The sequence below is a fragment of the Myxine glutinosa genome, chromosome 1, assembly GCF_964187855.1.
Source record: "Myxine glutinosa chromosome 1, kmMyxGlut1.1, whole genome shotgun sequence".
Classification (NCBI taxonomy): Eukaryota; Metazoa; Chordata; class Myxini; order Myxiniformes; family Myxinidae; genus Myxine; species Myxine glutinosa.
The window spans coordinates 299,943,232-300,067,672 of NC_136261.1; the positions used below are offsets into that span (position 1 = coordinate 299,943,232).

General features: G+C 44.9%; 3 protein-coding genes across 5 annotated transcripts in view; 2 read left to right on the forward strand and 1 right to left on the reverse strand.

Moving 5' to 3' along the window:
- Positions 1-34,263: 34,263 nt before the first annotated feature.
- Positions 34,264-61,848, forward strand: DLD (dihydrolipoamide dehydrogenase). The gene is made up of 14 exons (XM_068134991.2): positions 34,264-34,415; positions 38,537-38,615; positions 42,810-42,889; positions 43,039-43,107; positions 43,976-44,045; positions 44,639-44,739; positions 45,219-45,362; positions 45,706-45,807; positions 53,936-54,126; positions 54,222-54,392; positions 55,708-55,897; positions 57,135-57,272; positions 58,399-58,488; positions 61,089-61,848. The coding sequence occupies exons 1-14, from the start codon at positions 34,368-34,370 to the stop codon at positions 61,152-61,154; spliced, it is 1,539 nt and encodes a 512-aa protein (XP_067991092.1). The 5' UTR covers positions 34,264-34,367; the 3' UTR covers positions 61,155-61,848.
- Positions 61,849-64,740: 2,892 nt separating this feature from the next.
- On the reverse strand, positions 64,741-113,732 carry CDC123 (cell division cycle 123). 3 transcript variants are annotated; one of them, XM_068135000.2, is made up of 13 exons: positions 113,411-113,732; positions 100,906-100,977; positions 99,211-99,250; positions 94,706-94,744; positions 88,859-88,954; positions 79,961-80,067; positions 77,317-77,365; positions 68,852-68,927; positions 67,929-68,051; positions 66,373-66,401; positions 66,109-66,237; positions 65,891-66,028; positions 64,741-65,271 (listed from the first exon to the last, which is right to left on the reverse strand). In XM_068135000.2, exons 1-13 carry the CDS (start codon positions 113,482-113,484, stop codon positions 65,227-65,229), a joined length of 1,017 nt encoding a protein of 338 aa, XP_067991101.1. In that variant the 5' UTR covers positions 113,485-113,732; the 3' UTR covers positions 64,741-65,226. The 3 variants fall into 3 exon arrangements, with proteins under 3 accessions (XP_067991101.1, XP_067991107.1, XP_067991114.1); XM_068135006.2 differs by lacking the exon at positions 94,706-94,744 and having other exon boundaries at positions 113,411-113,697; XM_068135013.2 differs by lacking the exon at positions 88,859-88,954 and having other exon boundaries at positions 113,411-113,697.
- An 8,565-nt stretch (positions 113,733-122,297) lies between these two features.
- Positions 122,298-124,441, forward strand: part of LOC137439416 (rab GDP dissociation inhibitor beta) — a 75,897-nt gene continuing 73,753 nt past the window's right edge. The window contains exon 1 of the mRNA XM_078768180.1: positions 122,298-122,538. Within this exon, the coding sequence (XP_078624306.1) occupies positions 122,494-122,538 (45 nt within the window). The 5' untranslated portion in view covers positions 122,298-122,493. The remainder of the gene's footprint in view (positions 122,539-124,441) is intronic.

The window sequence follows — 124,441 nt, forward strand, 5'->3', positions numbered from 1 at the left end:
TCACCTGTAGTTGCACACCTGTGCAATCATACCTGGTGCCATCTGCACCCTCCTCCTCTTCCTGGACCAGTTGGTCAACACAACACACCTCACCATCACTCAAACACTGCTCCATTCACCTGTTCAGTTGCACACCTGTGCAATCACACCTGTTCAATCACACCTGTTCACCATACACTTTTCACAATACGCTTCCAATCCTCAAACACACGGCATCATCTCATCTAACTACTCCCCTCTGAAACTTGCGCTTCCCAGTCGCCCCTTTAAACTATTGCGCTCCCACGTCATTATCAGCCACTCTAAACTACCTGCGTCCCCACTACAGGTATCAGTCACTAACTAACCTTAACGTTACCTAATGTCATCTTCGCTAGATCCCTACACACGATATATCCTAACCCTCCCGGGCTAGTTTTCACTGCCATAAACCCCATAAACTAGTGCTCCTTTGCCCCCCTCTGTGAGGGATGGTGGATTGGCCATCCCATCACATGGGGCATCTCTTACTATAAATTTTGCTCGTCCAATTTCCACAAATCAAAAATTTGCCAATCATCTGCCAATCACTGTACCATTACCAATCATCACTCCACCAATCCTTTGCCAATCATTAAATTTTGTTTTTCTAATTTCGGGTCCAGACCACTATCCTCATCATTACAGTCTTCTTACGAATGCCTCTCGGTGCGCCAATTCACTTCCACAGCCCGGCTTCGTAAAGCCGAGCAATGAATGCGGGTTGTTTGGTGCCGGCGGCTGGATACGTCCGGCACTCGGTGCAGGGAAGGACGCTTACCCGGGCCGAGATCCCACGCACCACCTCGGCATGGAGCCATCCAATTGCCCGATCTCGACCTGCCGGAACGTCTCAACAAAAGGGGGTCGCCATGACGACCCTTCCTATCGGGCTGCCCGCTCCGCCTAGTGGAGCACGGACGCAGCCGTTCCAAGCGCGGCCCAGCGTGGATCACGTACGGCGGTCCTTTCGAACCCGCCGTGGTTCGGATCCCCACTGGTCCTCGCGGCACGCGAAACCCGGCACGCACCGAGGGCCCGCTTCGGCTATAAGTCGCTCTAACCGCTAACCCGGTTACCGTCGATGCCTCGCCTGCATGCTTACACCCCGCAGCCCGTTCCTTGCTCATATATCCAGCTGTTCCCATGCTCCTCGTCATTGCACCTTCTCTTACACACCCAGGTACACTCATTGCGCTCACAGACTTGGTCACACACCTGACCACCGAACACCTTTGCACACACTCGTCGTTCGCACACCTCACCAACACACCTCTTCGCACCCCCTCCTCGGTCACCTCCTCTGTGACAATCACAGGTGTGCTCTCACTCGCACACCCAACCACGTGCCTCACTACCAACTCAAGTGTGCATTCCTACACACGCTCTACCATTCCAGGTGTGCATCCTTCCATTCCAGGTGTACATCCTCTCTCACCTGTCACAACCAACTCACGCTCCGTGTCACTCTTACTACTTTCACCACCATTCTTGACAGCGCACTCACCCTTACTCTCGACAGCGCACTCTTTCCTCATGCACCTGTCCGTTACACACCTTTCTCACGCACACTCTCCCGTTACATCCTCTGTAACACTCACCACAGGTGTACACTCTCTCGTTACATCCTCTGTAACACTCACCACAGGTGTGCATTCTTCCTTACTCTTGACAGCGCACTCTTTCCCCATGCACTCGTCCGTTACACACCTTTCTCGTGCACACTCTCGCGCACACTCTCCCGTTACACCCTCTGTAACACTCACCACAGGCGTGCATTCTCTCGTTACATCCTCTGTAACACTCCTCACTACGCGCTTCCATTTGCTCCCTCACACACGCGCTACGACCGACTCACTCTCGACAGCACACTCACTCCTCGGCGCGCACTTTTTCCTCACACACCCCAGAGTCGGACATTCTCGCACACCTCCTCCTTCGCACACCGTACCTGTCGCACACTTCGCCAACGGCCTCGCACGAACACCCGGGTCCAAAGCAACCCCCAAGCCGACTGAAGCTCCCCTCACATCATGTACATTTCCACGTATATCGCCACTCACCTTGGCACCTCGTCTCCGCACCTCCTTCACCACCTGCAAACTCTTTATTTGGTTAGTGAGCACACCATCACGATTTGAGCACCGACCTTGTACATATTCCATCACTTCCTCCTTTATCTCCCTCTTAGTTTCTGTCCGTCCCTTCTTAATTTCACTCACCTCTTCTTCCACTTCCTCTAATTTTTGCTTCACCTCTTTTATTTCCCGGTGCGTCTCCTCAAGTTCGTCCTCTAAGGCTATCTTGACCGTCTCTATGTGCGTCCTCACCTCTCGGTCCTTCGTCTCCATTACCTCTGTCACCTCGTCCAACCTCGTTGTCAGTCCCTCACATACCATCTGACATTGCCTCTGTGTCGCTATTCAGTCGTCCTTGATGTCTCTTTGTGTCGCTTTCAACCCTCCTAGTACCGCAGTGTTCCTTTGAACCTGCTCCACTAACTCCGTCTGTCCCACCGTCAGCTGTTCCACCTCCTCTGTCAGATCTTCTATTCCCCCCTGTAACCTAGCCGTTCCATTTCTCACCTCTTTCTCCATACGCTTTTCACCTCGCTTTACCTCCTCGCGTACCCCCGAGACCTCCTCATTTACACCTCGTCGTATCTCCTCCTTCATCTCCTCCCTCTCTTTTGTAGATGCCACCCTCATCTGTCCCAATTCATCCCTCTGAGCATCCAGTTTGGTTTCTACCCCGATTTTCACCTCCTCTATCTGCTCTCCCATTTGTTTAATTTCTCGGGCGGATTGCTCCCCTATTTCCCGCAATTTGCCTTCCATCCTTTCGAACCCGCCGTGGTTCGGATCCCCGCTGGTCCTCGCGGCACGCGAAACCCGGCACGCACCGAGGGCCCGCTTCGGCTATAAGTCGCTCTAACCGCTAACCCGGTTACCGTCGATGCCTCGCCTGCATGCTTACACCCCGCAGCCCGTTCCTTGCTCATATATCCAGCTGTTCCCATGCTCCTCGTCATTGCACCTTCTCTTACACACCCAGGTACACTCATTGCGCTCACAGACTTGGTCACACACCTGACCACCGAACACCTTTGCACACACTCGTCGTTCGCACACCTCACCAACACACCTCTTCGCACCCCCTCCTCGGTCACCTCCTCTGTGACAATCACAGGTGTCGCGAGATCTCGCGAGATCTTGGAGACGGCGGCAGGGATTTTCGAAGCTCCACACGGTCTCCACGTTTTTCGAAGTTAAGTCTGTTCACAATTGTATTTTGTCGAAACTGTATTTATCTTTCGGTGTGTGAAGTTATTGTGTGCAACTTTGGTTGTTTCTCGGTGTTTATCTTTCATAAATTGATCGTCTGTTTGCCGTGTCGTGTCTTGAGGCCTTGTACAGTGTGCACTGTACAACCTTGAGGCTTTGTTTTTCTCTCAGCGGTCCGTCTTTTGTGATCCAATAACTTTCGTTCTCTGTATTCCCAGTCTTTTCACCCATAGCCTACTTCCTTGTGTAAATCTCAACTCAAAAAAAAAAAAAAAAAAAAAAAAATTTCCCTTCTCTGTTATCATTCGTTTATTCATTCTTATTCGTTCGTTCGTTCTTTGACCACGTGTTTCTCCCCCATTTCCCCAGATAGTTTTCACTCATTAACCTTCAATGTTTACACTTTCCCCTCAAGTTATGTATTCCGTCATATTTTATAACACCTTTTTCTTCTTCTTCTTTAAAAGGCTGCTTTCGACTTGCTCACCAAATCAATTCATCCCAAAAAAAATATCCATCTCCTATAGTGCCTTTTTTCTACATTCCCTAAACTCTCCTGCACTCCATCCTCCATCCAGCGTCCTTAAACGTATTTTTAACTCGAAGGTCACAAGCAACTCATTTTGCAATAAATGTTCGTTTCCCATAAATCGTACACTTTCAAAAATCCAATCTCACCCCTCCCCTCCAAATCTTCCCCATAACCCCTCCCCTCCAAATCTTCCCCATCACCCCTCCCCTCCAAATCTTCCCCATCACCCATCCCTTTCAAATCTCCCCCCTTGCCCCCTCCCTCCTAAACGACCCCCTCACCCCTCCCCGCCAAGACGCCCCCTCGCCCCTCCCCTCCTAGACTCCTGCCTCACCCCTCCCCTCCAAATCTCCCCCATATCCCATCCCTTTCAAATCCCTCCCCTTGCCCCTTCCCTCCCAAACTTCCCCCTCACCCCTCCCCTTCAAATCTCCCCACCCTCATTGCTTCTCAATTTCCCCCCTCTCACTCCCCCTCCTCAAAGCGTCCTCCCCGCTTCTTCCCCCTTCAAACTCTCACCTCCATCTCCCCCAACCTTCTGCCTCGCTCTTCCCCCTCCTCAAATAACACCTCATTGTGGCTCACCCAATCACCATCAAACCTTTTGTCCGCCCCATCCTTCCCTTTCTCCGAGCTATTCTGAAATCTCTGACACACCTTCAACAGCTCTCCCTACCTCTTCCACCTCTTCCACATCTTACCCTACCCCTCCTCCCCCCTGTTCTGTATCTGATGCTCCCCCTTCCTCTTCATTAACGGTATGGACCTCAAACATCCGGGGCCTTCGTTCAAACTTAACTGATCTCTCCATACAGGTTGCTTCTGTCAAACCAGACGTGATCTGCTTAACAGAAACTTTCCTCCTTTATGATGTCTCTGATTCCATAGTATCTCTCCCGGGCTACTCCCTCCTCCGGTATGATAGACCTGAGCCTCGTCCTGGAGGCGGGGTTGCTATCTTTATCAAAAACTCTCTTCCTCACTCGCCCTGCACTGCACTCTCTCCACCTCACCCCCAGGAATACCTCTGGCTACGGCTTCCCCTTCGCTCCCACCTCTTGTTCATATGTGTGTTGTACCGTCCACCAAACAGTGATGACTCCATCTACATCTCGCTGTCTGATGATATGGACCAACTTCTATCTACTCATCCCAACTCTCTCTTCCTCATATGTGGTGATTTCAACTGTCATCATGCCAGTTGGCTGGGTGTGGGTACCTCTCTCACCAGCCATGGCTCCTCAGCAAAGGACTTCTGCGACTCACTGGGACTGACACAATCTGTCAATTTCCCGACCCGGATCTCAGTCAACGGAACATCTTCTCTTCTGGACTTGGTTATGACTAACTTCCCTGAAAATGTCTGCTGCTCTTCTTCTGCTCCGATCGGATCATCTGATCATGTCCTTGTTAAAGTGGACATCTCTCTGACCATCCTCAGGGAGCCTGCTCAGCGTCGACGAGTCTGGCATTTCACTCAGGCCAACTGGCACGGTCTTCAAGCAGCCATCAATCATCTGGACTGGTCTCCCATCTCTACCACCTCTGACATCAACTCATCCTGGGAATTCTTCCAAAGTAAATTGCTCTCTCTCATGCACAGATTTATCCCATCTCGTCTTCAGTTGTCATACCCTTCCTCCCGTCCATGGTACACGGAATCTTGTGGTGAGGCTGTTGCCCAGAAACAACTTGCCTTCGTCTCCTGGAAAGCAAATCCAACGGAAGGAAATCTCATTTCCTTTCACAAAGCCCGAAACAAGTGTGTGTCCACCCTCAGGAGAGCCAGGAAACAATATCTCTCCGTTCTCAAGACCGAACTCTCTTATCTGTCTCCCTTTTCCAAATCCTGGTGGCGTCTGGTCAAATCCGTTTCTGGTGTTTGTTCCCCCTCCATCCCCTCCCTTACCTCAAACGGCTACACAGCTGACTCCGCACGTGAAAAAGCTGAATGCCTCAACTCTGTGTTTGCCTCTAAATCTTGTGTCCCAAACCCATCCCTCTCTGTACCCACCATACCCAGTCGTACCCTGCTGCTCCTGGACTCCGTGTCCTTTCCTCCTGACAAGGTGGAAAAGTTTCTGTCAACCCTCGACTCTGATTCTGCAACTGGACCCGACGGCATCAGCCCACGGGTCCTAAAATCCTGCTCTGCTGCTCTATCTCACCCTCTCTCTGTTCTCTTCACCCTCTCTTTTGCTCAAGGTCAACTGCCATCTGCTTGGAAATCAGCCAACATCACCGCTTTGCACAAAAAAGGTGCAAAAACAGATCCTAGCAACTACAGACCAATCAGCCTTCTCCCAATTATCAGCAAAGTCATGGAATCCATCATTGCTTCGGATATGAAATCTTTCCTCTTCTCCAATGGCTTGATCTCTGATCATCAATTTGGTTTCAGACCAGGTCACTCTACTCTGGACATGCTGCTTCTGCTGTCTCAACAATGGATGGAGGTCCTCAATGCCAAACAGGAAATTAGAGCTGTCTCCCTCGACATATCACGTGCCTTCGACACGGTCTGGCACCCCGCTCTGCTCACCAAACTCTCCTCCTTTGGTATCCATGGAAATCTCCACGCATGGCTGGCGGACTTCCTCTCTAGTCGTCGTCAACGTGTGGCCCTGAATGGGTTTCTCTCATCTCCTCTTCCTGTTCAGGCTGGAGTTCCCCAAGGCAGTGTTCTGGGCCCCGTGCTTTTTCTGGTCTTCATCAATGATCTCTCTGACTCTCTCGAAAATCCTCTCTATCTCTTTGCTGATGACTCCACTCTCTGCCGCTCCATTCCTCTTCCCTCAGATCGGCAGTCTGCTGCCTCCTCACTCTCTGAAGACCTGGACAAAATCACAGACTGGTCAAACAAGTGGAACATGTCTTTCAATCCTGACAAATCTCACACTCTTACTATGTCTCTCCGAAAAGATCGACTGGACAACCCTCCCATCTACTTTCTCAACAATCCTCTCCAAGAAGTTCTGTCGCTCAAGATTTTGGGTCTCACTATCTGCCATGATCTTTCTTGGGAAAACCACATTTCCAAGCTGGCCTCCAAAGCCAGTCGCCGACTGGGCATCCTCCGTCGTGCGAAGTCCTTCCTCGGCACACCTGAGCTCCTCACCACATACAAGGCTTTCATCCGCAGCTCAATGGAATACTGTTCTCCCCTATGGGCCGGTGCTCCTGCCTCACACCTAGCTCGGCTTCACGCTGTTGAAACCAAAGCTTTCAGAATTATTGGAATCTCCCGCGATGAAGCTATCTCTGAGGGCCTTTCACTCACTCACCGCAGGCAGGTAGGTGGTCTTTCTGTCTTCTACCGACTCCTCTCCGGCCTTGCACCCCCAGCTCTCTCTGTGCTCTGTCCCCCAAATATTCCTACAGGTCGCACAAGATCTGCCAGCAACCCTCTGATGGTTAAACTGCCGAAATCTCGGCTCTCTGCTCACCTTCACTCTTTCATTCCTCTTTTCTCCCGCCTCTGGAACAAACTCCCTCACTCCCTTCAATCCCACTCCTCCCTCCAGGTCTTTAAAACAGCTGTTCACCACCATCTCTTATCTTCCCCCATCCAAAACCTTGATCTTTTCTACCCCCGCTAATTCACCCCAGATCCACCTTGTTTGAAATTCCAACTTCTTTCCTGGAAGTCCTGGCAGTGTCCATATGTTTTATACCTCTCCCACCGCCCCCTTCCCACGCCCCCCCCCCCCCAAAGCCCTCGCCCTCTCTCAGATCTCTCGATGTCTCCATGTCTCTCGGTCCCTGCTCTCAAATGTTGTGTTTGTGTCCTTCCCCCTCTCTCCCCATCTTGTCTACCGCTCCCTATGTTATATGTTTTTTGTGTCGGTTTGTCTTTCTGTGTGATTAATGTTCGCTCTTTCACGAGCCTCGACCTTGTATACAAAAAAAAAAAAAAAAAAAAAAAAAAAAAAAATCCTATTTTCTAACCCCATTAACCCATTTTTCACCCCCTCTATCTGATTCTCCTGGGCAGCCATTCTATTTTCCACCCCTGTTAACCCATGTTTCACCCCTTCTATCCCATTGTCTAACCCCTCAAATTTCTTGTCTAATCCCTTAAAATTATTGTCTAACCCCTCACCGGTACCCCTCGCTTCGTCCCTCATTACCCCCAATTGCTCACTCTGAGCCCTCGCTTCGTCCCTCATTACCCCCAATTGCTCATTCTGAGCCCTCTTTTCGTTCGTTATTGCTTCCATTTTTGCCATCATTTGAATCATAAAGAATCGCATGTACTCTGGCATCTCTGGCTCGGCTGCCGCGACCACGTGCGCAGCGCAATTTGGTGCTGCTACGGTCACGGGCGCGGCAAAATTTGGTGCCGCTACAACCACGTGCGCGATAGCGCCATTTTGTGCACCTGATACCCCCTCAACCACATCCTCCATATACATTTCCCCGAGGTCCTGGGTCGATTACACCCCGTCTATCTCTCCCACCAGCATCCCGTCGCCTTGACCAGCCATGGCGCGATTTCAAAATTCGGGTTTTGCTTTAAAACAACACAAATTTCCAGCAGCTCCTAATTTTGACCAAATTTTTTATAGATGTTTTAAAAATTTGGTTCGGGCCTCGTATCCCACTCCCCGACACCAATTGTGACGGTACGCGGTTAAGGATGTTATATTTGCCGAGCGGAGGCTCCGCGACCGAACAGTTGTTCCCCGACTAAACCCGATTCACCCAAACGTTGGCCGTATCGCGCCACAGATATTCAATGGGGGAAAAGACTAAGACGACGAATGCAAAGAGGAAGAAGAAGAAGACGTACAGAAGAGTAACGGGGTTTATTATTATTTACACACACATAAGCAAAAAGAGCAGTCACTGGTATTTACAGCGGACATGAAAACGCAGGTGACACAGTGAAAATTACTCGCTTATACAGACTTAGTTACTACCCAGGACAGCACGAACAAAACAAACTCAAGTACGCAAATGGGGAACTTGCAGGCAGGAATGGCTGGAAAGGATGAGCAGGTGGGATCACAGGGCACAGCGAGCAGGTCCACTCCGGGCGGGAAGCGGGGAGCCGGCAGCTCCTTGAAAATCCGCTTTACAGCGCACGCCGGCAGCTCCTGGTATTCGGCTTTACAGTGCATGCCGGCAGGGTCACTCGCTGCCCCGTCAGGGCTTCACGCGGCTGGTTGAAACGGGGCTGGACTCATCTGCCGTATCTCTTTGCAACTCGTTCGTAAAAGTTCCTCTGCTTTCTCTTGGACCCTTTCTTTGTCGTGTACCTCTCCACGCAGCCCAGCTCGTATTCCCTGCCTCTCACTTCTCTCCAGCGCGGGACTGACACGCCCCCCTCCCCCGTGCTCTGTTTCGTGACCTTGTATATTAATCCCACGGGCTTGTCTCCTTATTTGGGCATGGCGCCGACGGCACGCCCCTCGTGGCGAGCCACCGCTTGTTTCCTTATTTGGGCATGGGGCTGAACAGCCCCGTCCTTCGTGGCGCGCCCTGGGCTTGCCTCTCCCGGGCGACCCCGCCCCTCCTGTTCAAACAGAGCACGGAGCACATATTCACTATAGCAGCGAACTGAGAGGGCGTGCACCCCACGCTTGTGAACTGCTTTACCCACAGATGGAGAGTTTGGCTGGGAAATGGAAGTATTGAAGGGGAGCTATTCTTAATTGATTCGGTGCAATGGAGTATTATTCTAATAGAAGACAAGGCCTTACTCTAAAACACATAATAAGATATAAGCTACTGAACAAGGGTTTTATCGGGTCCTGCAATGTGGTGTTTCATGGAATAACTACCGGGACGCCCTTTTTACCTTTACACAACTCTGGAGGCAGGAGGGGCCATATTCAACAATGTTCATCACCATTTCCAATATAATACAACACAATCAAAAAAATGCAATCCTCATATCCGCAACAATATATATATATATATATATATATATATATATATAGCAAAATATATATATGTATATATATACATACAGGCAAAATATATATATGTATATATATACATACAAAATATATATATGTATATATATACATACAGGTAATATATATATATATATATGTATATATATACATACAGGTAATCTTCCTGTATATAATCTGGAGTTCCCCAAGGCAGTGTTCTGGGCCCTGTGCTTTTTCTGGTCTTCATCAATGAGCTCTCTGACTCTCTTGAAAATCCTCTCTATCTCTTTGCTGATGACTCTACTCTCTGTCGCTGCATTCCTCATCCCTCAGATCGGCAGTCTGCAGCCTCCTCACTCTCTGCAGACCTGGACAAAATCACAGACTGGGCAAACAAGTGGAACATGTCTTTCAATCCTGACAAATCTCACACTCTTACGATGTCTCTCCGAAAAGACCGACTGGACAACCCTCCCATCCATTTTCTGACTAATCCTCTCCAATAATTTCTGTCACTCAAGCTTTTGGGTCTCACTATCTGCCATGATCTTTCCTGGGAAAACCACATTTCAAATCTGGCCTCCAAAGCTAGTCGCCGACTGGGCATCCTCCATCGTGCAAAGTCCTTCCTTGGCACACCTGAGCTCCTCACCACATACAAGGCTTTCATCCGCAGCTCAATGGAATACTGCTTTCCCCTCTGGGCTGGTGCTCCTGCCTCACACCTAGCTCGTCTTCACGCTGTTGAAACCAAAGCGTTCAGAATCATTGGAATCTCCCGCGATGAAGCTAACTCCAAGGGCCTTTCACTCACTCACCGCATGCAGGTTGGTGGTCTTTCCGTCTTCTACCGACTCCTCTCCGGCCTTGCCCCCCCAGCTCTCTCTGGGCTCTGTCCCCCAAATATTCTGACAGGTTGCACAAGATCTGCCTGCAACCCTCTTATGGTTAAACTGCCAAAATCAAGACTCTCTGCTCACCTTCACTCCTTCATTCCTCTTTTCTCCCGCCTCTGGAACAAACTCCCTCACTCTCTTCAATCCCACTCCTCCTTCCAGGTCTTTAAAACAGCTGTTCACCGCCATCTCTTATCTTCCCCCATCCAAAACCTTGATCTTTTCTACCCCCGCTAATTTCACCCCAAATCCACTTTTTTGAAATACCAACTTCTGTCCTGGAAGTCCTTGGTGTCCTTGTGTTTTATACTTCTCCGCCCCCCCCCCTTCCCACGCCTCCTCCCCCCAAGCCCTCTCCCTCCCACACATCTCCCAATGTCCCTGCTCTCAAATGTTGGGTTTGTGTGCTTCCCCTTCTCTCCCCATCATGTCTACTGCTCCCACTTTTTATATATTTTGTTTGTCTGTTTGATTTGTTTGTGAAATAAATGTTAGCTCTTTCACAAGCCTCGATTCTGTATACAAAAAAAAAAAAAAAAAAAATCCGAAATCAAGGGGTTAATATGCAAAGGTTATTTAGTTTGACAATTTACATGTGGTTTACTAATTAAGAGGAGATCCTCAGCTTTCCATTGATACCTTCCATGCATCATTGCTGTCACACATGACCGAGTACATGTTCATTGAAAATGACAAGTTCAAATCGCATTTTTACAAGTTTGGGTAATCGCTGCAAGACAGTTTGAAATGGACGCATTACTTGTGGACTGCCAAGTTGATTATTTAAAATTGTTAAGCTGGTCTGGTAATCGTCGGTTGCGTCATCCTTTGTTTAAGATGGGTATTTAAGATGGGCCTACAGTGTATGGGTTTAGAGACAGTCTGAGTCATTGAAAAGATGGTTCAACTTACGACTGAACAGTGGACCTTCGTGGTTACAATCTTTCACCAAACTGGAGGTTTGCAGCGAACTCATGATGCGTTCAGGGAACGTTTCCCAGAACGGGAGCCTCCAGCAGCCAAAACCATCTGGGCAAATGTTAGAAAATACCAAGAGCATGGCACTAGCCTCAACCGCAACAAGGGGAATTCTGGTAGGAGGTGCACTGGGCGATCAGAAATGAACATTGCAGCAGTAAGGCAGCAAGTTTTGGAGCATCCTAGGGATACCAGCACAAGACGAAATGGGACGGGATTGCCTTCGGCAACATTCAACCGAATCACAAGACTGGACCTCCACCAACATCCATATCGGATTCACATCCGGCATCAACTTACGCCAGGGGATTTTGCCAGGAGGCTGGTGCTTGCCGGATGGTTGATAGCACGTTGCGAAGCAGATGTCAATTTCCTGCGGTATCTCTTTATCGACGACGAAGCTGCTTTCGCCATGGACGGAAATGTCAATACCCATAATGTTCTTGAATATGCACCGACAGGACAACCCCCGGAATTTAATTTTGACACCAACATGAATCGACAAAAGTGGACTGTTTGGTTGGGCCTTTGTGGAAGTGGTCAGGTGATCGGACCATTTTTCTTTCAAAGGAATGTCAATGGTAACAGGTATCTGCAGATGATCAATGATGAAGTTTTACCGCAGCTGGAGGAGAACATTGAGCGACAGGTTCATGGTGTATTCAGATATCTCTGGTGGGCCCAAGACGGCGCCCCAGCACATCGTCTTATCGCTGTCCGAGATCGACTGAGGGAACTCTTTGGAGACCGAGTCATCGCCCTCAACCATGCAGTGGAATGGCCGCCAAGATCACCTGACCTCACACCATGTGATTATTTCCTTTGGGGACATTTAAAAAACAAGGTGTTCGTAACTCCTCCCCGTGATCTTGACGAATTGCAGGGCCGTATTCGACATGAAGTGGATGCTTTGCGCAATGACCCGGCTATGGTGAGACGAGCAGTTCGGGGCATGCTCTGCTGCTGTGAGCTTTGTGTTGAAAGGGGAGGTGGACATGTTGAAGGTGTGGGTGCATAAAGGCCAATCATTCCTGAGAAAAGTTCACATCTGACGTTCATTTTGCACCAATTATCCTGACTTGCATCGATTAGCCAAACTTGTAAAAATGCGATTTGAACTTGTCATTTTCAATGAACATGTACTCGGTCATGTGTGACAGCATTGATGCATGGAAGGTATCAATGGAAAGCTGAGGATCTCCTCTTAATTAGTAAACCACATGTAAATTGTCAAAATAAATAACCTTTGCATATTAACCCCTTGAATTCGGATTAACTTTTTTTTGATACACACTGTATGTATATATATATATATATATATATATATATATATATATATATATATATATATATTGTTACGGATACCGGAGTATGGCACTCCCCTTGGGGGGGGGGGGGGGTTAATCCCCCCTTCTATTTTCACTGGCCGTCTCCGCTCCTGACGCTACACAGCTACCTCCGGAAAGGCAGGTGCACAGCCCCGTTCGTACCGCGGACAGATGTTAATTGCCGAGCGGTTTTAGCAACCGCGGCACGAACTATTAACAAGGACTAGACCCACAGAACAAACTCACGTACACAAAAGGATGTTATGGCACGAATGGGTGGAGCGAAGGGTCCAGGCAGGTGGTCCGGGAGGAAGGTCCGGGGCAGATGGTTCAGGTGTTGAGGTCCACGCTCGCGGTTCACGCTCCAGGCTCAAGGCGAAAAACCCGGCAAAAACGGCCTCGCGTCTCACCGACCGGCAATAGGGCCTAGAGGGTCTCGGCCTATTGCCGCAATACAGGCACCCCCTCACGTCTCTCTCTTTCCTCAATCGTCTCTTCGTGCCGCCGTGGGGACGTCGCGTGCTCTCCCAGGACTCATCTGAGGTGGGGGCGTCCCGCCGCGGGTTATATCGGCCACACCCTCTAACCTTCGCGAACCTCCCCGATCGTTCCTCCTCCGCCCTCTCAAGCCAAACCCCTCGTGCTTGGTTGGTTGTAGGGGCTCTCCTGGCCCCACCCTCTGATGACGAGGTGGAGACACGCCTTTCTTTCCCAACTTGACCGCGTGCGTAATGGAGGTTTTGGGGCGATTCGAGCGAGCCCCAGCCAAAGGGCATCGAATGCTGCCGGCAATTGCGTTTTGGTGGCAATTGAAAGGGGATTCTACCTTATTTCATATGGTGCAATGCAGTGTCAACTAGTGAGAACAGAGCCTTAAAGTAATACACATAATAAAGAGATAACTACTGAACAGGGAGATCTATGATTTGCTACGTGATTGTTCATGGCCTAACTAAGGGACGACCTTTGACCTTTACACACAACACGGAGGGTGATTTTTACAACAACTCATTACACTACAATTAAAAAAAACACAGCAATTCTCAAATCCACAACACTGCACCCTCCTCCTCTTAGGCACGTCCCGGGCCTATTAAACTTTTACCTTTAGTGTGGCACGTAGGTGTAGTTCCCTCTACTTTTAACCTGACCCTGAGTGTGACAGTTTTAAAACACAAATAAATATGTCCCGCTGCTGCATTGCACCCTATCTAACAGATTTACGCCCACAGCTAACCGAATTGCGGAATTGTCTTCAAACTACAACATGAACGATGGGGGAGCATTATTTACAGTTGACGCTACTTGTATTTACAAAACTAACCCAGGACCTGTAATTGTTCTTTTTTTTTCTTCTTTTTTTTGGGGGGGGAGACAGCTTGCCCTGCATCGACGCACCATAAAGCACCAAAAATGCACCAAAACACCATAAAGCACCAATCAGTGCACAGTCACCACAATTCATAATAAAAATCACCAAACAAACCCCTGGTGGTGTTCTTGCTCTTCGACTCCCTCTGCTGGCCAGTGTTCTTCCTGATGTTGTCTTTCTTCATCTTCTTACTGGCGGCCTATTTGGACATAATAAAATGAAATGCACAAAACGTGTCCGTTTTTATATATGCCCTACTGGGACCGACTATGAGTGGTTCACCTGTATGGCATAGGTGCCATGTTACCAAGGTCTGCCAGCAAGATCTCAGGCCATCATGGCCGGTTCCAGCAGAGGGGCCATGCCCCAACCCGTGGGGTCCATGAGTGGTGCTCAGCCACAGACATGTGGTCCATAAGTGGTGCATCGATGCAGGCAGCTGTGGTTGCGAGAGTTCGGGCACACAATGGCGGACTCCCGCACGCTCCCCTCGGTGCCCAGAGAGCACAGTCCTCGGGTGGGAGACAGGGGGATAGAAGACAGGTGAGTGAGGGGTAAGGGCGCAAGGGTACACATCAAACAAGGTAATGCCGGACGAGGTGCTTACGGAGAGCGAAGTGAGAAAGCTCGTCCCTACCGTACGCCCCCCCCACATGTGACCTACACTACCCCCCCCCTTGCCCCTCCCCGTATTTACAAAAACCTACACAGTTACAAATTCGTCACTACTGCCACGTCCTCCCCATATCTCCCCTATACCAAATTCGTCCCCACAATCCTTCTAACCAAAATTTGCCATCACCAATTCATCATCAATCCTCATAAGGAGGGAGAGATGGAACAACGAAGCACAATGTCACACCCACGTCACGATGCATCTCACAATCCAAACATTTGCACAACAAAATAATAAAAACATGGCATGGTGTGAAGTTCTGTCAGCCCAGGTGAGTGGATGTAGATGGTGCGAGGAGATTCTTAATCCTAACTACTTCCTAAATGACTTTAATACACTTTACACTACCCGGGGTCTTTCCCTGCCAAACCATTGGCCATCTTACTCTATGCGGTTTTAAGAACCAAATTCCCATTGACCAAACTGTGGTGCTTCATCAATTTGGGGTCTCACTCCCCCGATTCAACTCCCTGTGCCTTTGCACAATTTCAGGACTGGGTTGTGTGGCTCTCCCAGCAGGTCTACCCACCTGCACACCTCCACCACTGTAGTTGCCTCCGAGCTTACCTGCTCCTCACCCTAACCTATCTAACTGGGGAAGGCCCTCTGGCGCTCTCCCCACTCGGTGCCCTCTGGCACTGGGCTACCCGGGTCCGTCCTCCGGATCCTCGGGCCCCATCCACAACTCTACCGGCTCCCAGAGCCCACCTGCGGCCTCACCTGGCCGACATCCTCACAGTGGCAGAGTGTCCATTCAACTACACACACTAACAGGCCACACGCCCAGCCATTTCCATGTCACTAATGCACCCATCCAAACACCATTCTTCCACCACGCACCACAGATGCCAATATCCAACCACAATTTACCTTTACCCTCTACCTAACTCTTAAACTACCCTCCCCGGGTACTCGTGATAGGGGTCCACTTTTCCCCCATTCACACCTTCGCACCATCCACTCCGCTCCACAGTTTTCACCATACTCACTCCATACCATCCATTCCACACTCCATATATTCCATACTCCATGTATTCCACACAACCATTCTCCATACACCTGTAATTTGCACACCTGTGCAATCACTCCTACACCTGGTGCTTCCTGCACCCTCCTTCCTCCCTGGACCATTTGGTCAACACAACACACAATCACCACTACTCAGTCATACACTGCTCCATACACTTCCGATCCTCAAACACTCGGCATCATCTGATCTAACTACTCCCCTCTGAAACTCGCGCTTCCCAGTCGCCCCTTTAAACTATTGCGCTCCCTCGTCATTATAATCCAATGGCCCTCTCTATGTCCCCACTACCTGTCCACTGTTGCTACTTAAACTTACAGTTACCTATGGTCATCTTCTCTAGATCCCTACACACTTTATCCTAACCCTCCCGGGCTACTTTTCACTGCCAAACCCCATAAAACTATTGCTCCTTTGCCCTCTGTGTGTGAGAGATGGCAGAGTTGCCATCCCTCCACATCGGGCATCTTCCACTATAAATTTGCTCTCAAATTTCAGCCAATCAAAATTTTCCAATCACTAATTTCCTATCCCTACCAAATGTCCATTAAACTTGAGCCTCGGTGCGTCTTTACATGCTCAGAACTTGGCTTTGCCAAGTCGAGCAATGAACGCGGGTGGTTCGGAGCCGGCGGTTGGATCCGTCCGGCATTCGGTGCAGGGAAGGGGGTTCGCTCAGGCCGAGATCCCAAGGTCCACCTCGGCACGGAGCGTTTCGGTCTCCCGCCTGATGACCCGATCTCGCCCTGCCGGAACGCCGCAACCAAAAGGGGTCGCCGCCCCGACCGTTCTTACCGGGCCGCCCGTTCCGCCTAGCGGAGCACGGACGCGGCCGTTCAGCGCGCGGCCCGGCGTGGATCGCGTACGGCGGTTCTTTTGAAACCGCCGCAGTTACGATCCCCGCTGGTTCCCGCGGCACACGTAGCCCGGCACGAACCGAGGGCTCGCTCCGGCTACAGGTCGATCTAACCGCTAACCCGGTTACCGTCGATGCTCCACTTGCATGCTCACACCCCGCGTTCCGTTCCTTGCTCACACATCCAGCTGTCTCCATGCTCCTCGTCATTGCACCTTCTCTTACACACCCACCGCTCACCGACTTTGTCACACACCTGACCACTGCACACCTTGACACACACTCGTCGTTCGTACACCTCACCAACACATCTCTTCGCGCCCACTCCTCGGTCACATCCTCTGTGACAACCACGGGTGTGCACTCACCTGCACACCCAATCACGTGCCTCACTACTAACTCCAGTGTGCATTCCCACACACGCTCGACCACTCCAGGTGTGCATCCTTCCATTCCAGGTGTACATTCTCTCTCACCTGCCACAACCAACTCGTGCTCCGTGTCACTCTCACTACTCTTACCACTCTTACCACCACACTCGGTCACGCATTCACCCTTACTCTTGACAGCGCACTCACTCCTCGGCGCGCACTTTTTCCTCACACACCCCATAGTCAGACATCCTCGCACACCTCCTCCTTCACACTCTGTACCTGTCGCACACTTTACCAGCGGCCTCTCACGAACACCCGGGTCTAAACCAACACCCAAGCCGACTGAATCTCCCCTCACACCATATACATTTCCGATTATATCGCCACTCACCTTGGCACCTCGTCTCCGCACCTCCTCCGCCACCTGCAAACTCTTTATTTGGCCAGTAAGCACATCATCACGATTTGAGTACAGACCTTGCACCAATTCCATTACTTCCTCCTTTATCTCCCTCTTAGTTTCCCTCCGTCTCTTCTTAATTACACTCACCCCCTCTTCCACATCCTCTAATTTTTGCTTCACCTCTTTCATTTCCCGGTGCGCCCCCTCAATTTCGTCCTCTAATGCCACCTTGACCGTTTCTATGTGCGTCCTCACCTCCCGGTCCTTCGTCTCCATCGCTTCCGTTACCTCGTCCAACCTCTTTGTCAGCCCCTCATGTACCATCCGACATTCCCTCTTCGTCGCTATTAATTCATTTTTGATTTCTTTTTGTGTCGCTTTCAACCCTCCTAGTACCGCAGTGTTCTTTTCCACCTGCTCCACTAGTTCCTTTTGTCCCACCATCAGCTGTTCTACTCCCCTCGTCAGATCTTCTATGCCCTCCTGTAACCTAGCCGTACTAGTTCTCACCTCTTTCTCCATATGCTCTTCACCTCGCTTTACCTTCTCGCGTACCCCCGAGACCTCCTCGCCCACACCTTGTCTTATCTCCTCCCCCATTTCTCCCATCTCTTTAGTAGATGCCACCCTCATCTGTTCCAATTCATTCCTCTGAGCATCCAGTTTACCTTCCAACCCGATTTTCACCTCCTCTATCTGGTTCCCCATCTGTTTGATTTCCCAGGCGGATTGCTCCCCTATTTCCCGCAATTTGTTTTCCATCTTGTCTTCTAGCCCCGTTAACCCATTCTTCACCCCTTTTATCCCGTTGTCCAACCCCTCAGATTTATTGTCTAACCCCTCAAATTTACTGTCTAACCCCTCAAATGTATTGTCTAACCCCTCCAATTTGCTGTCTATCTTCCCAATTTGGGCACTGGTACCCCTCGCTTCGTCCCTCATTGCCCCCATTTGGCCCCCCATTCTGTTTTCCAAACCTCCGATTTGGTTTCCCAATTGCTCACTATTCTTCGCCATAAGGGCCTCCATTTGCACCATAAAAAGGTTTAAATCCACCGGTGCTGCTACGGTCACGGGCGCGGCTAAATTTGGTGCCGCTGCAACCACGTGCGCGAGGGCGCCATTTTGTGCGCCTGAAACCCCCTCAACCACCTCACCATTTCTCTCCTCCTCCATTTCTTCCTTCTGGTCCTGGGTTACCCCTAACCCCTCTTCTAATTCCCCCACCGGCATCCCGTCGCCTTGACCATCCATGGCACGATTTTTAAATTTAGGATGTTAAAAACAAAATCTCGGGCCACTCGAAATTTTGAGCGCGCTATTCGCGCTTCAGGTCCGAATCCGACACTCCTGACACCAATTTGTTATGGATACCGGAGTACGGCACTCCCCTTAGGGGGGGGGGGTTAATCCCCCCTTCTATTTTCACTGGCCGTCTCCGCTCCTGACGCTACACAGCTACCTCCGGAAAAGCAGGTGCGCAGCCCCGTTCGTACCGCGGACAGATGTTAATTGCCGAGCGGTTTTAGCAACCGCGGCACGAACTATTAACAAGGACTATACCCACAGAACAAACTCACGTACACAAAAGGATGTTATGGCAGGAATGGGTGGAGCGAAGGGTCCAGGCAGGTGGTCCGGGAGGAAGGTCCGGGGCAGATGGTTCAGGCGTTGAGGTCCATGCTCGCGGTTCACGTTCCAGGCTCGAGGCGAAAAACCCGGCAAAAACGGCCTCGCGTCTCACCGACCGGCAATAGGGCCTAGAGGGTCTCGGCCTATTGCCGCAATACAGGCACCCCCTCACGTCTCTCTCTTTCCTCAATCGTCTCTTCGTGCCACCGTGGGGACGTCGCGTGCTCTCCCAGGACTCATCTGAGGTGGGGGCGTCCCGCCGTGGGTTATATTGGCACACCCTCTAACCTTCGCGAACCTCCCCGATCGTTCCTCCTCCGCCCTCTAAAGCCAAACCCCTCATGCTTGGTTGGTTGTAGGGGCTCTCCTGGCCCCACCCTCTGATGACGAGGTGGAGACACGCCTTTCTTTCCCAACTTGACCGCGTGCGTAATGGAGGTTTTGGGGCAATTCGAGCGAGCCACAGCCAAAGGGCAGCGAACGCTGCCGGCAATTGCGTTTTGGTGGCAATTGAAAGGGGATTCTACCTTATTTCATTTGGTGCAATGCAGTGTCAACTAGTGGGAACAGAGCCTTAAACTAATACACATAATAAAGAGTTAACTACTGAACAGGGAGATCTATGATTTGCTACGTGATTGTACATGGCCTAACTAAGGGACGACCTTTGACCTTTACACACAACACGGAGGGTGATTTTTACAACAATTCATTACACTACAATTAAAAAAAACACAGCAATTCTCAAATCCACAACAATATATATATATATATATATATATATATATATATATATATATATATACATACTAGCAGAAGTACCCGGCATTGCCGGGGGCGGGGGAGGGGAGGGGAACGGGGGGGGGGGGGGGGGAAGCGAGCCCCTTGGCAAAGCGAGCGATTTTTTTTATCATAGCGTCATAGCGTTCATAGCGTCTAGCGTTCATAGCGTTTCATAGCGTCATAGCGATTTTTTTTTTCATAGCGTCATAGCGTCATAGCGTTCATAGCGTCATCGCGTTCATAGCGTCATATCGTTCATAGCGTCATAGCGTTCATATCGTCATAGCGTTTCATAGCGTCATAGCGATTTTTTTTTTCATAGCGTCATAGCGGTCATAGCGTCATAGCATTTCATAACGTCATAGCGATTTTTTTTTTCATAGCGTCATAACGTTCATAGCGTCATAGCGTTCATAGCGTCATAGCGTCATAGCGTCATCACGTGATCGCTCTCAGCGAATCAGCGCCCACCTGCTCTGATTCCGTTGATTCCGTGCGCTGAAATGCGCTGAGGTAAATATGAATAAAAAATATGGATCGTCAAATATTTTGAGTTTGGCCATGTTCGTCCCAGGCTCAATGGCCATGTCTATGCCAAATATCAAGCACGTAAGCCTCTCCGTTTAGGAGTCTATCGGTAACATTACACACACACACACACACACACACACAAACTGTGTTTTATATATATAGATACATTATTTGTGTGTATATATTTTTTTTTTAAGAAATAAAAAATAAATTTAAATTGACAAAAGTATTTGGTCTCCACAATTCTATATTTCACTGTTAATATTACAGAACCTTTGTTTTTTTTATTCAGAACTTAATACTGTATATCTTTTTAAATCAGAAAATAAAAAGAAATGGCATTGACAAAATTATTGACACCCTCGACTTAATATTTGGTAGCTCAGCCTTTGGACAAAATAACTGCAGTCAAGGTCTTCCTATGGCCATGAATGAGCTTCCTACACCTCTCTACTGGCAGTTTGACCGACTCTTCTTGTGCAAATTGCTCCAGTTCTCCCAGATTTGAAGGGTGCCTTCTCCCAACTGCTGTTTTCAGATCTCCCCACAGGTGTTCAATGAGATTTGGATCTGGACCCAATGCTAGCCACTTCAGAACAGTCCAGCGTTTTGTCTTGAACAATACCTGGGTGCTTTTTGAAGTGTTTTGGGGGTCATTGTCCTGCTGCAAAACCCCTGACCTTCGACAGAGATCCAGCTTTCTGACACTGGGTTGAACATTGCACTCCAAAATGCCTTGGTAATCTCCTGATTTAATGATGCCATGCACACATTGAAGGCACCCAGTGCCAGAGGCAGCACAGCAACCTCAAAACATCACTGAACCTCCTCCATGTTTGACTGTAAGGAAGGTGTTCTTTTCTTTGAAGGCATAATTTTGTTTTCTGTAAACATAGAGATGATGTGCTTTACCAAAAAGCTCTAATTTGGTCTCATCTGTCCACAGAAGGATTTTGGCTTGTTTAGGTGTGTTTTGGTAGCCCTGATGCAGCAAAGCTGCCCCAAACCATAATATTTCCACCACCATGCTTTACAGTTGGTATCAGGTTCTTGTGGTCAAATGCTGTCTTTGGTTTTCGCCAAACATGTCTTCTGGTACTGTGGCCAAATAGCTCTACCTTTGACCTATCTGTCCAGAGCACATTGTTCCAGAAGTGCTGGTCTTTGCCTAGGTGTTCATTGGCAAACTTTAGTGTTGCCCTGATTTTCTTTCTGGACAGCAAAGGTTTCCTCCTGGCACACCTCCCATGTAGATCAAATTTGTGCAGCCTCTTTCTAATGGTAGACTCGTGCACTTTGACATCAACAGTGGCAAGAGCTACCTGTAGGTCCCGTGATGACATTCTGGGGTTCTTAGAGACTTCTTTCAGCATCTTGCGGTCTGCTCTCGGGCTGAACTTGCTGGGGCGGCCTGGCTTGAACAAGTTGGCAGTTGTTTGGAATCTTCTCCACTTGTAGATTATCTTCCGGACAGTCGAATGATTGATTTCAAATTGTTTGGAGATCTTTTTAAATCTCTTCCCAGACTCGTAGGCATCTATAACCTTCTTTCTGAAGGCCTCAGAGAGCTATTTTGATCTAGGCATGGTGACACCGCACACTTCAACAACAAAGAGCAAACCAAACTAAATGTCTGAAGTTTAAATAAGACAGGTTCCTCCAAGATCCTCTCTAACGATGTTCTAATCATTTGGACCTGAGCTGGTGCAGCTGATTCTAATTTTCGGTATTTGAAGTACTGATAAATGTAGGGGTGTACTTACTTTTTCCACATGCGAAATTTGCATTTATGTTTATTTAAATTGTACAATGGACTACAAAATGTAAATGTTTCGTGATATTTGTTATATTATATCACCTTTATATTGTACAATGTTGTTGAAATGGAGATCAAATAGCTGTATGTTGAAGTGTGTTGAGAGGGTCAGGGCTTTGCATGGGGTGTACTTACTTTTTCACGTGACTGTATATATTTTTTTGAATTGAGAATCGAATCGATGAATGCCATCCGACACCACGTGTGACCACATGGGTAGGCAAAAAAGGGTAGGTTGATACTTGAAGGAGAATCAAATCAAGCCAGGAAACCTTTATTTTAACAACTTGAAAACTGTTACTGTTGGAGTCGCCCACTATGACTGCTTCAAATTTGACCTGGGCATCCGTTTTACTTGTAACTAAGCTTGTATGAATATTACAAAAATTATATGTTTCACTTTTCTATTTACTCTCCCCCATTGGATGTGATTGTGCCATTGGAGTAGACTCCTTGGTTTGATTTATTGCAGAACTATTAACGAATTGTGCATTGTCAGGTCACAACATCATTCTTAACAATTCTAACTCCAGGGTTTTTCTCCCCTCCGTCCCATCCCCTCTCTCACGGTCTTCAAGCTGTCTTTTAATATGGATGTCCTGAACACTGCAGGCTTTGATAATTCAGTATCTTTAAAAGGGTGAATTTCGATAATCGTCAACATCCCCAGAATTTTTCGACAAGCATGCATTGCAAGGTCACTTGACGACTTGATATGGTTCATTAAGGGCATCCATGAAAGGTACCAGCTTGCTGGGATGAATGATCCCGGTGTGTACCCCGGTTTAGAATAGGTACACCGTATCCCTGCGCATCGTAAGAGGCGACTAAGGGTTGGCATCAGGAAGGGCATCCGGCCATAAAAACATTGCCTCAAACAGGGAACCATGATTGTCATGGGGCCCACAAGGCTAACCCCCCGCTCTAGCGAAGAAAATGGCCTTAAAACGATCATTCATTCATTCATTCAGGTGTGTTTTGGCAAACTCCAGTCAGGATTTCTTATGTCTCTCTCTCAGCAGTGGGGTCCTCCTGGGTCTCCTACAATAGAACCCCTTTTCATTGAGTTGGCGACGGATGGTGCGAGTTGAAACTGTCGTACCTTGTGTCTGAAGGCAGCTTGAATCTGTTTGGCAGTTGATCGAGGTGCTTTCTCCACCATTCGAACAATCCTTCGCTGCAATCTTCGATCAAGTTTTCTTTTGCGGCCACGTCCATGGAGGTTGGCTACAGTCTGGAGATAGACTTCGAGCCTTAAGATTGTTCATGCTTGGCTACAGTCTTGTGTCTGACCTCCTCAGACAATTTTCTGGTTTTCTTTCTTTTCTCCATGTTCATTGCGGTACACACAGTGACACAAAACAGCAGAATGACTCCTTTTCTCCATTCAAACTGGTTGAATGAGTGATTTTTATATTGCAGGCACCTGCAACTCATCATCGGTGAGTTCAATTCCAAAGTAAAGGAGAATCACCTGCTTGAAATCTAATTGTTTCTAACAACGTCGTCTAAAACGTGCCAATAATATTGTCTGGGCCATTTTAGGTTTTCTGTGTGGAATAAGCTAAGATTTCGTAATTTTTTCAGATTTATTTGTTTTGTTCCACTGCAAGCCAAAGAAATACATACCCCATTATGTCAAAGTGGCTTCTTCTTTTTTAGAATTTTTTACAAATCAATAAAAAATGAAAAGCTGAGATGTCTTGAGTCAATAAGTATTCAACTCCTTTGCTATGACACTCCAAATAGAGCTCTGGTGCATCCAATTTCTTTTGATCATTCTTGAGACATCTCTACAACTTGATTGGAGTCCAATTGTAGCCGATTCAATTGATTGGTCATGACTTAGACAGAAACACACCTTTCTATATAAGGTCCCACAGTTGACAGTGCATGTCAGAGCAGAAACTCTTCCATGAAGTTCAAGGAACTGTCTGTAGAACTACGAGATATAATTCTGAGGAGGCATAGATCTGGGGAAGGGTATAAAACAATTTATAGTGTGTTGAACGTTCCAAAAAGCACAATGAGCTCCAGCATTAGGAAATGGAAAGAATATGGAACTACCCAGACTCTTCGTGGAGCTGGCTGTCCGACCAATCAGCAACAAGGCAAGAAGGACCTTGGTCAGGGAGGTGAGCAAGAACTGAGTGACCACTCTGACAGAACTACAGAGTTCCTTCACTGAAATGGGAAAACTTTCCAGAATGACAACTGTCTCTGCAGCCCTTCACAGAGCTAGGCTTCATAGGAGTGTGGCCAGACATGCGTGGAGTTTGCAAAAAGGCATGGGTAAGACTCTGAGAGCATGAGGCAAAAGATTCTGTGGTCTGATTAGACGAAAATTGAACCCTTTGGCCTGAATGCAAAACGCTATATCTGGGTAACGCTATACCGGAGCACAGCTCATGACCCATCCAACACCCTACCGTGAAGCATGGTGGTGGCAGCATCATGCTATGGCAATGCTTTTCAGCAGCAGGGACTGTGGGGCTTGCAAGAATAGAGGAAGCAATGCAATGAATGGAGCCAACTACAGGCAAATCCTTGAGGAAAACCTGCTGCAGAGTGCTCTAGGTATAGACCATAGACTGTGGCGAAGATTTGCATTCCAACAGGACAATGACCCAAGCATACAGCAAAAGCAACACTGGCATGGCTTCAAACAAGAACGTGAAAGTCCTTGAGTGGCCGAGCCAAAGCCCAGACTTGAATTCCATTGAGAATTTGTGGAAAGACTTGAAGATTGCTGTTCCCGACACTCCCCATCCAACTTGACAGAGCTTGAGCAAATCTGCAAGAAAGAATGGGATGAACTCCCCAAATCCAGATGTGCAAAGCTGATACTAGTAAGGGAAACATATGAAAATCTGTTAACTAAATTGTTACCAAAAATTTTCTTCACCAATATGTTTGTAAAGGTGTGTAATAACATGTGTTAAAATGTTGAAGGTCAACTCCCGTGGGAAACCCAGAAAAAAAGCTGTTGAATTCGGGTACCGAAAAATTATTTTCGAGAATTTTTATTATTTTAAATCGGCCCTTAAGTAACTTATGAGGGGTCAAATAAGGGTTTTTCATGATTCTGAGTTGATTGTTAACATTTATATTTCACCACAGACACTCCTTTGTGGAAAAATAATTTCTAAATATATCTCATTTTCTACTTTGCAGGACATGGAGTCCAGCATTATGGATGAAGACGTTACTCCACCTGTGCTCAATTGCTTCATCTGTGCACGCTCGGATACACCAGCTGAAAGGCTCATACAGGCAACTCCAAAGGGATACTCAACTTTATTGAAACAAGCAGAAACTGTCGAAAATGTTACTGTTGTGGAACGTATGAAGGAGGCTCAAAAGGAAGGAAAACTGAGGTACCACCAGAAGTGTAAAAATGATCTGTACAACAACTTTGTTGCAACCACCAAGAAGTCAGCTCAAGCATCAAAGGCAGAGAAAGAGTCATCAAAGTTGAAGAGAAGACGCACTACTTGTGAGTTCAGTTCATCAACTGGCTGCAGTTCTAGAAGATCACAGTCAGTTGACCTCCTGTATAAGGATGTATGCATTCTTTGCAACCAACCAGCCCAGCTCTACAAAAATAATCCAGCACAAGCTAGAAAGAAATACAGAGTGCCAGATAATTTGACTGCAGATACACTGAAGGCAAGCTTGCTGAAGACAGCACGGAGTCGCGGGGATGACTGGAGCACTGAAGTCACTGGACGCCTGGAAGGGATCAACGACTTGGTAGCAGAAGAAACACTGTACCATTTGCGATGCAAACTTATGTTTGCGAGAGGTGACAGTTTGTCCAAGACTGATGAGGAAGGAAAAAGGAAGAGAGGACAGAGGAGTATTGATGAGCGAGAGGCAGTTTTTATTGAATTCTGCGAATGGTTAGACTCAGAATTAGAGCATGGGGTAATGAACATGGACCAAGTCCATGAAAAGCTGCAGGAGTTTGATCAGTCACCAGAGAAGAGCCTTTCTTATTCAAAGCATTGGCTAAAGATAAAACTTCTAGAGAAATACGAAGACACCTTGTATTTCACAACACAGGAAAGAAGGGCAGATGTACTCTGTCTCAAAGATGGCACCGACAATATTCTGCGAGCGCATCATGCTAATCTTGACCATGGAGATGAGAAGACTCAGATCATAAAGACGGCACTCAAGTTCATATCCAATGATATTGCCTTGATTGATTTAGGTCCAAAGTCATACCCCACCACACACAGTATGACTGACATCGATAGTCAGCTGACACTTGTTCCTGCAAGCCTTCAGATGTTCTTGAGACCGATTGTCAAGACAGACGAAAGAGTTGCCGTTTGGGGGCAGAATTTTATTAAGGCCTGTCGACCTCGGTCTGGAGTATTGCCACACCAAATGGGGCTTGCCATACAACTTGATCATAGATTTGGGTCAAAATGGATGCTCAACAAGTTCCACCGGCTGGGATACACTGAGTCTTACACGGAGACACAAAACTCCACAGAGGGTGCAGACACAACAGAGGGTGCAGCTGCACAACATTCACTCCGTGCCTACCTGCAGACCCGGGACTGCATCCTTCTACAGAGCATGTCTCTGAACCCCAGTGACTATGGATGGACAATAGGTGTGCATGGGTATGAGCCAGTTCCAACACTGGACCCCACGGCTCCTGAGGAGCTATTGCAGTTCACGAGCTGTAATTGTCATGGAGATTGCAGCAACCGGCGATGCAGCTGCAAGAAGAATGGGGTCACGTGCATCTCGGCCTGTGGAGTCTGTAATGGCATTACATGCAGAAACTGCAGTCATGATGTTGTTGAGTCTGAAGAAGACATAGACAATGACTGTTGAAACTTCTGACATTGTGAATGAGAAATAACTCTTGAGTATTATATATGTATGTGAAATAAAAGCTACTTTGTGTGTAAATGTAAAAGTGAAAATATAAATGTTAACAATCAACTCAGAATCATGAAAAACCCTTATTTGACCCCTCATAAGTTACTTAAGGGCCGATTTAAAAAAATAAAAATTCTCGAAAATAATTTTTCGGTACCCGAATTCAACAGCTTTTTTTCTGGGTTTCCCACGGGAGTTGAACTTCAACATTTTAACACATGTTATTACACACCTTTACAAACATATTGGTGAAGACATTTTTTGGTAACAATTTAGTTAACAGATTTGTGAAATATCTCATAAAATGCCCTTACTATACAGACATACCCAAAAAGACTCGAAGCTGTAATAGCTGCCAAAGGCACTTCTTCGAAGTAGTGACTCAGGTTGTCAATACTTCTATATTTCATTTTTTATTATTGTCTAAAATTAAAATTAAAAAAATTCCGCCTTGACATTATGGGGTATTATGTGCAGATCAGTGACAAAAAAAATCTCAATTTAATCCATTTTAAATTCAGGATGGAACACAACAAAATGTGAAGCAGGTTAAGGGGTGTGAATACTTTCTGAAGGCACTGTATATGCATGTAAATACCTCGTTACTCATTATATGTTATACTTTACCTCGTTACATCACTTACCATATCTTGGACTATGTTGAGTATCTTCTTCTTATAATTTTCTTATCCCCCTTTCCCATAAGTAAAATAGCAAATACAAATGTAATTTGCATTGGAATTCCCACTCGACTTCGTGTGGCTTAATCTCGGCTTTTCGGATTCCAAAACCCCGTGGGGTGGCTTGGGAGGGAGAGGGGGGGCGTTTGGAGTTGTGAGACGTCCAACAGCTGGTGCCTTTAAAAGGATCTCGACTCAGCATCTCTACAGACTGCAGGGCCAGGGTGGCCTTGGACCCAGATAGCTGCAAGACCCCCTCCCCCCCCAAGAAGATTGCACTAAAGTTTTCAAAGTACTTATTATCTACCATAGGACGAGGGTCGGCAAGCTGCAATTGTACGACACGAAGAGAGAGCGAGAGAGAAAGAGACAGATTCCTAAACAGCCGGTGTGCAGTAAACCTGGAGGAAGAACGGTGACCAGCTGATGATCTGTGCGGTCGGAAAACCAGACAATTGCTGACAGGTTAAAGTTCTTACCTTAGGTAAGGCCAAAGGAACTATGTTTTGTGTTTTACAATTTAAATAAAGATGAATATCGCATGTTGTGAAATTACCATCATCGACAGAAATTCTTTAAATTATATTATATTTTAGGAATACTGTACAAATAATAAATAGAATTGTCAGGTGTGTGTGTGTGTGTGTGTGTGTGTGTGTGTGTGTGTGTGTGTGCGTGTGTGTCTTAAGAATATTGTGTGTCTCTTTGCGATGACGTTTTGAACACGCCTCCCCATGTGTCTCGAGATGCTCGTCTCGAATTGAATTGAACATTTTCCGCATTTTTATCGCGTTTAATCACACAGAGATGATGCAGGAAACGTTAAGTTCAACTTGATCCAGTGAATTAAAAGCCGTTCATGTAGATTGTAGAGTATTGGACATCCCCATAATATGAAAACATTACGGTTCCTCGCACATCTTGTTTCCAGAAAACGATAACCATGGCCCTGGTGTGGCTTCTTCTTCCGATGTTGGTTCGTATCTCCTCATGTCGAACCACCTTGTCCACCGACGATCGTCCGTCGGTCTTGCAACCAGAGCGCGCCATGGCCTTCTGGCGCCTCAGGGGAGAGACGGACGAGGTGCAACGGCTTCCCTTGGACCCGCGTGTCCTACAAAGAGACTCATGCACTTCCTTTACTTTCCTGCAGGTATTGATTATGACTCTTTGTGGATTAAATATGCACAGATTGGTCTGAACGAACACGAGGGCTTTCCAGTGACGTCATCGTTACCCTCTCCCATCGGTTGTTTTATGTTATCGCGAGCGCGTGTTGTCTGTCGTGCAGCGCGTGCAGGTGCCCGGTTGCGACCCGGTGCTCGTGCCCAACCGGATGTGCTTCGGCCGCTGCTCCTCGTTTCACGTGCCCGGCGCCGGCGGCGAGCCACGTGCGGGCTGCTCCGCGTGCACCCCCCGTCACGTGCGCTCGGCGCCCGTGCGGCCTCGGTGCGCGAGCCGTGCGCACGTCCGCCCGCCCGCGATCCACCTGACGCTCGTGCACGCTTGCACCTGCGAGGCGCTGCCCTCGTCGCAGACACACGCGCGAACGAGTCGGGGAGACCAAGGCTACGACAAGGCGCCTTTTATTGCAGAAAACGTACCAAAGGAACTTTTATAAATCAGTCAGGTATTAGTATTACAGGTGGAATGTGATGGTGAGAGCTGCTGCTCTTGTCGATGTCGTAATTAAATAATATTTCCATAATGACTTGAAGCAGATGCTTGAGAAGTTGAAACGCTTCTGCTACCGAAGACAAGCTACAACTGTAGTGCTTTGTTATTGCTAAGTTATGTTGTGTGTGTGACGGCGCCCATTAAGGCGTACTCTCTGTACAGTACATTGATCCGCTGGATCACCAATAAATGAGCTGGACCAACACACTCGATGTGTTAATTATTTTAACGAACTAAATTACTATTGTTTATGGAACATCGATTAATTACGTACGCACCAACGAGTTTGGGGGACGGCGGAGGATAACTTTTGAAAAGTGAGAGAAGTAAGGATAACAGAATAAAGGAGGTTACGGGGAGGGTGGAGGGAGTGTGGGAATAAGCTTTGGGGGTGGGAGGAAAGAGCATGGGGTTTGGGGGAGGGGGGAGAGGCAAAACAATGTGGGATTTAAAAGGTAAAGAAGACGGGACTTCAACGCTGACACCGAGCACAGCAATATTTCATAATATTCATTCGTGGGCAGCACGTGACGGCTGGTTGCATCATTGCTTCAACAACACGAGCGGGCATTGAATGCACCTATAGATCTGTCTATCTGATCCATTTATGATTGATCGTCAGTTTATGATTGAGTAAGAACTTTTAATATTTAAATTGCATGTTATATTGTGAACACGAATCGGAACATTAATACAGGAAGACAAGTTTGCTGTTTTCCCCGTAATATATTGGCTTTGAGTTCGTCTTAATCGCTCATGCGCACATAGGAGTTAGATAATACCTTAGGTAAGGTCCCCCAAAGGTCAACTCAAAAGGTCAAAGGTCAACACACAGACACACGACTCCGTCTGCCTGGCAGTGAAAAAGTTGTGGACGGATGATTTTGATTAAATGTGATTCTGTGTTGTGATTTAATGGTCTACTCTGGGATACAAATCGTAAACTGTTCACCTGGTGGAGGTATGCTCTCTACTGAGTGCCGTTCTAGTTTATACCTTTAAACCTCTTTAAACCTTCAAATTGAATTATATACTTGAACACCGCAGAACACAAATCGCCTTCATAATACTTCCAAGAACCATGGCATATATCGATATGTAACACGAGGAGCATGGCACTGTGAAACGGGGTGAAAAGTCAAATTGTGGGATGAATTCGGACAGTGGGAAAGGAAAAATGTCAATGTCTTTGTAGTTTTTTGTTTTATATATAACTAGCGGAAGTACCCGGCGTTGCCGGGCGGGGGAGCGGGAGGGGGGAGGGGGGAAGGGGGCAGGAGAGGGGAAGAGGAGGGAGGGGGGGGAAGGAAAGGGGAGGGAGGGGGGAAGGCTTGGAGAGGGAGAAGGGGAGGGAGGAGGGAAGGGGAGGGGAGAGGTGGGAAGGGGGGGGGGGGAGAGGGAAGGAAGCGGAATGGGAGGGGAGGGGAGGAGGCAGGAGAGGAAGGGGGTTCATATATATGTTGGTGGGTGAATGTCGCTCACGTTTCTGAGTTCAGTGTGATGCCGTCAGGAAGAAGAAGATTCGTACACTTCCGGAATTGTTTGATTTATTTGTATTCAAATGTCTGGTGATTGTTTTGTATTTATTTATGCGAATGTGTACTTGTATATAACTGTCATTAATTTTAAAAGGCTTAGGCACTATGGAGCGATATCTATCTATAATTCCATTAATCTCTGTGTGTATGTGTGTATGTGTGTATGTGTGTATGTGTGTATGTGTGTATGTGTGTATGTGTGTATGTGTGTTTGTATGTTTGTCTGTGACCGCTGTTTCTCGACAACCACGGGTCCGATATACTTTAAACTTGCCAGGTATATTGCTGGGGACCCGAGGATGTGCCTTTTCAAGGTTTGAAATTAATCGGACAAGTACTTACCGAGCTATGGCGATTTAGCCGTTCGCCGTTCGCTTTGGCGTTGCGAATGGACCAAACCATTGCATGTAAATAGAGGGGGGGGTTCTGTGGTCGTTGCGAATGGACCAAACCATTCATGTAAATAGAGGGGGGGGGGGGTTCTGTGGTCGTTACTGCCACGTGGTTTCAAAGTTTTTTTTTGTTGTTGTTTGCACGCATGTTTTTTTGCACCCACTGTACGGGCACGCCCTAGGATGTTTACACACACACACCCCTACACAAATGTTTTTTTTTTTTTTTTTTTGGCAAGGAACGGGCACCCACGTACGGGCACGTCCTAGCTTATATATAGTACGGGCATGCCCTAGTCTATCTATAATTCCAGTAATCTCTGTGTGTTTGTTTGTTTGTTTGTCTGTGACCGCTGTTTCTCGACAACCACGGGTCCGATATACTTTAAACTTGCCAGGTATATTGCTGGGGACCCGAGGATGTGCCTTTTCAAGGTTTCATATTAATCGGACAATTACTTACCGAGCTATGTCCAAAAAACGATTCAACCAATCAGAGAGCAGCGAGCTATCGCGTGTGCCGAACGTGGCGAACACACTCTGCCTCGGATGGCACATTTGAGAGCGTATTCATTTATTTCACGTTTGCAAACTATGTTGGCGCTATGTTGGCGTTAAACTATGTTTTAAAACTAATAAAAACCATTTCATGTAAATAGAGGGGGGGGGGGGGGGGGGATTGTCACTGTACTCGCAAGCCGTTCGCCGTTCGCTTTGGCGTTGCGAATGACCCCAAAACATTTCATGGACCAAACCATTTCATGTAAAGCGTTCGCCGTTCGCTTTGGCGTTGCGAATGGACCAAAACATTTCATGAACCAAACCATTTCATGTAAATAGAGGGGGGGGGTTGTCACCGTACTCGCACCCACGTACCCACGTACCCACGTACCCACGTACGGGCATTGCACCCACGTACGGGCATGCCCTAGTATATATATTTAACTCCAAAAAAACGATCTTTTTTTTTTCATAATTTTTTTTAGCCTAAAACACCCCCAGGCACTCACTGATGAACCTCTGAAAGTTTGACGAAGATCCGTTCAGCCATCTCTGAGAAAAGTGGCAACACACAGACACACAGACAGACAGACAGACAGACTAAGATATATATACTCTTATATAGTCGAAGATAAGATATATACGACCAGATAACGCAGTACCACCTGGCTATTCCAAGGGAATTCGTTCTCATTAGAGTGTGGAATATTTAGGGAGTTTGACAGTATAATGGCAGGAACCCATAGAAATTGGACGTAATGTAAAATGGGACTTCAAGTCCTCAGTACCCCTTTTGTCTTCAAGCTCTCCTCCAAAACCCCAAATCACCAAGCCTCACACCCAAACTCCAAGTCCTCGATCTTCCTCTCCCAACCCGAAGACTTCAATCCCACTCCAGCCCTCCACACTCCAAGCCTTCAAAACCCCTCCCCACCATAACTCCTCCCCTCTCCCCACAACACCCCAACCTCCCTCAAAGGTCAACTCAAAAGGTCAAAGGTCAACTCAAGGTCAAACTTTTAAAATTGTCAATTTTCATCTGCAAAATAATCGATTTTAATCCGATTGACCCGAGGTTTGATTGAGATCATCAATTTTAAATTAATGAAATGGACAATTTGATGTATCCATGGTATTTGGGGCGAGGTGGGTGTATTTTGCAAGTATTGTGCTCTGCACAACGTCTTTCTTGTTTGTTTGTCTGTCTGTGAAGAGGAAAGTGGTGGACAGGTTGTGTGTGTAACAAGGAAGAATTGATTCAATTTTGGTGAAGATCTGAATCCGGATCCGGATCAGAGATTTCTTAAGTGATTCTTCACCATTGAGTGATAGGGCTAAAACCGATATATAGCATGATAGTTCAAAAAGTTGCAGAAAAGTTATGACCAAAATAGGTGGATGAGTTGGGTAGGTGACAAAAACAAGCCGATTCTATTGTGGTTCAGGTCCGAATCCAAACCTGGCCTATCAGTGGATACAAAACGTAAACTGTTCAGCCTTGCAGAGTTGGGATGGAACACCCCCCTTGACTGCCCTGAGCTATCCTTCCAATTCAGAACCCGTGGCAAGAATACTGCCACGTCAATAAGCAAATAGTAAATCCAAGCTCGGCAACAATGTACACTCAGTGATGTTCGATATAGCAGCGTACTCCATGATGCTGCACCCCGAAGTTCATAACAACATGCCTCTTCAGATGACGACATGGCTATGAACTTGAACATGTATTGAGCGAACCTGCGATGTCTTCTTATCCACAACTGTGACGTCTGAAAACCGTCAATCAACAGCACCGCTCCCGGCATGAGAATGAAAGCATTGGGAGAAAGGGAATGAGTGAAGAGAAGTCTATTAAGAAAGAATAACAAAAATGAGAGAATTGATTGAGGAAAGAAAAATAGATAAGTTATAAAGTAGAATAGAGATAAAAAGGAAAGTGAAAGATACATTCTCAACAGGCCGTTCCCACCGACCCTGACCCATAAGGGGCGTCTCCAAAGATCACTTGCATTTTAATCAGGTCGCATTAACACCAGTCCTACCCAACATTGCTTCTGGTTTAATGCTTTACCAATATTACAGGATGGGCAACAACGAATTCATAAACAAAGACGGAAGACGAATGAAGGTGAATGATTCGTCAGTCTGCGCATGCGTGAGTTTCGTTCCGCGTACAAACAAAGGCCGCTGGCAGATCTGAATCGGACTGCGCATGCGCGACTTTCGTTCCGCGTGCTAACGAAGGACGCTGCGGTGATCTGAAGAGAAATGGTGCTGCCGCTTCGCTGCTGTTTACTTGGCCGTTGTTTGTCAGCGGTAAGTGTGCAATGTCATGGCGATTGAGCCGTCTTCACAAATTTAAAGACAATGACGTGCCTGTGTGGTGCACATTCGTGTATCTTCGGTTTAATGGAATGATACTGATAGGTACTCGGTAGCCTACCTACAACTACAAGTACAAGTATCGGGGGGCAGAGGCGTCCATGAATATTGGCAGGTTCGGTGCATATCTGAGGAATAGATCGGTGCTTGTATACACTTGTGATTGTGACGTCTGTGAGGGTCTTGTGAAGAGGTGGATGTGCCAATGAGGTGTAAAGCCAGCTCTGGCAGACTGACCCGCTGGGATGGTTGAGAGCGGGGAGGTACAGCCACAGGTAAGGACAACCATGAAGAAAAGCAGTTCAAGGCATTGATTTGTTAGGTATAAACTATCACGACAAGAGTCAAACTCTTACAAGTGGAGGTATTAGGTGTACACTGAGCAGACTAGGTGGTCACCAAAACAAAAGGGGGGTTGATCGTGGACCATGTGAGCCCCTGAAGATACCTATGGTAGGGTTTGGGGGAACAAAGCATGGAAAGAGCAGAGGATGCAACACCAGAAATAAGGCGATAGAAGACAGAGACCACCTCACCTGTCTGCAATGGTGAAGTGATAGGCCCATAGACTCGGCTTCATCGGGGCAGATTACAATAATATTGAAGGCCTTCGTTTCCACGGTGAAGTTCCACGGTTCCAGAGCAAGGCTTTTCGAGGAGATCCAAGTTGAGGCAGAGGAAATAAAGAACCAGCTAAGAAAGAGTAGGGAAGATGAAGATGAAGCTCCAAGACCAGATAATATGCATCCAAGAGCATCGAGGGATGTGGTGGAACGGATAAGCGTGATGTTAATGGATATCTATAACAGGTCATTGGAGTCGGGACAGGTCCGAGAGGGTTGGAGAGCAGCAAATGTAACACCGTTGTATAAGAAAGGATCCAGAGAGGTATTGGGGAATTGTAGACCTGAAAGTTGAACTTCAGTTGTGGGGAAGATGTTGCAGCGGTCGGAAGGGGAACCAATTAAACAAACTAGCAACGGTACCCACCCTGCGGGCGGGGCTTCAATTGGGAGGCCCAAATTAAAAGGCAAAATATCAGAAATAGAAGGCTTTTTTATTTTAAACGATTCATATAAACATCCGTTAAATCATATCACACGCAAATCATCAAAATCTAAACAGTATTTGTAGAATTTCAATAAAAAGCCGCATCACTGTTCATATTGGTAAATATTATTCCATCGTGTTTGGAAAAATTGGGAAAATTGGAAAAACAATAGAGCCTATTTTACTCCAGGGGGTCCCAGGATTACCCACCCAAAATTTTGTTGCGATCGGTTCAGCCGTTTTTGCGGTGCTTGGGAACGGACTGACAGACAGACAGACATTTGGTGAATTATAGTAAGATAAAGGGACTCGTCATGGATTTATTAAAGTGTCGGTCATGATCAACAAATGTATTGGAGTTCAATGAAGCAGTTGAGGACTGGGTGGATGAAGAAAGTGCAGTGGATGTAATGTATCTGGAACATTCAGAAGGCATTTGATAATAAAGGTACCACGTAGGTGTAGGAGATCGTTAGCCAAGGTGAGGACTTGCGGAGTCGTTGGGCAAGTATCAAACTGACTTGGTGATAGGAAGCAAAGAGCGGTTGTGAGTGGGAATATGCAAGTAACTGAGTACTTCAGGGATCAGTACTAGGACCATTATTATTCATAATTTACATCAATGATTTGGATAGTGGGGTTAAGAGTAATTAAAAAAAAAATGCAAGTAACACAAAGGTTGGAGGTAAGGTAGGTAGATATATACCAGAGAGGGGGTTAATCAGATTCAGGAAAGTCGAGAAACTTTCATCGATTAGGTGAAAGATTGGCACATAAGGTGCTGCCGATGGGTAAAGATCATGAAAACAGGGATTACATGTGAATGTAAGTGTTGTTCTTGCAGCATGTCACACGGGAGGGTGGTAGTAGGTATCGGGTTCAAAAGGGGAGGGGTAAACAGACAGCACAGTGCCAGGCAGAAATAGGTAAAGCTAATGGGGCTGTAACTTGTATTTGAAAGAGGATAAATTATAAATCGAATGCCGTTTTAACACTGGACAGGAATTTAGTGCGGTCTCATCTAGAATATTGTGTGCAGTTCAGGCTGCCATAGTGAGGGTTCAGCCCCACGTTTGCACGATGGCAGGCGGCAGGCACATCTTTACCTGCCCAGTGTAGGGTCCCCTCTCATATGCTCGGTGCCCAGTGGCAAGCACCCCCCACCTGCTCGCTGACCGGCGGCAGGCACCCCCCACCTGCTCGGTGCCGTACTCCTGGACCCTCACTGCTCGATGCCCGGTGGTTGCTTCTCTGCTTAGTGCCTGGAGGGGGATGTTTAAGGCCACCAACAGCATACAAAAAAAATAACTATTTCATAGACAAGACATAAAAACTGCATGATTATGATGCATTATTACTTGCAAAATCGAAGATTTTTCAAGTATATTGGTCGTTTGCGTTTATTACTTGGCAAAAAAAAAAAAAAATTTTTTTGCAAGCATGTTGATCACTCCGGTTTGTGTGTTTGTTTGTTTGTGTCTGTGTGTGTGTGTGTTTGTGTGATTGTCTGTCCGCTCACTTATACTTGCCTACAGGTCACAATTTTAAACCGATCTTCACGAAACTTCACCAAATGGTAAAATCATCTGAAAATTCTATAATCCTCAATTTTTATCCGATTGACTTGAAATTTGAATAGGATTTACATATAGGCTAACTGAATTCAACCACCAACTACTTTTGAGATCAGCATAGGCCAAAAGGTCAACATAGGCCAATGGTCAACAACAATTTCAAATTTCTAAAATCCTCAATTTTCATCCGATTGACTTGGAATTTGAATGGGATTTTCATATCAGCGAACTGAAGTCAACCACCAACTATTTTTGAGATCAGCATAGGCCAAAAGGTCAACATCGGCCAAAGGTTCACCACTTTGTTTTCGAATTTCAACAATCCTCAATTTCCATCAGATTGACTTGAAATTTGAATCGGATTTTCACAGCAGCTAACTGAATTCAACCACCAACTATTTTTGAGATCAACAAAGGGCAAAATGTCAACAACAATTTCAAATTTCTAAAATCCTCAATTTTCATCCGATTGACTTGAAATTTGAATAGGATTTACATATGAGCAAACTGAATTCAACCACCAACTATTTTTGAGGTTAACATAGGCCAAAAGGTGAACATAGGGCAAATTTATAAAATTGTCAATTTTCATCTGATTAACTTAAACTTTGAAGACTATTTGTATAGCAGGTCACTGAATAAAACCACGAATTAATTTTGAGGTCAAAAGGATGCGCTACTGAGTGCCAATCTACTTTGTTCTGTTTTGCTAAGTGTCGCTCTATGAGTGATTTTTCATTTGTTTGTTTGTCTGTCTGTTTGTCTGTCTGTTTGTCACTCGCCTACAGGTCACAATTCTAAACCGATTGTCATGAACCTTCAAGTTGTAGAGGTAGTCAACTGAGAAGCCTATTGAATTTGCGGTCAAAGGTCATCTGGAGGACAAATTTCTAAAATCGTCATTTTTCATCCGATTGACTTGAAAATTGAACAGGATTTTTGCCGATTGAGTCACTAATTAGGGAAACAAACTATTTGAGGCCAAAAGGTCAACTTGAGGTCAAACTTCCAAAATCATCAATTTTCATCTGAAAAACAGTCAGTTTTCATCGTATTGACTTGAAAACCGAACAGTATTTGCAAATTGCCTCACTGAATTGGGAAACCAACTTTTTGAGGTCAAAAGGTCAAAGGTCAACTCTAGGTCAAACTTCTAAAATAATCAATTTTCATCTAAAAATCATCACTTTACATCCGATTGACCCGAGCTTTGATCAAGATCGTCAATTTTGATCTTGATGAAATGGACAATTTGCTGGATCAATTGCAACCTTTTCTTCGGGGGTGGGTGGAAGGGCATGGGAGGGGGTGCATTGGGCAAGTATCGTGCTCTCCATGATGTCTTCTTGTTTTCTTAGTTGTTCTTCGCCCCTTGTATAAATCTGAAGTACCCTTGTAGTTTTTACCCGGTGTTTTGCTGTATGTAAACAGGTGTCTGGACAACGTGTCTTGGTGGGACGGCTTCCTCATGTCGGTGCTGCTTCTTCTGTGCGACTCTACTCCTCTTCTGGTGAGACTCTTTTATGAACTCTCTACCAATCCTCTCTTTTATTTAATTATTCGGCTATACACTTGTTAGTTTAACCCCTAGCAGCAGAATCAATTGAGTGCTGCGAGAGAGTCAAACTGAGGCTTACATTATGAAATGGGAGTTGGAATTCGTAATGAGTGTCTGGCGTATGACGGAAGGTAAAGTTCTAAAAATGGATATTGGTTGACACCCGATAGCCGGGCTTTTTTATTTATTCTTATTTTGCTCATTATATGCTTGCATGTTTGGTTTTTATTGTCATTGGTTTTTAGTGTGACATTGTTTGTTTTAAGAGTGCATTTGGAGTGTAATGTAGTAAGATGCTGTGTTCTATAATTATTGATCTTGCTGAAATTGAACAGTGAGCTGACCTAATATTTATGCAAAGAACGTGGCATCGCTCAAGAAATCCATGGAAGTATCGGGAACACGTATGGCAAAGGTTCTCTCCCTATTCTGCTGTAGCCAAATGGCAGGCTGACTAAGTGTGGATGCGAGGCCCTTTGTTGACCGTAAATTTGCCAACCGACTCACAAACTGTTGCCCAGTTTGAAGCAATGATCATGGAGGAGAACTGCATTAAATAAGTTACAGTATCTACAGACCTTGAAATTTCTCAAGGCATTGTTTTAACCAACTATACCACTTGTGTATGCCCAAGGTTTTGGCAACATGGCTCCCTTGAAACGTCAGCAATCATAATCAACAGCAACAGTTGACTGACATCATGTCAAGAGCTTCTCAAACTGTTCATTAATTTAACCACTTATCTGGTAACATCACGGGGATCCCGAATCAAACTGCATCCCATGCAATGGAAGCAACAAGGGATCGCCACCACCAACAACAACAACATGCATTTTAAAGGCCATTTTCCCTGCTAGAGCGGGGGTTAGCCTTGCGGTCCCCATGACAATCTTCTCCATTTTGCCCTATTTTCTGCATCTCTCCTTGTTAACCCCCTTGCCCGCATTTCTTCTTCCACCATCTTTAGCCAAGTCTTTCTTGGTCTTCCCCATCCTCTACTTCCTTCTACATTCATTTCCATCACTCTTCTCAACCAGTCACTTTCATCCTTCCTCAACACATGACCAAACCATCTCAACCTGTTCCTCTTCACAGCATCAATCACAGGCTCTATTCCCATCATCTTTCACAATTCATCATTTGTCTTCCTCTCTCTCTCAACGATACTCCGCACATCCATCGAACCATTCGCATTTCCACCCTTTCCAACCTTCGTTGCTGCTCTACGTTCATTACCCATGTCTCGCTTCCATAAATCACAACACTTCTCACACATGCAGCATACACCTTTCCCTTTCAGCTTCAACGACACTCCCCTCCTCATCAGCACGCCACTCAGTTCCCGAAACTTCTTCCATGCACATCTCACTCTAGCAACCGTTGCCGAGTCTGATCCACCTTCTCCATTCAGCATGTCTCCGAGGTAGCAAAATGTTCTCACACCTTCCAGCTTCACGCCGTCTCCAAGATCCAACTCAACATTTCCTCCATCTGCAGCTCCCTCTATGCACACCTTACATTTGAATGTAGCTGCCACACTGGTTAATGACCCTCTCAGACCACTACATTTTTGATGAACCTACTCAGCGCACATTTTACATTGAATGGAGTTCACTCCGACACCCTTCCTACACACAGGACAGGGCCACTTCCCAGTTCTTTCTGCCTCACCACATGCTTTACCACTTGCCATCACCTTCGTCTTTCCGATATTCACCTTCAGACCTTTTGTCTCCATACATTCCTTCCACGTGTTCATCTTTTCCTTCAGTCCATCCATACTTTCCGCAATCAACACCAGATCATCTGCATACAACAACTCCCACGGTAAACCCTCCTTTACGTTCTGAGCCAGCACCTCTATCACAGCTACAAATAGTAGTGGACTTAGTGTTGGTGTTGGGCTAGCGGCTCGGGTGCAATTTTTCTTCTTCTCGGGTGCAATCGGGCTAGCTGAACTATATTTGCTAATGTTTGACCATTGACTTTATTCTGAGCCTGGCAGACTGAAAGCTCGACAAAACTAGTCTGCGGCAAAGCCACTTAACTACAACCTGAAGAAAGTGTTTCCTCATGTGGAGTAAGTTTATTATTCCCCCCGCCCCCGACCCCCATGACATTTTATGACCTGATTCTTAGTTTCAAAAAGTATCCTGTAGCACCTTCCATCTTATTCTGTGGTCATCGATTGAGAGAGGGCAACTCTTGAATGCTTCTCGCCATTAACATCTGCCACGAGCTGTATTGGATTGACTTTTTACTTGCAAAATCGAAGATTTTTCAAGTATATTGGTTGGTCTTGTGTGTTATTCTGTCAATCGCCTGCAGGCACAATTTTAAACCAATCCTCACAAAACTTCGCAAGATGGTAGAGTTGGTCACAATGAAGAAGCCTATTGATTTTGAGGTCAGAGGTCGAAGGTCATTTTGAGGTCAAATTTCTAAAATTGACATTTCTCATCCAATTGACTTGAAAGTTGAACAGCATTTGCATATTTATCACTAAATTGGGAAACCAACTATTTTTGAGGTCAAAAGGTCAACTCAAGGTCAAACTTCCAAAATACATTTTCATCTGAAAAATAATCACTTTTCATCCGATTGACTTGAGAACTAAACAGCAATTGCATAGTGCGTCACTGAATTGGGAAACCAACTATTTTTGAGGTCAAAAGGTCAACTCAAGGTCAAACTTCTAAAAGCATCATTTTCATCTGAAAAATCATCACTTTTCATCCTATTAACTTAATTTGATAATTAAACAGCAATTGCATAGTGCATCACTGAATTGGGAAACCAACTATTTTTGAGGTATAAAGGTCAAAGGTCAACTCAAGGTCAAACTTCTAATATCAATTTTCATCTGAAAAATCATAAATTTTAATCCGCTTCACCCGAGCTTTGATTAAGATCGTCAATTATAATCTTGATGAAATGGACAATTTGATGTATCCATGGCAATTTTTTTTGGGGGGGAGGGGTGTATTTTGCAAGTATCATGCCCTGCATGACATCTTCTTGTTTCTTTCTTTTTCCGTTGCATGCCACCAAATCTAGACTGGGGATCTGCAAATGTTTTGAGTGATGTGGGATTTGACACAAATGACAACTGGTGCAATCTCTGGACAGACAACAACATTGCGAGCAAAACTGGCCTGTAATTGGACAGAAGAGCATCCAGGTTTTGACCTCCCCTGTAAACAGTGGCCTGCACTCAACAGTATCAGTACTCTCCCTGCAAGAACATCACACCACCTCCACAAATTGATTTTTAAAGACAGCCCAGCATGTGACTGCGTTCAGCCAGATCAGAATATTCATCAAATTGTGAATGAGTTTCATCTGCAGAAATTTAATGGAGGATTTGGGGAAATCCAACTACGAACAGACATTGCTGTGACTTGGCTGTCCAACTTAGAATTAGATCTGCAAGCGGAAATTTGACATTTGCAAGAAGTGGAGGAGAACATATGCAGTATCAGGAATTATGCCTTGTCATTATTTGATGGGTCCTTCCTGATATTATAGGGACCAATGACTTCAACATCGAAGGTATCAGGTATCATGAAGCAGAGGCACAAGGCCTGTTATTTTCCTACCATAGGCTGATGGATAAGCCATTTGGGGCTTGTCTCAATTGTTTCCTCCAATCTCTGTTCTGACTGAACTTTGCCTTATAGAAAGCATTCTCCAGTGAACTCTTGCTACATTTGCCTCATCAGATCACAAATTTTCAATAAATCGGATCTTCATCAAAGTCGAATCAGTTGGTCCCTATTACACACCAAACCTGTCCACTGAGTTTTGTCCGAATCCGTCCATAACGTTTTGAGATATCTTGATCACAGACAAACGGGGATGAATGCACAACCTCTGTCCACCTTCGGTGGTGGAGGTAATAACACTTATTTAATATTGCTGCCTTCAGTTGGAGTTCAACCCATGGCATCTGAGATGCCAGTCCGGTTTTCTCATTACTAAGCAATTGTACTTGCATTGCACCTTTTAATACCTTCTGCTGTGATTGCTTGTTCCACATCTTTACATGGGTGATGAGTGCTAAAGATTTATCGGTCATTGTCAACGGCTATCTTGTGTCATCCAGTAAGCCGGGAAAGTTAATTCTCCTGCTTGTTGTGTCTGTAGTCGAGGCCGATGTGACAGTCATTGGTTCGGGTCCAGGCGGTTATGTCGCCGCCATCAAGGCTGCACAGCTCGGTTTTAAGGTGGGTGTGCGGCTTCCTGTAGCCATTATTAAAAAAACAAGATATTGTATTTAAACATGAGAATTGCTGTGTTTTTTTTTTGTTTTGGGTTTTTCAGAGGATGCAATTTCACATGGGAACATCTATATTGTGTGTCATTTATCATGCAGACTGTGTGTGTGGAGAAGGGCGAGACCCTGGGAGGGACTTGTCTCAATGTCGGTTGTATTCCATCCAAGGTAGATTTACTTTCAACTTTGTTCCCTTAATCTTGACTTCACCTCCTTTTATGCCCCTTGGCTTATCTCCCTTCATCTGAGCCATCCTTGCAATTGTGCTACCTGCTTCCTTCACAACATTCTTCTGCCACCCCTTACCACCACCCTCCCCTCCCAACCATCACCTTTTCATGTTGCATGTTTTCAATAAGTGCACGAAAAGCAATCTTTCAAGTTTGGTAGACTTTTGTTTTTAATGGCAGTTATTTGCCAATCTGATAGAAATCTTGCGTTTTCATTGAGAGTCGAACATTATTTTAAATGGGAGGCTGAACTTTGGATACCTCTTTCTTGAAATTGTGACAATGTGGTGTAACCAACTTTACTTTTCATGGTCTCAAATATGTTTAAGAACCACCTTTTGAGGCCATTTCCCCCCACAGAACAGGGGTTGGCCTTTTTCGGGCACCGTGGTCCCCTTTTTGAAGCAATGTTTTATGGCCAGATGCCCTTCCTATCGCCAACCCTGTCTTGCGACACACAGGGAATTACCAGTGAACTGGTACTCAATTTGCCGACCTCGGAAGGATGACAGGCTGGGTCACAACCCCCCCTGGCGTTAATTCAGCGATCGACCAGGATTCAAACCCAGGATCCTAGGATCCCAAGCCGGCACCCTAACCGCTAAGCCAACACCAAGCGGTCTCAAATATGTTTGAGCTTTTAAAAATGCATGTCTGTCTAGGAACACTTGAAAGATTGGGTTAAGTTAGCACCGTTCCTGGATGTCACAATGGCAATATGACTGGCCCTCTGTATAATGACCTGAGCACGACTGAGTTTCATGTTTTGTGTAAAAAGGCATTTTGTGTCCACGTTTTCTTTACAGGCTTTGCTCAACAACTCTTATTTGTACGAAATGGCGCATGGGAAAGACTTTGTGAGCAGAGGGATTGAAGGTGGGACAACCAAAATATATTTTGGACATTGTTCATGTCTCTTGTCTGCAAAGCAGCAGTTGGAAAGAGTTGAGATGTACATGTCGATGTTTGTGCACAATTTTGTAATGAGCAGTACAGTGTTTTTGATAAATTGTAAAATTGTGGGCCTTGCAAATATTTGATTGTATAATAATTAATTATTTGGAACTTTATTACCTCTGCCACCTGAAGATGGATGGAGGTTTCACCCCTGTCTGTCTGTCTTTGAGCATGATATCTCAAAGTGTTACAGACGGATTCGGACGAAATTTGGTGGACTGACTGGGTGTGCGACAAGGACTAATTGATTCGATTTTGGTTGAGATCCGAATCCAGATCTGGCCTTTCAGTGGGATACAAAACGTAACCTGTTCAGCCTGGCAGAGGTATGCGCTCTACCGAGTGCTTTTCTAGTTCTTTGTGTGATAACTGAAGCTGGTAGGCATGCATTGCCAGTCCTGGCCAACATTTTTGTTTTAATTCATTCATTTTAACAAGGACTTTGTGGATAAGAGGCAACGGAGTTGTGATTGAACAGGTAATTGCAGAGTGAAACCTCTTGGTGTCTGCAGTTACGGGCCTGAAGCTGAATTTGGAGAAGATGATGGAGCAGAAGAGTGGAGCTGTGAAGGCACTAACTGGGGGAATTGCACACCTTTTCAAGCAGAACAAGGTTAATAGATGGGAACAAGGAAAAGATGTGCTCGGTATCACAAATCATGCTGAAGGCAGAAGTGTTAATGTTTTGGATTTTAAGCTGCTGAAGTTTGAGCCGAGGGGAATTACCTTATCTCTATCAGATTGTTGATAAATCCCAGACCTTCTGTAGATAACCTTTGGGGGAGTAATCTTTCGCTGGTCTCCGTGTGCTGCCGATCCATACTTTGTGGTTCACTCTTAAAATGCTTTTGGTCAACTTGGGATTGGTACCGAAATAATATCTATAAACTATGGTGCCATTCACATCCTAATCTGATTTGAAAAATGCTTCAAGTAAGGTTCTCACATTTCCTGTCTGACCTCTCAGGTTTTTAATTTTTATTTTAAGTCCAATCAAGCAAGCATATGGAGATTGAAACTTTAATATATCTTATAATATCAAGGTAGGGATCCTGGTTTGAAGTATTGGCCTCATTCCTTCTATCTGATCAGGTAACCCATCTGAAAGGACATGGAAAGATCACAGGCAGGAACCAAGTGACTTGCCAGGTGGCAGACGGAAGCACCCAAGTGGTGGAGACTAAAAACATCATCATAGCCACTGGCTCTGAGGTCACACCATTCCCAGGAATTGAGGTGTGCTTTCACCAACACCGTCCTAACAGTAGGATTAAATGAAATATATATATATACATATATATTATATACACATATATTTATAATGAAATATATATATACATATATACACATATATTTATAATGAAATATATATATATATACATATATACACATATATTTATAATGAAATATATATATATATACACACACACACACATTTCACAATATATGTACAATTGTACATATATGTTTTTCCTTGCAAATTAAAATTAATTGTGGGGTGTGGGTGTTGAAACGTTGTTCAAGAGTATTATTCGAATGAGCCTGCTTACTCTAATATGCTGTATAATGGTGCTTGCAGGTGGATGAGGAGACCATTGTGAGCTCCACTGGTGCACTTTCACTCAAAGCTGTGCCTGAGAAGTTGGTGCTCATTGGTGCAGGTGTCATTGGGGTGGAGCTGGTATGGGCAGGGTGGGGTGTGTTGTTTGGTGTGATTTGTCATTTTGTGTTGTGGTTGTGGTTATCGAGAATTTTTGCACGTTTAGGAAACTTTTACCCTCAGGAAGAATTTAGGCTGCGTGCAGGCCTGAGCTATCGTTCAGTTTCGTTTCATGGAAGTGGTGATAATACAAAGCAAACGTTTCAGGGCACCGAGGGAGAGAGTTGCAGAAACGTTTTGGGGCACCAGAAGTATTTGCTTGGTCTGCCACAATCATCACTAAAGCTCACATTTCTCCATTTCCAAATAGAAAATGTAAAAAAATGTGTATAATCGGTCTACACTAAAAGTTCTCCATGTGACCGATGCCCAAGGCTATGTAATCAATGTTAATTTCAAGCACTCATAACTGACCCTGGAGGAGCATACCACAGGGTCAGATTAAACAGTCCATTGGCCCAAAGCCCGCAATCCTTTTGCCCCCCCATTCCCTTCACCACCAAATTACTGTACCCACCGATATGAAACATATCACTCCTATACCCTGGTGTTGGGCTAGCGGCTAGGGTGCCGGCTTAGGATCCTAGGATCCTGGGTTCGAATCCTGGTCGATCGCTGAATTAACGCCAGGGGGGTTGACTCAGCCTGTCATCCTTCCGAGGTCGGCAAATTGAGTACCAGTTCACTGGTAATTCCCTGTTTGTCGTTAAAGGCGGCAAAAAGGGTTGGCGTCAGGAAGGGCATCAGGCCGTAAAACATTGCTTCAAAAAGGGGGCCGAAAAACAACAACAACCATGGTCCCCGAAAAAGGCCAACCCCCGCTTGCGGGGAAAAATGGCCTCTAAAGGTGTTTTTTTTTTGTTTTTTTACAACAACAACATGCATTTTAAGGCCATTTTCCCTGCTAGAGCGGGGGTTAGCCTTGCGGTCCCCATGACAATCTTCTCCATTTTGCCCTATTTTCTGCATCTCTCCTTGTTAACCCCCTTGCCCGCATTTCTTCTTCCACGATCTTTAGCCAAGTCTTTCTCGGTCTTCCCCGTCCTCTACTTCCTTCTACATTAACTTCCATCACTCTTCTCAACCAGTCACTTTCATCCTTCCTCAACACATGACCAAACCATCTCAACCTGTTCCTCTTCACAGCATCAATCACAGGCAATATTCCCATCATCTTTCGCAATTCATCATTTGTCTTCCTCTCTCTCAACGATACTCCGCACATCCATCGAACCATTCGCATTTCCACCCTTTCCAGCCTTCGTTGCTGCTCTACGTTCATTACCCATGTCTCGCTCCCATAAATCATAACACTTCTCACACATGCAGCATACACCTTTCCCTTCAGCTTCAGCGACACTCTCCTCCTCATCAGCACGCCACTCAGTTCCCGAAACTTCTTCCATGCACATCTCACTCGAGCAACCGTTGCCGAATCTGATCCACCTTCTCCATTCAGCATGTCTCCGAGGTAGCAAAATGTTTTCACACCTTCCAGCTTCACGCCATCTCCAAGATCCAACTCAACATTTCCTCCATCTGCAGCTCCCTCTGTGCACACCTTACATTTGAATGTAGCTGCCACACTGGTAAATGACCCTCTCAGACCACTACATTTTTGATGAACCCACTCAGCGCACATTGTACATTGAATTGTAGAAAATGTAAAAAAATGTGTATATCGGTCTACACTAAAAGTTCTCCATGTGACCGATGCCCAAGGCTATGTAATCAATGTTAATTTGAAGCACTCATAACTGACCCTGGAGGAGCATACCACAGGGTCAGATTAAACAGTCCATTGGCCCAAAGCCCACAATCCTTTTGCCCCCCCATTCCCTTCACCACCAAATTACCGTACCCACCGATATGAAACATATCACTCCTATCCTAAACACAATAGATCCAAGATGGCTAGCAAGTCAGGACGGCGCATGCACAGAATGACTATAAACTACTTCATTAATTATAATACATAAATGAATAATCAACAAGTACAGATACATTAAAAGTACACTGCCTCCATGCCAAATAAATAAACATCCTCCAGCTCATGGAGACTGTATTGGGTCGGAGAGGTGTACATTAATTGATTGATTAATTGCATAATTAAAATCAATAAATAATGATCATGAAATATTTTCTTAATCGATTGGCTAATAGAATATTGGCTAATCAACCACCAGTGCTTCGTCTGAAGCTGTAACTTTTTGAAAACGAATTAAATAAGTCATTAATCGAAAAAATTACATAATTAATCGATTAATTGATTAATTAATAAATCAAAAATATCCTATATAGCCACATCACTTGGTCGCTGTCATGTCCAAATATTAGTTTCCTAGCTCAAAAGGTGCCTGAGATATTGCCCATATGAGAAAGAAAATAAATAAATGATTAATAATGGAAGAAAAAAAAACATAAAATAATTAAATAATTAATCAATTGGCTAATAGAATACCTGAACCACCACCGTTTCATCCAAATCTGTAACTTAAAAAAAAAAAAATTAGGCCATGAATCAAATAATTAAATAATTAATCGATTAATTGATTAATCAAAAAATACAAAATAGCCTTTACAGCTAAATCACTTGGTCATTGTCATGTCAAAATATCAGCTTCCTAGCTTAAAAGGTGCCTGAGATAATGGCCAGATGAGAAGGGAAATAAATAAATACTTAATTAATCGCTAATAATTAAATAACTAATCAACTAATTGATTAATCAAAACACAAAAAAATACTGTTTTTGCCAAAGTACTTGCTCACTATTTTGCCAAAATTTCAGCTTCCTAGCTCAAAGGATGGCTGAGATATTGCCCGGACAAACAAACAAGAAAACAACCGGAGTGAAAACTGAGTTCTCCCTTTCAGCATGCAGCGCCTGGAGATGGCATAGGAAAGGAGCGGTGTACAACAATTTATTACCAGTAATTAATAATTTCTTACCTGTTTGACTAGATCACAGAAGCCTCCATCATGTCTTGCTGATGGAGAATTCCTTGACAACGTCATCAAATGACGGGGATTTCATGATTGTGTTTTCATTTGCAAGTAAGCTAACGGCATTCAGTCTTTTCTGGCCCATTGTTGATAGCAGATGATTCTTCACCCGTTTCAGAAGCGAAAAAGATATTTCACCTGAGCAGTGTGACACAGGGTGACACAGGGTGACACAGTGTGACACAGTGTGACAAGATGGTCAAACACTCAGACTGTCTTTCAATCCAGAAAAATCTCACATTCTCTGTCTTTCTATCTCTCTCTCTCTCTATCTCTCTCTCGGAAAGGACCGTTTGGCAAACTGGGTTTCCCTATTAGCTATGATCTTTCTTGGGCAAACCACATTTCAAAAGTGGCCTCCAAAGCCAGCCTGGCCATCCTCCATTGAACAATGCCCTTCCTTGGCAAACCTGAACTCCTATCCACCTACAAAGCTTTCATCCGTGCTTGATGGAATAGTCCTCCCCCTCTAGGCTGGCCTCCAAAGGCTTTATTCTTTCACTACCTCACATCTTGCTCTGCTCGTGGAAACAAAAGCCTTCAAGATCATTGGAATCTCCTGTGATGCAGCTGTCTGAGCGTACTACTTCACCATTACAGACAGATCGGTGGTCTCTGTCTTTCACAGCCTCCTTTGTGGTCTTGCACCCTCTGCTCTTTCTGTGCTTTGTCCCACCCAGGTTTCTGCAGGACACACATGGTCCAGAAAATCAATCTCATTCTTCCCTCCAGAACTTCAAGCTAGCTTGTCACCACCATTGCAGATCGCCCCATCCAAAATAGTGATATTTTCTACCCGAGTTAACACCCCACACCACCCCTCCCAAATTTTCAGTTTTTCCTTCCTGAGAGTTTGCTTCTCTATCCATCTTATCCACCCCATGCATCATCCCTTCCCTTTCTTTATTTCCCACATCCCTTATTTGTCCAAGTCTCCCTTTATTTTGTCCTTCAACCCTGCCTTTGGTGCCCCCCCCTCTCTTTCTACTGTTCCTTTTTTTCTGTTGCGTCCTGATCTGTTGTGTGTTCTTGCTCTTCCACGAGGCTCGACTTTGTTTCCAAAAATGTAGAACGTTCCGGCTGTTTAATCCTGTGGAGATTATCACAAAGTCGGCAAAACAGCACCATTGGGGTTGTTTTACCAAGCATTTAGTAAATGCAGCAATCAATTTGTCGAATTTGTGATTCTCGAATTTGTCAAGTCCAACCATTTGTAAATTCCAAAATTACATGATTTTGTGAAAAGTATGGACAGAAGTTATTTGAGGGTGGTAACAAAAGGATTGATTATGAAACCCATGACGTCATCAACTGATCCAATTCGTATGTTTGATTAGCCTGCAATCTTAGTGGATTGTGCCAATACACTTACATATACGCTCCTGGTCACATTGATGCATCTACGCTGGCATGTTATATCCTTCAATGTTCAAGCTTTTCATGGCTGAATAATTTCAAGCATCCTAATTTGCTGAAGTTGGGCTAGCGGCTAGGGTGCTGGCTTAGGATCCTAGGATCCTAGGATCCTGGGTTCGAATCCCGGTCGATCGCTGAATTAACGCCAGGAGGGTTGACTCAGCCTGTCATCCTTCCGAGGTCGGCTAATTGAGTACCAGTTCACTGGTAATTCCCTGCTTGTCGTTAAAGTTGGCAAAAAGGGTTGGCGTCAGGAAGGGCATCCGGCCGTAAAACATTGCTTCAAAAAAGGGGACCAAAAAACAACAACAACCACGGTTCCCGAAAAAGGCCAACCCCTGCTTTGCGGGGAAAAATGGCCTCTAAAGGCGGTTATTTTTTTTTTTTTTATCCTAATTTGCTGAAGTTACTAATTGCATTAATTGTAACTTCTTAATTACCAATTGTATCATCTTGATACTTCACTATCTGGAGGATCCTACTAGGTTCTACTGACGTGTGCATTTCCATTTAATTGCATGTATTATTACCCAAGGCATGGTCCCTTGAAACGGGGGAAATCTCGATTTATTTATTTTTCCCCCAAATATGTTGCTCTGTTTTAATTTGGTTAGTTCTTCAAATAAGGCATGGATAACCTCGGTATTTCTGAATTTGAAGCTATATTGTGATGTCTGTGTGCTCCCAGAGATTCATCGCACTGAGATCAATAGTCAGGAAGATATGAGTCCAAGAAAAGGGGCAAAATTCCATAAAAAGTCTTTTTGCAAACAGGTTGTCCGTCTTTGAGACCACACACAGCATTGTTGGGAAGATATCTCGTGGGAGAACGTTTTACCCAGAGTCCATCACGTAGCTGTCTCTCCAATTTCAAGCAATACCTCTAATGAAACGAAAATAGTTTTGTAGCCACTTCTCAGCCTAAAGTAATTGTTCTTCAACTCCCACTGATTAGCTGCCATAATACTGTCCATGAAGTCCATTGGTTCAGCCCAATTTTGGAACTACCTTTTGCATGATATTCCTGAGGTTGTTGATGAAATTTTTATTACTTGTGAAAATCGAAGATGTTTCAAGTATTGGTCTTGTATTTCATTATTTATCATATTTCATTATCATTTTCAAGTATTTCAAGTATTTATTGGTCTTTTCAAGGTTGGTCTTGCACGTTTGTCTGTTTGCCTGTTTGTATGTCAATTGCCTACAGGTCCGATCCGATCTTTATGAAACCTCACCAAATGTTGTTGGTCATAAGGAAGGAGCCTATTGATGAGGTCAAAAGGTCAACAACTTTGTCAAATTTCTAAAATCCTCAATTTTCATCTGATTGACTTGAAATTTGAAGATGATTTGCAAATCGGATCCCTTAATTCAACCACCAATTATTTTTGAGGTCAACAGTCTCTCTTCTTTTGAGGTCTTTTGAGGTTTCTCTTCTCCCCTTCCTGTTCAGGCTGGAGTTCCTCAAGGCAGTGTTCTGGGCCCTGTGCTTTTTCTGGTCTTCATTAATGATCCCTCCGACTCTGGAAAATCCATCTCTTTGCTGATGACTCCACTCTATGCTGCTCCATATCCCAACCCTCAGATCGGCAGTCTGCAGCCTCTTCACTCTCTGCAGACCTGGACAATATCACAAACTGGTCAAACAAGTGGAACATGTCTTTCAATCCTGACAAATCTCACACTCACTTTGTCGCTCCAAAAAGACCGACTGGACAACCCTCCCATCTACTTTCTGAACAATCCTCTTGAAGAAGTTCTGTCACTCATGCGTTTGGGCCTCACTGTCTGCCATGATCTTTCCTGGGAAAACCATATTTGCAAGCTGGCCTCCAAAGCCAGTCGCCGACTGGGCATCCTCTGTCATGCGAAGTCCTTTCTGGGCACTTCTGAGCTCCTCACCACATACAAGGCTTTCATCCGCAGCTCGATGGAATACTGCTCTCCCCTCTGGGCTGGTGATCCTACCTCACACCTGGCTCGGCTTCATGCGGTTGAAACCAAAGCATTCAGAATCATTGGAATCTCCCGCGATGAAGCTGATTCCGAGGGCCTTTCTCTCTGTCACCGCAGTCAGGTAGGTGGTCTTTCTGTCTTCTACCGGCTCCTCTCCGGCCTTGCTCCCCCTCCTCTGGCTGTGCTCTGTCCCCCAAATATTCCTGCAGGACACAAGATCTGCCAGCAACCCTCTTATGGTGAAACTGCCAAAATCATGACTCTCTGCTCACCTTCACTCCTTCATTCCTTTTTTTTCTCCCGCCTCTGGAACAAACTCCCACACTCTCTTCAATCCCTCTCCTCCCTCCAGGTCTTTAAAACAGCTGTTCACCACCATCTCTTATCTTCCCCCATCAAAACCTTGATCTTTTCTACCCCCGTTAAAACACCCAAAATCCGCCTCTTTAAATCCTCAACTTCTTTCCTGAAATTCCTAGAAGTGTTCATTTGCTTTGTACCATGTACCACTCCCTCCTCCCCCAGTTCCCCTCTCCTCTTCCACAGATCTACCGACGTCCCTGTTCTCTACTGTTGTGATTGTGTGCTTCCCTCTCTCCCCCTCTTGTCTCCCGCTCCCTTCATTGCATGTTTTATGTGTCTGTGCATGTTTTCATGTTGAATATGTTAGCTTTTACACGAGCCTCGATTCTGTATACATAAAAACTACAAAAAAAAAACGTGGGCCAAAGATCAACTTACTTTAGGGATTTTGCAAGTATTTTGCCATGCACAACATATTGCTTGTTTATTTATTTTGACTTCTAGAAAATATGATCGATTTAAGGTTGGCAGTTGGAATCCTTACTATAATGGAGCAAGTGTGGATGTCACTGAAACTGCAAAATTTACATGTGGTGGAAATAGCACCATATTTGGTGGTATCCAGTATTACAAATCATATTCCTTTGTCTTGATATGAAGTTTGATATCTTGTGATCAATAAAATTTATCTTATAAATGACGAAAATTATAAAGTGCATTTCCAAAAATGTGCCACAGCACATTGCCCACCGACGAAAGTGGGCCGAAAGCGGGCCGAAAGCGTACCCACTGGGCGGGAGTACCTGCTCGTGCACACAATGCATTCACAGTACTTTTAGAAGGTGCAGCCTAGTTTTGCGGTCAACATTGAGACGTTCCTGGAATGTTGTATCAGAGCACGTTCTTAGGAGGTGTGACATCATTGGTATATAAAATAATCCAGACACTTCCCACATGAGTGAAGCCTGGTGTTGGCGTAACGGTTAAGGTGCCTGGCTTGAGATCTTAGGGTCCTGAGTTCAAGCCACTGTCCCACAATTGAATTTAACACTAGGTGGGTTGACTCAGCCTGGCGTCCTTCCGAGGTCGGAAAAATGGGCACCAGCTGAATGGTAATGTGGGGCATTGCATCAGCGGCACAGCTGCACCCCCAGAAAATGATGCAGCCAAGTAGCCACAGGCTGCATACGAACCACCACATCCCACATGAGCTTGCAGACTTGACAATTGACAGCAAGCATCCCAACCATCACAAAAGCATGGAGAAGACTGTGTATCGTACGTGCAAAATGCTGCCCCATCTCTCAATGAGTGCATGCATGTTTATGCTTTAACATTTGTGATATTAAACACTCAAACAAAAATACATATGTACCAATGTTGGAGAGCTACACTTTAAATATGCTAAAAATATTTTTTACATAATATTCTTGCATGCTTCACCACTTGTTATTTCCCCCTTGCCGTCAGGGCTCTGTGTGGCAGCGCCTTGGTGCTGAAGTAATTGCGGTGGAGTTCCTGGGACATGTCGGAGGCATTGGAATAGACATGGAAGTATCCAAGAACTTTCAGCGTATCCTGCAAAAGCAGGGCATGAAGTTTAAGCTAAACCACAAGGTTACCAGTGCATCCCGGCGGTCAGATGGCAAGATAGACGTGCAGTGAGTCATTTGCCGACTTTTCTCCCATATGCTCACTCTGATGGTATAGCTACACTTGTGTGGAGTAAACTATGGGTATCTTCCTACTTTTGCAGACTGGAACCTGCAAAGGGTGGTGCAGCAGAGACTCTTGCCTGCGATGTGCTCCTCGTGTGCGTTGGCCGGCGCCCTTACACACAAAACTTGGGCCTCGAAGAGGTCGGGCTTGAGCTGGATGAACGTGGGCAAGTGCCCATCAATGCACGCTTCCAGACCAAAATACCCAGGTGTGAATGCTGCAGAAATAGTGACGTCACGGCTGCACACACCATTCTGGGCTTTTCTAAGATTGCGGCAAAGATTGTCATGTGCTGCGGATAGCTTTTGTGTAATCAAGTTGATTGGAATTGATGATATCAGGCCGGCTAAAATTCGCATAATAGCTTTACATTTTGGTGATACGTCTCCCATGTAGAAATGCATTTGAGTGATCCAAAAAGTTTGAATGGATGCGAGTTGATCATGAATTGCAAGGTGCTGTTGCCGAGCCAAGCTTAGTGACTCCCACAGACTTAGACTCACCATTTACCATTTATAAGGTGGGCAGTGGGCACTGATTAGGGGTGGGTCTAAAATAACACTCGTGATCAAAAGTTGTGAAGAAAAATGCTTACTTATCCCCTTTGTAGCCCAGACATGTCGCTGAGTGATTATCGGCACCTTTGAAGCATGAGGTTTTAGTGATGAGTTTGTGACGGCAGAAGCCTTGAAATGACTGCTTATCTGTACTATATTGTATTCGCTTCCATCATTGCTGGGAACGCGGTCATGCCGCTGGTGCGGAGCCCCCTGAAGGTTATGGCAGGAATTTGTAATTTGTTCAGGGTGCCGGCAATAACCTTTCTGTTGGCGAAAGATCTTTAACGCCCTTCGGCTAATGTTAATGCGTGGGACACCCGGCTTAACGTCTATCCGAAGGACAGCACACTTTCTAATACCCAGTTTGTGAAGCACCAATGCAACTGTTTATAGTCAGGTCGGGAATCAAACCCAGACTGGACCTCTCCATCCTATCATATTGTCCTAAATATCTCTATGTTTGGTCCTCAATCACACTGGTGGGACAAATGCATACATGTAGTCAAGAGCCTAATTTGGAGTAATAACGGTAAGTTTCACATCACATACTGTGCTTCATTTTGCTCTCATATATATTTTTTGGAACAAATAAAAATCAGGTTAACCTTCCAACGCCCTTAAATAACAATAATATATCTGTCGACTTGTGTATGCAATAAGCTATTTGGGCCATCATGCTCGTCATATCTACATCTCAGCACTTCCACCTTTGGCATGCAGGCAGTGCTGATGCACCTCATCATAAGCAGAGCATTAGGCCATGCCGCCAGCACAAATTGGCCGACACAAAAACAATGATTTCCAATGTGCATGGCCAAAATGCAGATGGTGCGATTGGCTTTGTTCCCATCAAAAAATTTTTGTTGTAATCATTTGCTGATTGTCTTTACCTAGTATGCTGACATGCTTGTGTTTTATATAAAATGTGTATTAACCTGCTATTCCTTATCCAATGTCATGCAGTATTTATGCTATTGGCGACGTGGTAGCTGGGCCGATGCTGGCACACAAGGCGGAGGATGAGGGCATCATTTGTGTAGAGGGCATGGCAGGTGGCGCAGTGCACATTGATTACAACTGTGTCCCCTCGGTCATTTACACGCATCCAGAGGTTGCTTGGGTTGGGCAGACAGAGGAACAGCTGAAGGAGGAGGTATTTGGTGTGTGAATCGTGTTGATTATGTGCAATGTACTTCAACTCTTCCTCTATCTCAGATTTTTTTTTTTCTATCCCAAATATAATTTTGATTTAATGATACGTATTTATTATTAAGCTTCTTGTAGGGTTTGTTTCTCCAATTAGTGCCCCCAATCTTTAATGGTACTCCAGAGTTTATTGGACCCCTAAGAGTACTAAACCGCCATTTAGGGTTTTTTCTGCCTTTGTCTGAACTGTATCTCGGAGCTGGCTGGGACTTTGGGAATGCATCAATAATGGGAATAAAACGTATGTGGGGTTGACAAGTTGACCTTGACCTCATTTTTAAGGTCATGACCTAATTATATAATCTTTTACATTTTTCAACAAAACTCCACGAAGGTTTATCCGACGAGGACGAAAAGCCTGGTGTTGGCTAAACGGTTAGGGTGACTTGAGTTTGAGTCCCTGTTGTGCCGTTGAAATAACACCAATTGGGTTGACTCAGCCTGCCATCCTTCTGAGGTCAGCAAAATGAGTACCAGCTTAGCTTACTGGAAATAGGGGGAACTGCATCAGTGGTGCAGCCATGTTCCCAGCTATTATGCATCCAGCACCCACAGGCTGTATATGAAATAATCAGACCAAACTTGCCCTCCCTAGAGAACCTAGAGCAAGGTGCATTTACGCTTGATTTGCATCACACCCATCCGAGTTAAAGGTTAAGGTCAAATGACGGTCTGAAAAATGATGGTCGTGTTTTTTGTCATCGCTCAATTTTGCCAATGTGGAATCTCAGACCCCTTGGCCTTCCAATATGTTCTTGCATCATCATAATAGTGTACCTGCACTGAAGTTGTGCTCCATATATTTTGTTAGTGTCCTTGACCTAGTTTTTTCGGATTGTGACCTAATTACCGAAAAATGTTTTTTTTAAAATCATAACTTGAATCATTTTTCTTCGATTTCCATAATGTTGAGTTTTTTGGTTAGATGTTAGGTGGGGCGGAACATTTTCTTAATTTGCACTCCATCCCTAAATGTTGACGGTCAAGGCCATATGGTGTTCCAAAAAGAATATGCCATCATTGGATCATGAGCTTACCTTGGCTATTGCTTTGTGATCAAAGCTACCGAGTTATTATTATCACTCTTATTGATTGTTCTTCATAGCAGCTCTTGTGTTGTCTGGAAAGGTATGTTAATAACATGACCTAATACGGAGGCAATGCTTCCCCTTGAATCTTCACAGAATGTCCCTTACAAGGTTGGAAAGTTTCCTTTTGCCGCGAACAGCCGTGCCAAGACCAACAATGACACTGATGGGATGGTCAAGATCCTTGGGCATAAGGATACCGACCGACTGCTGGGGGCGCACATATTGGGAGCGGTATGGCTCGATTGTCATCCATTACCCTTTGCATGTTCCAGTTGGTTCAAGTCTGCCAAGTTAGTGTCAATTCCGTTGTTGTCATTTAATAGATGCATGCAAGAAAAAAACCCACTCCATCTGTGATTGAACAGTATTTTGCATTCACAGATAGTTGTGAAATCAAATGGCTTATTTTAACACGGAGTAATCTACTGGAATGAATCTAATGTCACCGTGTTACTCGTACATCCCACGCTGAACGGTTCACGGCTACCTGTGGTGTCGAGTGGACGTGCAAGACGTGCTTGGCAGCAACAACCAAGCCGTAGTTTAATTTGATTCTAAAAGCACTGACAAAATATAATTTGGCCCTTAGGACCACGTAGACGTTGATGCACATCTCAACCAAAAGCTGCTGCCTCAGATACTAGCCATGTTGATAAGTGACCCCTGAAATGTCACGTAACTGTTAAGACTTTGAAATAATTTTGAGGTTTTTTTTTTTCAAAAGGGTTTAATTTGAGATATGTGTGATGCAGGTGATGGAACGGAGTTGGCTGTATTTTGAACATGCTTTCTCAATATCTAGGGTACACTCTGAAAGGGTGACAGGTTTATTGTGCACACTCGTACAAATAGACTGCAATGCCCTGATTCTCACAGTGCAACGTTGTTTAAAATTTCACCTCAATATAGTCGAGTTGCATTGTTTGCAACCCGTCTCTGATGATTGCTCTTAACGAGACACCTGAAAGATGGTTTGTGGAAAGCTTTTTGGGAGGCGGGGGAGGATTGACAATTAATTGATGTCCTAGGCGTATCCATGTACCCAAGTTTAACGATTTGTGGGGAGCAAAGAAGGAGAGCATGAGGGACAGAAACCTCGGCACAGATAATGCTAAAATTATAAGGTGCTCAAAGCACATTTTAAAAATCTCAAACTGATGAATGATTTATGATTTTTTTTTGAGCAAATGCTAGTGAAGCTTATGGTGGAGGAGGTTGGGTGGTTGGTGGGGGGTGGGGGGAGGGGGCTGAATGTGCAGATATTGTGCTTCGAAAGGGAAAGGCCAAGAAAAAAGCAGCCATTGAACCATTTGATTGTGTGGTTGCAATTCAGAACAGCGGTGATTGCTGTGTGCAGGGTGCAGGAGAAATGATCAACGAAGCGACACTTGCGATGGAGTACGGAGCATCGTGTGAAGATATCTCTCGTGTGTGCCATGCACATCCTGTAAGCATTTTCATCTTCTTACCTTCACCACCGAAGGTGGATGAACATTGTTTTCATTCCTGTCTGCCTGTTTGTCTGTCTTTGAGCAGGATACCTCAAACAGTTATGGACGGATTCAGACTAAATTTGGTGGATAGGTTGGGTGTTCGACAAGGACAAATTGATTCGATTTTGGTGAAGACCTGGATACGATAATTTTTTAATTTTCTGGGTGATTCTTCACCATTGAAGCAGACTCTGCTTTGCGGAAGAGTTTATACCGGTGTTTCATGAATAGTTGTGAAATTGTACAGACATTATGGATGCTGATGCTGAAACATGCTCAAACCAAGTATGTGAGATTCAAACGCAGTTCATCATAAAAGTCAGGAATATTGACTGTAATGGCAGAGTTTAATCTTATAGTTTGCATAAGATGAAATGATATATCCCTTGTGCTGAAATCGATGTATATTAGACGTACATCAACATCTTCATTGCATAGGTTGTCTGAACGCTTCTTGTTGGTGGAAACTATGGCCAATGTACGTCACATGGAAAATATATCGAGGAGCATTTGTTACATTATCTTGTATAACATTTTGTTCCTTCAATATAACAGCTGAGAGAATATATTGGCTTTGCCTGAGGGCGGAACTCTTATAATTGCGAGCTTGTATGGTTGAGTGGATATCCATCCTCTTATCCTCCCAAATTGTTTAATTTTGGGTCTAATTGTATCATTGAAGTGCATGAGCAACATCAAGTTTATTAGGAGATATACAAGATGAATATCCAAGAACAGAAACAGAACAGCAAATATGATATGGCTATCACAAATTATCATGGTATGGGCTAAGGAGAAGAAGTTAGGCAAACTGGGTGAAATAAAATCAGGTGTAAGGATTTCAGCTCCAAAAAGGTCTAAGACGAGAGACATTAAAATGAGCTCCATCCCACTGACCGATCATCCGTCCATGTAATGTATACGTGATATTTCAAAAACCGTTGAACCGTATCACAAAGCTTTCACATTGCAGATATATATTCCTCATGTTATTATCTCAACCTGAGTAGATCACTGCTGTGATTTGCGGAATTGGTGCCATGGCAACCATCTCGGTAACTTGGCTTGTTTATGCGATATTTAAAAAAACCCGTTGAACATTTAGCTTTCAGATGTATTCCTCATACCACCTATAATGTGGGGCACCTGGAGTATCAGCTCCTTGTTTTTGTATACATGGTCGAGACTCATGGAAGTGCTAGAGCAGAATGGAAAGGAACAAAATGGAAAAGTGGGAAACACCAACAGCAGATTAGAAATGAGAGCGAGATCAAGGGGAGGGAGAGAAGGACACAATAGGGATGAACAAGCTGCACACAAGCTGCAGCACAGCAGGAAGAGGAAGGGAAAGTGGGGAAGAAACAGAAAAGGAACAAATTAACAGATAACTAAGAAATTAAATAGGTGATGGAGGGGGGGGGATCACAATAACTTGGAAAAGGGAGTTCATGGGATTGGGATAAATTGGGAGGGGAGGGGGGTAAATTGGGTGAAAGGGATCATGAGAAAAATGGGCCGTCTTGAAGCCCGGGAGGAAAGAATATGACTGAACGGACTGAGGAAGTTGGTTCCACAGGCAAGAGAAAAGAGGAGCAAATGAGTAGGTGAGCAGTGGGCCTGGATTTTGGGAGTTTAATAAGAAGGGTTATTGGCAGACCATGTGCACCCTGCAGAAACCAGGGAAGGATGGAGCCAAGAGGGCAGAGAATGCAAGACCAAAAAGGAGGCGGAAGAATAAAGGCCACCGACCACTCTGCGGGGTGAAAGACGCTACCCTTATTCGTGCGAGATCCCAATGATTTTGAGGGCCTTGCTTTCCACGACATTAAGAAGAACAAGGTGTGAGGCAGGGGAACCAGAGCACTCCTGAACACGAGCCTCGATCTTGTATACAAAAAAAAAAGGTGTTCTATGAATTCTCGTTGTAAATGCAGCTGCCATGGTTACTTGGGCCCAAATTAAAGCTTCATGTCACAAGCATTAGTGTATTGAGGTTCATATACATAGTGGTTTGTACGTGTCTGGATGATGACCACTTGTGTTGGAAGAGGAAGTAAACGGAAATTTGGAGAAATGCCCTTTGAACCACCTTTAGAGGCCATTTTTCCCCGCACAGCAGGGGTTGGCCTTTTTTGGGCACCTTGGTCCCCTTTTTGAGCAATGTTTTATGGCCGGATGCCCTTCCTGCCAACAACCCTGTTAGTCGCCTATTGCGACACACAGGGAATTACCAGTGAGCTGGTACTCAATTTGCCGACCTCGGAAGGATGACAGGCTGAGTCAATCACCCTGGCGTTAATTCAGCGATCAACCGGGATTCAAACCCAGGATCCCAAGCCGGCACCCTAACCGCTAAGCCAACACCAGGCTTACTAAAATTTGTAAGACTAAAACGTCTTTGTAAGCCCTTTGTAAGACAAATTATTTGACAGCTTTGTGTGAGCACCCCATCAAACTTTACAACTGCATATAGGAGGAGATGGTAGATTTGTATTGGACATTCAACTCTTGCATTACCTGTGAATAACAGTGATTCTGCTCTCACGACCCTCAGACCGTGTCAGAGGCCTTCCGCGAAGCCAACCTCGCAGCTTATTTTGGAAAAGCCATCAACTTCTGATCAACACTCCAGGACGTGGACGTCTACTCTCTTCACTGCTGACATTCACATCCTGTATCCATCACGCTGGATGCTCCAAATAGTATGTTCCTTAGACTATGCGGTTGTAATTTGGCATTGATGAAGGAAAACGTCTCCAAATCAATGGATTTGCATTTAAGCCACCTTCAGTGCGGTTGCAGTAATCGCATTAATATTTTCCAACTTATTTGGTGTCACAATTTGTTGGACTTGTTCACTGTGTTGAAAGTGGTAACTGCAGTTTTTATTATTTTTTTGAATTCCTAAAGCCAATTGATTTCTCCACACTTTACCTTATATGAGCTGCTTGGTTTCACAACTGCTGATTCTGGAGCCATTTCTTGCTTTGATCTCTGAATATCTGGTAATATTTGAGATGTCATATCATGAACAAGCTTGTTGGCTCATCGTCATTGCCTCACTGCTTTGTACGAGTGCAAAATCCCAAATTCTCGTTTCAAAACCAGAGGTGGCAAGGTGATAGGATGAATGAAATTCACAAATTCTGACAGGTTACCTACTCGCATTGACTTTTTAAAATAAAAAAAGGATCTACATTGTAATATTTCAGCCTTCTTCAATGAAGTTGTGATTGATCATTTTAATGTGAAACTTTATTTGTTTTCAAAATACAATTGAACATATGGGTATAAAATAAAACCTTTGGTAGTCATGCGCTGTGCAGCTTTTGCAATATGTAAATGATTGCATTTCAAATTGCGAAAGATGATGGGAATAGAGCGTGTGATTGATGCTGTGAAGAGGAACAGGTTGAGATGGTTTGGTCATGTGTTGAGGAAGGATGAAAGTGACTGGTTGAGAAGAGTGATGGAAATGAATGTAGAAGGAAGTAGAAGACGGGGAAGACCGAGAAAGACTTGGCTAAAGATGGTGGAAGAAGAAATGTGGGCAAGGGGGTTAACAAGGGGGAAATGCAGAAAATAGGGCAAGATGGAGAAGATTGTCATGGGGACCGCAAGGCTAACCCCCGCTCTAGCAGGGAAAATGGCCTTAAAATGCATGTTGTTGTATTGCATGTCAAAGCTGGCTGTCATGTCAGAGCCCTGTGTGGGGATGTGAACACCGCACGATACCTTTCCGAGAGTTTCCCATTGCATTGCGCCACGGCTTGGGTTCCTCTGTTCCCTTTTGGAAGCTAAATAGCATCGAGTGAGGTGTGTAATTTGCAAATGGAATGATTTACAGAAACTGGTGTACTGTGGCATAGCCAGGTTGCATGATTAACTCTTCCTGGTTCTGCAGTACCAATAGAGTGTTTATCTCAAAAGTATATGATCTTACTATAATTCACCAAATCTCTGTCTGTCCGTTCGAAGGTACCGCAAAAACTGCTGAACCGATCGCAACGATATTTTGGGTGGGTAATCCTGGGATCTCCAGGAGTAAAATAGGCTATTTAGTTTCTGTGGGGAATTTCAGCTTTGGTCTCCAGCATTCTCATGTTTGGACTCCCGCATAACATTCGCGTTCGCATAATGTTCATTGTGACGATGTTTTCATTGTGACGATGTTGTGACGATCTTTGTGTTCACGGTAGTGTTTGACGTGACAGTGTGAACGTAATTTCGTAATGTTTTTCGTTTTTATTTTTGTAATCCTTTAATGAACGTTTAATGTTTAATGAACGCAAGAATGATCGTCATGAAATATAAATCGTTTAAGTGACAATGTTTTCATTGTGACGATGTTGTGACGATGTTTGTGTTCACGGTAGTGTTTGACGTGAGGGTGTGACGAACTCTTCCAATATAAATGTGCGGCTCGGAAGTAACGGCAGCGTGTGCAAAGCGACTGAGAAACAGGAGTAGCGGCCGCTTCCATGTTACAGATTTGGCGCGCACTCTTCACACATAAACAGCGACTGAGAAAGACGTGCAGCGGCCGCTTCCGTTTTGCAGAATTCAATCTTTTTTCAAAATGGGCGCCATGTACTGTTTAGATTTTGATTTGCGTGTGATATGATTCAACGGATGTTTATATGAATCGTTTAAAAATAAAAAAGCCTTCAATTTCTGATATTTTGCCTTTTCATTTGGGCATCCCAATTGAAGCCCCGCCCATAGGGCGGGTACCGTTGCTAGTCATTATAATCTCACATGATCAGACCGAAGCACAAGGCCTATTGTTCTGACCTGCCAGAGAGGTCATTTGCCTCTTTCACCGCCTCTCCTCTCGTCTTGCTCCTTCTGCTCTCTGACCCTCACCACCTCCCCCACGAAACGTGTTCTTCAAGTAACCCCTCCAGAAATGTGATGGAAATGTCCAACTGATCCTCAAATATAGATATTCAGTTGTCAAAGTTTTATAAATTATGTCGAAGACTTAAAGAGCTCTTTCTACACAAGGATATATTTAATTAGATTAATTAACAGGATTAATTAATTTAATTGATATGTCGGAAAAATTACATGCCCAGACCAGGAATCTAACCCTTTGGAAAACCGTACCAGTGTTCTGCCATCTGAGCTATCTGGGCATCCTTGACTGAGCATGCAATTTTCCCACACACATTATTGCCACTCTCAAGCCCAGATGGCAGAGCACTGGTACGGTTTTCCAGAGGATTTGGGTTTGATTCCATGATCTGGACATGTAATTTTCCCACATATATCAATTTAAGAATATATATGCATATGTGTATTGTGTATGTATGTATGTATGTATGTATGTATATATATATATATATATTTTTTTTTCCTTTTTTTTTTTTTAATGGAAGGTCTAAGGCTTGTAATGTATCTGACAAGAGAAACACAGCCACTGAGTATGGGGGAAGTACCATCTCTTCCCAGGGTACTTTGGGTACCAGCAACATCACACCAATGGCATCGCCTTTCTCAGAGTACTCAGTGGGGCATTTCCTACGGAGGAATTTCCTCTTCCCCATGGATGCCAACTAATGGGGATTGTCTGTCCATGCTCTGTCCTTTTAAATGCTGTATCAACGAAGCAGCACGCACCATTTTTAGTCTTCGGTATGACTCAGATGTTCAGATGGGCACAAACCAATCGCTCAAAACCCAGCCAATTTTAAACCATGACCAAATCACCACACCATTTAAGGGAATATGATAATCATTTTAAAAAATAGCCCCATGGGGAACTGACAATTACTTCCCCACTGTTTCAGATTTAAAAAACAAATTAACTGAATTTGATTGAATGCCCCATTTTCAGCCTCATAGGGGGTGGATCTGGATCACAACTCCATCATCTAAAACAGTGAGCACAACTCCATGAGACCTTAATGTTCTGATGTCATACCAAATTTGGTCCATATCGGCCATGGAATTTGTGAGGAAAATGTGTTTTAGTGAATATGAGGGGTTATGAGGAGTGCACCCCCTTTCCAGGTGAAATACGGCCATGGGGAGCACAGATTAAGGTTAGGGCATGGTCATGATGACGCATGGCCAGTTTGGTCTGGATCCGGTTGTTTGTGAGGGGAAGATGTTTTTGTGAAATGTTAACGGATAGACGGCCAGACAACCAAGACCCACTCTGAGGTTATTTCGGTAAAATAATCCAAAAACAAAAGCTCCAAAACCTGCTGCACAAAATTTATTGGGAATATAAAACTGTGCTTTATCGAGCAGACAGTTTTCCAACATCATCTTACGCTCTACCGTGACATGAGAACGCGCACGGATTGGGTTCGGTTATGAAGGCAATTATCAGCGGTTCTCACTGGCCCTTTTGAAGAGATGTGAACACAAAGCAAAGCAACCATTTTAGGCGCATGAAGGGTAACATATACAAGGTGCAGGAAGGAGAGTTTTCTCACTGCAAAATGATTTAAAGACTTCCGATGTTAAAAAAGAAAATTTGGAAACCGGAAACCCCTCACAAGCATCAACAGTGTTAAGATTTTCAAGTTTGTACTGTTTATTGATTGAAGGTGCATCCTGAGAACTTCAGTCAGATGAACCTATCATGACATCACAATTACTCATCTTCCATAATTCAATCATGGGAGGAGCCAGAAGAATGGTGGGCGGAGCTGATAGGATTGGGCAAAGGTTTTGCCATACTACGATTCCTCGTCGGAGCTTTCCGTCTGCTGCCTTCCTGAGCTCTGTGGCACAATGTGATTGGTTGTGACATACCGAAATCGTTAAAATAAACAGGTGCTCAATCTGCATGCGCTGAACACAAAGCAAAGGTTTAAAATATTTGTAGAAACGGTGTGAACCTGCCCCCTCCACTAAACGCCATCAGGTTAGGGAACGTCTCGGTAGTTGTATATCACGCCGAAGCACGGTTCGAGACATAATGCAGTTCCTCATTTAGCAGTAGTGATGTAAAATGTTCACTTGAGCAGTTGTCATCGTCCAAGTGGATTCATTTTTCTTGCACAATGTGCACAAAGAAATAATTTTATGCGAAACCGTTGTTTTGTTTCTGATACAGTCGAGGCTCGTAGAAGAGCCAGAGCACAGAATAGAAAACACAGTGGAAAGCAAGGAAATACGCCAACACGTTTTGTATCCCACATCGATGTATCTCCCTGCTTGTTAAACACTGGGATGAAAGTTTATAGCTGGGCCGACATTCAAAATCAGGCTAGAAAGCTCAGAGGCGAGTGCATGTACTTCTCGGCCATCCTGTTAACCCAACTCTCCCTAACTTCCATCGAAATTCCCCCTTTTTATTTTCCAGCACAGGCATTCCCAATATCCCAAAAGTCGCCTCACCAGATTGAGGAAGTCGATGAGCTTGTACGCATCTTGCCCTGTGCTGAGATCAACAAAATCACGGGGCAGCCGGTAACCGAGCTGAACGCTGGGCTGCAAGTAGGATTCCTCCGTCACGCAACGAAACACTGGGAGGTCCTGAGCAGAGGGAAAAAAAACAAGCAATGGAACCTGACCTCCAAGTTTAAGAAGATTTCAAGGACAAGTGTCAATCTCACCTGTTCATCTGCCTCCCCATTACCACCGGAGGAGGGAAGTCGAGCCGTGTCTGTGAGCTCTTCCCAGGAAAAGAGTAATGTGTCCGTGACATCTCCAAACGGGTTGAAGTCTATGAGCCAAACTCTGCCCTGCCATGCACACACACATGCCAAAATTTCCAAGGGTTAAGTTCATGCAACTTTTCAATATGTATTCTATCCTTTACTGTATCCTCAACATGAGATTAAAATCAGTGTTCATCAGGTTCAGTTTTAATATTTTACCTGGCTGTCCCTGTACACATCAAACACATCTGAAAAGGAAGAAGCAGTCGATTGTCAATGGCAAATAATAAACGTACAAATGACATCACGTAGGAATCGTTAAGGAAAATCCCAAAAATGTTGCCAAAATTCCATTTCTCCGTCTCGACTTCATTGATCTGCAGGCCGCAATTTCCATGAGCTGACGTGAAAATTGTATCCAGACTTCTAAGCTTTTTGATGCAACCGTGTTCAATAGGGTGGCACATGAGATTGAAAAGAATTACGAGATGAAACAAAGGTTTGCAGAGGGAACACGATAAAAACTAAAGAAAGATGGGAAAATAAAACTTTAATAACATTTTTCCCACTCGCAACTTTAATCGTCATTTGTGGATTATCATTACTATCAACGGTACCCGCACTATGGGCGGGGCTTCAATTGGGAGGCCCAAATGAAAAGGCAAAATATCAGAAATTGAAGGCTTTTTTTATTTTAAACGATTCATATAAACATCCGTTAAATCATATCACACGCAAGTCATAAAAATCTAAACAGTATTTGTAGAATTTAAATAAAAGCCGCATCACTTTATATTTATTCCATCGTGTTTGGAAAAATTGGAAAATTTGGAAATTGGAAAAACAATATAGCCTATTTTACTCCAGGGGGTCCCAGGATTACCCACCCAAAATTTAGTTGCGATCGGTTCAGCCGTTTTTGCGGTACCTGGGAACAGATGGATAGACGGACAGACAGACATTTGGTGAATTATAGTAAGATAAGGGGAACAGGAGAACAAAAACAACATTACAGGCACACATCCAAGTAATCCTAAGATTTCACTGAATTTATGGGCATGGTATATCGGAATTGCTGTTTGTTTGTAGGAAAGCTACGAAGGCCAAAACCCTGTTTCTAAGCTCCCATTCTCATGTCTCAGGTTTCCAAAAAGTGGAAGCAGAAAGGCATTTTACAACATTCAGAAAGGACTAAAGCCTAGCTGACAAGATCAGGAACATGTGCTGATTGAGACAAATAAAGTGAGGTTCAACGCAAAAATCACAGAAAATAATTTTCAAATAAAACAATTAAATTAATGCATCTAGTAAATATTTGCAGTTGAAATCTTCCATGAAAGTTGAAATGAAAGAATGAAATCATTCTTTCATGACCGAATGATAGCACCTGAAGGCCCCAAATTTTGGGTTTAGGTACAGCACTTCAGAATCTGGGCAAGGTTTTAAGCTGCCACACGTTGGCCTTGACTTCCGTTTTGAGGCCACCAAAGGCTGTTGTAATGTGTATATTGAGATGTGGGGTCCAGCAATGGTACCGCTGGCCCGCAGGCAAAAGGAAACAACCATGAGGCCAATAAGTGCATAACTTTTCAATGTCCAACACGTCCCGAAACCACCGCCAGGTAAAGATCACAACTCTGCAGCACCAGGTAGGCCCTGCTAGTATTGCATGAAGTTGAGCGTGAGTGTAACTGGGTTTGAGAGGTTTGATTTTATTATTGTGCGTTTCATTTCTGTTTACACCCCCTATAGGCACAGAATAGATCACTTCTCACAGTCATCATCAGGAAACCGAGGCTGCACCAGGCCGATGAAAAATTGATGAATCGAGGCTCGGATTTCAGCTCGGAGTGCATGAACATGCCGGTAGCACTGAGTGTGGTCTCTCTGCGAGATGGCTGCACACACACACACACACACACACACACACACACACACACACACACACACACACACACACACACACACACACACACACACACACACACACCATTCCATGAGAAAATTGCACGATAAATCACCTGACCAGCCTAAAACATACGAAGAAAGATTGGGAAGCAAATAAGCAAAAGATCGGAGAATGTTTTGGAAAATCGCAACTTTTTTTTTTTTTTTGTATACAAGATCGAGGCTCGTGAAAGAGCTAACATTAATCACACAGAAAGACAAACCGACACATATAACATGGGGAGCGGTCGACAAGATGGGGAGAGGGGGAAGGACACAAACACAACATTTGAGAGCAGGGAGATGTGTGGGAGGGAGAGGGCTTTGGGGGGAGGGGTCATGGGAAGGGGGGGGGGGGAGGTATAAAACATGGACATTGCAAGGACTTCCAGGAAAGAAGTTGGAATTTCAAACAATGTGGATCTGGGGTGAATTAGTGGGGGTAGAAAAGATCAAGGTTTTGGATGGGGGAAGATAAGAGATGGTGGTGAACAGCTGTTTTAAAGACCTGGAGGGAGGAGTGGGATTGAAGGGAGTGTGGGAGTTTGTTTGTCCTCATTTTTATTGTCCTCATTTAATTTACCATTCCTCATTTTTATTTCATCAGGGGGTTTGTCCTCATTCAATCTTATGCAAAACATCACTTGGTAAACACCACAAACTCCTGAAAAACAGGAAACCACAAACACCACTGTCGAGTTCATAGCACAGACCTTTCCATCAGCCGTCCCCTTATCTGCATCCTACTCACCGATGAGCTGTTTCTCCCGAACAAAGCAACGAAATTCCCCGCCTGGGATCAACTCGCACCATTTGCGCAGCGCGAGCTGAAAAACACGTCCATGTCGGTGATAGTCAACAACTCAAGGAACAACAAACATCATGTTCATGTGGAAAATTAATTATTCAGATCTCATGGCCAAATGATGTTTAAAATAATGAGGAAAGGATGAATAAGGACAAGTCAATAAGATGCGAAGATTGCTCAACCTCCGATTTTTTTGAAAACTCAACGTTATCATTCGGCATTTCAAATTAACAGTGAAAACCAAAGCGAGTGAAAACCATCGAAAACATTCAGCTGGAGTTAGGAGCACCTGACACAGGTAAAGCGATGCAAAACCGGCTGCAATTTGATTTTCCTAAATATGCGATACACCCGTACACAATTCAGGTAAATGTGTTCCGTCTTCTTGAACGAACTGTCCACAAATGATTTGAGACCACCTCAACTCTCTTATTGCTTGCCTCTCCCGCCTAAGGAATCAACTTCCAGAGGCTGTTCTGCATCACTCTTCCCTCCAGGGCATCAAGCAAGCAGTTTACTGCCATCTTTTGTCTGTCATCCCCAATTCTGTCCAATGATCTTTATTACTCCATTTACCTTTCCTAACTCAAGCATCTTACTTGCTAGTGTCAGTCTTTCCAGCCCTTCTCCATTTCCTCTTTTCCTGACCGTTACATCCCTTACAAGTCAGCTCTACCTTGCTCTTCCATGAGCCTCGCTCCTGTAAAGAAAGAAAAAGGAAAAACAAGAGAGACACAAACAGTGATTCCAAACGGTTCACAACGCGACCGATTCAGTTATCCTCATCATTTTCTGGGACATCACACTCATCAACAGCCGAAGCAAGGGGGGTATCCTTGAAGGGGGATCTCATCCACCCAGGTATCCTTGAAGGGGGATCTCATCCGCCCAGGTATCCTTGAAGGGGGATCTCACCCGCCCAGGTATCCTTGAAGGGGGATCTCACCCGCCCAGGTATCCTTGAAGGGGGATCTCATCCGCCCAGGTATCCTTGAAGGGGGATCTCATCCACCCAGGTATCCTTGAAGGGGGATCTCATCCGCCCAGGTATCCTTGAAGGGAGATCTCATCCGCCCAGGTAGCCTTGAAGGGGGATCTCATCCGCCCAGGTATCCTTGAAGGGGGATCTCATCCACCCAGGTATCCTTGACCTGGAATGGCCATCCCAATTACTTTAGTATTTATTTACTTGGATTGTCCCCTTCCCACAATAACGAGAAGGATACTGCCACCTGGTGTTGCTGATGCATTATTTGCAGCAAATATCGGGTAAATTACTCACTTGTATTTTTAAAACAACGCTTTAAAAACACGCCTTAAATGTCGGAGTTCTGCATTGACAAATAGTGGGGACATTTGGGTTTGTTGGTAAAACAAAGGAGATCGATGCAAAGCTCAACGTTTGAAAAGCAGAGTCGAAGGGCATCTTCTATTCGAGCCAATTTCTGTACGTTGTCTTCATCGTTGCAATTCTGCATAAACCGATCGTCACACAGGTGTCTGAAAGCAGAAGGTTGGAGTCATAGAAGGTTCTGGGGATTCTTATGCAAAATGCAAACCACAGGTTTGGGAGAGAACAGGTGCCAACACTGATTCATTCTATTGTCACATCTCGGCTTCATTAGCTGTTCTTCCACTTCCCTTGAAAGATTGATGTACCCACAGAAGTGACACAACGGGTTACGGACACATGCAGCTTCACCGATATCTTCTTGGAAGAAGACCCCAAATTGTTCTTTGCTCCAATCACATGTTCAGCTGGAGAATTCATACAACACCTTACCACTCCAGTGTTACCTTTCTGAGATAGTTCACAGAACACTGACTTGAGATAAAGGACAAAAAAGGACAAGACCCTTCTTTTCAACTCTTGCTTTGTATTTCCGAGCACAATCTATATTACCTTTGTTCATGAACTTTGAATAACCGATGCCAAGGTAACCATACGAAGCTGATGGGTTTATGGGTAAAACGGAACAGTCCGGAGGTTAACTTTTTTTTCTTTTTTTAATACAAGGTATGAGGCTTGCAATGGAGCTGACACACACACACACACACACACACACACACACACACACACACACACACACACACACACACACACACACACACACACACACACACACACACACACCGCTGCCTTTTTCACCGCAATCAGAGTGGAATTTCCTCAGGAGGAACTTCCTCTTCCCCATGGATGCCAACCGATGGGGAATGTCCATGCTCTATCCTTTTAAATGCTGAACGTCAAGCAGCACGTACCATTTTAAAAGTCTGGTATGACATGAATCGGTCCAAACCGGATGGGTGTTTTTTTAGGAGACACCATCTCCTTACTGGATGACTATTGGCTCCCTTTAGGAGCTCATCCGCTCTTTGCCAAGTGTTGTTTTTTTAGTCTTGGCAGGGTGTCGTCACCCTCCCCACGAGCAAAGCCAGTGAGGGGTGTTGGTTTAGTCGCCGACAACCCGACCATGCGGCTTGCCTGGATCTTGCTGTTACTCCATCCTCGGAGCGTGCAGAACATTTGATTGGTCGAGACGGTGTAAAATTTTGCCCAAGTACTAATAAACTGGAGATTTATTGAAGTGCAAACAAGGCAATTGGTGTTCTACAGTGTTCAAATATACAATTCAATTGAAATAAAATAAGTTTGAAATGCTGTAAAAAAAAAAAAAAAATTGAATGGGATGTTTACCGCCGTTGATTCAGTGTCTTTTACACCACCCGATTTAACACGTTAAATTAGTTAATTGTGCCTGTTGCTTGTGTCCTTAATGACGTCCCTAAAACTAAGTTTCCTGTTTGGAATGATTTTCAATTTTGTTTGACTGCCAGACAGACAGAAACTATTGCTATTTCGTGAGTGCGCATGCGTACTTGGGACAAGACGCCGTACAATTTTGTTGAATAACACTGTGGAATGATGATGGCATCGGTACCTTCATTATGACGTCATAATTCGACAAGTATAACGCTTGATCTGATCAGTATTTTAAAAAAAGAAGTTCGTTGCAACTGTTGATCCGATCGACAGGGAATTTTCACTTTCAGAGCGCCTCCTTCTGTAGAATTTTCTTAATGATAATTATGACGTCATAGGTCACATGGTACAGGTGCCATCTTGGAAAAACCGAAAAACTTTGCACCTCTATATCTCTGAAACCGCTAATGGGAAAAATTGAAACATGGCTCATTGTCAAGTACTCCCCATGGGGAATAAGATACAGACTTGGCATTTAATATGGAATATATTTTTTGTGGGGGTGAACTTACTTTTCAAGATGACTTCGAACCAAAAGTTCATTGGAATTATGTTGAAACTATTCTAGATTTTGTTAATGTGACCTTTAAAAGAAACAAAAACCACATTTGACATTTCGAAGCAAATAAATTGATCCTTGAAAGTGATGTAAACTGATATCGAACTCAATTCACGGACAGTACTGTGTTAAACTTCTGTACGTTTTCCAGAAGTATCTCTTTATTTTGCACATTAGCCAAAATTTTTTTTAACAAAAACAAGTTAAATTATGACTGGGATTACGGACAGTAAAATTACAGTTCAGTACTTCGTGTAACCCCCACGAGCATTCAGGAGAGCATGTACACGTTGAGGCATGCTGTTCACGAGATTTGCCAAGGTTTGGACAGGAATCGCTTGCCATGCAGTGACAATAGCCTGCTGCAATTCACGCACAGAGGCAGGCTGCTGGTCCAAGTTGTCGATTTGCCGCGTTAATTCTGCCCACAGGTTCACTATCGGATTCATATCCGGGGACATGGCAGGCCACTCCATATGCTCGACACCACGGTCAACAAGAAAGTGTTGGATCATGCGAGCACGATGAGGCCGTGCATTGTCATCTTGGAAGACAAAGTTTCCTCGAAAGGCTGCACGAGCAAATGGAAGCAATGTTTCTTCCAAAATGACCCTGTACCTGAACTGGTTCAGGTTTCCATTCAGAACAACCAGGTCAGTTTTGCCCCCTGCATGAAAAGCAGCCCAAACGGTCACCCCACCACCTCAAGCCTGGACTCTTGGCACTATACAATCTTCGTTGTGGGCTTCATGCACTTGTCTGCGCACTCGGACGCGGCCATTTGACGACAGACCAGAAATCTAGACTCGTCACTGAAGGTCACGTGATTCCAGTGTCCTGGCTGCCATTGACAGTGCTCTCTGGCCCACTGCAATCGGCGCTGGCTGTGTTGTCTGGTTAGGCGTGGCTTTCTCAGGGGACGCCTGGCACGATAGCCTGCTTGAACCAGTCGTTGGTTGACTAGCCTTCTGGATACAGACACATTTGTCAGTTGCTGCCACTCAGCCCTAAGCCGATTAGCTGACTTGGTATGGCCATTGCAGACTAACCGGTGCAGCTGGCGATCATCTCTCCTTGTGGTTCTGCGTGAACGTCCTGGCCTCGGTATTGGAGTAGGGACACCCCTCTGAGCATTTCGTTTCAGGATCTTTGACACCTGACCTTGAGTGATGCCATACTGCCGAGCAATAGCACACTGTTTCATGCCAGAATTTCGTAAAGCCACCACTCCATGACAAACAGCATTGTTGAGTTGACGGACCATCTCCAGAGGAAGTGGCAATAACTTTTGTAGACGTGCAGCAGTTGTTTTCCACTAATACAGAATGCAACAACCCTTATATACCCGATTGTGAAGCCAATCGTCAAATGTACCTGTCCTTACATTTTGTCACGCCACCTGTGATATAATCCTGTTATTGACTTCTTGCTGCGAAAGACAATCGGTGACATGGTTCTTTCAACAAATACATCACCGAAGGGTAAAAGAAACTCACCAGATTGATATACTGAGTTCAGAAAGTAAACCCAAGTCAAGAAAAAAAAAATATTCCATATTAAATGCCAAGTCTGTATGTTGATGATGATGTCATCAGTACCTTCATTATGATGTCATAATTTGACAAGTACAACATTGGATCCGATCATTTGATCCGATTCACAGCATTCTTCTGTATAATTTTTAAAGAAGATAATTATGATGTCATATGTCACTTGGTGCAGGCGCCATCTTGGAAAAACCGAAAAACTTTGCACCTCCATATCTCCAAAACCGCCCCATGGATAAAATTGAAATATGGCTCATTGTCAAGTACTCCCCTTGGGGAATAACATATTATGTTAATGATGATGTCATCGGTGCCTTCATTATGATGTCATAATTTGACCAGTACAACGCTTGATCCGATTACTTTGAACAAATTTCAGCCACCTTGGGAGAATTTGGAAGACAGAATTCACTTGATTGCATCATAGGTCACATGGTTCAGCAACCATGTTGGAATGGACATAAAAAGAAAAAAACAACTTTAAAAACCTTCTCCAGAACAGCTGACCAGATCGATGCGAAACTTCATGCACATGATCTACTGGCCTTGTGAATGTAGGGTGTCCATGAATAAATCAGAGGTCACATGGTCTGGCAGCCATATTGGATTTAACCGAAAACCTGCAAAAACTTATCCAGAATGGCTGAACAGATCGAGGGGAACCTTCACACACATGTTCCCAAAGCCTTGAGGATACTATGGTGTTCACGAATGAATTGCAGGTCACATGGTCTGGAGGCCATGTTGGATCAAAGGAAAAAATAATTATTATTTCTCTGAAACAGCTGAACCTATCAAAGTGAAACTGTCCAAATATCATCCAACTCCGTTGCTGCATATAGTGTGAAAACCACGAACCTGTCACGTGGTTTGGAAACCATCTTGGATAGAAAAACGAACCTTATCCAATCAACACAAAACTTGACACATCTTATTGGAGCCAGGGTGTACATTTATGATGTCATAGGGCACGTGGTTAGGTAGCCATATTGAATCCAAGTGAAATTATTTGAAAAATTTCTTCTCTAAAACTGCTTAATCAATCAATGCGAAACTTAAACTCATTGATCAACAACCCATGGGACATATAGTTTGATAAAAGTGACGTCATCTGTCACTGGTCTGGCAGCCACATTGGATCAAAGAAAAAAAAACCTTCAAAAAAACAAAAAACAGAAGAGTTCGCTCTCACCAAGTTCTCAAAACTGCAGGGTAAGTATTCTACGAACACCATCTAGTTTGATGATGGAATAACAATGACCTGCATAGCTGAGCTTGCCATGAACATAATGGAACAGGTTTCCTCTGCAGTTGGTAAAATCAGCATCTCTGCTACTGAGTGATTTGTACTGTGTTTAGTAATACAGTACAACACATTGTAAGAAGCTCAAAGACATTTGGCAGACACTGTGAATGTCTGTTTATAACACTTTTTGCTGACTTGGAAGGAAAAGAAAGTCAAGTGGTTTAACCTTTAGTTGGAGATTTCTAATCCCCATACGATTTCTCAGCTTGTGAGGCTCAAAACTATAATTAGTTGCCAGTCCATCACCAAGGTTGATACAGTGAGTATGACGTGCATCTGTAGTGGCAAATGTAAATACCATTCCAAAATAATTTTCTTAATATTAACAAACTTTTGGTTTCTTCCATGATGCTACCTTGCTGCGAGTATAATTGCTCACTTTTTTGTTTTCACCACAGAGGTATTCATTTTGTATATGTGTATACTGTACAATGTTAATACAGTACAATGTATGGAGACAAAACTGTCACTTATTCCTCAACACTAAATTTCATGTAGCTTGTCATTATGAAAAGGAAGTTTTCAGACTAAACAAGCACGATGGGTAAAATAAAGTTTTAAAAAATGTAAACAACATTTGCCAGTTCTTATATTTACATAATTAATTATTTGAAGGCTTGCCATGACCTCCTGTTGATCCCCTGCCCTCTTTTTTTCTTTTTCTTTCTTTTACAGGATCTAACGTTTGTAGTGGAGAGCTGACACACACACACACACACACACACACACACACACACACACACACACACACACACACACACACACACACACACACACACACACACACACACACACACACACACACACACACACACACACACACACACACACACACACACACCACCCTCCCCCCCCCCCCCTCTGGGTACCAGCAACGTCACAACAATTGCACCAGCTTTCTCACCACATTCAGCGAGGCATTCCCTAACGAGGAATTTCCTCCACATGGATAATGCCCGTAGTCTTATGACGCCACGTAAACACAGCAGCCAACACAAGGAGCAGCTGTCTGATATTTTCCAGAATCTGCACGATATCCGCTTGGTCGACGGGGAACTGCTCAGCTTTTTCGGAACTGAGAAAGCAAATTTGCTCTAAGATCATTCCCCTTTAAAAGATTTCGGCAGTAATGACACTTTGAAAGTACAAATATAACTGTATTTATAGATTTTGGTTTTTTCTGCCGCAGGCTCAACAAAAGCCAGAAGCAAGTGAGACAGGGTTATCCCTTTGAGAACCACAAGCATATTGAAAGTAATTTTCAGATACAAGTCCAATTTTATTACAAGTTTGGCTATAATAATCACGAATAAGAATTGAAATTCAAAAGTATGGATGATAAAAAAAATACAAGTTTTTATAATAAACAAAAATAAATAGCACCGCAAAGCGGGCAAAAACCCTCAGCCCATGCATGGTGGAAACCAATTTCAAGATGGCTGCCGTGGTGGCCATATTGAAACCACAGCGCACCCATGAACCTTCCTCTACTCAACCCCAACACACACTGCAAAAAATGATTTTAATCGGACAAACCATTCTGCTCGAAATTGACGGAAACCAATTTCAAGATGGCTGCCAGGGCGGCCATATTGAAAATCGCAGCGCGCCCATTTTCGAAAGGAACCTTCCTCTACCCAACCCCAACACACACTAAAAAATGAATTTAATGGGACAAGCCATTCTGCTCGAAATTGATGGAAACCAATTTCAAGATGGCTGCCGTGGCGGCCATATTGAAAATCGCAGCATGCCCATTTTCGAAAGGAACCTTCCTCTACCCAACCCCAACACACACTAAAAAATGAATTTAATGGGACAAGCCATTCTGCTCGAAATTGACGGAAACCAATTTTAAGATGGCTGCCGTGGCGGCCATATTGAAAATCGCAGGGCGCCCATTTTCGAAAGGAACCTTCCTCTACTCAACCCCAACACACACTGCAAAAATGGATTTAATCGGACTAGCCATGCTCCTTGAAATTGACGGAAACCAAAAGTTGACGGACGCCCGGACGACAATACCCCTTAGCCCAATTTGGGCTGAGGGGTGAAAAAAAAATTATGGAAACGACAAAAGCTCTTACCCAGTGTTAGCTGCAATGTTTGCCAAGGTACAAACATAAAGTAATCTAAAATTGCAGGGAAAATATCAAAGATGCACCACTTTAACGTTTAGGGACATACGTGTACCTTGGTTCTTAAAGGGTTAAGTTGAAGAAGTACACAGACCTGGTAATGGATCTCTGGATCAGGTGAGTCATCAGAGCAGAGTAGGAAGCTGCAAGAAAAATGTGAAAAAGATAAACACGTTGGGAATGCACATTGTTAAACCAGGCAGGAAGGGATGTCAAAGACTCGTACGAAATGAAAAAAAAGGAAACTGTCGAGAAGGAATTGAGGAAAAGCAGGATTGCTCAGTGCTCCTAAACTACCAATCAAATAAACACATCACTCGTACCTTTATCATGGAATGAAAAACTGCCTATTTTTCAACAAAATTTGGAGTTGGGAACCATGATAAAGTATGGATGATAAGTCTCCTGAGGGGATCACATGACCATTATTCAATTGCAAAAGCCAAATACAGGATTTGGGGCTCTTACTCCGAAGTTGTCACACGAATCAGTGGGAGATGGGGATCGTAAGGGTAGGTGTCAGGCCATGCAACGGTAGCAGCCCAGCATAGTCCTGTTAGTGGAGTGGCTTATGGAAATGATCGTGACACGCTGGCCCAAAGCACTAAATTTGGCACAGTTATACTTTAGGACCATACAAAACTTTTGAGGGGGCTGCCCGATTTTCGAGGCCCAGGTCAGGTCAAGGTCAAAGGTCAAATTATGTGTTTGTCACGTTTTTGCCATATCCAGCTCATAGCTGTCATAGAAACATTATCTCAGTGTCTAAATAATCATTTTTAAGGACATGGAATCCATTTGTATTATGGAAAATATCCTCAGGTGCTGCCATATTGTATTTCAAGGTCAGGTGAAGGTCAAAGGTCAAATTATGTGTTGGTCATTTTTGCATCGGTGTTTTTGACATACATCGATACGCTGAGGGAGGATACTGGATTGGCCAGTACAGAGGAAGTTGCGGCCTGCATGACTTATGCTTCACAATTTCCGCGACAGAGACACAGTCCTGTGCATGGCAGTCCTGCGTTCCTGCACGTGCAATTCTTTGAACAAGTGGGTGTCGCCTTACATCCGCACTTGAGTAGTTCTCTACAACTAAGAACAGCAGCTGACAGGGTTGTCCAGGTTGGACGCCACCCGGTATCTGCTTTGGTCCACCCAAAGACATCTGGATTTGGTGCAGCTAGGATGGGCTTCAGACTCTCTCTCCAAATGCTGGCTTGGTACAGGCATCGATTTACATGCTGGAGCAGTGCGTTCTGAGTTGGAGGAAGCTTCTCCATCATCTTCACTCTCCTTGGGAATAGCTCCTGTCGAAGGTCATTCACATTGACATGTGGGGTTGTGTTGTCGTACATGATACAGGTAAACCGCTCGATCACATTGAATGCTGGAGATGTAATCACCTGTGGAACAAACGCAGTCAGGGACGTAATGGTGAATCCTTCTGTGGCTGTCGGGTAAGCTTTCCATGCCTTCCAAGTTGACTTTTTGCCTTTACCACTGAATTGGGATGTTACATCAGAGCCAGAGAATGCATGGAAAAACGGCAGAGCACGAGCTTTGTCTTCCCCAAGTTCCTGGCAGATTGAGTTGACATGGTAATAGCGGAAGTGTTTACCAGTACCAAAGCCAACCCATAGTTGCATACCTGGATGGTGCTGCACAAGATCATGGAACACTCCCACCAGGATCACAATCACGTCTGTGTCTACGGTTCTGATGAGAACAGTAGTCGCCCCTTCCCTTAGGGCATCGTTTACATGAAGACATTCTACTGTCTGCTTCTTCGTGATCACTCTCTCCCATTGTGATGTTAGCCTGATTCGATTGGACTCGTGGACCAGATGTAATGTAAATATGTTTGGTAAGCGGATAGTCGTGTTTGACTACGTCCTCCGTCAGCAGTGCGAAAAGCTCCTCCTTGTTGGTAGGACCCTGTAGAAAGCCAGCGAAGTTACTTGGTAACTTCGTATTGCGAGATACCTTTCTACGTAATCCTTTCCCTCGTTTCTCTCGAGTTGTGGCTTTGAGGCTGTCGGGTCGGTAAGTGTCCCAAACGATGTCCATCCTGGAACAGCCTTGAAGTTGCCTTTCTATCCAGGGGATGAAGATATTGTCACTGTATTCACCGAACGTAGAAGTGTTTTATGTATCTGGATATCGCCACTGCCTATATGGCCGTCACCTGGTGGAACTTCCCATAATAGTAATGGATTCATTGACTAAATATGTTGGTTATGTGACTAAGACCAAGTTTTTTAGGTTATATATAAGCTGGATATTGCAAAAACATGACAGACACATAATTTGACCTTTGACCTTGACCTTGACCTAGGCCTCTAAAATCGGGCAGCCCCCTCTCAAAAGTTTTGTATGGTCCTAAAGTAGAACTGTGCCAAATTTGGTCCTTTGGGCCAGTGTGTCACGATATCACTTAAATTTGGACTTTAGCCACCCCACTATGTGTCCTTCAGCTTCCTGTACTATCAGTCATGACTTTCTCGCAAGAACTGTTCGTGATCCCTACTGTGAATTTTTTTTTTTTGCATATCTATGAATGCTACAGACTCAGAAAAAGAGGACAAATGAGGGGGTGGAATCTGAAAAGCAGAGAAAGGAGTATAATTTATCACGAAACTTACGCATGGGCAGGCTAAGAGGAATAATTAAATCTAGGTTTGAGAATCTTAGCTTAACACAACTTCAACCTCTGCAAATATGAAAACGGCACTTACGGGCGGGTGAGGTCATGTGCGATGAGATCCGAGCTCTTCAGCAGAAGCAACACATCGTGCAAGGAATGGCAGCACAATGTACTGTTCAGTGCAATCCATTGTGCATCCTACAAGTGCAAACAAAACATTCAATTGTGCATCCTACAAGTGCAAACACAACAATCCATTGTGCATCCAACACGTACACACATATCCATTGTGCATCCTGCTCGTACACACATATCCATTGTGCATTCTGCACGTACAAAGACATAAATCCATTGTGCATCCTACACGTACAAACAAAACAATCAATTGTGCATTCTACAAGTGCAAACACAACAATCCATTGTGCATCCTACAAGTACAAACAAAACAATCAATTGTGCATCCTACAAGTGCAAACAAAACAATCCATTGTGCATCCTACAAGTGCAAACAAAACAATCCATTGTGCATCCGACAAGTAAAAACACAACAATCCATTGTGCATCCTACACGTACAAACACAACAATCCATTGTGCATCCGACACGTACAAACGCACCTATCCATTGTGCATCCTGCACATACAAACACACACCAATCCATTGTGCATCCTATACATACAAACACACACCAATCCATTGTGCATCTTACACGTACAAACACATCAATCCAATGTGCATCTTACACGTACAAACACATCAATCCAATGTGCATCCTACACGTACAAACACAACAATCCAATGTGCATCTTACACGTACAAACACATCAATCCAATGTGCATCCTACACGTACAAACACAACAATCCAATGTGCATCTTACATGTACAAACACATCAATCCAATGTGCATCCTTCAGGTAGAAACACAACAATCCAATGTGCATCTTACACGTACAAACACAACAATCCATTGTGCATCCGACATGTACAAACACACCAATCGATTGTGCATCTTACACAAACACACCAATCCAATGTGTATCTGACATGTACAAACACACCAATCGATTGTGCATCCTACACGTACAAACACACCAATCCAATGTGCATCCTACACATACAAACACACCAATCGATTGTGCATCCTACACAAACACACCAATCGATTGCGCATCTTACACGTACAAACACACCTATCGATTGCGCATCCTACATGTACAAACACACCAATCGATTGCGCATCCTACACGTACAAACACACCAATCGATTGCGCATCCTACACGTACAAACACACCAATCGATTGTGCATCCTACATGTACAAACACACCAATCGATTGCGCATCCTACATGAACAAACACACCAATCCAATGTGCATCCTACACGTACAAACACAACAATCCAATGTGCATCCTACACGTACAAACACAACAATCCAATGTGCATCCTACACGTACAAACACAACAATCCAATGTGCATATTACACGTACAAACACAACAATCCAATGTGCATCTTACACGTACAAACATGAGATCAGATCTCGCGAGATCTTGGAGACGGCGGCAGGGATTTTCGAAGCTCCACACGGTCTCCACGTTTTCAAAGTTAAGTCTGTTCACAATTGTATTTTGTCGAAACTGTATTTATCTTTTGGTGTGTGAAGTTATAGTGTGCACCTTGGAAGTTTCTCGGTGTTTATCTTTCATAAATTAATCGTCTGTTTGACGCGTCGCGAGCAAGGCCTTTGCCGCGTCGCGAGCGATTTGAAATCGAAGTTAAGTAATTGTTCCCTTTTGTATTTTCGTTATAACTATTTATTTTATGGTGTGTGTACGTATATTGTGTCCCGAGGAAGATTTTCGGTGCAAATCTTTCATACCTGTATTGAAAATCGTGTTAATTCGTGTCGTGTCTTGAGGCCTTGTACAGTGTACAACCTTGAGGCCTTGTACAGTGTACAACTTTGAGGCTTTGTTTTTCTCTCAGCGGTCCGTCGTTTGTGATCCAATAACTTTCGTTCTCTGTTTTCCCAGTCTTTTCACCCCATACCCTACTTCCTTGTGTAAATCTCAACTCAAAAAAAAAAAAAAAAAAAAAAAAAAAAAAAAAACCATTCCCTTCTCTGTTCTTATTCTTGTTCTCATTCGTTTATTCATTCTTATTCGTTCGTTCGTTCTTCGACCACGTGTTTCTCCCCCATTTCCCCAGATAGTTTTCACTGTTATTAACCTTCAATGTTTACACTTTCCCCTCAAGTTCTGTATTCCATCATATATTATAACACCTTTTTCTTCTTCTTCTTTAAAAGGCTGCTTTTGACTTGCTCACCAAATCTATTCATCCCCCAAAAAAATTCCATCTCTTATAGTGCCTTTTTTCTACATTCCCTAAACTCTCCTGCACTCCATCCTACATCCAGCGTCCTTAAACGTATTTTTAACTCGAAGGTCACAAGAAACTCATTTTGCAATAAATGTTCGTTTCCCATTAATCGTACACTTTCTAAAATCCAATCTCACCCCTCCCCTCCAAATCTTCCCCATCACCCCTCCCCTCCAAATCTTCCCCATCACCCATCCCTTTCAAATCTTCCCCCTTTCCCCTCCCCTCCTAATCCTCCCCATCACCCATCCCTTTCAAATCTCCCCCCTTGCCCCCTCCCTCCTAAACTACCCCCTCACACCTCCCCTCCAAGACTCCCCCTCGCCCCTCCCCTCCTAGACTCCTCCCTCACCCCTCCCCTCCAAATCTCCCCCATATCCCATCCCTTTCAAATCCCTCCCCTTGTCCCTTCCCTCCCAAACTCCCCCCTCGCCCCTCCCCTTCAAATCTCCCCACCCTCATTTCTTCTCAATTTCCCCCCTCTCACTCCCCCTCCTCAAAGCGTCCTCCCCGCTTCTTCCCCCTTCCAACTCTCACCTCCATCTCCCCCAACCTTCTGCCTCGCTCTTCCCCCTCCTCAAATAACACCTCATTGTGCCTCACCCAATCACCATCAAACCTTTTGTCCGCCTCATCCTTCCCTTTCTCCGAGCTATTCTGAAATCTCTGACACACCTTCAACAGCTCTCCCTACCTCTTCCACCTCTTCCACATCTTACCCTACCCCTCCTCCCCCCTGTTCTGTATCCGATGCTCCCCCTTCCTCTTCATTAACGGTATGGACCTCAAACATCCGGGGCCTTCGTTCAAACTTAACTGATCTCTCCATACAGGTTGCTTCTGTCAAACCAGACGTGATCTGCTTAACAGAAACTTTCCTCCTTCATGATGTCTCTGATTCCTTAATATCTCATTCTCATTTCTCATTTCCCCACCTCCCCACCCTCATTTTTCATTTCTCATTTCATGATGGAAATCTCATTTCCTTTCACAAAGCCCGAAACAAGTGTGTGTCCACCCTCAGGAGAGCCAGGAAACAATATCTCTCCGTTCTCAAGACCGAACTCTCTTATCTGTCTCCCTCTTCCAAATCCTGGTGGCGTCTGGTCAAATCCGTTTCTGGTGTTTGTTCCCCCTCCATCCCCTCCATTACCTCAAACGGCTACACAGCTGACTCCGCACGTGAAAAAGCTGAATGCCTCAACTCTGTGTTTGCCTCTAAATCTTGTGTCCCAAACCCATCCCTCTCTGTACCCACCATACCCAGTCGTACCCTGCTGCTCCTGGACTCCGTGTCCTTTCCTCCTGACAAGGTGGAAAAGTTTCTGTCAACCCTCGACTCTGATTCTGCAACTGGACCCGACGGCATCAGCCCACGGGTCCTAAAATCCTGCTCTGCCGCTCTATCTCACCCTCTCTCTGTTCTCTTCACCCTCTCTTTTGCTCAAGGTCAACTGCCATCTGCTTGGAAATCAGCCAACATCACCGCTTTGCACAAAAAAGGTGCAAAAACAGATCCTAGCAACTACAGACCAATCAGCCTTCTCCCAATTATCAGCAAAGTCATGGAATCCATCATTGCTTCGGATATGAAATCTTTCCTCTTCTCCAATGGCTTGATCTCTGATCATCAATTTGGTTTCAGACCAGGTCACTCTTCTCTGGACATGCTGCTTCTGCTGTCTCAACAATGGATGGACGTCCTCAATGCCAAACAGGAAATTAGAGCTGTCTCCCTCGACATATCACGTGCCTTCGACACGGTCTGGCACCCCGCTCTGCTCACCAAACTCTCCTCCTTTCGTATCCATGGAAATCTCCACGCATGGCTGGCGGACTTCCTCTCTAGTCGTCGTCAACGTGTGGCCCTGAATGGGTTTCTCTCATCTCCTCTTCCTGTTCAGGCTGGAGTTCCCCAAGGCAGTGTTCTGGGCCCCGTGCTTTTTCTGGTCTTCATCAATGATCTCTCTGACTCTCTTGAAAATCCTCTCTATCTCTTTGCTGATGACTCCACTCTCTGCCGCTCCATTCCTCTTCCCTCAGATCGGCAGTCTGCAGCCTCCTCACTCTCTGAAGACTTGGACAAAATCACAGACTGGTCAAACAAGTGGAACATGTCTTTCAATCCTGACAAATCTCACACTCTTACTATTTCTCTCCGAAAAGATCGACTGGACAACCCTCCCATCTACTTTCTCAACAATCCTCTCCAAGAAGTTCTGTCACTCAAGCTTTTGGGTCTCACTATCTGCCATGATCTTTCTTGGGAAAACCACATTTCCAAGCTGGCCTCCAAAGCCAGTCGCCGACTGGGCATCCTCGGTCGTGCTAAGTCCTTCCTTGGCACACCTGAGCTCCTCACCACATACAAGGCTTTCATCCGCAGCTCAATGGAGTACTGCTCTCCCCTATGGGCCGGTGCTCCTGCCTCACCTAGCTCGGCTTCACGCTGTTGAAACCAAAGCTTTCAGAATTATTGGAATCTCCCGCGATGAAGCTATCTCTGAGGGCCTTTCACTCACTCACCGCAGGCAGGTAGGTGGTCTTTCTGTCTTCTACCGACTCCTCTCCGGCCTTGCTCCCCCAGCTCTCTCTGGGCTCTGTCCCCCAAATATTCCTACAGGTCGCACAAGATCTGCCAGCAACCCTCTTATGGTTAAACTGCCAAAATCAAGACTCTCTGCTCACCTTCACTCCTTCATTCCTCTTTTCTCCCGCCTCTGGAACAAACTCCCTCACTCTTCAATCCCACTCCTCCCTCCAGGTCTTTAAAACGGCTGTTCACCACCATCTCTTATCTTCCCCAATCCAAAACCTTGATCTTTTCTACCCCCGCTAATTTCACCCCAAATCCACTTTTTTGAGGTGACTTTTGACTTCTTTCCTGGAAGTCCTTGGTGTCCTTGCGTTTTATACCGATCCTGCCTCCCCCCAGGCCCTCTCCCTCCAAAAACATCTCCCGATGTCCCTGCTCTCAAATGTTGTGTTTGTGTGCTTCCTCCCCTTCTCTCTCCATCTTGTCGACCGCTCCCCTTTTTATATACTTTGTTTGCTTGTTTGTTTGATTTGTTTGTTTGATAAATGTTATCTCTTTCACGAGCCTCGACTTTGTATACAAAAAAAAAAAAAAAAAAAAAAAACACATACAACAGACAGACATACAACAGACAATGTGGAACTACATACGCAGCATACGCAGACACAACACTACATACGCAACTACATATGCAACATACATACTACATACTACATACTACATACAACAACTACATACTACATACGCAGACATACAACAAATATACAATCCTACACGTACAAACACAACAATCCAATGTGCATCTTACACGTACAAACACACCTATCCATTGTGCATCCTGCACAAACACACCAATCCATTGTGCATCCTACACAAACACACCAATCGATTGTGCATCCTACACAAACACACCAATCGATTGTGCATCTTACACAAACACACCAATCGATTGTGCATCCTACACGTACAAACACACCAATCGATTGCGCATCCTACACGTACAAACACACCAATCCAATGTGCATCCTACACGTACAAACACACCAATCGATTGCGCATCCTACACGTACAAACACACCAATCCAATGTGCATCCTACACGTACAAACACACCAATCCAATGTGCATCCTACACGTACAAACACACCAATCAATTGTGCATCCTACACAAACACACCAATCCATTGTGCATCCTACACGTACAAACACACCAATCGATTGTGCATCCTACACGTACAAACACACCAATCCAAAGTGCATCCTACACGTACAAACACACCAATCCAATGTGTATCCTACATGTACAAACACCACGATCTTGAAGAATCTCTCGATATAGCCAGCTCAGAACTCAGAGGTCTAGATAGCATGAACACACTATGTGTATTGAACAGAGAATTCTTCACTGGACAAATGCAAGCACATGCTCCCAGGACAATCCAAACAAAGAGAACTTTGTTACGATGCCAGTAAAAATCAGAATATTATCAAACCCTCAACTGTAGCCTGGCGTTGGCTTAGCGGTTAGGGTGCCGGCTTGGGATCCTAGGATCCTGGGTTCGAATCCCGGTCGATCGCTGAATTAACGCCAGGGGGGTTGACTCAGCCTGTCATCCTTCCGAGGTCGGCAAATTGAGTACCAGCTTGCTGGGATGAATGATCCCGGTGTGTACCCCGATTTAGAATAGGTACACCGCATCCCTGCGCATCGTAAGAGACGACTAAGGGTTGGCGCCAGGAAGGGCATCCGGCCATAAAAACATTGCCTCAAACAGGGAACCATGATTGTCATGGGGCCCGCAAGGCTAACACCCGCTCTAGCGGAGAAAAGTGGCCTTAAAACGATCATTCATTCATTCATATTCCTCTTATGATGCTAGTATGAGCCAGAATAATAAAATGCTGTTACATATCTGAGACAATCAACCTTTATGCAAAACTTGAACTATCTGATCAAATATACAGCAACTGCAGATCATTGTTGAGGAAATATTGCTCGACCCACACTATAAAATTGTACTTCAACCAACTTAATAACCAAAGAGAAGTTTTGGATTGACTTCTGTTGTCTTCATTGAAACAGAAGTTTGAGTTCGAGATATGCATTAATTACCCAGATAATCTACTGCCCTAACTGAAATGGGGGAAAAAAAAAAAAAAAAAAAAAAAAAAAAAAAAAAAAAAAAAAAAAAAAAAAAAAACATACAGGGGGGATTCTGCATTAGTGGCACATCTGTGCCCCCAGAAAAAAGATGTGACCCACAGACATGTGCTGCATACAAAAGAAGAAGACCCAATCCCTAACTGGAGCAAAGTTGATGGCCCCACCATTGCAACTCCCCACGCTTCCCACCTAAAACAAAGTTTAAAGGTACCAAAAAGTTCCACCATTGACCTAATGTAAAATTTTGAGTTAAACAAAATCTTCTGTTTTGACACCTGTGATCCTAAGTTCCCACCCACTGCAGCATGAAGAAGAAGACCACACAATTTGCATCTTCAGATGCATAGAGCTGCCGAAGCAGCTTCCTCGGCTAGTGGGTACAATCTTGGACGGGTTGCCACTCCGACGCAGGATACTCAAATGGCTTGTCCTTCACAGTAAGCTGGTACTCATTTTGGAGACCTTGGAAAGATGGCAGGCTGAGTCAACCCACCTGGTGTTAATAAACAGCATGATAGGGGCTCAAACTCAAGACCCTAAGATCTTAAGCCAGCCACCTTAACCATTAAGCCACCACCAGGCTCACTGCAGCATGAACCCGGGTGTCAAACCCAAACAAGACCGAAAGTTTAACAGCGGCGTGGCCAGGCTTGTAATATATTATAAACCACAAACACATACGATTAGCTTTTTAAACAGTTGCTAATGCTGTTTATAATATTAAACAAAGAAATTTGGAGGAATCCCGACATCTGTGAGGTAAGTTTTACTTACAGAACTGAGGGAAGATCTACTGTAATCTATATACCCCACAGGAGTTGGGTTAATAACATGCTATCAAAAAACCGAGGCAAATTCGTTACTTCCGCGGTTGTGTCTGTACACCGCTTATCATGGAATCATGAACCATACACCACTTCAATCCATTAACTTTGTATTTATGACATTGGGATTAAAGTGTTCTGGTCATATTTACTATATTATTATTATTACTATTACGAAAATGATACTACTGAAACGATACACTACTGTATTAAGAAACCTGGGCTTAATATGTCCGAAGCAGTCTGAAGGTGAGGCATGAAGCCTAAGGCCTATACGTACCGTATTGTTGGAAGAGACGTAATGCCGATGCTTTCGATATTTCATGGTCATTTTAACAATCGGTTTGTTTGTGTTTCACACTGAATGAAAAACGTAAAGGTAGAGCATGGCGATTGTGATATATGACAGGTTCGACGATATGTTCAGCCTGAACGAATTGGAATCAAAATGGCGGTGTGTGGAGTCAGCCGCTGTACCACCGTAATGACATCAGACGTAATCACATCACCTTGTCATGTGACCAGATCGTCAGCTCTGATTGGTATACGTTTGAGGGGACATATACATACAGAGGGACAAACACTGTTCAAGATGGCTTTGCCCTATGGGCTATGCTGTAAAAATCATTACATATTTCATGTGTCCCCCAATATTGATTGCATATACAGTACAAAGTTTCATTAAAAGTGTTTAAAAATGTGCCTGCAATAATTGCCTTTTTTGGTATTTGACCTTTTGACCCTGCCACAGGAAGGGGGTGGGGTGGGGGGAGGTGTTGGGTGGGGGTAGGGGTTGGGGTAGGGGTTGGGGTGGTGTGGGGGGGGGGGGGGCGATACTGCTCTTGCACCTTATTGTCATGTGGTGATCATAACTACCAAGTTTGGTAAATTTCTGCACAACAGTTTCGGAGGAGACTGCACGACGGACAGACAGACAGACAGAGCCAATTACAATATGTCCTGTTTTTTCCCAAAAAGCATGGGGATTATTCAAGTCACAAAATTGCTGAGTCGATGAAATTTGTTGGAAGCAAAATTTTAAAGAGAATCAACAATGCCTTCTGCCTTCCACACTGTGTCCGTACCTTAGGGGAGCTCCAGTTGAGTTTTGGAAACACTCTGCCTCCCAGTTCTGAGATTGCTTCTTTAACACGAGACTCAAACTCTGGAAACTCAGGGGGCTGGTGAGATGGGGGAGAGACAAGTGGAATAAATGTTTTTTTTTGTCCATTAAATCGTTTCAAACGCTTGGGGAATGTGGATGTTATGAGACATGTGATAAAAAATAGTCTGTGTGGTGTAATTAGTCCACTCTGAGTCTGGCAGGTTGGCAGTTCAAACCCCAGCCGTGTCATACCAAAGAGTTTTAAAATGGTACGTGAAGCTTCCTTGTCTGACATTGAGGATTTAAAGTTAAGAGCACAGACAATCCTCATAGGTTCGCAATCGCATCCATGGGGAGGAGGTAATTCCTCTTTAGTAAGTGCCCCGCTGAGTGCGGTGAGAAAGGCTGTGCCATTGCCGTGCCGTCCCTGAAGTAAGGGCATTTTATGAGATATTTCACAAATCTGTTAACTAAATTGTTACCAAAACATTTCTTCACCAATATGTTTGTAAAGGTGTGTAATAACATGTGTTAAAATGTTGAAGTTCAACTCGCGTGGGAAACCCAGAAAAAAAGCTGTTGAATTCGGGTACCAAAACATTATTTTCGAGAATTTTTATTTTTTTTAATCGGCCCTTAAGTAACTTATGAGGGGTCAAATAAGGGTTTTTCATGATTCTGAGTTGATTGTTAACATTTATATTTTCACTTTTACATTTACACACAAAGTAGCTTTTATTTCACATACATATATAATACTCAAGAGTTATTTCTCATTCACAATGTCAGAAGTTTCAACAGTCATTGTCTATGTCTTCTTCAGACTCAACAACATCATGACTGCAGTTTCTGCATGTAATGCCATTACAGACTCCACAGGCCGAGATGCACGTGACCCCATTCTTCTTGCAGCTGCATCGCCGGTTGCTGCAATCTCCATGACAATTACAGCTCGTGAACTGCAATAGCTCCTCAGGAGCCGTGGGGTCCAGTGTTGGAACTGGCTCATACCCATGCACACCTATTGTCCATCCATAGTCACTGGGGTTCAGAGACATGCTCTGTAGAAGGATCCAGTCCCGGGTCTGCAGGTAGGCACGGAGTGAATGTTGTGAATTGTTCCTTCATGAGTTGACAGTACAGCCGTGCGCCCTTGGCATACTGATGATGGCCTGCAGCGGCAAAGATGTGAAGCATCTTGGTAACAATGCAGGACAGATGCCCATTGTGGTCTGCAAGTCGCTCGGTTCTGATAAAGACCTTGATCACATCTACCATGTGGTGGTACTCCACCCAGAGTGCAGGTGTTCTTCCTCCTTTTGCGAGTCGTTTGAAGGTTTCTTCAAACCTTTGCTCAAACACTGGCACTACTGGGTCTGAGTGTCTGGCTCCCATCTTCCCATCAGCCACCTTCTCCATGAAGGTCTTCATGTCACCACGCTCCTCCTCAGTGAAGGCAAGTTTCATGATGTGTTGATAGATGGCTGCATCGATGAGGAGGTGAACACGGATTGCCTTGTCAAAACATCCTCCATCCATGATGTGGTTGGCTGTCGTACTTCCAGGATAGATCAACTGGATCACATCTAGTAGTCCAGAATCTTCCATGATGTTACCCATTGATCCAAGATAAGACTTCAGCAGGTGAAAACCACCCAACCTTGGAATGACGGGTAGATTTTCCTGCTTTATTATATTCACAGCCTTCAGCCAAATCGGAAGATCAAAGGTCACTATAGCGACCCCAGCGCGCCGTATGCACTCTTTCAGAGTGGTGAAGATGGTGTTGAGGTCATTAGGGTCTCCTTCAATAACTGGGAGGAACTCGATCTGTGTGCTCTGCTTTGCATCATTAGCATGGATTCTCTTCATCCAGCCATTCCAGTTGGAGTGTGGGAACTCAGGATCGTTGGCTTTGATCACCCACCCCGCTGCCCAGAGTGTGTCACCTGGAGTGAGGAGTGGCTGATCATGAGCCAGGGAGGAGGAAAGCTCAGCGAGGGGGAGAAACATGATCGCGTTCGTTCCTATCTGTTTCCTGTTCGTAAATGGAATAATCTTTACTTCAGTTCCTCTCAGGATCTTAGCTTTGTCGAGTGCCTTCAACTTCACCCGGGGGAAAGCTGCCGTTGTCTGTGGATCTGGCAAAGGTGGTGCCGGATAGGTGACTTCGATCCAACCCATTGAGTGTTAAGGGAGTGTTTCCGTGAATAGAGACAATGTTTAAATCTATATTGTCTCAAACAAACTGAGTGACTGCATTGCTTGTTTCCCCAACCTCCATAAAGACCACCTGATCATTACTTGACAATTCACTTTCACTGGCTGGCACTTTGGCTGTCATCACTGATTGATCCTCAAGCGCAGCATCAACCGCAACCTCATCATTGATCTGTTCATCGGTTTCCTCCACAATGGTGTCAAGAGTGCCAGAAGTATCTGGAACATCATCTCCACTCCTACTATTAAGGAAGCAGTATTTGTAGTTTTGTGTCTCCGTGTAAGACTCAGTGTATCCCAGCCGGTGGAACTTGTTGAGCATCCATTTTGACCCAAATCTATGATCAAGTTGTATGGCAAGCCCCATTTGGTGTGGCAATACTCCAGACCGAGGACGACAGGCCTTAATAAAATTCTGCCCCCAAACGGCAACTCTTTCGTCTGTCTTGACAATCGGTCTCAAGAACATCTGAAGGCTTGCAGGAACAAGTGTCAGCTGACTATCGATGTCAGTCATACTGTGTGTGGTGGGGTATGACTTTGGACCTAAATCAATCAAGGCAATATCATTGGATATGAACTTGAGTGCCGTCTTTATGATCTGAGTCTTCTCATCTCCATGGTCAAGATTAGCATGATGCTCTCGCAGAATATTGTCGGTGCCATCTTTGAGACAGAGTACATCTGCCCTTCTTTCCTGTGTTGTGAAATACAAGGTGTCTTCGTATTTCTCTAGAAGTTTTATCTTTAGCCAATGCTTTGAATAAGAAAGGCTCTTCTCTGGTGACTGATCAAACTCCTGCAGCTTTTCATGGACTTGGTCCATGTTCATTACCCCATGCTCTAATTCTGAGTCTAACCATTCGCAGAATTCAATAAAAACTGCCTCTCGCTCCTCATCAATACTCCTCTGTCCTCTCTTCCTTTTTCCTTCCTCATCAGTCTTGGACAAACTGTCACCTCTCGCAAACATAAGCTTGCATCGCAAATGGTACAGTGTTTCTTCTGCTACCAAGTCGTTGATCCCTTCCAGGCGTCCAGTGACTTCAGTGCCCCAGTCATCCCCGCGACTCCGTGCTGTCTTCAGCAAGCTTGCCTTCAGTGTATCTGCAGTCAAATTATCTGGCACTCTGTATTTCTTTCTAGCTTGTGCTGGATTATTTTTGTAGAGCTGGGCTGGTTGGTTGCAAAGAATGCATACATCCTTATACAGGAGGTCAACTGACTGTGATCTTCTAGAACTGCAGCCAGTTGATGAACTGAACTCACAAGTAGTGCGTCTTCTCTTCAACTTTGATGACTCTTTCTCTGCCTTTGATGCTTGAGCTGACTTCTTGGTGGTTGCAACAAAGTTGTTGTACAGATCATTTTTACACTTCTGGTGGTACCTCAGTTTTCCTTCCTTTTGAGCCTCCTTCATACGTTCCACAACAGTAACATTTTCGACAATTTCTGCTTGTTTCAATAAAGTTGAGTATCCCTTTGGAGTTGCCTGTATGAGCCTTTCAGCTGGTGTATCCGAGCGTGCACAGATGAAGCAATTGAGCACAGGTGGAGTAACGTCTTCATCCATATTGCTAGACTCCATGTCCTGCAAAGTAGAAAATGAGATATATTTAGAAATTATTTTTCCACAAAGGAGTGTCTGTGGTGAAATATAAATGTTAACAATCAACTCAGAATCATGAAAAACCCTTATTTGACCCCTCATAAGTTACTTAAGGGCCGATTAAAAAAAATAAAAATTCTCGAAAATAATTTTTCGGTGCCCGAATTCAACAGCTTTTTTTCTGGGTTTCCCACGGGAGTTGACCTTCAACATTTTAACACATGTTATTACACACCTTTACAAACATATTGGTGAAGAAATTTTTTGGTAACAATTTAGTGAACAGATTTTCATATGTTTCCCTTACTAATTAGGAGTCAACCACAATGCGTCCATTGGCATAACAGATATAAAACAAGACAAGTTGAGGTCATTATTGAGCCATCTGGATTTTTACCAACAATCTTATAGTGACACAATAATTCTCCTGGGAATATATATTTCAAGATGCTTAGAATCGAAATCCTAAATACTGTGACCTTTGGATGAATTTGAACTCAACTTCAGGGATTTAAGTCCATTATCCTCCACACTAGGTCAGTGTGACTGTGCACAAAGATATTTGTGTGTTTTTTGCCAAACAAAGAATTCCTGTTAGATGGTGTACAGGACACAATTTATTTGTAATCCATTGAAAAGATGAAAAGGAAAAGCTCCAATTTGTAGAATAATTTGTGCCAGACCTTTTTACCTCTGCCACTGAAGGTGGGCAGAGGTTATGTTTTCACCCCTGTCTGTCTGTTTGTGAACAGGATATCTCAAAAAGTTGTGGACGGATTCGGACGAAATTTGGTGGACAGGTTGGGTGTGTGACGGGCAAGAATTGATTTGGTTTTGGTGAAGATTCGAATCCAGATCCGGATCAGAGAATTTTTTTTGAAATGATTCTCACCATTGAGGGATGGGGCAAAAAAACAATATTCAGTAGCATGATGTTTCAAAAGGTTGTGGACGAGTGATGATAAAACAAGATGGATGAGTTGGGTCGGCAACAAGGACAAGCCGATTCGATTTTGGTTCAGGTCCGAATCCAGATCCGGCCCATCAGTGGGATACAAAATGTAAACTGTTCAACCTGGCAGAGGAATGCGCCCTACTGAGTGCCGTTCTAGTTACCCTCGCCCGAGGAGAGGGTATTGCATTTGAATCAGTTTGTTTGTCTGTCTATCTGTTTGTTTGTTTGTTTGTTTGTCCGCACAGAATAAATACGATTTTCTCTGCAACCGTTGGTCCGATTGTTAGGAAATTTTCACCATGGGTGCAACTCCACCTGTATATTTTTTTTTACTGATAATGACGTCATAGGTCATGTGGTATGGGCGCCATCTTGGAAAAACCGATTTTGCACCTCTATATCTCCAAAAGCGCTGAATAGAAAAAAAATGACATGGCTCATTGTAAAGAACTCTCCATGTGGAATAACATGTTAATGATGATATCATAGGTGCCTCCATTATGACGTCATAATTCGACAAGTACAAAACTTCATCTGATCAAGATGAAATTTCTTGAGCATCATCTCAGGATAAATTGGTGGAGAAAAAAATAATGACGTTATCAGTCACGTGGTTCGGCCGCCATATTTGTTTTAACACAAAAGCCTTAAAAAGCACTGAAAACATATCCTGGCGAGGGTCTGTGATCTGATTGCTCTTTCTAGTTTATTTATGCGAGCATTTCCTTTGTGCATTCCCAATTCGTTAAACATTTCCAGAATATCAGAAGAAAAAACAACCTTTAGACCTTTTGCTTTGATCCAACAGAGAACAACAAAATCTACCTGTCAGAGCCGCAAAAGCATTGGTTGTTTTGAATCTAAGCAAATTATGTGTACAATGACCTTGTGGTGAGGACATTTGACTGGCATCTCAAACGTGGGGGTTTAAATAGTATGATGAACAGCAGTATCAAGGATTTAGATTCTAAGCTTCTATAACCAAAGCTGAAATGCAAATGACATACAAGCTTCACAGTGACACAAGACATCCCATTTCTTACACTCAAAGTAGCCACATCACTCGACTCTTCATCCGACCACTGTGTATAGGAAAAGACAAAGGATTAACTGTCTGCAATACACAATATAATGTAATACGAATACAATTAATTTGTATATTCTGTAAATCTTATCATAATGAGGCTTTAACACAATGTGCTGCTGAAAGCATTTAGATGGCATTTTTTATACATAATGCAACAGTATTTTGGATTCATATTAAGCACTTATAAAACACACATCATTTGTTTAATTAAATGATTCTTTTATAGACCAGAAATGTAATGACAACCAACATGACCAGGATAAAAATGGTTCGTATAGCCATTTAAGACCAAATTTCCAGGAGTTTTTCAGGACTTTTATTACAAATGTTTTATGTAACAAGTGAAATTGGAATAAACCTCAAGCATAAGAATGAAACCATGTACAGTGGCTTCAGAAAGTATTCACAGCCCTTGATTTTTTTTCACATTTTGTTGTTACAGACTGAATTGAAAATGGATTAAATTGAGATTTTTTTGTCACTGATCTACACATACCCCATAATGTCAAGGTGTAATTAAAACAATTTTTTTTCTCCAAAATAATAAAAAATGAAAAACAAAAATATGTTATTACCCTGCACTCGCGAAGCGAAAAGCAGGGTCAGGCGATCGGGTGCATACGTATGTGCATGTCTGCATTTTTAAAATTCATTTTCTCGGCAACCATTGGTCCGATTGACACTACTTTTCACCATAAGAGCGCATTCTACTCTATAATTTAAAAAATATTATAATTATGACGTCATAGATCACGTGGTACAGGCGCCATCTTGGAAAAACCAAAAATCGTTGCATCTCTATATCTCTGAAACTGCTCCATGGAGAAAATTGAAATGTGACTCATTGCAAAGAACTAAGCATGGGGACTTTCATGAAAAGGAATAGTTGTTAATGGTGCATTTTTTGGGAATGCGTTGTTAATGATGACGTCATTGGTGCCTTAATTATGACGTCGTAATTCGACAAGTACAATGCTTAGTCCGATCAGTTTGAAATTTCTTCAGTGTGATCTATGGAACAATTATATTAGAGAATGTAAACTTATGTCATCACTCACATGGTCTGGCAGCCATATTGGATCAAAGAAAAAAAAATCCTTCAAAAGCAGAAGAGTTGGCTCACACCAAGTTAACTGCACGGTGTAAGTATTCTAGGAACACTATCTAGTTTAAATAAGTATTCAACCCCCTGAGTCAATACTTCATCGAAGCATCTTTGGCAGCTATTACAGCTTCGAGTCTTCTTGGGTATGTCTATCAGATTTTCACAGCTGGATTTGGAGAGTTTCTCCCATTGTTCCTTGCAGATTTGTTCAAGCTCTGTCAAGTTGGCTGGGGAGCGTTGGTGTCGGTGAAATCTACAAGTCTTTCCACAGATTCTCAATGGGATTAAAGTCTGGGCTTTGGGTAGGTCACTCAAGGACTTTCAAATTATTATGCTGAAGCTACTCCAGTGTTGCTTTGGCTGTATGCTTGGGGTCATTGTCATGTTGGAATGTAAATCTTTGCTGCAGTCTGAGGTCTTTTGCACTCTGAAGCAGGTTCTCCTCAAGGATTTGCCTGTATTTGGCTCCATTTATTGTTCCCTCTATCCTTACAAGTCGCCCAGTCCCCTCTGCTGAAAAGCATCCCCATAGCATGATGCTGCCACCACCATGCTTCCCGGTAAGGATGGTGTTAGATGGGTGATGAGCTGTGCTCGGTTTCCACCAGACGTATCGCTTTGCATTCAGGCCAAATAGTTCAATTTTCATCTCATCAGACCACAATATCTTTTGCCACATGCTCTCAGAGTCTTTCAAAGGCCTTTTTGGAAACTCCAGGCATCTTGTGCCTTTTTCTCAGGAGTGGCTTCTGTCTGGCCACTCTCCCATAAAGCCTAGATTTGTGAAATGCTGCAGAGAAATTTGTACTTCCGGCAGGTTCTCCAATCTCAGCCAAGGAAGTCTGTCGGAGTCAGAGTGGTCATTGGGTTGTTGGTCACCTTCCAGACCAAGGTCCTTCTTGCCCGGTTGCTCAGTTTGGTCGGAGGGGCAGCTCTTGGAAGAGTTTGGGAAGTTCCATATGCTTTCCATTTCCTAATGATGGAGCTCACTGTGCTCTTGGGAACTTTCAACACTCGAGAAATTGTTTTAATACGCTTCCCCAGATCCATGCCTCCTCACAATTCTATCTCGGAGTTTTATGGAGTCCTTTGGACTTCATGAAACGCGCACTCAGAGGCCGGATCTGGATCCAAACCTCAACCAAAATCCTGAAAAAAAAAAATATATATATATATATATATATATATATATATATATATATATATATATATATATATATATATATATATATATATATATATATATATATATATATATATATATATATATATATATATATAGTCACGCAACCGCGATTAACACCACAGTTGCAGATGGTCAATTGCGAGGCTTTAACTCCCAAGGCGAGAACTCAATAGCGGATTCCAAATCAAACACTTAAACTAAAGTTAAACGCGCGGAATGGCGGGACGGGACACAGCAAAGCTCCGCCGCCTTATCTATTAAAATCCAACAGGAAACTGCGTTCAGATATATATATAGAAAATAATACAAGGATTTATTCATGAAAAGTAGACAGTGAAAAAGCACGCGCCGGTAATACTAATAACTCTAATAAGCCTAAATTGGGATCCCACACACAACAGATACCAAACACGATACGAGGGAGATTATGAATTACAAAAGAAACACGTCACGTCGTGTACAGTGTACGCGGAGCCCGGGCTTATCTGTCTCTGTCGTCTTCTTGTAATACGGCCGCGCTCAGCCGCCACCAGGCCTTCTCCAAGCTCCGAGCCTCTCGCCGCCCACGAGGTCGGTGCACCAATCTCCAAGGCACCCAACGCAGGCCAGCGGCTCCACCCAAGATCGATCCCCACACGAAGCACGAAAAGACAGGAACGGGGAGAACGCAGGTGTGACTGCACGTCTCGTCCTTCCAACTCGCTCCGGGACTGGTCTCAACTCAACTCCTCCGGCTCAGCTGAAGTGAACTCTCTGCGGGAGTGCTGGCAGCCAACTCTTCTGCAGAACTCTTCTCAACTGCTGCGCAACTAAGAGCATCAACCACAAGAGACCAAAAGCTGCACTGCCAGACGCCAGAGAGGCAAGAGAACCAGAGCGAAGAGAGCGTTCGGCGCTCCCTTAAATAACCTCGCCGGTGACGTCATGTCCCTTGGTGCGCCACCCAATCAGTGCCCTCCACCGAATCACAGGCCTGTAGTGTTGTGATAGCGTGTGGCACTCGAGGCCCAGCGGAGGTGTAGCTGGCTGCGGCCATCATCGGCAGTGTCCTGGCCTGGTTTCCTGTCCGTTTGTTCCGAAGTCATTGTCAGGGAAAGGAATTATTTAATGTTGCACTAAGGACCTAACTAATGTTTATGTGGTTTGCAGTGCCATAATGGACAAAGGTTTGACTACTAGGTGAGACTCACAGGGGCGTTACCTTTAATCCCTCACTACTTAACACTCGAATCTCCAGGTAGATCCACAATCATACATCTTACCCCGACAAACGCCTAAACATCAAGAACTTATTACATGTAGAGTCCCTGTCACGACAGTCGAATACCTACCTATACAGATCTACCTAGCTCTAGATGTTGCTCTACCAAATTCATAACAATATATATATATATATATATATATATATATATATATATATATATATATATATATATATTTATATATATATATATATATATATATATATATATATATACACGTATATATATATATATATATATATATATATATATATATATATATATATATATATATATATATATATATATATATATATATGGGGGATAAAATATATTAGTTACATTTTCTTCAGAGAAACAAATGTATAAGCTCGATGTAATGTTCAACAAAAGTTTTTTTTGCAACCATTTCACTTCAATTTATTATCTCTTCCATTTTTAGGTCATCTCATCTCGATTTTCAAAGAAATTAAATTTTAAAATGGGTCATGATGTCTGGATGTCTAGCCGTACGTCCGTTAACTTTTTGCTATTTTTGGTACTCCTCCATTATCACTCAGCTGATTGTTCTGAAACCCAACTGTAACAACTGAAACCCATTTGGAGGAGGAACCTTCTACTCTGTAAGCCATACTACTTCACACTTCAGACAGCATAATACGCTACAGCATTATTATGGCTACAGTATGCAAGCCATAATACGCTACAGCATACATCCATTCTGCTCGATGGTCCACAGGATCACCCGATCTTAGATTTCATATCAGGGGGGCTACCATGGGGATCCCAAAAAAAATCAGCAGCGGTCTGAACTACAACCTTAAGAGATGACCGTCAGCACACTCAAGGCTATTTATGTTAAAAGGGACCACTATCATGAGACAGTACCATCCTCACCTATGATATGTGGACAATCATCAAATACATACCTCCTCAGTCTCGTCCTCATGAGGTGATGGACAATCGTTTCTGGAAGATATAGCATGGTTCACAAGTTTTTAAACGATTCAGTCCTATCAACATAAAAATCCAATTATTTATCAATTCAGCCAAAACTGCAATCAAAATTACTAGATTTGTTCATAATTTGCTTAATGATCACGACTACTGCAACTACTACTACTACAACTGCCACTTCTCCTACCACCACTACTACAATCACTACTAAACAGACAAAATTATTCAGACCAACTATTTTTAAGGTCAGGTCAGTTTTTTTGGGGACTGCCACTGGTAACAAGTAACCTAGTGCTACCTGCCGCAATGTTGGGTTGTCGGCGACTAAACCGACACACCTCACCGGCTTTGCTAGTGGGGATGGTGACTGTGACACCTTGCCAGGACCAAAAACAACACCTGGCAATGAGCAAAAGAGATCCCATAAGGAGCCAACGACCATCCAGTAAGGAAATGGTGTCTCCTAAAAAACACCCATCTGGTTTGGACTGGTTCGAGTCATACCAAAGACTTTTAAAATGGTATGTGCTACTTCCTTGCTTGAAAAGAATAGAGCATGAACAATCTGCATCGATTGGCATCCATTTGGAGGAGGAAATTCCTCCAGAGGAAATGCCCCACAGAGTTGGTGAGAAAAGCGGCGCCGTTGTTGTGTCGTCACTGGCACCCAGAGTATTCCAGGAAATGACGGCACTTCCCCCAAGCTCAGTGGCTGTGTTGTGTGTGTCCTCAGTATGTCAATGTGTGTGTGTGTGTGCGTGTGTGTGTGTGTGTGTGTGTGTGTGTGTGTGTGTGTCAGCTCTATTGCTAGCCTTAGCCCATGTATAAAAAAAAAAGAAAAAGAAAGAAAAAAAAAGCTTATCGGAAAGGAAACGTTTTTGGCCTAAGTCTTTCACGATTCAGTTGACCAGGTATGACGTTTACCTGATGGTGATACGAATTGATGACAACTCATCTACTCTTCACAAAAGGTAGAGAAGGATCTTTAATGTCCACAATCGGCCAATGTTGTGAGTCAGGCCCCCCCAACTTATGTCCTTCCGATGGACGACACACACATTGACGTATTACCCTGCATGTGAAACATCTGGGCGACAGTTTAGAACTGGGTTGATATTCAAACCCAGGTTAGACAGCTAAAATGTGAATGCACATCCTACTATTCATTTGCAATTGGTCACTGGCTTTGACACTAATACAATTTTTTATTACGGACCCGACCAGGCATAAAAAAGCTAAATATATCAAGGAAACAGTTTTAAATGGAGCACCTCGCCGCCACTGGAGTATTTAAATTGCATCAACTGCCAATTGTTGCTCACAGGTTGCCGTCTCGATGATAGAATACGACATTTGCATTTTTGCCACCTTCATTCCTACCCCATTTAGAATCTGTGTGAGCATGGGCAACTTTCTAGGACCTCTAAGCCATCTTGCCAGCCCTATTTGTTTAATGATCAACAAACTGACAATCAATTGCTTCACCTTGCAACAGATTCACAATTTACAGGAAGAAAATAAGCCTGAAAAACGGAAACATTAATGGAACGAGATGTACATCAACTTCAGCTTTATTTTACTCTTTATAAATAGGCAAATATTTTCCTCAAAAACTCCATTGATATATAAATCGTAGCAGTATTAAAGCACATGCATGCTGAAGTTACCTGATTGGAAGCACCAATGTACCATTGTCAAGCAGGTAGTCAATCACTTCTGGGGGTATTTGCAGCACTATACTAGGAAGAGAACAAAAGCACTCTTTATAAATAAATAAAAACAAGCATGAGGGTAGTTTAAGGTTGATGTAGACTTTTATTGTAGAAAATAAATAAATAAAAATGCACATTAGAGTTGATGAAACCTCCCTTCTATCTCAAGGTGTTCCCATGCAACACTTGCACCATCAATGAGATCGTGCCTTCATGCCAACCGCATGCCACAGTAATTTTGGGATGGTAACGTCATCATGATTCATAAACTTAATCCCACCCTGAGGTTCTTTGAGTGGTGCGAAGAAATGAAAGTCACAAGGTGACAACTTTAGACTATATAGGGGACGAAATAAAATTTTCCAACCGATCTCTGCTTGAATAGTAAGGGTCACATTCCCTGTGCAAGGCCAAGCATGATCATGCGGTAACATCTGGTTCTGAGACAGCGTACCTATGGATGTCATGTGTGTATCGCTGTAGTCTCGCGTCAATATACTAACCTTGGAATCAATTGTTTTACCACTTTCAAGAAATTCCACATTAAATAAACAATAAAGGTCTCAAAACACTTCGAGAGCTTACTTCCTAGTGGCTGAAATACGATACTGCCGGTTCCTGCCGGTTAGAATAGTAACGTGGAATTTGTTCATGGTGTCGGTGATAGCTCGCTTACTCTTGGCGAAGGACACGATGGGATCTTTAACGTCCACCGACTAATTCCTGCAGATGGGACGCCAAGTTTAACGTCCATCCGATGGACGGCACACACATTGATGAATAACGCTGCTCGTGAAACACCCAGATGTCAGTCTATATCTGGGTCAGAGATTTGAAGCCAGGCCAGACAGCTTTGAGATGTGTATGCACCTTTAGGCCATCCTGGTAGCCCTTCACTAGCAGCAACCTGGAAATTCTCCAAAATAAACTGTTCAACACGTTTAACGTTTGCTTGAAGGACAGCATGTAGCTACATGCGCGAAGTTTCAAGATCGCTAACCAATTAATGACCAATTTTTGAACACATTAGGGCATTACAAGTACACAAGGATGTGAAGTCACCAAATTGTGCAATCTCCTGATAATTTCAGCTGCTGGAACGCTCTCTCTCAATCACACAATCATGTGCCTCTGCTCCACAGCACATATGTGACTATGCTGGTTACCATATCAGCTTTAGCTAGAAATCTATGAACATAGTCATCACTTCCTGCATACGAGAGGTAGACAACATCAAATTTCACACAATTCCAGCAATTAACTCGTATTTTTACAAGTTCTACAGTAAAATGTTGAGTCGACATCAACCTTGAAACCATGTCAAGCTAGAATGGCACTCAGGAAAGCGCATATCTGCACCAGTCTGAACAGTTTACGTTTTGTATCTCACTGACAGGCCGGATCTGCATCCAGACTATTCGTCCTTGTCACACACCAAAATCTAATCAGCTTGTTCTTGTCACACACCCAACCTGTCCATCAAGTTTCGTCTGAATCTGTCCATTACTTTTGAGTTTTGGCCCCATCTCTCGATGGTTGTTGTTTAGTATGCAGCCTGTTGCATCACTTTCTGGGAGCAAGGCTGTGCCGCTGATGCAGTGCCACTGTTACCAGTAAGCTGCTACTCATTTTGCCGACCTCGGAAGAATGACAGGCTGAGTCAACCCATCTGGTGTTATGTGCTCAAACGCAAGACCTTAAGACCTTAAGCCAGCCACATTAACTGTTAAGCCAACACCAGTAGTCCTGCAGCAACAACAACAACAACAACATGCATTTTAAGGCCATGTTCCCTGCTAGAGCGGGGGTTAGCCTTGCGGTCCCCATGACAATCTTCTCCATTTTGCCCTATTTTCTGCATCTCTCCTTGTTAACCCCCTTGCCCGCATTTCTTCTTCCACCATCTTTAGCCAAGTCTTTCTCGGTCTTCCCCGTCCTCTACTTCCTTCTACATTAACTTCCATCACTCTTCTCAACCAGTCACTTTCATCCTTCCTCAATACATGACCAAACCATCTCAACCTGTTCCTCTTCACAGCATCAATCACAGGCAATATTCCCATCATCTTTCGCAATTCATCATTTGTCTTCCTCTCTCTCAACGATACTCCGCACATCCATCGAACCATTCGCATTTCCACCCTTTCCAGCCTTCGTTGCTGCTCTACGTTCATTACCCATGTCTCGCTCCCATAAATCATAACACTTCTCACACATGCAGCATACACCTTTCCCTTCAGCTTCAGCGACACTCTCCTCCTCATCAGCACACCACTCAGTTCCCGAAACTTCTTCCATGCACATCTCACTCGAGCAACCGTTGCCGAGTCTGATCCACCTTCTCCATTCAGCATGTCTCCGAGGTAGCAAAATGTTTTCACACCTTCCAGCTTCACGCCGTCTCCAAGATCCAACTCAACATTTCCTCCATCTGCAGCTCCCTCTGTGCACACCTTACATTTGAATGTAGCTGCCACACTGGTTAATGACCCTCTCAGACCACTACATTTTTGATGAACCCACTCAGCACACATTGTACATTGAATGGAGTTCACTCCGACACCCTTCCTACACACAGCACACGGCCACTTCCCAGTTCTTTCCACCTCACCACATGCTTTACCACTTGCCATCACCTTTGTCTTTCCGATATTCACCTTCAGACCTTTTGTCTCCATACGTTCCTTCCACTTGTTCATCTTTTCCTTCAGTCCATCCATACTTTCCGCAATCAACACCAGATCATCTGCATACAACAACTCCCACGGTAAACCCTCCTTTACGGTCTGAGCCAGCACCTCCATCACAGCTACAAATAGTAGTGGACTTAGTACCGACCGACCCCTGATGCACTCCCACCTTCACCTCAAACTCACCACTGTTCCCGTCCTTCGTCCTTACAGCTGTGCGTGCTCTTTTGTACATTGCCATCACTACTCTGATCAACCATTCCTCCACTCCTAACTTCCTCAATGCCCATGTCAATACTTTGCGTGGAACCCTATCGAATGCTTTCTCCAGATCAACAAACCCAAAAAACAACTTCTTCCTCTTATCCATGTACTTCTCCTGCAACTGCCTCACAATGAAAAGCGCATCTGTCGTTCCTCTTCCTGGCATAAATCCAAACTGCATTTCGTCGATCTTCACTTTCTTCCTTATCCTCCTCTCCAACACCCTTTCCAATACCTTCATTCCATGCTCCAATAACTTTATCGCTCGGTACGAGCCACACTCCAGAGGGTCACCTTTCCCCTTGTATAGAGGGACGAGGGTACTCAGTTCCCAATCCACTGGAATGCGGCCTTCTTTCACCACCAAATTACAGATCTCTGTCATTCTCTTCACACCCCAACTTCCTGCTGCCTTCAACATATCTCCCACAACTCCCGTCGGCCCTCCCGCTTTTCCACTCTTCATTGCTTTTATCGCTTCCTCAACTTCCTTCTCAGTTATCTTCTCTGCCGGTCCTAAAACTGGGTTACTCTCTATGTTGCCATCCCATTCATTCTCTGTATTCAACAGCATTTCCATATATCTTTTCCATCTTCCTTTAATTCCATCTGGGTCGACAACGATTTGTCCCACTTCATCCTTCAAGCAACTCACCCCCATCACATCACACCTCTCTTTCGCTATCTGCTTTGCAATCCTGAATACTGCTTTCTGACCCTCTTCCGAATCCAAGCGTTCTCCGAACATTTTCCTACATGCCTCCTGCGCCTTTGCTACCTCTTTCTTTGCAGCCTTCCTGGCTGCCTTATAACTTTCATGCTCTGCTGTTTCTGCTCCTGTACCCTTGGCCTTCTGCCACTCTTTGAACTTCTTCCTCTTCTCGTCAATCCTCTTTCCAACCTCAACATCCCACCACCATGTTTCCGAGTGCCTCGGTGGTCCTTTTGTCCATCCACATACCTCACCAACGGCTCCCAACAGACTAGCTTTCATTGACATCCAACCACTTTCAAGCTCAACCACATCATCCTCTACCCTACTCAGCCTCTCTTTTAATGCCTCCCTTACTGTCACCTCTTTCAACCTCCACACCTTCATTCTCGGTTGGTACTTCACCCGCCGAGCTCTCCTCGCACCTTTCAGGAACCAGTCCTGGTTCAAAAAGTTCAAAGAACCAGTTCAAAAAGAGAACCAGTCCTGCAGCGTAGTCTGATATTTCAGATCAATTGTTCAAATTTGCATAAAAGCATCAAAATCGGCACACATGTATAATAATGTATTCCGAACAATTCTAGATATGGAGCCACCCGAGATTGTGCCTTGGACAGCTACGGCGGCCATTTTCCAAAATGGCCGCCATTCTACTTCAGCGAAATGGGCTATATACTCTTATTTTCTGATTGTATTGGTAGTAGATACAAGGAACGTGTAAAATTCAGTAAACTGACCATGAAAAAGGCGTATTCAAATATTATGAGCCAGTATTTTCGATAAAAAAGCCATTATTTGATTTGTAAATGGCTGCTTTCCTGAAACTTTTCGCTGAAAAGTACCCATTATTGGAGAACATGAGTCAAATGATATTCATCACATTCAATGGGTTTGGAGTCAACAAAAATTGCATTATAGATTACATACTTTACTCTATTTTTAAAAGGGAACTGATAATCGTGATAATGACAAACTCAGAAAATGTAGTCAAATTATTGCACACTTACTTGACTTTGAAGCGGCTACGGTCTGTGTCTACTGGCATTCTCCTTCACAAGCACACACACAGTCCAGTGCATTGCAGATTAGCCTTCTTGCATTTGCAGCGGTTTCTACAGCCTTTTTTGCAGCCGCACGACACCAGCTCGAAGCAGCTTTTTGAAGCCTCAGGGAGTGTGGTCCAGAGCGGTTCGTAGGACCCATCCTCTGTTTCCCGCCAGCCCCAGCTTGTTAGTGATGGAAGCACGGGTTGAGGGACCAAGAACTGCTCCCAGACATAGCCACCCTGGAAGACTGATCTCTTCACATGCTGTTCCAAAGCATCGTAGGTAGGTGGGATGCGCTGGACGGAGTACCTCTTGGCGAAGTTTCTTTCTGGCCTCGTTGACGTCCGTATATGGATTGGTGCGGTCAGAGGAGCACCACAAACCTTTCAATGCAGTGCATTGTGTCATCCTGGATGTTGACTGGCGTGGTGGTCAGGGTGAGCAGGGAATCTGTCAGTTCTGGAAACGAGTTCCATGTGGCCCAGGCAGATTTCTTCCCATGCCCCACGAATGCTGATACCGTGTCACATCCGGTCATGGCGTGGAAGACAGGGAGGGCACGTGCCTTCTGTGGGCCGAGGGAGGCAGCTATTTCATGGGCAGGGATGTAGCGGTAGTTCTTGCCCGTCCCAAAGGCAATCCAGAGTTCATCCACGCATGTTAGTGCGTGGGCTACCATCACCGCCAAGACGACGACGTCGGTGTCTACGGTTCGAACTTGAATCCGATGGTGGTCATGTTCTGCAGCATGGGCCACATGCAGCATGATGTGAGTGTCCGCCTCTTCTTGACTGCATGGAGCCAGTGAGCTTTCATCTTCCTGCCTTGGAAGGCAGATCACTGCTTCACCATCAGTAACTACCAGCTCCTTTGCCTCGTCATGGAAGGACTGCACCAGCACATCGGACAGGAAGGTGAAGAGCTCCACCTTGTTTGCGTCGACACGTAGGAAACTCTGCCAGTTTCCTGGTATGGCTGCGGTGCTCACCACGCGCCGTCGCACCCCTTTTCCTCATTTCTCCCTTGTCGCCGACTTCAAGGAGCCATCTTTGTAGCTATCCCAAATGAGGTCGAGACGTGAAGCACCACGCAGCTGCCCTTCAACGTATGGGATGAAGACTTGTTGGGCATATTCTTCAAATGTCTTGGCAGTGCCAGGCTTCAACATCTGCACGATGACGGCGCCGTCAAGGACAACAGAAGTGACAGCAGGTGCATCAGACTGAGCTTCAGCAACGCCTTCAAGGCACACCAGCAAGTCGCTTTTGCTACCCAGGTGTAGCTTGCCTGCATCAGATAACGCGGGAGGACATGCTTGATTTTCATGATGGAAGAACTCGTCCAGGTTCCCATCGCGGTTCTGGCTGCCTATGTAGAGCCTTGCAAATAAGGCCATATCATTCTTATAGATGCTTCCTTTCCTTTGGGCACTTTTGGTCTTCTGTCTGTTCCGAAGAGGGGGAGCTTGTTCCTCTTTATAGGTTCGTCAATAGTCTTGGTTCTGTCTATGAGGCAATCATTTGAGTATGCCTGAAACTGTTCTTGTCCAATCTGCTTGGCAGTGCGAACTGTTTCAATCACTGCAGGATCGGCAATCTCCTTGGTGTCTAGGACCAGCAAATCTGGACTATCCTCCTCGAAGGGATTCCCCAGCTCTTCAATGACAGCCACAAGTGATTGTACATCTTTGGCAAATGCTTTCTGTGCACTTGGTGTTTCTTCATGGTGACGTGTCTCCTCCTTGGCATTTGGATGCATGTTCGCCTCCTCAAACTCCATGATCACTCTGGCCACCTCGGGTCCGGCGACCATCCAGCACCTCAGAGCACTGGGATTGTCCGGCAGGCCAACAGCACCTCCGTCAGACTTGACACGGGCATTGTTCTGTTCATGCGCTTGGTCAAGAGGAATTGCTGAGAATGCCCTCTTGGTCTTTTGCACTGTGAAGTGGCCTGCCTTGAACTCATTGCAGATCTCTGGGTGCTGTTGTGGAAGTTCTGCCATGTCACGCAGATGGACCGGTATCCACCGGGCATAGTTTATATGGTCCAGCGCGAAGAACCATGGGAATATCTCAGTTAGAGCATCCAGGTACATGCTGAAATCTGCCTCTCTCAGAGATCGCACGTAGATTAGGATGGAGAGCTCCAGATCCAGGACTGTTGCCCAGTACAAAAACTGGGGAGAGCTGTTCTCTTTCTCATGGCACCAGTCTTCGAAGTCCTCGGGAGGCTGGTCATCTTCTGCACTGGCGCTGTGCTGATCGTATGCACGTCGTTGGAGTATGTACAAGGCAGCCGCTGTGACCTGGTGTGCCATTCTTGTGCGTGTGACGTGCGAGGCCCAAAGAAAGGAGTCAGCAGTTCCTGCAGTAGCAATCTGTGCCTGTGCGAGTGCATGTGTCCACCCGCTTCCCTGCAACCAGTCACCTAGTGTCTTCAGTGCTGCCATCTCGACATGCAGGCCTCCGAACATCACCACCAGTTTGTCTTCCCCATGTGTTTTCGGCCACTTCCACTGTATCTGCTTCGCAAGAGCAAACAGTGGCTGGTCGAAAGCCAGAACAGGCGTTTGGCCCGGGTTGAGATGCTCAATGGCATTTCTGACCACATCCATGGAGTGTCTGATCATTGCGACCGTGTGTGCACTCTCATGGAACAGAGGAAGCAGTGAAGTTGGCGTGATGATAGCTTGGCCTGGCTCCTGGTGGCTGGCATGGTATGCAGCCCATGATGTCTTCTGATAGACTCCGTCTGCAGTCACATCTTGAACTTCGAGCGCACTTCTCAGGTTCTCCAACCACCCATACTCTTTCTCCTTATGCTCTGCAAAGCTGTCCCGTTTCAGAGAAGTCACGGAGGTGACCGGTACTGTTGAGCCCTTGACAGTGGAAGCAACGGGTGTTACCTCAGTGTAGTACTTAGGTAGATGGTCAACAGTCCTTGATACAGCAGGCCCGCCAGTGATGACAATCCCACGCTCCACTCCTCCATCTGCACACATTGGGTGTTGCAAGATAGAGATCCCTGTTCCATGGAACGAATCCTTTGCTGTTGTGGAACTAGGATTGTGGTCGATGTTGTCCACAGCTGTGGTCGTGAACACACTACCACGCAGGGTTGGCGGGCAGACCACTTGTTCTGTTTGGAACATCTGACACGCCCGGTTTCCCATTTTTTTTTTTTTTTTTTTGTTATACAAGATCGAGGCTCGTGAAAGAGCGAACATTTATCACACAGAAAGACAAACCGACAAACCGACACATAACCGACAAACCGACACATAAAACAAATAACATCGGGAGCGGTAGACAAGATGGGGAGAGAGGGGGAAGGACACAAACACAACATTTGAGAGCAGGAACCGAGAGACATGGAGACATCGAGAGATCTGTGGGAGGGAGAGGGCTTTGGGGGGGAGGCATGGGAAAGGGGGTGGGAGAGGCATAAAACATATGGACACTGCCAGGACTACTTGGAAAGAAGTTAGAATTACAAACAAGGTGGATCTGGGGTGAATTAGTGGGGATAGAAAAGATCAAGGTTTTGGATGGGGGAAGATAAGAGATGGTGGTGAACAGCTGTTTTAAAGACCTGGAGGGAGGAGTGGGATTGAAGGGAGTGTGGGAGTTTGTTCCAGAGGCGGGAGAAAAGAGGAATGAAGGAGTGAAGGTGAGCAGAGAGCCGAGATTTCGGCAGTTTAACCATCAGAGGCTTGCTGGCAGATCTTGTGCGACCTGTAGGAATATTTGGGGGACAGGGCACAGAGAGAGCTGGGGGAGCAACGCCGGAGAGGAGTCGGTAGAAGACAGAAAGACCACCTACCTGCCTGCGGTGAGTGAGTGAAAGGCCCTCAGGGATAGCTTCATCGCAGGAGATTCCAATGATTCTGAAAGCTTTGGTTTCAACAGCGTGAAGCCGAGCTAGGTGTGAGGCAGGAGCACCAGCCCATAGGGGAGAACAGTATTCCATTGAGCTGCGGATGAAAGCCTTGTATGTGGTGAGGAGTTCAGGTGTGCCTAGGAAGGACTTCGCACGACGGAGGATGCCCAGTCGTCGACTGGCTTTGCAGGCCAGCTTGGAAACGTGGTTTTCCCAAGAAAGATCATGGCAGATAGTGAGACCCAAAAGCTTGAACGACAGAACTTCTTGGAGAGGATTGTTGAGAAAGTAGATGGGAGGGTTGTCCAGTCGATCTTTTCGGAGAGACATAGTAAGAGTGTGAGATTTGTCAGGATTGAAAGACATGTTCCACTTGTTTGACCAGTCTGTGATTTTGTCCAGGTCTTCAGAGAGTGAGGAGGCTGCAGACTGCCGATCTGAGGGAAGAGGAATGGAGCGGCAGAAACGCGCAGGACACGGTCGTATGAGATGCTGAGACCCAGGCTGAAGAGCTTGTCCACTAGTCCCCTCTTGCGAGTCTCAGCGTGCAGCATCAGGCCAATGTACATTGGCGGAGGAGTTTCTTGAGATGTGGCATGTCTGACAGCTGGATGTTCTTGTGTCTTTGTACCAACAGGAGAGGTGTTTCTTTTCTGCTTCTGCCGATGCTTGACACTGTTGAATTTCAGGAGCTGTGCAATGGACAAAGCTGCCTGTGTTGAAGGAGGATCAATTTGATTCTTGATGTTGGGTCCATGCAGCACCATATTTACCAGTGCAAGTAGCACAGGTGGCACAGCCTCCTGCTGGCAGCCTTCCTTGAATGATCCAGTGAATGAGTTGGCTTCCTCAAACATGTATCGACGAACTATCTGTGCAGCTCGAGCGAGGTGAACTACTTCACTGTCACAGTCCTGCTCGCAGGCTTTGCCAAGTGCCTCGCCAATGTCCTCAACAAAAGCCAACAGGACATCTCGTCCTTTGCTCTGTGCCCGTAGGCCTGGGAGCTGGGCTAGTAGGCGTTCTTTCAGCCTTGTCGTATTCACTCTCGTGTCCAAGGGAACTCCAAGATGCTCCATTCTGGTCGCGTACAGGTTTGCTAGGTCGGCAAGTCTGAATACAGGAGATGTGTCCTCTTCCAGGTGAGTATCTTCAATGTAAAGGGCAAGTTCTGCCAGCACAATTCCGGAGACCACACTTTCATGTCCAGTTTTGTCTTCAGCATTGACAGAGGCCTTTGCGCGATTGTAGAGAGACATTAAACACTTGGAATGATACTTGGCATCAAGAGCCTGCATATCACCCATGCTGAACCGTGCCAGCAGTTCGTGGTCTCCAATTTGTGTTGCACACTGCCGCACACGCTGATCAATCTTGAAGGTGGTGGCTTCATGTAAGTCCACACCAGACAGTCTGCAGAAGAAGCATGAGGGTTGACTAGAGGTACTTGATTCTGCACTGCGTGACCTGGTGCGCTTTCCTGGCACGGCATTGCCTTCACCAGATGAGCTGCCTCCTGCTGGCCTCTTCTACCTTTGCAACTTTGTAGTATTAAAACGAAGCATGCATCGTTTATGATAGACAGCTTTGTGGGCAACCAATCCGGCCTCGATGCCCTCTCCTTCATCAAGTCTAGCAAACTGCAGCGTTCTGGGTAGTAAGCCCAGCTCTCCAAACTGCATCAGATTCCTGGCCAGTGTCTTGTACCCACTCCCTGTGTTTGGGCGTTTTGAATTTGCTGGGCAAACAAGGGACTCTGCTGCATCCTCCTGGCATATGGCACACAGTTCCCAGTTTGTGTTGGACGGGCCAACAGACGCACGGTCCATGCAAGAATGCGCTAGCTGGATCTTCTTTGACATGGTCATGATTAGCACTCAATATTCTGCAAAGACACAAAACACCTTGTTACCACACTAATACTACTACTACTACACCACTATTACCAATTACAACACCACTTCCACCACTACCACCACCACAACAAAATACTTCTGAACCTGTCACCGATGCTGTGTGCGAAAATGGATTTTCCCATAAAAATGACCATTTTTTCCCCCAATACAATGGTTGGAACTATATTAAATCAACACAAATGACATGTGTATTGTTTTTATTTGTAATTGCACATCACATGGAGTATTTATCACCTCTAAGAAACCTGCAAAGCGAATAACAATGACAGATATCCCATGTTGTTAAAGTAGAATGGCGGCCATTTTGAAAAATGTCCGCCAAAGCTGACCAAGGCACAATCTCGAGTGGCTCCATATCCAGAATTGTTCAGAATACATTAGTCAACATGTGTACCAGTTTTGGTGCTTTTATGAAAAGTTGAACAATTGGTTCGCTATGCTGCAGTACTAATATTGCAATGTCCATACTAGAAGATTTTACCAAAGAGCACAATCAGGAATCAACTCCTGGAAAACCAGCAGACTTGGAGACAAACTGTACTCGATACCATTCCGATCCTTGTCACAAACCATAGCTTGCTGCTCTGGACTCGACCACTTTGATAGCTTGCGAGTCACGGATCACAAAAGCCCAAAGGCATTCATGAATCCTTCTAAAACGCACCATCTGGAGTATCTGGCCACCAAATACCAGACTGGGGATCATGCACTGCATATTTACATTCACAAGGGGAGGTGGAGTTCGGAGCATTGGGAGGAAGGATAAGGAGGAATAACAATATAGCATGCATAAAAGTTGGGGTGGGTTCGCCAATCCGCCATTTTTTTGCACACGAGGAAATATATTTATTACGCACGAAAATGACAAAAGTTTGACCTGGGTATGTACTTGATAAATAAATATCGCCTGAAATATGAACTTAATGCTGCATAAGAATAACATTTGATGAGAATTCCCTCCAATGGTACTTTTTTTTGTAGTTATGATGTTTAAAATAAAAACTGTCTCAATTTAGTATATATTGTATTCATATCACGGAGGCATTCATTACCACACGTCATACATGAGTATTTCTCCAAAAACTACATTGCTCATGTTGCAAATAATTTGTGTGTAATGACACTGTACAGTGTACCTTGTACTGACACTGTACATCGTACTAACACTGTACATCATACTCGTACTGACACTGTACATACTACCGACACTGTACATACTACCGACACTGTGCATCACACCGACACTGTGCATCACACCGACACTGTGCATCACACCGACACTGTGCATCACACCGACACTGTGCATCACACCGACACTGTGCATCACACCGACACTGTGCATCACACCGACACTGTGCATCACACCGACACTGTGCATCACACCGACACTGTGCATCACACCGACACTGTGCATCAAACCGACACTGTGCATCACACCGACACTGTGCATCACACCGACACGGTGCATCATACGACACTACATCATGCTGACGTACACCGTACGACACTGTACACCGTACGACACTGTATACCGTACGACACTGTACACCGCACGACACTGTATACCGTACGACACTGTATACCGTACGACACTGTATACCGTACGACACTGTACACCGTACGACACTGTATACCGTACGACACTGTACACTGTACGACATCCCAACATCGTGCCGACAAATCGTGATGACTGTCCATCGTGATGACACTGTACCTCGTGATGACACTGTACCTCGTGATGACACTGTACCTCGTGATGACACTGTACCTCGTGATGACATTGTACCTCGTGATGACACTGTACCTCCTGATGACACTGTACATCATACTGACACTGTACATCATACTGACACTGTACATTTCAATCCAATCCAATCCCTCTGGCATCAACACCGTCACCTCAAAGGAAAACACTTCATTACTAAGTTAGTAAGAAGTAAAGCTCTCTCACCTCTTGATCGTGTGTTTTTTAAACACTGGGTACCACTCAGAAAACTGACATTTGACGATCTGTTCCTTCTTCATTACTTTTTAAATCATCCACTCCATTCAACAATTCCGAATGACGACCTAAAAGGCTAAATACTAATACAGTAACAGCACTAGCCCTCGTCATGGACAACGTCGACATTTTTCATTGCACTAATGCTATATCATTACAACATCCTTTTACAACAACGAATCTGACGCTTATTATAAAAACCAACAACGCAATTTGTATATGTGAAAAAACAAAAAAGGGAATAACAAATTCGATACCCTTCCTGGTGTTCGTTTTTGTCCACTGAATTAAGCTTAATTGTAGAATTGTATAATATAATGAACATATATTCAAGTTCGAGAAAGGTATGATAAAAAATTTTTTTTTTAAACATTTACACCAAATGAACAATTATTGGTACGGCTTTTACACCGCATAAAAATATTACGAAAATTGCAGTGTAGAAATTTCACTTTTTTTCAGTTCCCAATCGCTTTGTATTGAACTGATATTGTAGCTCGACATTACTTGGACTGGTTCACTTGCTTTCTTCAAATGTGCATATTGTCTCGAACACATCACTCACTGCCTTCCTTCATAACTTCGATATCGCTGACATCTTGGAAAATAAAATGAGGGCTCATGTCGTATACAAATTCGAAGCAAACGATGCGCCATCTTACTCCCTCACGAAAGCAATCTCACACATGGAAACACAAGGAATGTTGGCGAAGGAAGAGGCCATTCGGATCATTATGCCTTCGCTGAACCAACCCTAGCCAGTATCATCACTCTTCCACATAAAAGCTCCCTCTCCTGCACACAAGTCAAAATCCCCATGCTCCTCTATCTCGAATGCATCCAGGTACATGTATCTAGAAAACATATTCATGTTGATATTCATATTCTTTATTGTGGTCCACATGAAAACATGGAAATTTTACTTCATTTTTCCATTTAAACTTATCCACCCCTTCCGCTGCCATGCCTTTCCGGGGAGACCATTCCATGCATTAACCTCTCGCCGATTAAAAGACCCCTGACTACTGATCCTTGAAGGCTGCATTGGCCATTACTGACTTCTTCCCAGTTAGACAAATCCCACTCCCACTCACAACCACTCTTTGCTTCCCATCATCATCGTCATAATCAGAATCAGGGAAGAAAGTGATACACTACATGGCCAAAAGTATACGGACATCCCTTCTAATTAGTGGTTTTGGCTGTTTCAGCCACACCTATTGCTGACAGGAATATATAATCAAGCACACAGCCATGCAATCTCCATAGACAAACATTGGCAGTAGAATGGGCCGAACTGAAGAGCTCAGTGACTTTGAACGTGGCACCGTCAAAGGATGCCACCTTTCCAACAAGTCAGTTCATCAAATTTCTGCCCTGCTAGAGCTGCCCTGGTCAACTGTAAGTGTTGTTATTATGAAGTGGAAACGTCTCGGAACAACAACAGCTCAGCCGTGAAGTGGTAGGCCACACAAGCTCACAGAACAGGACTGCCGAGTGCTGAAGCGCGTAAAAATTGTCTGTCATCGGTTGCAACACTTACTACCGAGTTCCAAACTGCCTCTGGAAGCAACGTCAGCACAACAACTGTTCGTCGGGAGCTTCATGAAATGGGTTTCCATGGCCGAGCAACCACACACAAGCCTAAGATCACCATGCGCAATACCAAGCGTCGGCTGGAGTGGTGTAAAGCTCGTCACCATTGGACTCTGGAACAGTGGAAACGTGTTCTCTGGAGTGATAGATCACGCTTCACCATCTGGCAGTCTGACGGATGAATCTGGGTATGGCGGATGCCAGGAGAACGCTACCTGCCCGAATGCATAGTGCCAACTGTAAAGTTTGGTGGAGGAGGAATAATGGTCTGGGGCTGTTTTTCATGGTTTCAGCTGGGCCCCTTAGTTCCAGTGAAGGGAAATCTTAACGCTACAGCATACAATGACATTCTAGACAATTGTGTTCGTCTCGGATGTCATTGCTGACCACCAATCATGGTCTAAGGTCAGAGGTCATGTCAGGTAAAAATGTGATAACTTGTGAATAGCTGAAGTGATTTAAAGTAAAAATTGGTACAGGTATGTATAATGATGTGAACATGAACTGATTAAATTTTGGGGTCAAGAGGTCAGAGGTCATGTCAGGTAAAAATAGGATAACTTGAGAACAGCTGTATGGATTGAAAGCAAACTTGGTACAAGTATTATAATGATGTAATAATGTAGGAGGAGGCATATCGGTCGACGTTGTGACATCGAAGAGTTCTTTCTAGCCATGTCAGGCAAGAAGGTTCTCTTATGGCTCTGGAGACGAAAGACTCCAGTGTGCATGTCTTTCTTTGGTGATTTTCTAAGATTCACATCCGAATATGAGCAGGAAGACTGACTTCACGTTGTTGTCAAAATTCTTCTTCAAGAATCTTCTTCAAGCACATTCAGAAATTGTATGAACCAGGAAGAAGCTCTGATTCCTTAATATCTCTTCCTGGTTACTCCCTCCTCCGGTATGATATACCTAAGCCTTGTCCTGGTGGTGGGGTTGCTATCTTTATCAAAAACTCTCTTCCTCACTCTCCAAGCACTGCCCTCTCTCCACCCCACCCCCAGGAGTACCTCTGGCTATGGCTTCCTCTCCGCTCCCACCTTTGTTTTGTACCGTCCTACAAACAGTGATGACTCCATTTACATTTCGCTGTCTGACAACATGGACCAACTTCTCTCCACTCATCCCAACTCTCTCTTCCTCATATGTGGCGACTTCAACTGTCATCATGCCAGCTGGTTGGATATGGGTACCTCTCTCACCAGCCATGGCATCTCAGCAAAGGACTTCTGCAACTCATTGGGACTGACACAATCTGTCAATTTCCCGACCCGGATCTCAGTCAACGGAGAATCTTCTATTCTAGACTTGGTTATGACAAACTTCCCTGCAAATGTCTGCTGCTCTTCTTCTGCTCCAATCGGTTCTTCTGATCATGTGCTTGTTAAAGTGGACATCTCTCTGGCCATTCTCAGAGAGCCTCCTCAGCATCGAAGAGTCTGGCATTTCACTCGGGCCGACTGGCACGGTCTTCAAGCAGCCATCAATCATCTGGACTGGTCTTCCATCTCTACTGCCTCTGACATCAACTCATCTTGGGAATTCTTCCAAAGTAAACTGCTCTATCTCATGCACAGATTTATCCCATCTCGCCTTCAGTTGTCATATCCTTCCTCCCATCCATGGTACACTGAATCTTGTGGTGAGGCAATTGCCCTAAAACAACTTGCCTTTGCCTCTTGGAAAGCGAATCCAACTGAAGGCAATCTCAGTCCCTTCCACCAAGCTCGGAACAAGTGTGTGTCTACCCTCAGGAGTGCCAGGAAGCACTATCTCTCTACTCCCAAGACTGAACTCTCAAATTTGCCTCCTTCCTCCAAATCCTGGTGGCGTCTGGTCAAATCTGTTTCTGGTGTTTGTCCCCCTCCATCCCCTCCCTTACCTCAAACGGCTACACAGTTGACACCGCATGTGACAAAGCCAAATGCCTCAACTCTGTGTTTGCCTCAAAATATTGTGTCCCAAACCCATCTCTCTCTGTACCCACCTAACCCAGTCGAACCCAACTGCTCCTGGACTCTGTGGCCTTTTCTCCTGACAAGTTGGAGAAGTTTCTGTCAACCCTCGACTCTGATTCTGATTCTGCAACTGGACCAGACGGCATCAGCCCATGGGTCCTAAAATCCTGCTCTGCCGCTCTTTCACACCCTCTCTCTATTCTCTTCGCCCTCTCTTTTGCTCAAGGTCATCTGCCATCAGTTTGGAAATCAGCCAACATTACCGCTTTACACAAAAAAGGTGCAAAAACAGATCCTTGCAACTACAGACCAATCAGCCTGATCCCAATTACCATCAAAGTCATGGAATGCCTTTGCCTCTTGGAAAGCAGTCAAATGATGACTCCATTGCTTCAGATATCAAATCCTTCCTCTTCTCCAATGGCTTGATCTCTGATCATCAATTTGGTTTCAGACCTGGTCACTCTACTCTGGACATGCTGCTTGGGCTGTCTCAACAATGGATGGAGGTCCTCAATGCCAAACAGGAAATCAGAGCTGTCTCCCTTGACATATCACCTGCCTTCGATACGGTCTGGCACCCAGCTCTGCTCACCAAACTCTCCTCCTATGGTAATCATGGAAATCTCCACGCATGGCTTGCAGACTTCCTCTCTCATCGTAGTCAACATGTGGCCCTGAATGGATTTCTCTCATCTCCCCCTTGCTGTTCTGGCTGGATTTCCCCAAGGCAGTGTTCTGGACCCTGTGCTTTTCCTGGTCTTCATCAATGATCTCTCCGACTCTCTGGAAAATCCTCTCTATCCCTTTGCTGATGACTCCACTCTCTGCCGCTCCATTCCTCATCCCTCAGATCGGCAGTCTGCAGCCTCCTCACTTTCTGCAGACCTGGACAAAATCACAGACTGGGCAAACAAGTGGAACATGTCTTTCAATCCTGACAAATCTCACACTCTTACTATGTCTCTCCGAAAAGACCGACTGGACAACCCTCCCATCTACTTTCTCAACAATCCTCTCCAAGAAGTTCTGTCACTCAAGCTTTTGGGTCTCACTATCTGCCATGATATTTCCTGGGAAAACCACATTTCCAAGCTGGCCTTCAAGGCCTGTCGCCGACTGGGTATCCTCTGTCGTGGGAAGTCCTTCCTTGGCACACTTGAGCTCCTCACCACATACAAGGCTTTCATCTGCAGTTCAATGGAATACTGTTCTCCCCTCTGGGTTGGTGCTGCTGCCTTACACCTAGCTCGGCTTCACGCTGTTGAAACCAAAGCTTTCAGAATCATTGGAATCTCCTGCGATGAAGCTGACTTTGAGAGCCTTTTACTCACTCACCGCAGGCAGGTTGGTGGTCTTTCTGTCCTCTACCAACTCCTTTCCGGCCTAGCTCCCCCAGCTCTATCTGTGCTCTGTCCCCCAAATATTCCTTCAGGTTGCAGGAAATCTGCCAGCAACCCTCTTCTGGTGAAACTGCCAAAATCAAGACTCTCTGCTCACCTTCACTCCTTAATTCCTCTTTTCTACTGCCTCTGGAACAAACTCCGTCACTCTCTTCAATCCCACTCCTGGCCAGGTCTTCAAAACAGCTGTGCATCACCATCTCTTTTCTTCCCCCATCCAAAACCTTGATCTTTTCTACCCCCATTAATTCACCCCAGATCCACTTTTTGAAATACCAACCTCTTTCCTGGAAGTCCTAGCAGTGTCCATGTGTTTTATACCTCGAACACCCCCCCCCCCCCCCCCCTTCCCATGCCTACCCCTACCCCTCCCCAAGCCCTCTTCCTGCCACAGATCTCCCGATGTCCCTGTTCTCTGCTGTTGTACTTGTGTGCTTCCCTCTCTCTCCCCATCTTGTCTCCAGCTCCCTTTATTGTATGTTTTGTGTGTCCGTTTTTTTTTTGTGATTAATGTTAGCTCTTTCACGACTCTCGTATACCAAAAAAAAAAAGAAAAAGAAAAAAGAAAAAAAAAGAACAGTTTGCTGCTCCTGAAGATAAAACTTGAGGCAGTTGTTGCGTAACTTGGGATAAGCAAATGTGTCTTGCTACATTTCTGACAGTTTCTTTCACTGATTAGATAAATTGAGGCTGCTTCATCGTACAGTCTGCTGAGCAGATCCTGCAGTCCAGTTAGTAATCACTTCCCATTCTTCCAAGATTGACTGAATGAGCTACAGTGTAGATGCCTCATATATTGAACATGGCATTAGATAGCGATAGTGCACTATAATTTCATATACATTAGATTGCTCATATAACTCAGTGAAATGATGGATGCCCTATTATCTGTGAACAGGTTAATGCACAGTATCTGAGTCTCAGTCTACAAGTTTGGCCAAACCTGGAGAGTCACAACAATCAAGTGACACATGCACCAAAGCAAGTATTCCCTGGGGCAGTTATGCCGTTGGAAGTCTCATTTTTATTGACTTGTTCATGAACTCTATCTTTATATGAACCTCAGAGGAAAATATAAATAATTATAATGTGCCTGTTTGGTTGCCTGATCACAACCCTTGATCATTGTCCTGCATGATAAGCGACCCATACCAGGTGAACAGAACAAAAGTGCCAATCACATTAGAAATGGTAAGAAGTGTTGTGGGCCACAACACTCATGAGGTGTGTGAAAGGAGCAAAGGTAAACTCACAACTTGTGGGCCACAACACTCATGAGGTGTGTGAAAGGAGCAAAGGTAAACTCACAACTTGTGGGCCACAACACTCATGAGGTGTTTGAAAGGAGCCAAGGTAAACTCACAACTTGTGGGCCACAACACTCATGAGGTGTTTGAAAGGAGCCAAGGTAAACTCACAACTTGTGGGCCACGACACTCATGAGGTGTTTGAAAGGAGCAAAGGTAAACTCACAACTTGTGGGCCACAACACTCATGAGGTGTTTGAAAGGAGCCAAGGTAAACTCACAACTTGTGGGCCACGACACTCATGAGGTGTTTGAAAGGAGCCAAGGTAAACTCACAACTTGTGGGCCACTACACTCATGAGGTGTTTGAAAGGAGCAAAGGTAAACTCACAACTGGTGGGCCACAACACTCATGAGGTGTGTGAAAGGAGCAAAGGTAAACTCACAACTTGTGGGCCACAACACTCATGAGGTGTGTGAAAGGAGCAAAGGTAAACTCACAACTTGTGGGCCACAACACTCACAAGGTGTGTGAAAGGAGCAAAGGTAAACTCACAACTTTTGGGCCACAACACTCATGAGGTGTTTGAAAGGAGCCAAGGTAAACTCACAACTTGTGGGCCACAACACTCACAAGGTGTGTGAAAGGAGCAAAGGCAAACTCACAACTTGTGTGCCACAACACTCATGAGGTGTTTGAAAGGAGCCAAGGTAAACTCACAACTTATGGGCCACAACACTCATGAGGTGTTTGAAAGGAGCCAAGGTAAACTCACAACTTGTGGGCCACGACACTCATGAGGTGTTTGAAAGGAGCCAAGGTAAACTCACAACTTGTGGGCCACTACACTCATGAGGTGTTTGAAAGGAGCCAAGGTAAACTCACAACTTGTGGGCCACAACACTCATGAGGTGTGTGAAAGGAGCAAAGGTAAACTCACAACTTGTGGGCCACAACACTCATGAGGTGTGTGAAAGGAGCAAAGGTAAACTCACAACTTGTGGGCCACAACACTCATGAGGTGTGTGAAAGGAGCAAAGGTAAACTCACAACTTGTGGGCCACAACACTCATGAGGTGTGCGAAAGGAGCCAAGGTAAACTCACAACTTGTGGGCCACAACACTCACGAGGTGTGTGAAAGGAGCAAAGGCAAACTCACAACTTGTGGGCCACAACACTCATGAGGTGTGTGAAAGGAGCAAAGGTAAACTCACAACTTGTGGGCCACAACACTCATGAGGTGTATGAAAGGAGCAAAGGTAAACTCACAACTTGTGGGCCACAACACTCATGAGGTGTTTGAAAGGAGTAAAGGTAAACTCACAACTTGTGGGCCACAACACTCATGAGGTGTGTGAAAGGAGCAAAGGTAAACTCACAACTTGTGGGCCACAACACTCATGAGGTGTGTGAAAGGAGCAAAGGTAAACTCACAACTTGTGGGCCACAACACTCATGAGGTGTGTGAAAGGAGCAAAGGTAAACTCACAACTTGTGGGCCACAACACTCATGAGGTGTTTGAAAGGAGCAAAGGTAAACTCACAACTTGTGGGCCACAACACTCACAAGGTGTGTGAAAGGAGCAAAGGTAAACTCACAACTTGTGGGCCACAACACTCATGAGGTGTGTGAAAGGAGCAAAGGTAAACTCACAACTTGTGGGCCACAACACTCACAAGGTGTGTGAAAGGAGCAAAGGTAAACTCACAACTTTTGGGCCACAACACTCATGAGGTGTGTGAAAGGAGCAAAGGTAAACTCTCAACTTGTGGGCCACAACACTCATGAGGTGTGTGAAAGGAGCAAAGGTAAACTCTCAACTTGTGGGCCACAACACTCATGAGGTGTGTGAAAGGAGCAAAGGTAAACTCTCAACTTGTGGGCCACAACACTCATGAGGTGTGCGAAAGGAGCCAAAGTCGACTCACACCTTGTGGGCCACAACACTCATGAGGTGTGTGAAAGGAGCCAAAGTAGACTCACACCTTGTGGGCCACAACACTCATGAGGTGTGTGAAAGGAGCCAAGGTAAACTCTCAACTTGTGGGCCACAACACTCATGAGGTGTGTGAAAGGAGCAAAGGTAAACTCTCAACTTGTGGGCCACAACACTCATGAGGTGTGCGAAAGGAGCCAAGGTAAACTCACAACTTGTGGGCCACAACACTCATGAGGTGTGCGAAAGGAGCCAAAGTAGACTCACACCTTGTGGGCCACAACACTCATGAGGTGTGTGAAAGGAGCCAAAGTAGACTCACACCTTGTGCGCCACAACTCTCAATTTGAACTTCCCTTCGTACCGAAACCCTATTTTAAATAATTAAACACCTTGGTGGGATGAAAGACAACCCCCCCCCCCCTCCACAAAAAACGCCGATTTCCCCAAACAGTAACAACACAGGTAATATACAGATACCTATATCAAGTGTGGGCAAAAGGTTTATCGAGGTAGACAATATATGAATCAATATTTGAATCAATATGAACAAATTAATTATTAATGCTCACTTTAATTAAATAACGAGCAACCTTGGCATTTGGTGTGCAATGTGGGCACAGTAGTATTATAAATGTAAAATTAAGCATTTAACTTTTAGTGATGTGTTGTTGATAAATACTGTACGACACATACGACATCGCACTGTATATGGTGGGAATTTTTTTCCTTTTTCTTGCGGTTCATGTGACGGCGTGTCGTCACTTCCGGCGACGTCTTAAGCCCCACGTAGTTGTGTCCGGTGCAAGCGGCGCTTCCCGCAGCATCCACTTCATCGCTCCTCGCTTGGTCTCCATTGCATTCCGTCCGCTGTGCTCCGGGCATCATGGATGAGACGTACGACGTGATTGTGCTAGGCACGGGACTTACGGTACGCCGGCTCAGCGACTGGGATTTCTGGGCAGGGCGGGGTGGTGACTGTTCAGGATTGCTGATGCCGAGCCGAGAGTGAGGGATGCAAACATGGGGGGGGGGGGGGGGGGGGGGATGGGAACGGGCTTCATGAATGGCGTGTTGCATGTGATGGACGATGAGAGATTCAAGAGTGATTGTGAGGAGAGAGAGAGAGAGAGAGAGAGAGAGAGAGAGAGAGAGAGAGAGAGAGAGAGAGAGAGAGAGACACACAGAGAGAGAGAGACACACAGAGAGAGAGAGACACACAGAGAGAGAGAGACACACAGAGAGAGAGAGACACACAGAGAGAGAGAGAGACACACAGAGAGAGAGAGACACACAGAGAGAGAGAGACACACAGAGAGAGAGAGAGACACACAGAGAGAGAGAGACACACAGAGAGAGAGAGACACACAGAGAGAGAGAGACACACAGAGAGAGAGAGACACACAGAGAGAGAGAGACACACAGAGAGAGAGAGACACACAGAGAGAGAGAGACACACAGAGAGAGAGAGACACACAGAGAGAGAGAGACACACAGAGAGAGAGAGACACACAGAGAGAGAGAGACACAGAGAGAGAGAGACACACACACAGAGAGAGAGACACACAGAGAGAGAGACACACAGAGAGAGACACACACAGAGAGAGAGACACACAGAGAGAGAGAAGAGAGAGAGACACACAGAGAGGAGAGACACACACAGAGAGAGAGAGACACACAGAGAGAGACACAGAGAGAGACACACAGAGAGACACACAGAGAGACACGTCAAAGAGACACGTCAAAGACTGCGCAAAAAAGGCGATGTCAAAGACGGCATATGATATGGCAGCGGGAAGGAAAGGGAGGGGTAGGATGCGGGGTACGTCGGATACGGGGAAACGTCGATACGGGGAACGTCGGATACGGGGTACGTCGGATGCGGGTTACGTCGGATGCGGGGAACGTCGATGCGGGGAACGTCGGATGCGGGGAACGTCGGATGCGGGGAACGTCGGATGCGGGGAACGTAGGATGCGGGGAACGTAGGATGCGGGGAACGTAGGATGCGGGGAACGTAGATGCGGGGAACGTAGGATGCGGGGAACGTAGGATGCTGGGTACGTCGGATACGGGTACGTCGGATACGGGGTACGTCGGATACGGGGTACGTCGGATACGGGGTACGTCGGATACGGGGTACGTCGGATACGGGGTACGTAGGATACGGGGTACGTAGGATACGGTAGGGAGGAGTGGGATATGGCGTACGTCGGTACGTGGTGAAAGTAGTATATTGTTTCTGTAGTTGCGAAGGGAGAGTGAAAGACTAATGTGCAGGTTGAAAATATACATTGTGAAGAAGAGAGGGGAGAATGTGGGCGGGGTGGGGAGTGTGTAGGGCGAATGAGGGCAGGCGAGCGGGCGGGTTGGGGGGGGGGGGTAGAATGAGGGCGGAGTGGCGAATAGGGTGGGGGGTGGGAGGGAGAATGTGAATGATGTGGGTGGGGAGAGGGAGGGAGAGTTTGAATGATGCGGGTGGGGAGAGGGAGGGAGAGGTTGAATGATGCGGGTGGGGAGTGAGAGTGTGACTGATGTGGGTGGGAGAGGGAGGGAGAGTGAATGATGTGGGTGGGTGGGGAAGAGGAGGGAGAGTGTAAATGATGTGGGAGAGGGAGGGAGAGTGTGAATCATGTGGGTGGAGAGGGAGGGAGAGTGTGAATGATGAGGGTGGGGAGAGGGAGGGAGAGTGAATGATGCGGGTGGGGAGAGGGAGGGAGAGTGTGAATGATGCGGGTGGGGACAGTGTGATGATGCGTGTGGGGAGAGGGAGGGAGAGTGTGAATGATGCGGGTGGGGGACAGTGTGAATGATGCGTGTGGGGAGAGGGAGGG

What these genes read in the sequence shown, in the direction of transcription:
- DLD (XM_068134991.2), top strand. Translation starts at nt 34,368, where the DNA reads ATGGTGCTGCCGCTTCGCTGCTGTTTACTTGGCCGTTGTTTGTCAGCG. An exon ending in CTGCACAGCTCGGTTTTAAG is followed by an intron (nt 42,890 to 43,038) that starts GTGGGTGTGCGG and finishes TTTATCATGCAG; the next exon opens with ACTGTGTGTGTGGAGAAGGG. An exon ending in GTGTCATTGGGGTGGAGCTG is followed by an intron (nt 45,808 to 53,935) that starts GTATGGGCAGGG and finishes CCTTGCCGTCAG; the next exon opens with GGCTCTGTGTGGCAGCGCCT.
- CDC123 (XM_068135000.2), bottom strand. Translation starts at nt 113,484, where the DNA reads ATGAAGAAGGAACAGATCGTCAAATGTCAGTTTTCTGAGTGGTACCCA. An exon ending in ATCCAGAGATCCATTACCAG is followed by an intron (nt 68,928 to 77,316) that starts GTCTGTGTACTT and finishes CGTGTTTTTCAG; the next exon opens with CTCGCGCTGCGCAAATGGTG. An exon ending in TCGGGAGAAACAGCTCATCG is followed by an intron (nt 68,052 to 68,851) that starts GTGAGTAGGATG and finishes GTGTGTGTGCAG; the next exon opens with CCATCTCGCAGAGAGACCAC.